Source organism: Pezoporus occidentalis, unplaced genomic scaffold (assembly GCF_034315485.1).
Source record: "Pezoporus occidentalis ecotype Australia unplaced genomic scaffold, CSIRO_AGI_Poc_V1 ctg48, whole genome shotgun sequence".
Lineage (NCBI taxonomy): Eukaryota > Metazoa > Chordata > Aves > Psittaciformes > Psittacidae > Pezoporus > Pezoporus occidentalis.
The window spans coordinates 6,926,899-7,044,306 of NW_026915813.1; the positions used below are offsets into that span (position 1 = coordinate 6,926,899).

Here is a 117,408-nt window from a genome sequence, read left to right on the forward strand (position 1 = left end):
TATCAAATTAAATACAAAAAGGGCAGGGGGAAGAGTGAGAGGGAGAAAGAAAAGAAAAATACATTTACACCTCCTTATAGGCACAAGGACTCAGTGGCCAAGTTATATTACATTTCTCCGAGGATGTGTTTGCACAGCAAATAACAACTGTGACTGTAGTCCGGGGAGCCATACCTTCACAAGCTTAAGCAATCTAACGTGTAAATGTAGCAATAACCATGTAGAACCAGCAGTTCAATTTAAGCTTAAGATACGATGGACCTCACTAAGCGAGAGCACCTTCACGACAATTAGCATATCATTAACTTCTGCATATTAACATGACCTCTTGTGTCAATTCATTTGAACACGCTGGACATACAATCCTTTTAAGAGCACCAAGATTTTGATTAAGCAATTTACAGAGAGGGCTCTGAAGGATATATGCCTCAGATCCCACCAAACAAAGTAACGTGAATACTTCCTGACATTTAGAACTCATTAACTGTGGTATCCCAAGTATCACTATATTACAGACAAAGGAAATGTCTTTGAACATGAGGCTCACTTTGAACAGAAAATGACAGAAATTATATACAATGTAGTAACTGCATTTAAGAATAACTAGTTTTACTAGTTTTGCAAGCTACAGCACTGTCACCCCAGGGATACGGAACCTTTGTTTCAGGAACAGACTCTGAATCTATTGTCTGCTTAATTAATTGAAATCAGCAACTGCACACAGACACAGGAGCAACAGTACCAAATGGCACGAGGCACTTCAGAACTGGAAGTCTATAAATTTTAACAATGATGGACTGAAAATGCCAAAATACCCTCAGATATCACTGGCTCTTGAAACACCTGTATTAATCCCACAAGGCATTCCTGCTTTTCAGTGAGTCTCTGACCTGATCACCCTACCAAAGAAAAGATGAAATAGGAAAAAATAAAAAGTTAAAAAAAAAAAACAGACTCCACAACACCTTGCTTTCATTATCAGAATTCCTGTGGGTTGCTGAACTATGCAAATACTTCCAAGAGCTGAGTGCTGACAGGATATGAGGTATTCTAGGTTTTTCTTTGCCACTGAGGGCTGCTTTGTTCTAGGTAGTTCATGAGCTGAGAACACCTGAAAAACACTACTATTCTAACTCCATCACTTCCTCAAGCAGTTTTAACACTGTATTCCTTAAGGACTATCCTAAAACTTAAGTAGGTCTGAAAAATGAAATTTAAAAAGTGTGCAGATGCAAAACAAAGTTATTTTGAGAGCAATGAAATGTTTCTTGCTGGATGGTCTACACCTAGGAAGGAATTCAACAACTGCTACAGAAAATCTTCCTAATCAAAAACATGTAAATAAGCATTCTAGAATTTGCTGAACACTGGGCCAGTCACTCACAGACTGAAGAGTCAGCTCAAGGTCTTTATGAATGTAAAGCTTTACTTCGGCAGATACTAAGCGCATTGATATGTTGCGAAAAAACTTGTGTCTGGCCCTCTGCCTTAGAGAATCACCTCATTTTTTTAAAGCTGAATTTCGCCCAACTTTTTGTTGTTGTTGTTTTCAGACCAGGAATAAATTTTCTGCACTGCAGATTCATAATGCTAACCCATTACAAACCTGACATACTTCAAACAAGGGCATATTTTCCTCCGTTACTAAATCAGTATCTTCTACTCTTCAAGTTGTTCTGTGCCTGTATCAGAATTACTTGTTTCATTTACAGTGTTTTCTTTCTTTCCTTCTTTTCTAGAAGTCTTCAAACACTTGTCGAGTCTTTTTAGGAATACATCTACATCTTGCTTTTTTATTCCAATTGCTGAGGCAGCATTGAGGTAAGCACAGGGATAGTCATTTGTATGTGACATAAAGCCTTTAAAAGTGTAGTTATTCACTGTTTGTACAGATCCACAGGGAACAACCCTGAAACAAACAAAAATGTGATTCAGTTAAAGATGCCTTGGATAGCATATGTGATATACTATGATGGACACATTTTAACAAGTTCCTATACAGTGTAGTATCTCTTAACTCTAAACATATCAATGTAAGCAGGCTTACATCAGGCATTGTCCAAATCAGTGCCCAAGCATCACTGTGAATTGACAGTAGTAGTAGATCCTGACTTAGCTCAAGTCTGTATGCATATGTGCATGCACCTTCCCCTCTTCAGTTAAATTAAGGTCTTTGGTATTGGTATTTATGAACTTCCCAGCGTAGAGGGGTAAGATACACCTGCAGCAAACCTTCTTAATCCATAACAAGCCCTAACTATCTGACCCGCTTTTGTCTCTGACCTGCATCAGTTCACTGCTCCTTAGGCAATGTGGTGACCCTGAGCTCCTTGGGATCACCATACTGACAGCAGCTTTAGTGCAGACGTCTGCTTGGCAGTCCAAAATGTCTTGAGTTCATGTGATTCAGAGTGCTCAGGATCCCAACTTCATCCCACTCCTTCCTCTCCATCAGATCTTTTTCCCCAGCCTATGATGTTAGCCTCATATTCATTCCTTCCCTTGTCGCAGATACTTTTTGTCACCGCTTTTACCTCTTCCTCATGCTAAGAGCCTCTACCTATTACACCCTATTTCTCCACACTTCCAGTACATATCCATTTCCTGATAAATCCACATCCTTACTTGTTAAAGGAACAACTTGCCTTGTGGCTATAGTTAAAGCCTACACAAGAAGTTAACAATCAATGGATAAGAATTTACTACCTCTACAGAGATACCTCTACAGAGACATTCCCTGCAGTTCATAAAAGAAATTGCATTCAAACAAATACCACTAGGATTAGCAGATCCTTCCTCTGTCCAAGTGCTCTGCCCACAGGTTATGCAAAAACCTGTATGCTGCCAAAGTAGGGAGTGGATATTCCTACCACTGACATTCAGCACAACATTTAAAATCTGTTGAAATGCCAGGTCAAACTGTATATACTACAAAAGAACTAGTTGGTTTAGATCAAAAAAGGAAAAAACTGAAACCCTTATTTATATCAGGCAAAGAACTGGAGCGTTTTAACTTCCAAAATTGAATTTCTTGAATCATTTTTGCCAAAGATGGCTGAAATTGCAGAACAAGGCACAGTTAGGACAGGCAAATTAAAAAGAGCATCTAACTACAGTACATATAGATTTACTGTCATTCATTTGTGCAGGAAGTGGAATAATCCAAGCTAATGAAGCATACCTTCTGATGTGGAAACACTCAGCTCTGCTACAAAAAAATGACATTAAGTCTATGGCAGAAGTTAGCATGGCAGCAATAATATTCAGATTAAGGAATCCTGCCAAAACAAATTTTAAATCATTCTCTTCTTCTAAAAGGTTTAAACCAAAACCATTAAAAATTATTTGGCTTGCATTTCCATGTACCAGTGCCTCTAAGAATAATTTCATCTCAGATTGGAGCAGGTTGTAGACTTTTTTATTTCTTTTTCTTTTTTAGCACAGTTAGTTACAGAAAGCAGGATTTTCTTCCTTATGACAAAAAGCTATGTAGGGTATTAAAAGCTTATTCCCCAGCATCCAGCACAACCGTATGTGTGCTGCAATAAACAAAACAAAGATCTTCCCTAAGTAGGTTACAACTTAACTGTAAGATCAGACAACAGCCGGAAACTAAATGAAACCAAGGGGTACTAGGGAATAATGACACTAAATTAAATGGGCATAGATTATCTATTTAGCCTACCAAAGCTAACAAAGGGGCCCTTGCTGCTAGCTCAGGCAGGTAGACATTACTAGTAGATAACAGTGATTAGAAGAGGGTATTACTCTGTGACTGGTTATTGTCAAACAGTAATCTGTAATCATGAGAGAATTGGTGCAAAACAAATATTATAGGATTTCAGGAAATATATGCTAATACAACCCCTCAATTCTTTCAAATTCATAGCATCCTCACCTTGCTCCAGAAACTTGTCTTGTGAAAAGCATAGATCCAAGCTGGGTAACAGCAGCATCATTATTTTCATCTAGATTCTTCAGTGACATGGCTAAAATAACAAAAGGTCAGGTCAAAACTACTACAAAGCTTATATTCTCCAAAGAACCACAGCGGACAAGCTGTTTTCCAACAATAAAAATCTAGCCAAATATCTGTGCTCAGATACAAAAAGAAATACAAATGCTATGTTTAATCATTTTTAATTTTCCCACAGGTTGTCATAGATTACTTCTTTGGTTAGACTGCCTGTATGTAAGGTAGATGCAGCACAGGTAGGCAATATTACTTTGGTGTTCAGCAGAATTTTTGATTAGAACAAATACCTTGAGTAGGAATTCCATAATCTCTTTTACAGCACTATAAGATGATTGGTAAAATAATTATACCATAATTTATTTTTAAATCTACTTTTCTATAAACTATTACTAATGCTAACATCTTCTGCCTGCCTTGATCATCAATAAATGAGTATGTTGGACAGGAGTAATTTTGTAAAATAATACAGGGCCCAAGTCACTCCTCTACTTTTGTAGTAGGTTCAATAGTTTCGTATCAGTCTAAGAACAATTCAATGGAGGGCAGTGAACTATGCTTAATATACAGGAACTGTATGTGAAAGTGCATTATGAATGCACATCATATTAAAATTTTTGTAAAAGATAAACCCCAGCAATTACCTAAGGAAATGGGATTATGTGGTGTGTCTAACAGTCTCTCATTGTGGTTATCTGCCAGCTTCTTCAGCTCGCTTGAAAGATAGGAAAACATCTCCTGAAAAAAAAAAAAATGCAGTATTTTCATTATTAGATATCAAACAGAGAATACAGCTCCTATTTCACAAAACTGTTAAGTCTCCATTATATCCTACAGGTGTACAGCTGATCCCCTTTTCATGTGTACCAAATAAGTGGGCCAGACAATTCTCTGAAATCACTCTATAAAGGAACAGCTCCATTTCCTGAACACTATTTTTCCCCCTCAAGCTGCTTACAAAGCTCTCTATCTGGTCTAATCTAAGTGCTTGGGATGTCAGTCATTCTCTCTGCAGCCCTGAAACCTATTCAGGTAAAATCTTCAGGAGACTGCCACTGCACAGCAGGTCCCAGCCCCCACACCCCTGCAAGAGCTTCCCCCACCCCAGCCACTTGAGCCAAAGAGCCTGAACAGATGACCACGTTATGGCAAATTGCTCCTTACTTTTTCCTCTATTAATACATTCCAGACTAAAAACAGTGCATGCTGTTATCACGTATCACACAATCACAATTGCCACTAGTGCATAGATTTCTTTTTCTGTATGAGAATGGCAATACAGCCTCTTAAGGGGAAGGCTATGAGAACACATTTGAAGGTATTTCGTTTCACACAATACGTACTCTCCTGAATACTCAGTTCTGTTGTCTAGCCAGCCCTCTTTCTGGAATCAGCCCTTCCTGTTCAGGCTTACTAAAAGAATGGAGTTACCTGGATTTCTGCTATCACTTGATTAGACTGCACCTTTGTTGTGAAAGTGCCATAAAGCTCAGATTCATGAATGTTTTGGCTCAGATACAAGTCATGCTGCACATAAAAGGCTGCTTCTCTTCATCTATATTTTATTTCCTCCCTGTTCCCCAGTGGTAATCTATGATAATTGCTGATGGTCTTTCTCAGTTTAATATCTTCCTTTTCACATATCAGCTCAAAACACTTATGGACAGAGTGAGAATAAACACTATTCTTCTTGCTGCATTCTTTGGCTTCTTTTCTATCCTTCTTAATACTTAGACTGTCATAAAAACTAGCAAAAAAGATACAGATACTGGGTAGTCTTTTTAAAAGATACTGAACACCAGATTTTTCCTCTTTCTGGCCATAAAGACTGTGCTGCTCATCTGCTTCAATATGACTGACTATTTAAGCATTCTCATCAACTTCTGGACAAGTGATTTGTCATTCTATAAATAGACTTGCCTATGCTGTTTGTAGACCATTATCCTGTTCGGACCTGTGGACTCTGACAGATACAAATTAGAGCTTGTGATCAAAAGTATGTTTCTGAGCAGAACCTGCCAAAGATCTTACGAAACCAAATAACCTTTGCGGTAGCTAAGTTTAAAAGAATGTTACAGCTGCTCTTTTTGAGCCACTGCAGTGAACCTAGTCTCACTTCATGTGTGACCAAATGAACACAGCTCCTCCTCTGTTCTTCCTAACACCATGGAATGAATTCAGCCAGAGAGGAAAAAGGACCATCTTACAGTCTAACTGAATTAGGCTGTTGATTCCACTATCAACATGAGCATAAAGCTTCTGTAATACTTGGAACAACAACAAAAATTTTGAGAGGCATCTATGGTTAATTCACAGAACTTGAAATTTATGAGGAACCATTTTTCAGAGGCATGTGTAAATGAAGTGATTTTGTGGCTTCAATTCATCAAAGTTTATTTACAGTTCACTAGCAGAAGTTGAAAAATATTTATGCTTCAAATGTTCATACTTTTGGCTCCTTTCTGGTCCCCCACTGATATAAACACATTACTCTCTTCTTACTCGCTTTCCACAATAAGCATCACCAATTTATTAACCATTTTATTAGTATTTTTTAAAAATCCAAATCATACATTAATTTGTGCTCCCTCTGCTGGCTATTCTACAACTGAAGCAAAGCCTTATGGAAATATACATAAACTGTGTCTACTATGGAGATATAATTTGTGAAATTAGTATTGAGAAAAATCTGTACTAGAAAAAAAAATCCCACGTAATTATTTTTTGTGTGTTGTACCTAGGGAATTCTCAGTTGCATTTCTTGCAGTATTTATTACCAAAAGAACTGCCAGTCTGTATAACCAGCTACCCACTGTATAAATGTATTAAGATTAAATATCTAAGTTAGTAGATGAGCCTTTGCATACATAGAAATGTGTTAAAACAAGGGAGAATGGATTGATGGCCAAAAAACCCTCCAAAAGATCCAAGTATGCATTCTAATTGGTTTGATTGAAACTACCTGAACACAAATTCAAAACTTCTTGCTTTTATGAAAGACATTATTTTGCACCTTTGGATTGGAAGCCCTCTAGATATTTCATAGTTTCAGAAGTTAAGCAGTTTGTTGCAAAATAGATTAATGGCCTTTAAATAAAAAAAGCAAAAAAGCAATATATTTTTGTGAGGTCAAATCTATAACCAACCTCTATTACAAAATATTTCTGTTACGTGGAAAATGCATAAGCACCCTCAGCAATTACATACAAATGAACTCCTACATAATCGATTTTCTGTGGTAGGCACTCAAGTTTTCTCCAATGAAGTTAACTATCCTGCTAAACTTGCATTGAACAGCCCAAGCACTAAATGTCAGTTAAGTTTCATGATTTAATTCACTCTTTCCCCTTAGAAACTTATCACAAAGCAACCTCACCAGGCTAGTGAAATGAATGCTAAACTATATGAAAAGGTCTTGCACTTTTTCTGGCCCTTCTAGCACTTAAACCAATAAATGACCTCAAAAAATACAAAGAACAAGTCAACAGTGGTGTGTGCATCAGACATGCCAAACAACTCAATTATTGAGAAAAAATGGCTTACTTCCATTATATATAAATGGTTTACTTATATGTATGTATTATATATACATAAATGGCTTCCATATAAAAATGGCTTACTTCCATATATAATATATAATAATACATAAAGTTATAAGAATCTACAAAAATATTTTCAAGGACTTTCATACCAGTTACTAAAAATATTTGCATCGTAATGTATTTACATTATAAATCTATTTTTTAATAGAATATACACTAACTATGGGTGAGTATTCATTATTCATTCATTTGTTCATGTGATAGGCATTGCTCTTCCAAATGAAAATAACTAGAGGGAAATCACTACAGGAAAAGCCAGTAACTCCAGAGAAAAAGTAGGACACAGGGATACTAAATATGCCATTAGTCCTATATCAGGTGACAGAGAACTGGTGAAGGCCAGAAAGCTTTCTGTGCATGGCTGAAACTATCCTACCTGGTTGTAAGCACCCCGCTTGCTTACACTCTGAGTCTGTAACATTCCGCCTTCCCCCCTGTTCACTCTCACCCGAAAAGAGTTGTCCTAGAACAGCCATACAGTTGCATATGGTGCTGAGGACAACACTGCAGAAGAGCAATTTAACTACCTCTGTGCACTAGATGCAGACTGTCAACTCACATATCCTGTACCTGAGACTGGTCTGGTCCCATCTTAAATTAGTTTACTGCAGCAGCTGTTTATAATGCAACCATCATAACCTCTCTTCTGCTTTGCATACCAGACTGACCAGCTGCATCTGATCTGTGAGCTGATCAGACCACACCACCTCATGCAAAGAGAGGCTGCAGTGCTGAGCATGGAGACGTGTTAGTACATGCCCCAGAAACCCCGGTAGCAGGCTTACCTTCTTGAAATGCAGCCAAACACATGATAGACACTGTACGTGTACATGTGTGATACCTACAAATACCACATACCCTCATACTGAGATTCTTTTGCATTGCAAGATCAAGAATTTTGTTCTGAATTTATAACATACTGGAAAGTTTTTAAAATACAAAGTTAATTATGGAACCTTTAAATCTTTGTATCTTATGTAAGTAATCTAACAAAAACCGCTCAGCAAGTCTTGGCAACCTGATAAGGTAACACTAATGTTGACAATCACCATGCTTTTTTTTCCCCTTCTAAAGGTCTTTAACAACACCGATCAACATATTTTCTCATCAGCACCTACAAGACCTTGAGATCAGGCTCTTTAGGGGCCATACCTCTCCAATGCACACCTTAGATACACAGGCCTCTTTGAAACTTCCATTCACACTTGGCACTTGCTTAACTACACGACACCATTTAAGATAATGGTTACATTCAGTCAAACTATCTTGCCTTCAGCCACTTTAAAATTTAAATATGGTTCCACATATTTCACACAAGGAAAATCCTGCAATATTCCCACATCTGATAAACTACAGCACAGCAAGCTGACTAGACAAAGAGTAGTAACAAATGTCTGGCTTGTAAAAATATTTAAAATCTTACATTTTTAATATCCAGCATTAAATAGCTTTTCTCTTCAATCATAAATAGAGCAGCAATATAAACTCACACTGAACTGTACAAACAATTTATTCCTATCAGAATCAAAACTGATACGTAAGGTCCTGAACATAAATCCTGAACGTAGCGTCCTTGTCCTTGCTCTCCAGCAATTCTGAGGTAGCAACTGAATTCTAGTGTTTATGCAATACAATGTAACCACTAAATCCGCTACGTGTGGCCTGGGTCCCTCACACACATACATGTTCAAAACCAGAGAGTTTGAAGACCCAGGTATGCAGAATATGGGACACAACAGAGCCTGTGCTGAGGAAATCAAAGTTGTTGCTACAAAACCATAACATTTACATAATATTATGAGTTCTTTAAAAGCAAAGATATTAACATATTTGACTATGAATCAGCTGTCATTATCTGCATTACCGAAGGACCTAGAATTTCCTACTGAGATCAGAAAACTATTGTTCTATAAAAAGGAATGCTGAAAATATAGAATAAGCAAGAAAATATTACTGTTGGTGGTTGCTTTCCATCCTTTCTCTGAAAACAGCGAGGCTAAATACAACTGTTGAAAATATTTCTTATTATGCTTTTATATATGGCCACCTTTATTCAGACACCTGGACAGCATGTGTGTTACTTCCCTGCTCTGGTTCCTCCGATCCATTGCACCATTTTACTCCTTCATATCACAACATACAACCTCATGCTCTTGGACAACTGCGCACCCCACAACTGTCAGCTTGTCAGAAAATCCTTTTCCATGTGCATGCTCCTCTCCCTTGTATGGTATCTTCCCTGCCTGTATTAAACCATTCATCTGTGTAAAAGAAAAACTGTGCAGGCTCTCTCTTCTCTTGGTTCTGCAAGATTAAACTCTTCTCAGCAATATTCTGCCCTCTCTGGCTTAAACTCAAATAACCTGAAGTAACACCCATGTCAGTAAGGATATGGTAAAAACGAAAAACATTGAAGTTTTTTTATAGCTGACTTTTTGTGCAAGTAGGTGCAGCTGCACCGATACAGAAAGGAGTACTCAATGTCAAGCTATAAATAGCTCCTGCTGGGAGCCTAATAGCTCTGCCGTTGCTTTCACACAGCACAGGCAATAAAATACCACTATTACATTTTTATAACTCAGGAACAAACAAATTTTAGCAAAAAAAAGAAAAAAGTTTCTATTTATAAGCAAATCAAATAAAAGAAACGTATTTATGTCACAAATAAGGCTGTGTTTATAGAGTATACTCACATTTGAAATAAAAAGACCTGAAGTTGTAAAAATATAATGCTTTATTCACTTTAGACTTCTACTTCCAAGAAAATCACGAGTCAATATATGCAGCTATTTATTAGGACATTTTATTTACAAAATAATTATGATTTATGACTTAGAGAATATGTATACTGCTCATTATATCTCTGCTACCAGTGTAGATCTAACAGCAAAATTAGCTTTGCAGAAAACATGATCAGTTCACTTGGGATTCTTTTGTAGATGAGAGTGAAGTGGGGGAAAAATAGAATTCTATTTTAATGAAGACACAAACCATACATGGCAATACATACAACAGTAGGGAATAAAATGTTAGAAACTCTATTGCAATAGTGGCAAAAGTGGCAATTGCTTTTAGTGTTTCGTAAGCCATTTAGTTGTATAGATCGCTTCTTAGTTGTTGTAAGGCCATTAAAGCAGGTTTGTTTTTTCTATAGTCTAGTTATTCCCATGGGATTTCAGTTCCAGCACAGAATTTCTGGATGCATCCACAAGTAGCTAGAAACAAGTCAGAGCATCCAGCACTATTGCCCCACCAGGTAATCAGACACATTAGCAAGCTGTCAGTAGGAAACAACTGAAACTTAGTTTCTAAATAAAATAATGGAACATGTAATGCATGATTTTACTATTAACAGTACTTAACTCTCAGCATTTCCCTCTACAGAATGTATTCTATTTATATAATATCACATATTCTGTGATATTACATAACAAAATCAGGTGTATATGTCCAGAATTAATGACAACTGAAGATGTAGTTTCCAAGCTTAGACCACTACCTGTTTGTGCAATGCAGTTATACCCAACATAAAACACAGTCTGTGACAGGCAGAGAAGAAACCTAACTATGTATCTAGATGAACACTCTTAAGTTACAGTATTTTTCCTCTTTTTGTGGCATGCACAGTGCTTATAACCTAGCCAGAAGCTGTGACTCTCCAGAGAATGTGGTATACAAGCATTTAATTAAGCACGATTGTAGCACAAAGGCACAATAGGGCCAAATTAAGAAGAGCAGAGACCCCTGGTTTGCCTCGGAGTGTCCAGTCTCATGCTTCAGACATGGAAGCAGTGTGACCATGATAACACAGCACAGTACTTCTCAGATACAGCTTTTGTGGGCAAAATTCTACTGTATTAATCACACTTTAAAACAAGTATGAATACTGTACAAGATAGTGCAGTACCTCAGTTTAGCTTTCTAGTCTGGAAAACAACATCAAAATCATACGTACTCATGAGCACTGTTTATACAAGAAGTCATTTTATCATACTGTCCAGATTCAGAGCTGTGGGCTCAGAAGTTCAGTATGTTTTGAGACAGAAACTGAATTTACTACACAAAGCAACTCTGCAACAAGACTTTGTTAACAGCTGACTTCAAGAACATGCTGCTTGCCAAAAACCTTACCTTTCTCTCTTTCAGTAACTGTTTGTAGCCACTGGCACCTAGAGACAGAAGTGTAATGAGGACATCTAAAGAAGGAGTCGCAGATGCTCTTCCTGGAGAAAAAAAAAAAAACAACAAAAAAACAACCACCAACAAAGCAAGCAAAATGAAAAAATAAACAGATTAAATTAGCAGAAATAAATTTTATGTGAAAGCAAGCAATCAAGTTTTCAACAGTTATTTTGTATGGATGAAATCAACCCATGACCTAATTACCTGGATACATTTTGCTGATCTCCTGAATGAAGGATTCATTGAAGCCAGCAATGATAGCACCACCTACTGGAACCATAAAATTTTTGTCCAAGCTCTGAACAAAAGCATCTAATCTGCCTACTCGAGCACCCTTCATCAAAAAGGAAAAAGAGAAAAATAAAATTCACAGCATACGTTAGGAAATAGGAAAAGTGACAGCATCATAACTATGCAGCAGCAATGTAACTAAACACAAGTCCCAAAACACTCTCACATACTGTATTTGTGATGAAAAATTAAAAATCTTAATATGACCTTTTCTTAGCATTGCTCACTATTATTACCATTGTCTTCTTACATAGTACCTTACAAATTCTTATTCTGCTGTGATTTAAAATATTGATTTTACTTCTTGCAAGTTTAAGTGTAGTTTATTTTCAGCAACCAAAAAGAAAACCCTTGGAATTTAATGGGACTTGCACAGTTAAAACTGCACAACTCAAAGTATTTCACAGATTCTCACAGTAAAGGGATACAGGTTAATGCTTCATTAGCAAAGAAGGAGATTTTTCTTGATATGTGTATAAATTTGCATTAAACCAAGTGGGCTGTGACAGCACTCCTAATAAGGCTGCTTTCAAAATCAAGATCCAGATAACGTCCTCCAAAGCAGGTTTCCTCACTTCCCAGAAAACAAAATGTCTGTATACCTAGCCCCTCACATATTCTTAAAGGAAAAAATATACAGTTCACAGTAGCGTATTACTCAAATTGAAGATGTACTGCAGAATCTACAATTAAAAAGTATGCAGCATAACAGAACCTGAAAAGCATATTAAAGAACATACATATTAAAGTATATTTAAATACATATATATTAAAGTACTACAAACTAAACCCAAGAAATAAAACAGAATTCATACCTATGGCAAAAAGAGTGATAAAAGCAAATTCATCTAAACCTCTTATTATTTCTCTGTTTCAATAGCTTAGTGCTTGGGAGATATGAAGAAGCATTCCGAGTTTGTCAGCTTTTTGATGGGAAGAAGAATGCCAGCAGCTATCATTTGATTTAATTGACAGGAGACCACCAGAGGAAAAGCATGACGGATGAAATGGTCTCAAAAGCTCTTTCCTGTGATATTCTTGCATGTTCTTTTGACACTGTGCTCAGCATGTACATTTCCTTCATTAATAACTACTTCCTCACAGACAGTACATTTTCCATGGCATACAATTTTGTAAATAAATGTAAACCAAATCAGAGCTCAAATGTATACATTTGCATAACCAAAGAACCAACAAAAAAACCCTAAATAACCGATCAAGAAGCCAAGAAAACAAACAAACCCCCAAAACCAGAAAACCACACAGTAATGGTTCCATTTGCAGCTTCATAGTCTGAAAAATTATCACTAGGTACATTTCATGCAGTAAACTTCAGCAATTCCACAGCCCCCTTTATGTTGAAACTTCACTAAACCTGTGCAAGTTAAATAGAGTCTTGTATCCTGTTAAAAAATTACCCCCTATTCTTTTGTTATGGGCACCAAGAGAAAAGAGAAATACTTTAGAAACACTGCATGTACATTGCAATGAAGAAAACCACAAAAATTCTGTTTCATGGTTGACGTCAGATATTAAGCAGCCTCATCTTCAAAATGAAGAGCAGCAGAAATTAAATGTTTTCAAGCGTAACACTGAGCTTAACCCGGTTTCCTCAGCTGTTTTCTGTGCCAACATTTGAAATGACATCATCTAGACAGTGTTGCTGTAGAATCTTGTATTTTCAGTTGAAACTATGTCTCACGTTCTGCTGAAGGCTTAATCCCTATTAAAGTATGATCCATTATTTTTTAATCAAGTTTAGGAACTATTTTAAGAAATTATGAAAGACAAACATAAACAAAACCTAAATAAATTTGCATTTATTACATAAAAGCACATAACAGAAATAACAAATGCTATTTTAAAGTTCCATTTCCCTCTGCTCTGCTCTCTTAGAAAGTTGTCCAAATACCACACACATGGGATTAGTCTCAAAGCTGTGAAACATCTGATAAAATCTGCTAGTGTTGTCTACAGTCAAATTTACTTATACTTGTCATTAAAAAAAAAAGCTATTGGAAATACACAGCTCCTACCTGCTGGATAAGATGCATACATTTTGAAGACTGAACTCCATATGCATTGTTGACAATATGAGGAATGTCATAATTAGCACAAATCACAGCCAGTTCCTCCAGTCTATGAGCATAAAATTGTACTTTAGAGAAGCATTGATAATTGTAACTCACGTTACAGATCAGACCATTAAAAACCAAAAGGTCTACAAAGAGGTCAGAATGAGAAAAGAAACTTTCTTGATTAGTACCTCAAGGCAGCACTTGTCACCTTAAGTTATAAACATTAGGAAGAAAACTCTGTTATAGCTTTGACATGTACTACAAATTGTTGACCACCCCTGAAATCTTTCATGCTTCACTGAAAGTTTTGTCTGGAAACCAGTAAACAGATCCCAAATCATTGTTTCAGATATAAGCATTATTTATACTACTTTAATGATAACTAATGATTAGCTATTCACACTTTTTTGTCTTAATTTTCTTCTAATACTCTACTTGAAAATGACCTAATGGAAATTTCAAGATCTTGGAATCAAAATCATCATACAACAGGAAGTTTTACTTGCTTCCGTTTATTTCAAAGAATTAATATTTGAAACTTCGCTTGCACATTTCAGATAAACTGATTAATAGATATTCTTCAAAGGAATGGAAAGCCCTAAAATGTCTGAATGTGGAGATCAACAGACTAAAACTTTGTTCCCTTTACTCTTCACTTGCCTTTAGAAATCCCTGAAATAACAGTAAACTCAGCCTGGATTGATTTTTCAGTCAAAATGGGATTTATATGGGTACATAGGTAATTTTGGGTAAGAGCCTGAATTCAGCATTTTAAACATACATGTACTTTGTACACTTTTGTGAAGCACTCCAGTCATGAGTTATTAGAAAAAAAGAACACCAAAAAAAAACCCCAAACAACCCCTCCTGATATTCCCCAAATTTGTGAATATGTTTTAGAAATTAAATCTATTTGAAAAAAAAATAAGGTAATATATAATAATTTCAAGTGATGATAAAGATAATATTAAAAAAAATAATCTGGAAACTCTGAACTTCCCATGCATTTTTACTCTATCTCCTTCTGTACAGCCTCTCACTATATTTTACCCACATTCATATAAAATGTGATAGAGTATGAAAACATTTTCCAGGAGGTGACATTCCTTTGCATTCTATTTCTATTACACTGCCTAGTGTCATCTTGTAATGCAAAATTCAGCTGCAAAATTCAGATTAAATTTTATGAACCTCAATCCTTAGGAGAGCATCACCACCACTGTATTATCCCTAAAGAAATCACAAGTATTTAATGATTAGGAAACACCAGTAGTATAATGTATGCCTTGATCTTCTACAGTAGAGATATTTGTCAACAGCTGCATGTCAAATCATTTTTCACATTTATCAACATCCTGAACGATGTAATGTTACCAGAATACTTCAGGAAACTCTAACACTACAGAGGGCAAAGTTTTTGTCTTCTCATCTGCTGATTTTAATCAGTCATTCCTCACCTTCCATAGAGACTCAAAGGAAAACAGTTCACCTCTTAGAGACTTCTTTTCAAGTGCAAGAGGAGAATTTCACCAAATTGGAAACATAGAGGGTGTCCTGCTACAGGTGTTTGTCTTTCTCACTTTCTGAGACTTACAGTAGCAATAAGCTAAGCTAGCTTCTTCAAGTACTGCTAGCAGAAAAGTTTCTTTCTTTTTCCTAAAGATATTATACTGAACAATTAGATCAACATTACAGCACAGGATGAGTGTGCTACAGTTTCAAACGAATATGGATTATGTAAGGGAACCAAACAAGCATGCATAGCACTTGTCCACTTCCAAGGCTTAAAATGAACCATTAAAAGAGCTGCTAGTCGTATCAGAAAAACAAAGCATTAATGTAAGTTTAGCTACTACTCAAGTTCTTAAAAGTCACCAGCAGGACTTACACAAATATTTTCCAATTTATTCTTTCTCTCTTGTTTATGAAAGCTTTGCATTTTCTTCTAATATTAATGAAAGTAACAAGATACAGAGTACTGCTAAGTACATTAACTGAAAAAGGCACTTAAATACAGTAGTTTTAGAAACAACTCTATAGCAGCAGCTGGTAAAAGGCTGTGAGAATTGATGCCTCTCAAATGGGGTTTATGCACTGGTGAATCATTACCATAAAGTTAAACAATACTTGGAAGGAAAGCTATAGGTATACAGGCATAAAACTCTTACCCCGACCTTTAAACAATCCTAAACCACTTAAAATTTTAAAACACCACCACAACTAAACAAAGCCTTACAAATGCAAGATATCTAAAAATAGACATTTAAAATGGTAGCCTCCAGAAGCGCTGTATGGGATTTTCCTTCCTGCAGGAAGATGAATGTTATGGCCTTCAACAGTTGACAGTATCCTTTAAATAGAAAGTGTATTCAAATCCTCCTACATCTGTGGTATATCATGACACAGGGCCACTACCTAATAATTCATCTCTTAGTTGCAGAGGACAAAACAACTGCATGTCAAAAAAGGGAAGCAGATAAGGAAAACATTCCTTTACCCAAGCTGTAAAATAGACCACTCAATTTTGATAGCTGTGATTTAAGTTAGCCAATAAATCGGCAAGTCAACCTCAAGCAATGTTCATAGTATTCTTACAGAATTGTATGTTTTTAACTTGCCCCCAGCAACTAGGTTAGCCTATAATACTGAGTTTTTTTAAAGGTAGGAGAACAGAGTGAAACATACCTTTACTTGCCATGTTTCAGAGTCAATGTTTCTTTCCTACACTTACAAACAGTCAACTAAATTTTCTAGATAACAAAACAATTAACAAAAAGCATGCACTGCAAAGGAACTCTGAGTGTTTTCAATTTTGTGATAAATTCAAACCAGCTGCACTACTGAGACATTGTATTTAAAATCATGTAAAAAGTAAGACTTTTTACTAATACCTCATATTTCAGTGTACTACATAGAGGCCCATAAAAATATGCCTACCAATTGTAAAACTTAAGGAATTTGCTTCTTTATACTTATTTTCATCATATGGAGAAAGCAGATTTTGCAAGCAACAGTGGTGCTCCTTTTTGGATAAATGACTCAATATACCACGTATTTCAGACATCCCTACTCCGACACGTCATTTTCAGATTGAGTTTTTCAAGTATTTCATAACCAAACTACAAGCTGAAATAACGTCTCAGATACTCTATTTCTCATTCATAACTGCGTGTTCATCTCAGCTTCAGCAAGCGCTTGAATGACATCTTCATAGCAACTATGGAAGTTGTGTAAATGGACACATCCGAGTTGCAGTCAATGGTTCAATGTCCCTCCAGACTTTGGAGACAAGTGGTGTCCCTCAGGGATCAGTATAGGGACTGGTGCTGTCCAGTGTTTTTGTCAGCAACATGGACAGTGCGATTGAGCACGCCCTCAGCAAGCTTGCCAAAGATGCCAAGCTGCGTGGTGCACAGGAGGGAAGAGATGCCATCCAGAGGGACCTTGACAGGCTGGAAAGGTGGGCCAATGCTAACCTCATGAAGTTCAACAAAGTGAAATGCAAGGCCCTGGATGGGGGTTGGGGAAATCTCAAGCACAAATGCAGCCTGGAAGGAGAAGAGATTGCAAGCAGCCCTGAGGAGAAGGACTTGTGCGTGTTAGTGGATGAGAAGCCCAATATGACTTAGCAATGTGAGCTTGCAGCTCAGAAAGCCAACCATATGCTGGGCTGCATCAAAAGGAGTGTGACCAGCAGGTTGAGGGAAGTGATTGTGGCCCTCTACTCTACTCTCAGAAAACCTGACCTGGAGCACTATTTTCAGCTCTGAGGCCCCCAACATAAGGATGCGGAGCTGCTGAAGCGATTCCAGAGGAGAGCTATGAAGATACTCAGAGGACTGGTGTACCTATCCTATGAATACAGGCTGAGAGAGTTGGGCTTATTCAGCCTGGAGAAGAGAAGCCTCTGGGGAGATCTGATAGCAGTCTGCCAGTACCTAATGGGGGCCTACAAGAACGCTGACAAGGGACTTTTTACAAGGGCACGTAGTGACAGGACAAGGAGGCATGGCGTTAAGCTTAAAGAGTGTAGATTTAGTTTAGATATAGAAGCTCTTTACTATGAGGGTGGTAAGACACTAGAACAGGTTGCTCACAGAAGCTGTGGCTGCCCCATCCCTGGCAGTGTTTAAGGCCAAGCTGGACAGGCCTTTGAGCAACCTGGTCTAGTGGAAAGTGGCCCCAGCCATGGTAGGAGGGTTGGAACTAATGATCTTGAAGGTCCTTTCCAACCCAAACCATTCTGTCTGTATGATAGTATTAGTAAAGAATGCAATGTATTTTAAGCTTCTTTTAATGGTGATTTAACAGCTGGAAATTGTAAGAAGTAGCATCATACAATCAGGCAGCAAATGTTCAAAACATGGCAAGTTACAGGAGGGCAAATCATACATTACACTCACCCAGCATATCTGCCCTAGATGCTTCCAAGTGTTTGCTTGTATCAGTTAATAAGCCCTATAAACATCAGTATAACAGAAGACAGAATAATGCAAGCAAAGATTTAAAATTTAGCTATAGCTTTTTTTCCAACTGGTTTAACAGCCTCTGAAAATTCACAGCTGGCTAAAGGAGATGAGCAGAAAAGGCAAGAGTAGTATTAAAACATGGCATTAGCTTTGGAACTACATTTCCCTGGGCTATGTTTCTATGAAAGTCTACTTTAGTACTTCCATGAAATGACAAGAAAACCACTGCCAAAATGACATTCATTTCACCACAGCAGATCACCATTAACCTCAGTTATATGACAGAAGGAAACCTTCTGCATTATTCTCACTCTCCTAATACAGTTTTCTCAAAGTGGAACATTGTTTCAACCTGCCACTTTCCTTAATCAAGGGGAGTAAAGTATCTTCACTAATTGCTGGTGGTAACTGACCAATTTTAGGAAAACTGACATTCAAAACATGGAGGGTTTTTGTTGTTTTTTTTTTGTAACTGGAAAAAGTTCAAAGCCTACTTACCTATCAGGTACCCTTGGAGCAAAGCAGGATGTCGTAGAATGCACACAAAGAATATTTTCAGCACCAAGAGCCTTGATTTTAGCCTCAACTGCTTCAATGTCTGTCCGTAGCTCATCGCCTTCTAATACATTTTCTATAACCACAGGCTCAAAACCTGAGCAAAAAAAAACAAGATCTAAATGTAGATCATGAAATCCGACTAATTGTGGGGTTTTAGTTCCAGTATAAATCTGATAAATCTTCTTGCTTCTGTTGTTTTAACAGATTCTTTCAGTCTTGGATTAAGAACATAGATACAGAACCTGTTGCACGCAACAGCAACAGGTTTGAAGATTGTTTTAAAAACATTAACGCCTTCCCTCCCAATTACAAAGAAAGTGGTTGAGTGGCATTCTTTTAAAATAACAGCACAACGAAATAGCCTCTCTAAAAAAGGATGCCATTAGATGTAGCATTGCAATAATCATCATTATGAATTGGCTTTCATCATACGCCTCTGCCTTATGCAACTGATAAACTCCCAAATTACTTCTTAAAAGATAAAAATTCCATGTGACCTCATTTCGAATGTGAACTCTGTCATTTCAAAATCCAAGCTATTTCCCAGGTCTTTTATATTTTTTAAATTTCCAGTCTAAGTTTGTATTTAAGATGTACAACAGCTGAACCTTGTAAGGTTGTTTCTCAAGGACACAAGGAGAAACGGTTGAAAAAAAGAAAGTTATCCCCTTCTTCTAAATACTGGAATGTTTACAGGTTTGGAACAGCTGCTCAGGAAGGATGTTTTAAAAACAGAGCTCATCAAAGGGCTACCAAGGTGCAGTATACTGCACACAACAAGCAAGGCAGACTTTTCAAGGCTGAAGAGGCTAAGGACAGTATCTCATAGCAGCCCCCAACAATCTAAAATGGAATTACTAAGACAAGACAGACAAACTCTCATTTGGTATGATATAGTAAGATGCAGTAGCAACAAACTTTGGCTTCAGATGTTCAGAATAAACAGCAAGAAAAACTAATTTGCATTCAGAGAATAGCACAGCACTGGAACTGCTATCCAGAGAAGTTAGGGAACCTCTATTCTCAAAGATTTTCAAGATCCAGCTAGACAAATGCATGGCTGACCTAACCTACCGCTTAAAGAGTTTTCTTTCTTATAGAGAGAAACCTGTCACGGTAGTTGCTCAAATTTCTTGCTTACAAATAAATAAATCACAAAGGTTTTGTTTACAGAATAAAACACTGGAACTGGGGACTATAGTCTCTTCCCCAAACAGGTGTGGCATGGGCATGGCATACCTGAACATGAAGCAACTATTACTTTCTTAAAAAGCAGACAGATATTCAGTTTACTGATGAAAGTCAAGGAGAAGGAGGTGGGGGTAAAGAGTGATTTTCAAAGTACTGTAACATGGCAGCAGCTCTGTCAATTTTTCCTTCATGGCTTGACACTATGCCTTAAAGCTGACATGTAAGGCCCAAACCCTGTAGAAGTACTTAGGCTAGAATGATTTACTGGCATTGTTAACCCTAGTCTGGTTTTCATTTAGTGATGTGGAAGGCAGAGATTCCATTTAATACTTAGTTGTGAGATTTCTGATACCTGCTTCTCTCTTATGTTTGGCTGACAATTCTTTTAAGTAATTCTGTGATAGCTGTCTTAATTCTTCAGAAAAATCACAGATTGGTCTTATTTCCTCAGAACCTTCTCCATTATAAATTTCCTTAGCTTGATGTTCTAAATTAAGCATAATATTCCAACAACACTCCCACTTTTCTTATAGACACGTTCTATTCGTTCTCATCCAATTCCTTTTACACACCTCTGCATCTTACCTGGACAGAATCCAGTCTCTGCTTCCAACTGTTTAGTCATTTTTATCTAATTATTCTTTCTTGCAAAGAATAAAAGTGTCCTAGGAAATAGGACCAGAATCTATGCCACCACCTGCAGGTATGTGCACTGAGATGGAAAATTATAGTCTCTCTTACTTGCCCTTTCCTTGATCCCAAGCATCTGTCTGCAAAAGAGGACTGCTTCAGTGGAAGAGCACACTTCAACCCTTAGTGTACTTACAGACTAGTAAATAAGGAACTCCATTTCAGAGAAATTAAAGTTTGAGCTAAGAAAGGCACCAAGCCCATGTCCTCAGTGAGCTGAATGATGCTGAAATATTAAACCCAAACAGGGCAGCTAATACTTCCCAGGTTCTGAAATAAAATAATGTGCATGTCAGACAGTTTGTCACCTTCTAATCAAAATTCCTAGGACACAAAACTATTTTGCATAAATTTAAGAGATTTGAACCATAAGCCTTTGTTTGATATAATTATCAGGACAGCAAATTAGACATCTAAGTCTGAGAGTGATTTGGAAATTCCTTAGTATTGTGTTCTCTATTGACTATGTCATACACCTCTGTATACCTACATTTTTCAAGGCATTAGGAAGACAGCCCATACATGTGATCACATGTTAGAAATCAGGACTGTGGAAATAAAGCACTTAGAACTACTATCCATTAACTATTTCCTGGATCTTAGTGCAAGCATATGAATTGATACCTCTGCCAGATGAAGCTCTGTACCTGTTAAAAGAATACGCTGCGTAATCAGTCAGCTCCTTCTTACCTGCAGTTATCATTGATTTAAAGCAAGATTTTTGGTCTATACGTGGCCAGATAATGTACTTTGCCTTTGGTCTCTTGTGCCGCAACGTTAAAAAACACAGAGTTAGACTCATGCCAGTTGCCATAGGAACCACAAAGCAACTGGTCACTGTCCGGACACCTGTATATAAAAAAGCAAGTTGGTAATTAATGTGAAGAACTCACAACATGCCTGACCAAATGAGAGATATTTTCAGATTTACACCTACCAGCCAGTTTTATAATATCCATAACTAATGAATTGGTAAGTTTGTTCAAAAGGCTGGACCCTGCAGCTTTAGGCTGCACTGCAGAAATATCACCTGACCTTCCAATTCCATGGATCAACCTACAAAAAAAAAAAAAAAAAAATTGAAAACATACATCATGGTTTTTTCACATCCCAAAGCAGTAATTCTGGCTGACTGAAAATAATTTAATTTGATAATCAATTGTGGAAAATGCTGTATCCAATGCAGCATCAGTATCTACCATAATGAGTTCCACTATAACGAACAATATATATTTGCATGAAATCTTTTTAGGTGTGTTTTGGGGGGGGTGTTTTTTTGGTTTTGGTTTTGTTAACAGTAGATTACACTGTTCCAATATGCAAGTAAAAACTACAAGAAGACCCATAGCAGCAACACCTTTAGCATCTGGCAGGCTTCCTTTTAAGTGCACCTCAGCACTTCTTCGATATCTGCTGAACAAGCATTATAAATGCTGACATGTTCAGACACACAACTCCAAAGAAAACAAAAATCAGTTGCCTCTAGTGTAGCATACCATAGGCATAGTGGTATTATACAGATACTCCCCTGACAAATGCTTCATCTCCATAGGGCAAAGAAATAACATATGCTGTGACAAAATGTCCTGAAAGACACTTAATGTATCACTTTGCCCATCTTCTTCTCCATCTTCAACTTCCTCTATTTCATTCTACTATTCAATATTATATACCATGCAATACCACCTCTCTCTCTGCAGTCTGTTTATAAATTATGTTTATAAACTCTGTTTAGAAATGCTGGATATTATTTAGCACCATCCAGAGTGGAGGATCCTGAAATTGCTTATAAAAATCTAAGCTTACAGAACTAACTTTACCTATGGCTAAAACAGAGCAGCTGCTCAAGAAAGCTAGTAACAATACACATCTATTTATTGCTTTAATTCTGTTTTTGTCTTGGGAATAGACTAAAATGCTGTATGATGAGTGTAAGGAACTTAGAACTTGGAGCACGGTTTTAAAAATTAGACTTTTTTTTTTTCCCCATTTCAAGCTATAGGTTGAACTCAATAGCTTGATAATTAATTGAAACTTGTTCATAATCCTCACTCCATCAAAAATATTTTCTTTTTTCATTCCTGCTGTTTTGTTCTTAAGAGCTTTCTCATACTACCACTTTTTCTTTCCTGCACATGCATAATCTCTCCTAAGAAGCAATCCTCCCTAAGACTAGCACTTAGAATTTATTAAGCTGAAAAGAAAGCCTGAGACCCATCTCCTCCTACCTCCATTACTTTCAAAATTACCTGTAAAACTTATTGCAGAAATAAGTGGAGGGGAGGATGGCTCTATGCCCTTCCTTGGGTAAAACCTTACTAAAATTTCTGGTCTCTAATATGCTTTTGTGTCAATCTTTCAAGAAGAAACATTGCAGGAAATTTCACTTTGTTTCATTCCTGTTAGATAAAACACCACAGCAAGGAACTCAGCACACACTACATACACACACAAAAGTATATTAATAAATAAAGGCAGAGCCTCTAGAATTCCAGCACCTTACCCATTAAGTGTCAGAAGGGCTACAAGCTATTAAAAGCATTTCTTGTCTTTATAGATCTCCTTACTTCATATAAAATCCATTATAGATTGGACTGGGTTTTCATGTGCATTATCAGCTAATCCTATTATAAAGACATTAATGAATAAACCAAATACAAATAGCTGTTCACTAAGAACGTCTGATACTTTACAGCTACAGTGGACAGTAGTTTTGGATAATATGCAGATGAAAAGCTTCACAGCATTAATAAACAGCAAGTAACACATAGATTGTTTTAAAACAGGAAGATCTCTGCTTTCCTATGCGCAGTCAACTCAATGTCTCAAACTTCCACCAGTGCAGCACACAGGACATAACCCTGACAAAACATTTTCATTTTATTCAAGACTTCCCAGTGAGTTATTAATGAAAATTTAATACAGAAAGTTGTACCAATTCAGTATTGCATTAAACTGTTTTTCTAAAATGCTACCAAGGTCTCAGATAACAAGACACAATAAAATATGCCATTTGAAAGCATCAATAATAAATCTGAATAATTCAAACTGACAATAACTTGTACCTGTAATGCCTTCGGGCAACGAGTCCTGACGCTACTCTTCCTTCCCTCTCACCCACACCACAGTTGCCCAGGAAGTTATTGCTGTCCATTATAGCAAGTTCATGAAGAAACAGTTCAATGGTGCTTTCATCCCATCCATCTTCAGGGCATTTTCCCTTAACAACCAATATACAGGTAACTTGCAAACACGGAAATTAAACATGAACAAAGCTTCATGCAACTTGTTTGATTAACACTACCCTTCTTTCCCACACTGAACAGCAGTTTCTATTTTTGTTACACTGTTTTATATTATCTAATGTTACAAACCTGTATTCAAAGAAAAGTTAGTAACAATTTTTCCACATATTATATGCAATTACACTACCATATCCTGATATTTAAAACAGGATATTTTTCACTTTCAAGTGTTCTTTAAGGTACACATAAAACCACTGCAGCACATACATGTTAATCACTCCCTAGAAGACTATACATTATTTGATGTATTCTAGAGACAAGAATCTACTACTACAGGAACTCAACAGAGAAAACAGGATGAAAAGGAGATAACTGGTTATTACAGAACCAAAACTATTACTTATGAGCAGACGGGAAATACAGTTTCACTTCCAACACATCTTCCTATCTGCATATTTTCCTTTCTAGTTACAGAATCATAGAACTGTTTGGGTTGGAAGGGACCTTGATGATCATCCAGTTCCAACTCCTCTGCCACAGGTATAGAAACCTTCCACTAGACCAGGCTGCTCAAAGTCCTGTCCAACTTGGTCTTGAACACTTCCAGGGCAGCCACAGCTTCTCTGGGCAATCTGTTCAGTGTCTCGCCACCCTCACAGTGAAGAGCTTCTTCCTAATGTCTAATCTAAATCTCTATTTCAATTTAACACCATTTCTCCTTGAATTGTCCCTACATGCCCTTGTAAAAAGTCCCTCTCCACATTTCTTGTAGGCCTCCTTTAGGCACTGGAAGCTGCTCTAAAGTCTTCCTGGCACCTTCTCTTCTTCAGGCTGAACAAACCCTTATCATCTAATAGGCAAGGAAAGCATTTAATATAACACATCAAAACCTGCAACCAGATACACGCTCTCTACTGTGTTAAGAACTGCACTCTCGTCTTTGCAAACTGCAGAAAAGACCCTCAGAAAAAAGTTACCCATATACCCATGACACATTACTATAGCAGTTTAATAGCTCACAGGCTCTTTTTACATGCTCTAATAACACTAATATGAATTCAGTAAAACTTCCTAGTTTCTAAAGTGTGTTTTAAAGTTAAGTGTGATGCAGTGGATGATGTGACTGATTGTTCAAGAACTTAAACGTTTGAGAATTCACTGATTATTTCTAAACATTGGAGACCAGAAATTAGACTGTTTTGGCACAAGTATCATTTTGCATCTCATGTACCAGTATGTTTGTATCTTACTGTTTTAAAAACAGTTTGTACCTCTTTGCCTTTCTCACACGCACACCCAGAGACAGCATTTTTTGTCCCAGTCGCGGACTTTCACCCCGGGGCTCCGCCAGATCTCTGCCACCAAATACAGGGCGCTCAGCTCTCCGCCGAGCCTCCGAGCCTGGGCCGTGTCCCTGCCCACCGGCACGGGGCTCAGAGGTTCGTAACACGGCGTGGGGCCGCAGAGACAGAACGGCCCAGCGTGTGCCCGAGGGGCCCGGCACACCTCCGAGCTCGCCGGGCCGTGCCGGACGCTCCGGCCATGCCCGAACTGGGCGGAGAAGAGGCGGGATCAGCTCCCCTGCGGAGCCCCGTGCCAGGCTGGTGCTGCTGTCCCTGACCCAGCGCCCTGCAGCCCCACGGTGGGGCGGCCCGACCCCGTTACCTGCTCCAGCAGGGCCCTCAGGCACAGCTCGCGCGCGCGGCGGCCCTGCGCCCCCTGGCGCACATAGGCCGCCGTCACCAGCCGCTCGCTGACGCTGAAGTTCTCCGCGTTCATGGCTGAGGGAGGGGCGGGCGGCCGGGCGGCAGCTCGGCTCCAGGCGGCAGCGGCCTCTGCGGCCTCTGCGGCCTCAGCCGCCTCTCCCGCTCAGCGCCGGCGCGACACGGCGGTGTCTGCAAAGCTGTCGGTAGCTCAGTTCCCGCCGGATGAGGGCCGTTGGGGTGTTGCGCATGCGCGGCCGAGAACGGCAAGTAGCGCCTTCCCTCACGAGGGCCGGACAGCGCCCGCCCAGCCACACTGGGAGCCCTTCCCTGCCGGGGCCGTCTCCGCCCAGCGCGGTCAACAGCAGCCTCGGCCGCCAGGTGGAGCGCCAGGCCGCCTCCTGCTGCAGGGCGCCAGCACCCGGTGGCCTTGCCAGGAGGCGCGGCTGGGTGCCTTCATTTCCAGCTTTCGGAGCTGGTCATCCACAGGCAGCACGGGCTCCTGTGTCCGTGAGGGGACAGGAGTGGGGACAGCCAGCAGAAACCGGAGTTCCTGGTTGTGAAGAGCCTGCTCGTGAGTTGGTTTTCTCTCCACTCCCCTGCAAAGTTAGGCTGTTGAGGACAGCCACATTTGTCCCCTGAAGGTTCCTGTCAGAGCCTTTTCTGCTCCTCACAGCGTTTCTGGCGGCAAAGGTGGTTTTGTGGGATTGTCCTCGTCAAACAATGGCAGTCTGCAGCCGAGCCTGACTGCCAGGACTGAAAACTGCATTACAGGGAGAAAAGCATGGTACTGTGGGAGAACTAATTTGCTTACTTTTTTTAGGCCCATCTACCCCCCCTTATCTTTTCTTGGGAAAAGACACGCCATCAGGACATCAGGGACAATCATTGCACCTTTATAAGGAATCCCCAGTGAAACCTCATCAGGTGGAGCCTTACCTGGGTCGCTGGAGTGGTTGCCTCTCGTGGGTTTTGCACTCCGGCAGCAGTGGGGGCTAGCAGGTTGCCGTTTGCCTTCCTAAAATAACCAGTAGCAAGCTGTCGTGGTTTAAACCCAGTCAGGCAACTTACTCACTCACTCCCAGTAATGTAAAAAGGTGCGTTAAGTACACAGTATGCTTGTTCCAATGATTGGTTTCAACCAGCCTGCACCTGGTCAACTGAATTTGTTTATGATGGCTTATCTGATTCTTCTGTTTTACAGTTTCAAGCTCAGGTGGCTAATTAGCATAAGAAAAGCACATAGTGATGGTCCTGTTTTTGTAAATGTAATTAGCCTGATTAGGATCTTTCAGGCTTTCTGACAGAGTAATTTTACACACCTGTTAGAACTGTTGGTTCAGATTATAATTAACACGGTTTCTTATTCTGAATGGGGAGGAGTTTTTCAAGTTCAGTTCTCCTCGTTCTTAGTCCCCGTAGTCACGCTGCATCTGGATTGTTAGGACGTGCTGTGTTGCTGTGCCTTTAGAAATAAAGAGCAGCTATTCAACTTGTTCTTTACTTTAACTATCACAAGAGGGCGCTCACCTAAAGCTGAAGGTGCGGGGTTGCGCATGGATGTGTTCTTTTTTTTTCTTTTTTTCGCGTTTCCCCACTCCAGTTTCGACATAGTTCTCAGATATACATTATAATCAGATGGCAAAGTATGCCGTGTGGATTAGCAAAATAGAGACAGACGTGTTACCATGAAGAAAACGATTTAACTTATTTGCATGATTTAATTGTAAGTAATTTTAATCCAGGTGGCTAATTGAGAGTATTAGCTACTCAGAATTATAGTTGATAGTTTGTTAATAACTGTGATGGTGATGTGTATTGTGTTTAATTATGAGTTGTCGTAGTGTTTGAACTCTACACTGCTGAAGACTGAGGCAGCATTAAGAATTTGTTAGATCAAGACCTGTGAGCCTGTTAACAGAATTCTCATTGCAGTGGAAGGTGAAAACTAAGTTGACTGTGTTTAGACATGCACTAGCATGTGTAGATGAATCCCTGAACCAGAAGAAATAACTAATGAGTTATCTCTTTCTTAGCTTTTTCAAAAGAAAGAGCTTTCAGACTTTTCAGAAACCCATGGGTGGTTTCTAAACCCATGGACAGAATGTTACTGAAACAGCCACGACTCACTGATAAGTAGCTAAAGGGAGATGCAGCCTTCCTTTATGCTCTGCTGGGAAGAACGTCAGGCTGCTCCTATCTTAGTCTGATCTTTTTGTTTGCTTCACGCAGGAATTAATATCAACATAATCTTCTGTACAGAAAAATTATATCCAGTTGCTATAAACTTCGTACACTTCACGCTAGGCATTAAATGACTATTCATCTGGAGTCACAGCTGACTGAATACGTTTGCTTTTAATAGAAACGAATGGAAACTGATTCAGAGAAATCTCCAGGAGCTCGCCAACAAAGTTTTAAGTTGACAAGCAGGTATTCTGTATTGCGGTGCCAGCAGACACGGGGGATAGCTCCTCCAAGCATGTCTCTCCCAAGCATCAACCAGGCTGTGATTATATTGCCCTTAAACATACATATTCATTAGGTTACATACATTACATCATACTTCTTAGAGAATGCCTCCTGTATGCATACAAAAATGTAGTAGTGGGCTTTTGGACCCCTGGTGGTTATTTCTTCATCACTTTGTTTTAGGATCATGGTCATATCAGTCATATCAGTAACCACCAGGTGGTTCTGGCAAAGCTTGTTTTAGTAATTTCCTTTTCTCTGTAGCTGCTAACAAAGCCTGACGTTCTTGAGGTTACTTATTTACAACCCTATTCTTCAATCAACCCCATCCTTCAATCCCCCCTTTTCTTGTCCTATTGCAAATTGTTTTGCAACTGAGTTATTTCATTTTTATTTAAGGTTTCCTAAAGTATTTTCCTGTTTCTGCTTTATGCTTAATTTTGTTTCTCTTCTGTTCGTCATAGTTCATCATGGTTTGTTTGCAACACCAAAAGGAGCATTGGACCGTTATACATGTAATCACAACCATTCCTACAATACAGTTGTCCTGGGTTCAGCAGTAGCAGTCATTTTTCTCCTTCTTGGTAGCTGGTGCAGTGCTGTGTTTTGACTTTCGGCCTGGGAACAGAGCTGATAGCGATGTTTTGGTTTGGCCAAGGACTTTGTGAGCCTCATGCTCTGCCAGGGAGGAGGGGAAGCCAGGAGGAAGCAGAGACAGGACACCTGACCCAAACTGACCAAAGAGGTATTCCATACCACAGCACGTCATGCCCAGGATGTAACTGGGAGTTAGCCGGAAGGACTGCGGGACTGCAGGGTTGGAGGAGGTATCGGTCGGAGCTTGGTCGGGCTTGGGGGGCGAGTTATCGGTCGGCTGATGCTGAGGTGTTGTATTCTCTTCCCTTGTTATTTCCTTTATCATTATTATCATTGATGGTAGCAGTAGTGATTTGTGTTATACCTTAGTTACTAAACTGTTCTTATCTCAACCCGTGGGAGTTGCATTCTTTTCAATTCTCCTCTCTGTCCCTCCGGGAGCAGGGGGAGGGCAAGAAAGGGGGGGAAGTGAGCGAACGAATTACCTGACTGGGTTTAAACCACGACAACAGTAAAAAACAACTGTCTCAACCAGGAGAGATTGGGTACCCATAATGTTAATTTTTCCCAAATTTCCTCAAATCCCCATGAGGTGTTGTCCTGCGCCACCTCATGAAATATTTTACCTTGTTTCCACATCTCCTTTAGATCAGTAGTAATTCTTCCACTTTGATCTATATAGGAACAACAGCTGGCATTGATTACAGAACAAACTCCTCCTTGGGATGCTAACAGTGTACCTAATGCCATTGAATTTTAGAGATGGAATAAGCCATCTAACAAAGCTATAGAAAGCAATGTTTCATTCTGCTATGAGATTATATCCTCTTTTGATTCTTTTAATAAAACTCCGAACCCAGGTTCCAGAGGGATGAATGTCAATTACTGTAAAGTTGGGAACCACTACTCCTAGTGTACATGTCCCTTTCCAGTTAGGAGGTAAAGCCTTACAGGCATTTTCTCCACATAACCAATACCACCCTTTCCCTTCAGGAACATTCCAGTAACCAGTTAAAGGTTTTCAGAGGTGAAGTTGCATTGCCCAGCTGCAATATGGGTAATTTCCTACTGACATGTTGCCTTGATTAAGAGTTTTGTTAGTGGTTACACATTTAACTTCTGACATATTTAAGGCTTGTATCCTTAAAACCTGTACATTTGTATGGCTCTTGTCGGTATAAACAGGAGCTCTCCATAATCTATTCCAATTTGTCGTAAAGGGGATAGGGGATGCCAATTAAAGGTCTCTCTCCTGATTTAGGTAGCTGAGTACAGATCCAACAATCACTCTTGTTTAAAACACTAGTAACATTTTGTATCAATCTCACATACAGATTTTGATTCCATGTTTCTACACCTATTATTATACAAGTCCAAATTATGATCGATGTAGTCTCGTATGTGTGGGTCCTGAAGACTCGATGCACCATACTTTTTCTCAGTTCTGATGTGTTTCTGGTTCTGGCTCCTTCTTGATTATTGAGTAATGTATCCAAGCAGGCTGTTCCTTTATCTGCACTGCTGTAAAGGCAGTCAGTAATACCTGGTATAGTCTGCTCCACTTCTCCTGTAGAGGATCTCCTGAAAAATTCCTAACATAAACCCAGTCTCTGGATCTAAAAGGGTGAATCGGATAATCCAAACCTCTCGCTTTTGTCCCTAATATTCTCTTATTTATTTCTTCTAATTGTTTTCCCAGATTGATCAGAAACTCTCAGAGATAGCCTTCTCCCACTTCCTGAAGACTTTCTCCTTTAAACTAGGACTGATATGGTCTTCCATATAAAATTTTGCATGGGCCAGCCTCTTCTTTCGACTGAGGTTTAGTTCGAATTCTTAATAGAGACAGTGGTAAGGCTTGGTACCAATATAACCTGACATATTTTATTAATCTGTTGTTTGATCAGATGGTTCATCTTTTCTACTTGCCCACTGGCCTGAGGCCTGTATGGAACATGTAGTTGCCAATCAATTTCTAATTTTTTTCTAATTTCTTGTAACAATTTTGCACTAAAGTGTGAGCCTTGGTCAGAAGAAATTGCTGCTAGTACTCCAAAACAAGGTATTATATAATTTAATAATGTTTTAATTACTTGTCTTGCATTATTTCTTGTACAAGGGAATGTTTCTGGCCACCCTGAAAAAGTATCCATTAACACCAACAAATATTGATATATTACCTTTTCTCGGTAATTTAGAGAAGTCTGTTTGCCACTGCTGTCCCAGATAATTTCCTCCCCCAGTTGTACAAATTTGATTACTATTTTCAATTTTAGGATTATTCTTGAGCCAGAGCTGACATTGTCACTAATTGAACTATGGTACATAGATTCCTTCCTACAATTTGTTTGTCTTAAGTATTTATACAAAGAGTTGCTACCCCAATGAGTTTTATTATGTTCTTCCTGAACTAGCTTCCAGAGTTGATTATAGGGAATTAGATTTGCCCATCAGGTATCTGAACCCAACCTTCCATGTTTTCCTGTCCTTTGAGATCTTCAATCAATTTTGTACCCTCCTTTTAATATCTAGGTTTAGATTTCTCATTTGTTAGTTTGCTGTCAGGGATTAAGGGAATGATTTTAGATTGTTCAGCTTCTTGTTTGGCTTCAAAATCAGCCAAATTATTTCCAGTTTCCTGATCAGAGTCACCTTGTTGATGCCCTCGACAATACATAATAGCTACTTCCTCAGGTAGCTGAACAGCTTCCAGTAGTCATAGAATTTCTGTAGCATGTTTAATCTGTTTCCCCTGTGTGTTCAAAAGTCCTCGTTCTTTCCAGATGGCACCATGTGCATGGACCATGCCAAATGCGTATTTAGAATCAGTTCAAATATTTAGCCTTTTGTCTTTAGCCGGTTCCAGGGCTCTCATTCAGCATGTTCCAGAGGTTTTTCTTTCAAGTCTGGTGGGCTCGAATACACAGTCTCAGAACACGATAATAATGCATCCAAAGTCTGCATCATCCAGTCATTCCCAGGAACGTCTGGAGCTCCTTGGTGGTCGACAGTCATGGAGTTTGACAAATAGCTTCTTTTCTAGCGGTTCCAAGTTCTCTCTGTCTTCCTGTTATTTCATATCCTAGGTAGGAAACTCAGGTTTGAATTAGTTGGGCCTTTTGTTTGGATACCTGATAACCATTCAGTCCCAGAAAATTCAATAATCCCACCATTCACTGGACACATTCTTCCTTTCTTTCTGTGGCAATTAATAGGTCATCCACATACTGTAACAGAGTCCCTGTGTGAGTGGGTGGTTCCCATGATTCTAGTTCCAGTGCTAACTGATTTCCAAAAATCGTTGGACTGTTTTTAAACCCTTGAGGTAATAGTGTCCAAGTTAATTGGGTTTTCTTTCCTGTGTCAGGATTTTCCCATTCAAAAGTAGATAAATTCTGGTTTTCACTGGCCAATGGTAAGCAAAAGAAAGAGTTCCTTTAAATCCAAGATGTCAAACCATTTCTGATTATTATTCAATTTAGTCAATAAGGTATATGGATTAGCTACTACTGGATGAATATCTTCTGCAAATTTGTTGATTGCTCTGAGATCTTGAACCAATCTGCAACTTTATTTCTTTACTGTCAAGATAGGAGTATTATATTCCAATTCACATTCAATTAATTATATTTTAAAATTTATCAGTGATTTATTTGATTCCCTTTGATCTTCTAATTTTAAGGGATATTTTTTATTCTAATTGGGCAGGGCCCCCCTTTTATTTCTACTTTAACAGACAAAGCATTTTTCACCTTACCTGGAACTTCAGATGCCCATACTCCCAGATATACCTGATTAAGGATTTCTTCTATTTCAGGGAGGTCCTCCTGTTTGCTTTTCTGTTGAATTAAAGATAAACTCAAAACTGCAATTAATTGATTTTTTTAACTCTTAATTCGAGTTTGCCTTCTTTAAATTTTGCTTCTCACCCTAATAAAGATTTTAGAGAATTTGGCATGCATAAAAATTTATGCATTCCTATTTGTTTTCCCAATATGTACTTTAAAAGTTTCAGAAAGAATACCTCTTCCCCCCCCCTTTTTTTTTTATTGGTGGCCAGTAGCTCCCACATCTGTAACAAATCCTTTTCCCTCTGATTTAACACCAAATAAGTTGCTCCTGTATCCACTAAAATTCCACTTTATTTCCTAGAGTTCCTAGCTTTAATTTAACCAGTGGATCTTCTGGGGTAGATTCCCCAGGTCTCTGTCAGTCTAGTTCCAATTCAGTCCCTGGAGCCACACCATGGCACTCCCTCGCCAGGGCAGTCTCACTTCCAATGTCCAAACTCCCCACAGCACACACACCAATCCGGTCCCACAGGAGAAGAACCCACTCCCCCACATCCGCCCGACATCCCTCCACCTCTGCTTCCCCAGCACTCATCCCACACTCAAACACAGGAGCTGCCCAAGCTCCCCTCCTTTCCCCCTTGGTTTTCCTTAACTTTAAGCGTCTTTCCCTAGTATCACAGTCTGAACAACATCTCTCCAGGTTAGCTTTCAGTTTTTCCCTGTCCTTTTCCAAAGCCAAAATTAAGGGATCTGGCGGAGCTATATCAATTTTGCAATCCGTGTGTCACTCTGAGTGGTTTCTTAAAGTGAAAAATATATCTGCATACATTATTTCATTCCATTTTCCTTGCCACCTCAAAACCAACATTAATTGTAACAATGTATCATAGTTCAAAGTTCCATTTTTAGGCCATTTTTCCTGATCTTCCAAAGTATACAAAGGCCACCATTGGTTACAATATTTTATCAATGTTTTCTCATTTACCAAGCCCCCAGGAAACCCTCCCAGTTCTTTCCAGTGTGTCAAAATGCACCCTAAAGGACTCTTTTTCAAGATCTCTCCGCTTTGCCGATTTCCCATTATCAATCTTGCATTCACACGCACACATGGGATCCCACAGACACACTCCACACAGTTACACTTGAGACAGAGACTGAAATTGTATCGAACGAACAACAATTAACAGTTATAACAGTCTGTCACCAATACCAAAATCACAAGACCAAATCATCACTATAACAAGCCACAAAACAGACATACACAGTTACAACACTTGAAACAGAGACAACAATTAATAATGCAGTTATAACAGTCTGTCACCAATACCAAAATCACAGGACCAAAATCGTAACTATAACAAGCCACAACATAAGTCAAATACCAGTAAAATCCAAAACCTTTTCTATAAGACGCCCCCTGTGTCTTGTAGGACCCAAACCACAAGATGCCCCCTGCTTCTTGTGGGTGTATACCAAAACCAGTAAAATCCAAACCCTTTTTTACAAGATGCCCACTGCATCTTTTAGGACCCAAACCACAAGATGCCCCCTGCTTCTTGTGGGTGTATACCAAATGAACGCTAGCAGCTGGGTATACGCCTTTACCCACGAGATTTCCTATCTCGATTTATGGAAGGCTTTCAAACCTTGCGTACACTTACCAAACCAATTTACCAAACCAGGATGCCCCATGCATCTTACAGACTATATAAAAGAAAAGAATACCTTTTATGAAGATGGTCCTTGTCTGCTCCCACAGTGATCCAAATGAGTTGAGGGGTCCCCCCGGAAAAAACTCCCAAGGGCCCTAGGGAGCCCTGTTCTCAGCAGGTCCTGCAGCCAAGCAGAGAGTGTCCCATTTGGGATGCCAGATTGATTTGGAGAAATCTCCAGGAGCTCACCAACAAAGTTTTAAGTTGACAAGCAGGTATTCTGTATTGCGGCGCCGGCAGACATGGGGGATAGCTCCTCCAAGCATGTCTCTCCCAAGCATCAACCAGGCTGTGATTATATTGTCCTTAAACATACATATTCATTAGGTTACATACATTACATCATACTCCTTAGAGAATGCTTCCTTTATGCATACAAAAATGTGGTAGTGGGCTTTTGGACCCCTCGTGGTTATTTCTTCATCACTTTGTTTTAGGATCATTGTCGTATCAGTAACCTTCTGGCAAAGCTTATTTTAGTAATTTCCTTTTCTCTATAGCTGCTAAAAAAGCCTGACGTTCTTGAGGTTACTTATTTACAACCCTATTCTTCAATCAACCCCATTCTTCAAAACAGAAATGGAAGTGTGAACGGATTTTATCAAATGCTACAGATATTCATAGTTACATAAATAAATGACACTCAACTTAGTTCCAAAGTCCACTGGCTGACAGGTAAACCAAGACAAAACAAGTTTTGTCGGTAACCAAGCAAAGCAATTTTCCTCCTGTGATCCAGGTTATGTACAGAATGAATCCTTATATTATGAATAATTATGAGAATAATGAATAATAAATATGTGCAATTACTATTTTAGCTGGGAACTGATTTGTTCCTAGTATAATCCATAATCACAATTCTACACAAGTGCTTCATGTGTGTCTCTCCCATATTTTACCAGAATCTCTGAGTACCACACTAAGGAAACACCCTCTCTTGTAGAGAGGGGTGGGAAGAAGGCATCCCTGCAGAAGTCTGATGCAGTGTGTTGGGGTTGTAGTTGTATTCTCTTTCTTCCCGTTAAAAACAAAAGGATGGTTATGGGAACATGGGACATAATGGAAGTATGTTTGTGTTGGTTTTACTTATGTTGGTTCATTGTGGGAATTGCCGTGATGGTGTAGAACAATGCCCTTTAAAGCACTGGAAGGGATTGCAGCTGGCTGGTGGAAGTGGTGGCCAGGGAGTAAGCATGTTTCGGCTGCAGAAGTAACCCAAGCTTCGCGGGGACAGGGGTGTGTGTGTGGGGGGAAGAGTTCTGTTAAATGACTAGCAGTGACAACAGTGCAAGCATGGAGGCCTGTAGGTGTGATTATTCCCGGATGACCACTGAGCAGATCTCTTAGGCTGCCTTCAGCTATCCGCGGACTGGTACAACTGGCGCAGCCGGCCGGTACCGGCAACGGGACCTCCACTGCACAAGCTCCCCGTTCCCCGAGAGGCGTGAATTCTTTGCAAGCTGACGTACCCCTCAGCTAGCCTGGAGGAGGCTCTCGAACCCTCTGGCCCCACCGCAGGACGCTGTAAAGCGCTACCCGCACTCCCGAGCTCGTGCGGACGGCCCCGGAGCGCTGTAACGCCCCGCAGGGGCGCTCGGGACCGCGGCCCCTTTAAGGCAGGTAGCGGCGCCAGGGGCGGGCAGTCGGTGTCCGCGCATGCGCAGGGCTCCGATGGGAGCGGTGGAGCCAGTTGTGTCGGCTGGGCGTACCATGGGCTGCGGCCGAGGGGCCTGAGCCCGCCCGGGGGCACCTCCCGTAGCGCTCAGCCCATGGCGGAGCTGGGTGCCGGAGAGCCTGATGAGCGGCTGTTGTTCCTCGCGGATCCGGCGCCTCAGGCAGGGCCACCCTGGCGGGGGCCGCAGGTGGTAAAAGCTGCCCCCGGCGCGGCTGTGAGGCTGTGTGGGGAGCTCGGGCTCGAGGAGGAGGGTGAGGAGGACTCGGGGCCCGAGGGCGATGGAGAGGACGAGCCTCTCCTGCGGGCGCCGGGCGCTGGTCGCGGCCGCCGAGCGGGTGCCGCGTGGGATAAGGAGTCCCGTATCGCCGCAGGTACGGCCCAGGGCCGCCGCCGCCCCGCCGGGCTGGGCTGAGCTGAACGCGGGGAGAGCTGCAGGGGTGCGCCAGTGGGAGAGAGCCTGCGCGCTCTCCTGCTGGCCAGGCTGGGAAACTACCTGTAGGACTGAAGTACGCCTAAAGTGCCGCGCCTGGTGTCTGCTTGAGGTGTCCCTGCCTCACAGGAAGCTTGATGGCAGCTTTTGGCTGCAGCCCAGAGGCTCAGCGAGGTGCGGGGTACCTTGCTCAGCTCACGGGCTCGCAGACTAACAGTCTTCGAAGGGAAAGAGTCCTGTGAATGGCTCGAAATTCTAATGGTTTATGCGCAGGGCTGCATGAAATCATTTGCATCTTCATGAGTGTCTCCACTGTTACTCTCCTTGTTCTCTGTCTTCTGTTTCGTTGGGTTTTGCTTTGTTTCTGTCACGGTTTTTTAATCTTAACGGCTTTGCGTGTTTTACAGCCTGTGTTCTGCGGTGGCTTCAGCTGTTGCTTTCTGAACGCTTGGCAAACTGCCAGGTTTTCTGTTTGTTTCAACTGGCCTACCAATTACTTGCTTGTGACCCGCATCTTCTTATTCTTTGAAAAAATTTTACTTTGCTTTAGTTCTTGCTCCAGCCATTTTTTTCACATGTATTAACAGTTTTACATGTGGACTGTTCTGTCATATTTTTGGTGTTCATAAACAAAGATCTGCTTTCTATGTTTTGAAATCCAGACTTAGAGAAAAATATGATTTGAAAAATTAGAAATGCAAAAATTCAATTATCAATTTGAAAAGAAGTGTAAGTGTGGCAACTGTCTGATTCTAAATATAAACTATATAGGATTCATTATAAGCTATTATATATATAACTGTATAGCTAGATACATATACGGTAAAATATGAAATATTTATTGCTTACTTTTTTTCTTTACACTTACAAGCTTTCTGATTCTGTGCAACTTTGTAAATAGATGTTCATCTGGGGAAGGTTCAGTAATGGAAATATATGGACTTCTATCACATAATAGTGTTTGCTGTTGCAATTATACCACAGGATTTCTTGTCAAAGACTGGTAAAAATCGTTCCTTTTGCAATAATAAGATACTAAAAAAAACCAAAAAATCTGAACAACACACTCATCAATTTGAGCAACAAAAGCTATGCTAGTAACTTTTATCTATAGCCACAGGAGGCTTTTCCTACTGTACTGTAATTACCCATAAGAAAAAACCCAGTGATTCCAAGTGTAGACCAGACTGGTAATGCAAACATTCCGTTATAATGTTGGAGTTTTCTTGTCTTGTTCCCACAAGATGCAAGATGTGTTAATGAGACAGTGCTTCTGGCAAAACAGTAGTTAATGCTTCAGAGTGGAGACTAAAGGCCTGGGTCTGCCACACTGGGGCAGTGAGAGTGGTGAACACAGAGTTAACACTTGGGATCTGCCCCAGGAGAGTGTAAGAAAATCTCAGAACTGTGATTGATTGCAGCATCTCATCTCGCTCTTGTTTCCTTGTCTGTACCCTTTTCTGTGTGTCTAGCACTTGAAGGATTGTTTCATGTGTCAGGTGGAACAAGCATGCAGCAGGCATTTTATTGCAACGCGGAGGTTTCCTAATGAAATTATGGTCGGAGTATGAGACTGTATAGAAAGAGATGGAACTGGTTAATCATGTTAATGTTAAATAGTATAAAGCTAGTTTAGTAGTGGAAGAGTTCATATGTGTTACTTTTGTAGAGTGTATTTGTTTAGCTTATGTCATGTTAACCTGACAGAAGAACAGGTTGAGGTATATACATGGATGGTAATATTCATATCTTCTTTGGCACAATCTCATTGTTCCTGTATACGTGTATACATTCCTATACATCCATATATAGCAGCTTCACAACCCTTAGGCCTTGTCCACATGATTTTGAAAAAGCTTACAGAGCTTGGTAGTTAGACTATGTGTGTGTGAGCTCTAGTTTCCTGGATGAGAGTTTAAGGAGAAAAGTAGCTTGCAAGAGTGGTTGCAAGAAAACGCTGGGTTAGTTCTAACTGTAAGTTTAGAGTCTCTATAGGGAGTGAGTTGTGACCATAACATGCTTTCATAGTGAAAAACTTGATTAAAGTAATTTTGAAGAAGAAACCAACCTAGGAAACCCTGCCACATTCAGCTAATACTAGCTTCAATGAAAATGGCTTATTTTCCTCTGGCTAGTGTTGATAAACTGAAAGAAAACTTTTTAAAACTGCGAGTTTCCTTGTTTTCAGCCTGTGTGTTTTCATACGGCTACGTCACTGTAGCAACAGAAGGCTTTCTAGCAGCACAGTAGCAATACTGAAATAAGTTTCCCAAATCATTTTTCTCTTCCTTGAGCATACAGCATAATGTGGTTTGTTTGATTTGAGTTTGATTTTTAGTGAAATATGTTTTTCTTGCAGTTATCTCTTACATTATAAAAGACACAGCTGAAGAATTTCCTCAAGGCAGTAAGGCTTCTTATGGGTTTAGGTTATGGAATGAATGCCTAGAAATTAAAACCTGACCTCTCAGTTGTCTTCTCTGCATGGACAGCTTCAGTGATAGGAAGTTCACTTGTAGATCCTCTTCATCTGGAAGATTAATGTGCAGAGCAACTTAATATGGGTGTTGCATTTTGTTTGGTAACAATATAATGCATAACTGATTTGGCTTTCACTGAAAAAAATATGTAATAGTTGCAGCTCAGCTGTGTGGTGTGTGGTGTGATGTTTCTTCTGTAGACGTAGTTGAGGTTTTGTTATGGAATAAGAACCACTGATTCGAGAGGTAAAAGTCCATAAAAATAAGGGTTATTGTGGGTTGGGTTTTGTTTGTTTGTTGTTTTGTTTCGGTTTTCTTTTTTGCTTTATTTCACTAACTCACTTAAGTACTGTCAGGGAAGTCTTAGAACCCTTTCCCTCTTACTCTATGAAATGCAATTTACTGATTCTCTCTGATAGTCTCAGTAAAAGTCTTAAAATTAAACTGTAGTTTATTGCAGAAGTATTGGCGAAGTAGTCTAACAGATTCTGATCCAGTGGGATGTGGTCTTTACAAATTACCAGTTTAGCAGGCAAAGCTGTGAGCTTTTCAGTGTGTGTACGTAGGCTGCTAATTAAGAGTACAAATTACATTTAAGATTGCTTGTTTTTTTATTTTTCAGGGCATACAGGACATACTGCTGATATGAATATATTTTTAGATGATCCAGAATTTGCAGAGATTATTCTGAGAGCAGAACAAGCTATAGAGTGTGGAGTTTTTCCAGAAAGAATCTCTCAAGGATCCAGTGGGAGTTACTTTGCCAAGGATCAAAAAGGGGTGAGCATATTATTGCAAAGTCAGAGACTCTATCAGCAGTGAGATTAAAATGGAAATTTTAAAGTTCTATTTAAATGGAAATTCATTTAAATGAGTTGTTTAATAATTTATGGTATGCCAAAATCTTTGTTGTGAAAAATCCATGCAGGTAATACTTAAATTTCTAATTATGTCTTGCAGCATAAGCTAAGCCAAAAATGCGAGAATTATTTCTCTGTTGCAGTTTACCATGTTTTGAATTATCTGCTCCAAAGGAATATGGAGAAAATAAAAGGGTCTCTTTAACATCTGAAAACAATTCAGGAATTCCCTTCTGCAGAATCTGACATTTTGTACCTTCTATGTTTAATTGATTTTTCACCCAACAGAGCTTCTGATCTGGGTACTGTTTAGCTTTCTTTAGCCAAGCCTCCTGTATTTTTATCTCTCATCTTGTTTTGATAGCCTTTTATTTAGGTCATGACTTCTTCCTCCGATATAAAAAAACCTCCGAAAAAAAACCTAGCTCCATCATCCTGACACTCACCCTTTACATATTTGTAAACATTGATGAGGTCACCCCTCAGTCTCCTCCAAGCTGAAGAGTCCCAGCTCCCTCAGCCTCCCCTCATAAGGGAGATGTTCCACTCCCTTAATCATCTTTGTGGCTCTGCGCTGGACTCTTTCAAGCAATTCCCTGTCCTTCTTGAACTGAGGGTCCCAGAACTGGACACAGTAATCCAGATGCGGCCTCACCAAGGCAGAGTAGAGGGGAAGGATAACCTCTCTTGACCTACTAACCACACCCTTTCTAATGCACCCTAGGATGCCATTGGCCTTCTTGGCCACCAGGGCACATTGCTGGCTCATGGTCATCCTCCTATCCACCAGGACCCCCAGGTCCCTTTCCCCTTCACTACTGTCCAGCAGGTCAGCCCCCAACCTGTACTGGTACATGGGGTTGTTCTTCCCCAGATGCAAGACTCTACACTTGCCCTTGTTGAATTTCATCAAGTTTCTCCCCGCCCAACTCTCCAGCCTGTCCAGGTCTCACTGAACGGCAACACAGCCCTCTGGTGTGTCAGCCACTCCTCCCAGTTTAGTATCATCAGTGAACTTGCTGAGGGTACACTCAGTTCCCTCATCCAGGTCGTTGATGAAAATATTAAACAGCACTGGTCCCAGCACCGACCCCTGAGGGACTCCACTAGTCACAGACCTCCAGCTAGATTCTGCCCCATTGACCACAACTCTCTGCCTTCTTCCTTCCAACCAGTTCTTGATCCACCTCACTACCTGATCATCAGGCCCACACTTCCTTAGCTTATCTGTGAGGATGCTGTGGGAGACAGTATCAAATGCCTTACTGAAGTCAAGAAAAAACACATCTACCGTTCTACCATCATCCAGCCACCTGAATATCTTGCTTGGAAAGTAACATTTGGTTAGCATTGTTTAGTTAAAGACATACTTGCACATTGTTTTCTTTAAATTAGAAGTACTTTGTCTGATTAGCAACCTATTCCAGAAGACTCCAAACCTCCACACCTTTGTTAACTTGTCATACCTGGTATTTAAGGTAAGTCAGCAGTCTTCTGGTTTTAGGTAGTTGTAGGTGTTTGTTAATCCTGAAGACCCCAGTTATATTTGATGTAGAAGTTGTAACACTTCAAGTGCCTATGTTTTTGGAACATATTCAAGACTGTTGTTCCTCCCAACATCCCCAAAATGGTAATTTTCCATTTGTTTAGCAAGTGTTACGGGTTTTGTTTAGCTTTTATTTGCGTTACCGATCGTTACAGCATGTATTACTGTTTTGTCAGTTAATTTTCACGGGTGTTTATTTTGTTTTAATGCTGCTTTTCTGTTGATAGTTTTTATACTTTATTGAACGAGTGATTTTTAGAATAGCTGCCTGACTCAATACAAATAAATAATTTATTAATTTATTTCTAAAATGGAAAGTGGCAGAACTATCCCTTCAGAATCTTCCAAGAGCTGCACATCACAGTTCATACTGTGGTGTTCCAGGAATAGTTGTTAGTAATGACCCACTTCATTCTAGTGGAGGAGAGCCAAAGTAGGTTGGGAAAGAAGGTGTATCTGTTTCAAACTGGTAGTAGAAAATCTTCTCTTACTGTTTTTTGAGATTCTTGCTGTCACATCTAATGCTGTTAATGTGAAAACCTATTCACAGTGTCTGCAGACTTTTTTAAACTTCAAGTCACTTCCCTACTCCCGTAGTTTAGTTCTCTGGGGGTTTTCAGGGCTTATGCTTATATATAGATACTCAAACTTTATAGTGTTTTTAAAGATGTACTTTAAATTAGGATGATATTTAATATGCAGTAGAAAAAAATCTGAGTAACAGAGTACTGGTTTAAATGAATACTTTCTCAAAAATCTAAGGCATGATATGTCTAAAGAGTACAATGTTACACCCAAATGCTTTAAAACTAGGTAAGTGGTTTTTTTTTTGCGGGGGGAGTTCTTAATGCTGTGCAATCGGGGTCTCTTATTTTTAGAAAGTTAGTTACTACAAAAAAAAATACTTGTTCTTGATTTCAATATGTGCAAATCTATTTTGTCTGAAGCCTTTCCAGACTGATTTTGCAGGTTTTTTTGGTGACTGGCAAATGCCTGAGAGACTCATTTTACCCTGGGACTAATGAGAAATTACTTACACACCATTTTTGCAACTACAGTATTTTGGATGGAGCACCTTATTTCCTTATTTCTTATGTGGTGATTTTTCTGTTGGTTTTACTTCTGTTTTGTGTGAGGTGGTGTTTTTGTTCCTAGTTAAGTTTGTGATAGTGACTTGCACTCCCCCTTTATGCAGATCATTGATTTGAATTTAAGTGTTTAGGAGAAAGGAAGATCTAAATTCCTTTTTTGTGGGTTCCAGAAAATATTAATTGCAAAATACACGAAGGTGTTTGCCAATATGGGACTAAGAATAATGATACTGAGTTCTTAGCTGACTCTGAATTTTGCTTTTGTTCTGTGCACTAAATTTAGAGCTTATCTAAACTTGGTTTCCACATTAAAGGTCTGATGAAACCTATTTTGTCAATAGTGCAGCTCCCATTTGTAGAATGGATTTCACATCCTGCTGGACAGAGTATTGCATCATTCTACTTCAGACCAGTTTTGTGACTTGCTGTCTCCTGCATTTCTTACGTAAGCTCTTTCCCGGCATAAGGAGGAGGAGATTATTAAAGACATGCTAAGCTGTCTTGCTGGTCAGCTTCTGAAGTGTTTACCCACACTAATGCCAAGTTATAGGTAAAACAGCCTGCTACTGCTAGGTCATCTTATTTGCTAATTTGGGTATATCAGAAAGATTAAAATTGCCTAATAAAAATTAACTTTTTTGTGCTTATTGCTGTAGTTGTATACTGATATAAAGCAGTTCAGTACTTAAGCAGTACTACTGCTGAAGTGTCGAATATTTCTGCATTTTCTCTTCATTGTGTAACCAGAAAAGCAAAAGACATTGTGTCTGTTACAAACTGTTCTGCAACGTGTTTTTGACAGTTTAGCTGTTGGCTGATTGGTAATGCTAGTGGAGTCCTGCAAAATTAAGACTGGCCTTGTCTACAAATTGAGCTTTCTAGTTCTACTCTGGTCCTCAACAGCAGTGGTGCTGCAAAATTTGGCAAGCTTCTAGCTTCAGTGAAAACTTAAAAACCATATCTAGATTTGATACTATAGTACAGTACAGCCTGGGCAAGCAGTGTAAGGAGCTAAGCTCTTTTTTAAAATGGGACAGTTTGTAGGAAGTATTATCCAAAGAAAAGAAACAGTTAATGGCTTGGCATTAATAATACAGTGATATTAAAATATAGTACTAATACACCATGACATTTCTGGGAAATGAAAAGCTGCTGGATTTGTTCCGAGCAGTCAGATACCTGTGATTCCAATAGGAAGAAAGTAAGTAACTTTTTAACAACTCTAAACCTAATGTGAGAATTGTGGTGCGCAAAGTGAATTCAGCTTTCAAAGCAGTGTGATGTAAAAAAGAAAAAAAGTAGGGCAAGAGAACATCCTGGCTTTCATGTTGCATAATATATCCATTGTACTTTTTGTGTAGGTCTGAATTGAATTGTGTATGTGCAGTTGCATAGAACTTGTTCATGATTTTGAATGTAACTTTAGAATCACAGCTAACAGCATACCGAAAACAAGAGAATTTTTGTCAATTTGGTTTTGTCCTGCTGATAGGAAATTTATTTTCTAGGATGAATGAAACAGTAATGGTTTGTAACTTATTTTTCCTGGTAGTTGATGGGACAAGACAGGTGATGCTACTAATGCCTGGTGTCTTGTGTAATCTCTTTACAAACTGCATGTTGGTTTCTCTTGAACAATCTTGGAGTAGTTGGGTTGTCTTGGACACAGTGGGTTAAAGTTCTCCAGAAGCTTGAAGGTCACCTACTTGTGTCCTCTCCCTAATCTGGCTGAATTGGCAGTTACTGACGCAGACTGTCAGCCGAATCGTTCATGACTTGAGTGTAAATTAGGTATGAGTGTGGTGAGCAGCAGGCAATTTTTACCTTATTGAGATATTCTCTTTTTTGATAAGGATTCAGGAAAGTACTGTGTGAAAGTGCTTCTTAAATAGTTGTTCTTAGATATTTATTAGAATTTTATTTACTTGCTATGATTCTGTGAGAAGGAATGAAAAATACAGCACTTCACTTGAGCTAGAGAAGAGTCATTACATGGACTTCATGCAGTAGGCTGAAGTTTATCAGTGGAAGGTTGTATATTTTATTGTGGTAACAATCTGTGTTTTGAGGTTAACAAATACGGAATCACATGTAAGAAAGGCACCTTGAGAAATCATCTATTTTAATGCCTGTGGTGAGGAGCAGGATTGTTTTAACATGATTCCTGATGAATGTCTGTCTAACTAGCTGTTAGTGGCATCCTGTTTTGGAGACTCTTGAACCTGGCAGTCTGTTCTGGTCTTGAGCTGCTCTTAAGATTCAAAAGGATTTTTTCTTTGTAATTCATCTGCTGTGATTGAAGCCTATAGTTTCTCGGCTCACTAACAGTAACTGCTGTTCCTTTTTTCTCTATAGCAACCAATTGCGTAGTTCCTTTTGCCTCATTTTCTCTTAGGCTAAACAATCCCTGTTCATACAGTCTTTCATTATCCACTTTTTCTTGTGTTTATTCTCATTGTTTTTTCATCTTTCTTCAGTTCATTAACAGATTTCTTGAAGCATAGCGCCCAAAGTTGGAACACAGTATTCTGAGTACTTTTAAGCTTTGCTACATGTCTCCAGTGTAAATGGTGGCTGACACTGTGAACCATTGTCAGCTCTCATTTGAGGATTCTACAGCAGTGGTAAATGACACCACTTCTTGGAACTGCAAAATGCAATTTTCATTTTGATGCATTTTGATCCATTTAAACTTAAAGCAGTAAATAAAGTAGATAGAAAAAGGCTAACGTTGGATTATTAGCGTTCTGTATGTTTATCACTTTTCTGGAACCATTATATCTCTTTGTCTGAAGTATAATGGTGGGCTGAAAATGATTTTTAAAGCTACTTTTAAAACCTCCTTATTAGAAAGAATAGAAACCAAATGATTCTAAAATGCAGTCCTCATTAATTTTGAAAAGGTAGTAAATGTTAGCTGGGTTTGATTTTTCTCTTATGAATAGTTTATTTTGTATTTCTTCTAGACATGCATTGTCCAGTAAATTTATTTGGAATATCAGTTTGTTAGTTTTAGTATTTCATCATCCAAAAAGATCAACTGTAAAGTGCAATGTATAGTATCTAACCAATACTTTCAAATAACTAATTTTCAAAATAAATTTAATCTTTTGCCACTCAAAGTATTCATGTTTTCATTTTATATTACTTATTGTAGAAAACTATTGGAGTGTTCAAACCAAAATCTGAAGAGCCTTATGGACATCTAAATCCAAAATGGACCAAATATTTTCACAAAGTTTGTTGTCCTTGCTGCTTTGGCAGAGGCTGCCTCGTTCCAAATCAGGGATACCTCTCTGAAGCTGGTGCCTATCTTGTGGATGACAAGCTGGGGCTAGGAGTTGTACCTAAAACCAAGGTAAAAGTTAAAATACATAAATTATTAAATGAAAAATAATAGTGGCAGATTTGTCAGTCTCTGGACTGTACTTGTGGTGACATGCTTGTATATCATTGTCCCCAATTCATGTATAAACTGTTACAAATCCGAAGGCACAGTTGTTTGTTATAGTGACTGTGATTTTTGGTTTAAAGGATAAGTTTCAGATCTGAATTGAATTTCTTCTTTGGAACCACTTCAGTTTCTATCATTTCCTGACACTTTCATTTCCTTGGCTTTTGGTGAGAAGCAAAATTGCAAAAATTGGCATATAAGGATTCCCATTTTTCTTTTGAGATACATGAAAAAGTGAATATTTGCTACTTTATGTAAACTTTCTGTTGGAAATGCCTCATGCTTCCTTTTTGCTTTTTTGACAGCCAAGCATAAATTTAATTGTAAATTTATAATTGAAATAATAAGGAATTCTGAGCTGTGTTTTTGATTTTCATATTTGAAGGTTGTCTGGCTTGTCAGCGAGACCTTTAATTACAGTGCAATAGATCGCGCAAAGTCCAGAGGAAAAAAATACGCTTTAGAGAAAGTGCCAAAAGTTGCTAAAAAATTTAATCGAATTGGACTACCTCCTAAGGTAAGATGGGAAAAAGTAACTTGTGCATTTGCTGATTCTTACACAAACCTCTCAATTAAAAAAAAAAAAATTTATAAGAAAAACCTTGTTGCTTGCTGAAAACTATCTCTGGATGACTGAAGTTTGATAAATATGACTGTTTATATGCAGAATCTGTCCACTCATTGTTTCTTCATTTGAACTGCTTTAATAATCTTGCCGCTTTTTGTTTCAGTTTGTAGTCTAGCTTTCTGCTGGAGGAGTAACATGTTAGTGTTGTGCATCTCTCACTATTTTGGCCTTTTCCTTTTTCTTAACTGTTTAGTTCATTTCGCTCACATTTTCTTTTGTCACATTTTCTCCCCTGTAATTTATCTAGTTACATAATTTTTCCTAAACACTTGTGGGTTTTTTTCCTTTCTATTTGTTTTATTATTTTAGGTATCTTACCTTGCTTTTATCTTGTGTGCAGTACTCCAGTGACGAAAACCCCACATCCTTCTTGGCTAGCAAGCTAAGAAAGCACCAAATACCACCACAGTGGTGTTCTCCTGAACTTAAAGTTATATACAGCTTGGGTAATTCACTGTGTCAGTTCTCAGCAGTTTTGATCTGTGTGACATATGTTATGCAAGCTTGTATCAGCATGGCTATTCCACATGCTCTGTGTTTATCCATGTCTCTGCACATGTGCATGTATTTGCATTTTACTTCTCAAATGTAAGTCTCCGTTTGGATTTTAATCTTGAGGATCTTCCCTGTTGTCCACACGTACAGAGCTGATGCCATCTGTAGTTTTCTTCCTTGGACTCTTTTGAGAAATGTATTTCAGCCATTTTAATGTGAAAAGCGTTTGTCTTGAAAAAATGGCTAATGCTGCTTTTCTCATCAAGGAAACAGGAACTTTTCATAGGATCATAGAATCGTAAAATCGTAGAATAGTTAGGGTTGGAAAGGACCTTAAGATCACCTAGTTCCAACCCCCCTGCCGTGGGCGGGGACACCTCACGCTAAACCATGTCACCCAAGGCTCTGTCCAACCTGGCCTTGAACACCGCTAGGGATGGAGCATTCACAACCTCCTTGGGCAACACATTCCAGTGCCTCACCACCCTTACGGTAAAGAACTTCTTCCTTATATCCTATCTAAACTTCCTCTATTTAAATTTTAACCCGTTACCCCTTGTTCTGTCACTACAGTCCCTAATGAAGAGTCCCTCCCCAGCATCCCTATAGGCCCCCTTCAGATACTGGAAAGCTGCTCTGCTATGAGGTCTCCATGCAGCCTTCTCTTCTCCAGGCTGAACAGCCCCAACTTTCTCAGCCTGTCTTCATACAGGAAGTGCTCCAGTATACTTTTTTTTTTTTTTTGGTGAGTTTCCTATGGGCTATTGAACCAATGGAAAAAAAAATAGATGAGAAGGCTGCATGGTGACCTCATAGCAGCCTTCCAATATTTGAAGGGTGCCTACAAGCATGCTGGAGAGGGGCTTTTCATCAGGCACTGTAGTGATAAGGTGGAATGGGTTTAAACTTCAACAGGGGAAGTTCAGGTTAGATACAAGGAAGAAGTTCTTTACTGTGAGAGTGGTGAGGCACTGGAATGGGCTGCCCAAAGTGGCAAATGTTCCATCCCTGGCAGTGTTCAAGGCCAGGTTGGACAGAAGAGCCTTGGACAACGTGGTCTGGTGTGGGGCATCCTTGTCCATGGCAGGGGGGATGAAACTACATGATCCTAAGGTCCTTTCCAACCCAAACCATTCTGTGATTCTATGTTACTTCTTTTTCTCTGTTTCAAGTATTACTCATAATATTGAGTGTTCACTTACGCTGAGCTGCCTGGCTATGTTTTGTTTCTGGTAAACTCAGTGAATGCTTAAACAAATACTAAAAAAACCAAAACAATCACAACCAAAGATTCCCTCTCCCCCAAAACTAAACAGAAAAAGCCCTCATGATTTGACCCTTCCTTTTTTTATAATTTGGGAATGTAAGAGAAACCACTTAGTAATCTTTTTTTATGTCATATTTCCTGTGTATTTTGAAAGTACATAATAAGTTTTTCTGTTAAGATTAGTTATGTGACCTAGCCAAGTGCATTTTCCAAATACTGTTACTTAATGTTTCAGGTTGGCTCCTTCCAGCTGTTTGTTGAAGGATATAAGGAAGCTGACTACTGGCTCAGGAAGTTTGAAACTGATCCTTTACCTGAGAATACAAGGAAAGAATTTCAGTCACAGTTTGAAAGATTGGTTATTTTGGATTATGTCATCAGAAATACAGGTATTTGTTAATGTCTTGATACTTACCTACTTTAATGAGGCAGAAATGGTAAGCAGTGCTTGCTGCAAGCTGCTGCTGCTGAATGCTTTTAATGTATTTCAGATGCTTTTCTCATGATTGAAGGCCAGAATGTTGCATTTAAAACTTAAATTACTTCAGATTCAAGTATTAAATATTGCAAAATCCAAACAACCCTTTTTGGCTGTTACTTGATATTTTTAAGCAATGGAAGAATTCAAGAACAAATACTTCCCTTAATGCTTTAATGCTGTAAGTAGGCTATTAACTAACTGTTTCCCCTGATTAGGGTAAGGGATGGTGAGGTTTCAGGAACCATAGGACAAGCCATGACTACCATTCCTTTTATGCTAAGCTGGAGTTGAGAACAGCACAGTTTTGCATCAGTACAAAATAGTTCATATTCATTCTGACTAGGCATTGAAGTACAACTGTGGTGTGTGAATCTTGGTTCTCCTGCATTCTTGTTTCTTCCACTCAGAAGCTAGGATTTGTCTGTTGCCTATGTAGGTGTTCCAAAGGCAGATTCATATTTGAAATACACTCCTTTGCTGCTTTGTCTGAGGTGGGCATCTTTACTCTTCTTCAGACATATATCGGCCCTAGTTAATTTTTCTTAAATTCACTTATCATAAAGGAATCCAGCTGAAAATAGGTCACTTAACCTGTGGCTTTTTAGAAACAAACTTAAGTTTCATAAGTACTTAATACTCTCTAGCCACAGCTGTGGTCTGTCAGCTTTATCAAATAGATACCAATGTTTCCAAACAATTAGTGTGTCCTGTGATGTTCTTAAAATTGTAAGGAAAATACTCAAAATGCAGAACATCACTATGTGAATGGTTTTACCTTCATCTACTATATTTAATGATGATGAAACATGAAAAACTTCTGATGGATGTTTAACTAAAGTTAGGGGAGCACCTCAAGATGACCTAGAAATCCATGCAGTCATTTTCTATCTGAAAGACCTTGTCAAAGCCTCCAGTGTCTCAATTTTGTGTAAATGGTGCAGACATTTTCAGCTTCTGAAAAGCTCTTCATTCCCCTCCTTCGCCTGCTCCCAATCTTTGAAGAGTCTGTTTTCTCCATGTAGTTGAACATCACACTGTATATAATTTTGCAGGGCCTCTCTTTTTCCCTGTCAGCAGTAAAATAAGCTTTAAAATTCAGTCATCGTGGTACTGCTGCTGATAGTTTTTCCCCAGGAGAAGTGCAAACTACAGCCAATCTTTTCTGCATAAAATGGATGAAAATAATTTCTCTTAGCTTACCTGGTATTTTGCTGTATATTCAGCCAGCTAGGGAGATTAAAGCAGTAATAAATACCTAAGAACACTTGGTAGATTTTTGGTCTTTCCAGTTGCCTCATACATTTCAGTAAAGCTAAAACATATTGTGATGGAGAAAACTCTTTGAACAGTTTTGCCTGACTCTTTTGGTAAATTCTCTGTAAATTTACAATATTAGTCATTGTCTATCACTTTAGATGATGATTTCTTTATAGATGACATGTTGTGACATGCATTTTCCTGTTTAAAGACAGAGGTAACGATAACTGGTTAGTCAGGTATGAAAAACAACATGATGGACTTGATCTGTCAGATAAGGTAAGAAAATTGTACTCTGAAAGTTATATTGCTTAAATTGTTCAGTTTTGTAGCTTGATCTTGCAGGGGGTTAAGTGCATGGCTTTAAGTCTGGTGTATGGTCTCAAGAAATATAATTTCAAATTATTCTAGGGGAAGTGAATGGAAAAGGTATTTGGATTAGGTTAGTCTGGATAAAAGAGTGCTAAAAGGTATTATTATTCTGTATTTTTTTCTTTACCAGCTTGAGCTATAGTAATAACGAAACTGCCCACTATTGCTCAAGCACATTTCTTCAGCTGTTTATATGCTCTTGTCTTGTATTTGGGGCAAGGGCTCCTCTTTAATGATGGTAGAGTAAGAATTACACATGCTGGAGTTGATTTGGGTACTCCTATATATTTTTTTAAGTTGACTTTAAGTGTGAAGATAGTATATTATTTAGTGTTTTTAATGTATTTCACTAGTTTCGTAAGCACATAGGTATCACTTGTTTTTGAAATATTCCTTCTATAGGGTAGCCAATGGACTGTAACTAAGGAATCTACTATTAAGATTGCTGCAATTGACAATGGTTTAGCATTTCCTTTTAAGCATCCTGATGAGTGGAGGGCATGTAAGTATTACATTCTTCAGTCATCTTCCTATTGGGAAAGTAACTTCCAAATTAAGTATTTCTTTTTTGCTTAGGTTGTTGTAGTGCAAGGATGGAGTCTGGAAAGTCAGAGCTCAGCTGTATAAAGCTAGCAGAGGACATAAAGGGCAGAAGGGTTAAGTAAGTTAGAAGTGAGAGTGGGACTGAAGAAAAGTGCACCAAAGACTTAAAGGCAAAAGGCATAAGAAAGAACAAGTTACTGCTTACTTTTTCTCAGTTCTCACCTGTAAGATTTGATCTTTTGGCTCTTGGGTCTCAGAGCTCATAAGCAGGGCCTCTGGGAAGGACAGTTACGCAAAGCAAAACAGAAGTTTATAGGAGTAGATAGGGTGCATTGAAAACACAATGGGAGCTGTCTGATGTGAACCTGTTCGCTCAGCACTCAGGAAAGACTTTAGTTAATGTGGGAGGTTGTTGATGAGTAGAAAAATGTATCACATGCATCTTCAAGAAGGGCAAGATGTAGAGTACAAGGAATCCTAGGGTAGCCAGCCTAACCACAGTCCCCATGAAGACTGTAGAATGAATCCTTCTGGAAGCCGTGTACAAGCACATGAAGGAGGTGATTGGGAAACCAGCAAGGACAAACTGCTTAACTGACTAGACAGCTTTTGATGCTGACTTGCTTAGTGGATGAGGCAGTGAATACTGATTTTTTTTCCTTGACTTCTGTGAGGCCACCTGTGTAGTCTCTCATAGTGTTGTAGAGAAATGTTGAGAGATGAACTAGACAGGCTGAGCTGAGTGGAAAACTACCTGGGCTGTCAGGTGAGAAGGGCTGTGAGCACTGTTAGGAAGTTTCAGTGGGCGGCCTGCTGCAGGTGTTGCTGAGTTCCTGCAACTGATACTGTTTGGTGTCTTTAGCATCTGGTAATAATCTTAACAATATCTCTTGAAAAAGCTGTTTAATAGCAGTTATGGGAGAAGTTGAGAGTGTTTTGTCTCAGCATGCTTAGAAGGCATTTTAATGAAAAATAATGTTAAAAAATAGTAGCTACTTTTTTGTTAATTCTTCAATAGGTGTCAAACATCTGAAAGATTTCTATTTGATTGCAGCCATTATTTTATTCCAAAGGAAACTGCATTACTAAACTAGGAGAAGGCCGCTACTGGTGCTTACAGTATTTATATACATAATTTACCTACTGCTTCAACTAAATATTTACTTAAAATGTTATTTTCACCTTTTAGATAAAAGGCTCAGTAGCTGTAAAGCTGCTTTTGTAACTGTAGCCCCAAGAAGTATATGGGGTAACAATGCTGAGAAAAATGGTGTGTTACTGAGAAATTAGTAGGCAGCAGAGTATTGTGTCAGTGATAAGCACTTGAGAATGTATTTTTGCCTGTTGTTAATCCTTGTGTACTGTTTTTCTGCATTAGATCCCTTTCACTGGGCTTGGCTTTCACAAGCAAAAGTTCCTTTCTCCCAGGAGACCAGAGACCTAGTTCTTCCTCGCATTTCTGATATGAACTTTGTACAGGATCTTTGTGAAGATCTTTATGAACTGTTTAAGGTGAATTGGATGCTTCTTTGAATTAATCATTACTGCAATAGCTAATACATTTAATGGAACAGTTAGATGAGTTTAACTTCTGTATGTCATGATACTGTTCTCTTTTAGCTTTAACATTTGCAGGGTAGAAAGGGAATACATGATAAAGAGGATGCTGTCACTAATGTGGCTAATTGATAGTAGCTTATTTGAAAACATAATTACCTTTTAAATTCCTGAGTTTCACATGATCAGTTAAAGCTAGTTAACTTTCATAGCGCAGGTCTGTGTAAAATCTCAAGTTAACATACCTGTGTGATATGTATAACTGAAGATAAACTGTAGCAACCTGAGGAAATCATGTATTTAACTTGAAGACCTGCATACCTTTCATAGACTTAATTTTAGATATATATATATATATATAGCATGTGAAATTGGTGCTGAAATCTTGACCCTGTTTAAGTCAAACTTACCTTAAAGATACTGAAACTGTGCTACAATATTGAGATGTAAAGAAGTGTCCTTCTCTGAAACATTCTGTAAACAATTCTATTGGATGTTCAAGTGAAATAATCCAAATGATCGGGATGGAAAGAAACGGAAATTTTAAACTTGTAATGAAAATGCAGCTGTAATATTAAAACTAGATCCTGAAACACACTTGCAGTGTTTGGTCTTTAACTCAGTTGTATTCAAAGTGACTTTGGGTTGTCTGTTAAACCCGGTGGAAGTTGATTATTTAATAAATCTGAAGGAGGAAGTATTCTTTTGTCAGTAAAGGTGAGAGACAGAGCAGTGTAACAGGATGTGACGGTATTAGGCATACCTATCAATGTTCTAAAGTAGCATCTACTGATAAAGTATATCTACTGATGTACTTTATGATGTGGAGCATCCTTCATTTCCACATATATAAATTTGCTGCAGTAAACAGACCTAGTGTGTCATACTATGACTATTTAAAGCATCCAAAATTTATATCGGTAAGCATGACTATGCATGCATTAAGTTGCTGAATTTGCATACTGACTATATAACTAGAAATTAATGGGTCATTTCTTATAATAACTATTTTCTTTATTAAAGACTGATAAAGGATTTGACAAGGCTACTTTTGAAAACCAAATGTCTGTTATGAGGGGGCAGGTAAGACTGCTTTTTTACATTTTCATTTATGTATTTAATTTGCCAGTGCTTGTCAGCTATTTTAGAGCTACAAAAACTGACTCCCATTGAACTGGAAGACACTTAAAGGTATTTTCATCTGAGAAGACTAAATTTCTTCTTAGAGTTTGTTCACATAATACTTGTATGTTCATAGAAGGTATTTAAAAAATGAAACACTGGAGAAGAGTCATAAACTCTAATAGAAGGTTTGGTGGGTAATTTCATTATGTTATTGACTTTATTTTGGAGAGTTAACTTGATTATTGAAATGCTTCTCACAAGAAAGCAATATTAGGTAATAAAATTTCTTCATCCTAGCAAGTATCAAAGCCATACTTGGAACTAATCCAGTCGTTTTCAGATTTGAAAGTTGAAGATGATTAAATGTTGGTTTGTTGGTTTAGGTTGGTTTCTTTGGGTTTTTGTTGTTTTTTTTTTCCCCACAGTGAAGCAAGGGAGGAGAAGGGTTTCATCATCTTCTTTGCTGTTTTAAAATTTAAGACTGGTGTGAGATAATGGAAAGCAAGCTTTAGCTAAGAACAAGTTATTTAGCTCATTATAGGCATAAAATAGTGATTTATGAACATGCAAGCGAATTGGGCTAGATAAATTAATAGTCCCATTTGCACTGATCTTATTGAAACTGATTTCTGTGTTCATAAATTCAAGATGGATAGTTTAAACCCCAGTATTCACACTTCTTAGAGCAGCTTAATCATACCTTTTGTCTGTAGAGTTTTCTGTGTCAGTAGTACCTTGCACAAGATTGCAGCTCTGCTTAGTCAAAGCATAATCCCAGTTAACACTAGGTGTGGTGGCTAAAAGCCAACAATCCTTACTTGAATTAAATTTTAGGAATTATTTCTGAAAACATTTCTGAGAAGTTTGTGCAGTCACTGGAAGATCAGTTCTTAAGGATTCATCCATCTTAATCTGTGTTAAATAGCTTTTCTGTGATGAGACAATTGGCTACAGGGAATCTGATAGTTAATGAGAAGTTTAAGGAAAAACTCATCTATGTAACTGAGAGAGATCTGGCTAAAGTAGTCTAAATAGATTTCCTGTTATAAAGGCTGCAACTGGATGCTTTCTTCACACCCTTTCCCTGAAGTAAATTTCAGCAGAAAATTTATTTTAAATGTTGAAGTGTGTCACCAGAACTAAATTCATAGAATGGTAGAATGATTTGGGTTGGAAGGCATTTCCAGTCTGCATCTGTATGGGCAGAGATTGCTCAAAGCCCCATCCAACCCTGGCTTGGACACTGCCAGGGATGGGGCATCCACAACTTCTCTGAGCAACCTGTTCCAGTGTCTTACCACCCTTGCAATATAGAATGTCTTTCTCATATCCAGTCTAAATCTTCCCTCTTTCGGCTTAATTCCTTTGCCCTCGTCCTGTTGCTACATGCCCTTGTCAAAAGTCCCTCTCCAGATTTCCTGTAGGCCCCCTTTAGGCACTGGAGGCTGCTCTAAGGTCTCCCCAGAGGTTTCTCTTCTCCAGGCTGAACAAGCCCAACACTCGGCTGGAGCACCAGTCATATGAAGACCAGCTCTCTTGAGCATCTTCATGGCCCTCCTTTGGACTCACTCCAACAGGGTCCACATCCCTCTTGTGTTGGGGGCTTCAGAGCTGGACACACTAGTTAAGGTGGGGGTCTCATGAGAGCAGAGCAGAGGGGGAGAATCACCTCCCCCTACCTGCTGGTCACACTTGTTTACATGCAGTCAGGTTTGAATTGTTGGAAATGTAATACTTTTGTGTAGGGAATTGCTGGAAACTGGATTGCTGCAAATTGAACACTTGCCTCAGTTTTCAGCAGGTTAACATTGAATGTGGAGTAAATGACTGGGGCAGTTCATGAGCGCTGAGGTTTTGGAAGGAGGTAACATGCTTCTGGGAGCTAAGGTCTTGGCACTGTATCTGGTGTGGGTTAATGATACTGCTTTGTATCTTCTGATATGAAAATAACTTGTAGCTACAACTCCTGGTAGATCCTATGTTAAATACATGTTGATTGCTTTCTTGTAGTTTGTTTTTTTTTTTTTAAATTAAGTATGCAGTGCTCTTAAGAGATGTGCTAAATTGAAAATGCTCTCAGATTTTTATCTCTTAACGTTTTCCAACATTTCAGAGAACATTGCATGAAATGGTCAAGAAAAGACCAGAAGGGTGGGCAGCGGTGGGATGTTATGTTACCAAATGAACAGAGTATTTCTACTTGCAATAGAGTATCCTTAAAAAATAATTTATTTGACATCACATCTGTAGGGACAGAATTTATTTCAGTGATATCTAAAATTTATAAACCCATTAACCACAGTTTTATTTGTATGCTTTTGCGCTTTTAGATATTAAATCTTACTCAGGCGTTAAAAGATGAAAAGAGTCCCATTCAGCTTGTTCAGATGCCACGTGTGATTGTGGAGCGAAGTAGCACTGGAGGTCAGGGCCGAATTGTTCAGCTGAGTAATGCATTCACGCAGACCTTTCATAGCAGGAAGCCTTTCTTTTCCTCCTGGTAGCAACAAAAGTACATGGGAAGAGTAAGTTTCTCGAGTTCAGAAAGCTACTTCTGTGTAAAAGCTCTGCAATAATATACTTCTGCTGTACAACAAGAGCTCTGACTGCCACCACCTCAAAACTTAAATTCTGAAGACTTAAGAAATGTATTTTGAATGTAATAAAAGTTTACAATTTTAGTGTCAAAATTTTGTGAATTCTTATGTCGGGGATGAGAAGAACTTGCCCATACTATATTTTTATAGGCTAAATTAATGTATTCTGAATAAGGGAAGATACACAGTTTGCGTATGCTGAGAAACTACTTTTGAATACAACAGGAATTCTTTTTGTTTCATATAAATGTGAGAACCTGTACACTATTGACTTCTTTTATATGGTCTTTAACAATTGCAGAATGTTATCTTTGATTGTGCAAATGCTTTTCCCTGGAATTTCTTGCTGATATTTTAAGCTGTTAGATTTTTGTAGGCTAGTTACTTGAGAAGTCATGCACTTTAAATAAAAAATGGGGAGAGGAGGGGGGGAAATGCTTCAAGTAGGTTTTTTGCACACTGGGACCAAAAATAGCTAAACAGTTGCATTACAGCGAGGTTCAACCTGAATGAAGTACTCACAGCTCCTAGTGACGGAATAAACTGAATGTACGTTTCAGAGGTTGAAATTTCACCTGTAGCTTTTAGAACTAGTGTATTTAAGCACGTTAGGGAAAACTGTGATATTTCTTTATAGATCTCTCGCAGCGAAGGAATTGCAGCATGTTGTTGCAGGTTTGCTTTGCCATACGCCTATTAACTGTGTTCATCAGTAGTCACCAAAGTGGTTCTGCACTATGAATGATGGGAGCACTGATGTGTTCAGCACGAAGCCAGTCTGCCTTCTAGATTTATATGTAAACACACAGTTGTTTTTGTTTTTTACTGGAAAAAAAAAAAAGGGACAAAAACTGTGATACTGAGAGCACAGAGACTTCTTACCGTGCCCTTAGCAGTGTCATGCGCTTTTGCCATTTGCTTTTATGCATAAGTTACATGATTTAGGACTTGATTGTCATGTTTCAAGATTTGTGGCTTATGTAACATGGAAAATATTTTTATTTTAGTAATTTTCTGGACAGTTAAGACCAGGAAAAGGAAAAAAAAATGCTTTTATGGAAGCTTCAGTATTTCAGTCATTGCTGTATTTTGTAATTCTAAGCAATACTGTGGACAAAAATAATAAAATGCTTGTATTTTATATAATTTTGAGTGGATTTAAATGTTAATGTAGCTTATCAGCACTTCACATGCCTAACTGAAATGTTTAAGTCTTTTAACTGTAAAGTTCACTGTATGGTGGAGTTAAAATTGAGCTGAAATGATCACCTTTATAAACATTCCATTAATGTTTTTATCCAAACAGTTTATTTAAAAAAATTAAGATGGTGTTTATGTACCAGACATACCCACTGAAGAAAATAAATGTCACGGTCTAAACCGCACAGGGTTCGGGCTCGGCTGTCGGTGGTGGTCTCTCGATAGACCCTGTTTCGGTGTTCCACGCGAAGGAGCGTGTTCTCCCTCGGCGCTGGGGCCGCCGCGCCGCTGGGGGGAGCCGCAGCTTTGGCTGCCCTGTCCTCCCTTAGCTTGTCGGGTGGCGGGGGCTGCCGGGAAGCAGGCGGTGCCATGGCGGCTGGCGGCGCGGGCGGGCGCGGGCTGGGTGCCTGCGGTTTGGCCCTACTCGGGCTGGTGCCCGGCGCGCCCCTCTGCCCGCACGGTGAGCGGCAGGGGGATCTCTGACAAGCCGGGCTTGGGGTGGCCGCGGTTTGCGGGGTGTGTGTGCGTGTGTGTGTGTGTGTGTGTGTGTGAGTGTGAGAGACACCTCCCACAGCGTCTCTGCTCATCCCCAGCCCCTTTCCTGGCCCCCGCCAGGAGTTGTGTTAACGTGTTCTGGAAGCTTGACACTTGCACGCGTCTCTTGGTGTCCCGTGTGTCATGTATGGTGATGTTTGTCCTTCAGGTCCTGCTCTTCTATTTGTAAAGACCAACCAAGGAGGAGAGGAAGGAAGAAGGTTTTATGCTTGTTCAGCCTGTAGGGATAGAAAAGATTGTAACTTTTTCCAGTGGGAGGATGAGAAGGTAAGAGGGCGCTGTTTAGGACTATGGTAAATATTGGGGATAATCTTTCTATTTAAAAGAAAGTTAAAATAATTTGTGAGTAAATCCGGCATTTGTTACTGTATTGCCAAAACACTTGTGTATTCAAGTTACGATGTTTGTAAATGCCATGCAATGTTGAACAAAACAGGATAGTTCTGATCTCAAGATGTCCTCATCTTCCACAATTAAGACAGGAAATCTGGTGGATACAGGCAAACAATGGGATATGTAAAACAGATGGTGGGGATTAGCATGATGCTCAGTAGAACATCTGCAGCAATTTTTCTGCAAAACTTTGGGCAGATAATTGTAGGGTGACAAAACAGGGATTGATATGTATTCACGGAGAGCTTGCTGTGGTTTTTGTCCGCTGCATTTTATGTTGCTTTTTCTGTTTCGTAAATGTTTCTTGTGTTGCTGTCATTGTCCTCAGCAGCTTGTCAGGCTGGAGTTTAATTGTGTTCATTAGCAGCTCATTGCTGTGCTGATTGCTACTGAAAAGTTATATAAAGAGAAAATAAGGTAGTTAATCACTTGCTTGTGTAGATTTAAATGGTATTTTGAATGTCACTGGTATAATGGTGTTTTTTTTCAATTGAATTTTCCTGTCCTCCCCCATTAAAGAAATCGGTTCCTTAAGTTTTGTGTAGATGTCTTGAAACACTGTGAAACTATATGTTTTGTGGGAACAAAGTAGAAGACTCAGAGAAGAGCTGTTATGCCTTTAAAATAATCACACATGAAAGACTTGGGCAACGTTTCTGCTGTCATCAGTTGTTCAGGATCAGATCATAGTTCTTCATAGAGAGTGCAACTGCTGTCATGCATTAATGAAGAGTATACCTCTTTCTGTCTTCATCATAACCAAGTTTTGAGTTTTCCCCCTCAGTATCACATGTGGTAGAAGAATGAAATGTTTCTATTTTTTTACGGTTTAAATTCACAAGGAGAGACTTGTAGTGTTTTGCAGCATTCCTCTGTTCTGCAGTCATGATTGTTCTTTTGCAACAACCCAAACAATGTGATAATTTGCTATGCAGAGTAACTAAAGCATGAGACCTTTGATGCACCCTTTTTAATAACTGAGATTTAATACAGAACAATATCTGTTGGTTTTGTAATGTTTTATAAATTTTACAGGTGTCAGAAACTAGGCTTGCAGCACGTGAAGAATACAATAGAAATCACCAGCCTTCTTTTACACACAGACAGAATGTGGAAAGGTATTGTTAATGGCTATTTTCTTCAGTAAAAATCAAGTAATACAGCTTTAAGTACTTCGAATGCAGAGATAGTATTTCAGGAATCTTTAAAATACGAAAACATGCCAGAGGGATTTTGAAAAATAAGAATTAGTTGACTTGCAAGAGGGAAATAGCATGAAATCTGTAATTACAGCATGGTATTTTCAACCCAGGAACTGTATCTATCTTTTTTTTTTTTTATATGTACTTCTTACATTAGTGCTCATAATGTGCTAACAACAGGTCAGTAGCAACTTCAGTTCAAAAAATTATTCTTGACTTTAGGGTGCAAAAGTAACAGGCTTAACATTGTGAAAAGAAGCAAAGGTGATAGTGTGATAAATGACATCCTAGTTCTGTGCATAAACATACAGGACTGCTTGCTGGTAGTTCATATGGAGTCTTCACTTTCTAATCCAGTTATTTTGTGGGCACTCTCAATATGTTTGGCTCATATATTATAAGCTTTTTAAAGTGTCCTTTGAATATCTTTTCATAAATACAACTTCATTCATATGTAGGTAGCGGAGTTTTTTGCAAGAGCGGCTTATGCTACATTGCCTCTTTAAATGTCTGAACTCAAAAAAAATGAACCCTCCTTCATAGCCCCGTTCATGTTTGTTGCCTGCCGTCTTAAAGGTACAAGGATTTTGTTCTGTTGCCGTTATCAAAGAGGAGGTTTTGCCAGGAATGCCAGCAATTGCTACTGCCAGCTGAATGGGAAAAACACTCGGCTCACCAGTTCCTGTGTGATATCTCCACTGCCCAGTTAAAAAGCCCCAGTCAACTTCTGTATCCTCTCGAGAATAAAAAAACAAATGCACAGTACTTATTTGCAGACAGAAGTTGTCAGTTCCTACTGGATCTTATTACTGATTTAGGATTCAGACGAGTGCTCTCTGTTGGAACACCCAGGTACGTCAGTGAGAATTGTTACACTTTCAAATAATATATTTCCCTGGAAGCCGTGCAGGTTATTAAGATTTAAATCATCAAGGATTGTGCCATCGTAAGAGGTTCTCTGTGGTTAAATTGGTTGGAATTATCTAAGCATCTAGTGGGATCTTACTTTGAGCTTATAAGATACAGAAGACTATAGCTGCTCTGCAAATAACACACACACTTTAAATGTTCTGTGTTGTTTCTTACAGAAGTGACAGTAAATTTGTTTGCTTATGTTTGGGGTTTTTGTTTGTTTGTTCATGGTGATCCTGTAGGCTTCACTGACTTTTCATCTTTTAAGACTAATTTTTCTAACTTTGAATATTAGCCACACAGAATCATCCAGATTCAGATTACTCCATTTTCTCTTATCTGTTTGGTTTTAGGTTTAGTAAAATACCAGGCATTCTTGTCTTGCAAAATAATTTTTGAAGCCACTGATTATGTGTTAAATTTCTTTGCTCCAATTGTACTTCAGGCTTCATGAAATGATCCAGTCAAAAGCATCACGAGAAGATTTCAGTGTTAGAAGCCTTCTGCTAGATATTGATTTCAGGTAGGTTTTGACAAATGTCTGTCTGTCTGAAGAGTATGTGCGAGGTTTGTGTTCCTACTGCTTTAAAGATAAATTGGTGCTTAGTTTCCCTTTCCTGTCTCTGCATGTCTGTTCTTACACACATACACAAATAACATCCAGTTTATGAGAAAAGTAATAATACATAATAATTCCTAGTATTGGTATGTGTTGTCAGTAATCATAGCCCAGTTGTTTTTCTTAAGGTCTTGTTTTCAATGTAAATGCCCGTAAGTGCAGACAAGAAGTTGGTTATATTTTCCTACTGCCCTTAAAACTTATTTTACAGGTATTCACAGTTTTACACAGAGGATGAATTCTGCCACTACAACATGTTTAATCATTATTTTTTTGGTGGAGAGGTAAGGCCAAGTATTTCTTGAGTGCTTTGTAAACAAGTACATGTTGTTGATACAGAATTTTGTAATCAGGTCATGGCTAGACTAAAGGAAGACATCTGTCGTGAGATAAAAATGGTCAACAGTACTGGAAATGAAAGAATAACAGTGCCTCTTCAGTAATTCTTTCTGACTTGATGCAAAGATAAAGTTGCCTGTTGAATTTATGCTAATGTTACTTACACATTATAACTGCTGCTTTTATTAAAATGACAGTTTGTTGTGAGTTGTTGTATTCATTAGCACTGTTCTTCTGTTGCTACAACAGCCCTTATAAGCCCAGTGGGTGCCATAAGTCTTGTTCACTGGTAATTGAGGTGGGAGGAAAAAGGAGGTTTTTCTGCTTTATTCAAGGCAAGCAATGTCAAAAGGTTAACCTTGTTGTCATAAAATGAAATTGGATTAGTATAATGGTTAAAGAAAATGTTGTGCTTCTTGATGCTTTTTGAATGTTACATTATGTGCTTAATTTTGACTTTATTAAAAAAACCTGCAGTTGTAGTAGGACATTTATTTTAGCTTTGTACAGTCACAGTGTAATTCAGTTCCAAACATTAGTTTCAAACATTTATCCCTATAGTATAGTCACTCACTCTTAGTTCTTCTTCTGCCATTATTAGTAAGCCACTACTGATTTGCATAAACTTATTTATTGCAATACTTTTCATACTACATAGATAATTTTAAGATCTTTTCCATTCCAGAAGCTAATTTTGAATGGGATCTTGAAAAATAATCACCTAGGTTTAAATGGGAATTTGGTCTAAAAGCCTTACTTTTGAGGTTTTTAATCTGTTACTGTACTGTTTTGTGCTTTTCTATTAAAGCAAAATATCTGTTCCTCTGCATTGTAAACACTGTGCTGTTCTTTTCAAGGTGTGAAAAAGTGACACCTGTAATGACACCTTATTGCCATGTATTCAGCGACTGAATGCAGCACTCTTGAATGCATATTGATGTTAGAAATCTGCGTTTGGAATGCAATAGAATCTAAGTAACAGATGAGAGAACATCTGTTTCACACTGTGAAATGGCAGGGAAGACATAGCTTTTTACATTTACTTTCATAATAGAGTCCAGGCTGGATTGCTAAACTTTGAACAGTTTTCATAAGCAGTATGGATTGAATTGGTTTTCAGTGGACTGAATTGTTCCCATTACTTTGAAAATGCTTTACCAAATAAAACAACTTAAAAGGTACAAATAAAATATATTTTAAGCCTGAAAGTTGCTTTTTTGCTATAACATCCTTTTTCCCAGTTAAATTTAATACCCTTAGGAGGAAGACTACCTTAAGAAGCTTGAATTGCATCTGCCCGTGGTACATTATCTCTAGCTGAACAGGGCACTTGTTTTCAGACTTCCAAGTGTAGTTTTTTGTTCGGGTTGGTTTTTTTTTTCATTACTACCCAAGAGGAAATAACTTTTGTCTTTAAAGTTGACCTTTCTAAAATAATCATTTTATTGCTAAAGACAGTACTGTTGCAGTTCTTGAATCTGTATTTCTGGAAATTAACCTCTGTTTCTTAACAGGCTGCATGTGAAACTTGTAGGAAATTCTTGTATCAAGACAATGGTGAAAGAGTCATTATGGTGACTGATCCCCCATTTGGAGGGTTAGTGGAAGCACTGGCTTCTAGTTTTAAAAAACTAATGGCAATGTGGAAGGAGACAGAAAAAGGAGGTAGGTATTGCAGCCAGATAGGTGGGTTGAGATGTGACATCACTGGAAGAAAAAGTACCTATTTAAAAGTCTCTGATTCTTGCTGCTCAGATGAATGTGAACACACTCATGTTATAGTTTCTAAAGATAAACTACTGTAGATCTAACTTACTCTCCTGATACTTACAGTTTAATAATACCTAATTCTTTTAAGTCTGTCTTAAAAACCAACAGGTTTTTTATAAATCTTCTTAGCAATTAAAATGGACTTTAAAGGTAGAGAAGAAGCTGCTGTCAAACCAATACTATTTCTTACCAACCCAGGGGGGTTGGAATTAGTGAAGTGGAGCTTACAGCTCCACATACGTAAGACATGCCAAAACTATCTGTGGCCTGAAGGAGCTAGTTCTTATGCCCAGCATGACATAGATGTATTCAGAATGCTTTTTTCATGTATATTCAGAATATACATGAAGCATTTTTCATGCTTCGTGTACCTCGTTTTTCTTTAATGTACATTTAAGTCTTTTCATTACTAGGTCATAACAACCAAGAGATGCCCATGTTCTGGATATTTCCATACTTCTTTGAGTCTCGTATTCTGGAGTTCTTCCCAAGCTTTAGTATGATGGATTACCAGGTACGACTGAACCCAGTGAATCTGCCAAATTTCAGACGTGTGCATTGTGAACAGGAGATGAAAGCAGATACAGTGGTAGCACTTGTCTGGAGATGGGCCACCTTCTTAGACTTTAGTTTTGACAGCGTTGGAGGCACTGCTGCAAACCCTGTGGTTCTCATCATGTGAAGTCCAGATTCTGTATTTCTATTAGTCATACTTTTGATAATTTTTGTTTCCCTCCTACAGTTTATTAGGTACCTTCAATTTACCTGTCATCTGTGGATTAACTCATTTCTTCTGCAGTGTTTTCAGTGTGACAGAATTTGCACTAATTTTGACAGGTGCATATTTCAGAAGTGAGTGGTAGCTTGGAGAAGAGTGTGTCATTTTTCCCAGCTGTTGAAATGTCAGTAGCTTAGTGGTTAATGCCCATCCCTGGTAAAAAAAAAGATTGAAAAGTAAATAAATAATAAATAAATAAGGTCTGTCATCTCCAAAACTGCCAGGACCAAAGTAGAATCACAACAATAGAGATTTTTGGAATTGCATAATAAATCAAGTTGTCGGTGATAAAGCAGTAATCTGGCATCAGCTTCTCCAGTACTGTATCCGTTAGTTATGTCAGTGTGCACATCGGTGACTTCTGAGAGCTCAGCCATGGGTATTCGTGACGTTAGAGTTTTGTTTTCTCATATAATAACTCTATGTAAAATCTGACATGGTGTTCTGAACAACATATTTGTATCATGTAGAATGGAAATTTGTGGAAAAAAAATGGCAACTCCTGCTAGGCTAGACTCCACATTCCTGCCTCATGTTAAGAGATGAGAATTTTTGTGCTGGAAAAAGCAGTGCTGATCGAATTTGCAACTTTGTTATTATTCTGAGATCCGGTAAAATGCAGGTCAGCTGGTATTGCCAGAGTGACCAAATTGCGTAATTCCATGTTCTTAAATGGGCTGCTCTTTTGTAGAACATCTGCAACGTTATCTTAGATACTCCATGCAAAAGAGCAAAAAGGTAGACTAGGATTATTGTAGTATTGGGAACTTAATTTCTTGAATCTAGCCTGATGCTGTGTTTGCACAAATTTAAAAGTAAATGAGACAAAATACTTGTAATCTAATTTGGGGTTAGAGTATTTTGTATAAAAATTAAAATTTCATAAGGCACATATAAAGATAATAAATATGTAAATAGTTCTGCCTGTGCTTAGTATTCACTTTAAGACTCTGTGGTTTTCTATTTCTAGGTAGACTATGATAATCATGCACTTTATAAACATGGCAAGACAGGTCGTAGACAGTCTCCTGTCCGTATCTTCACAAACCTCACCCCAAGTATGATTGTACTTCCTGTGGAAGAGGGTTATAGGTAAGATGTATTAACACTCAAGTGACATGGTACTGTTCAGTATTTTCTTGCCTGACTTTTGGATGTCAGGCTGAAGAGCACATTTCTGTTGCTCATTTTTAAGGTTCCGTGTTCTGTAAACAGCATGTAAGAGAGCTGGGAACCTAAAAGGAAGTTTATATTTTCAAGTGTGGAATGATGAGATTCCTCAGCTTGTCTGTAGGAAATTATGTGTACACCTACGAGAGGTATTAGAGCTGTGCCTGATTATCATCTTGGTTGAGACAGTAGTTAATAAAATGAGCATTTAGAGAAGCATCAAGGACAAAGGAATAGATTTGGTTTGATTTACTGCTAATAGTGTGGCTAATGTGGATTCAAACACCTGAATTTTATTATTTGGATGTACTGTGTTTAAATGGCCGAAGTGATGATTTTATGCATCAAAACCATCATCTTTAATTTAGCAGAATGATTATGCAGTCTTTATATTTATTGTTGAGCTTGTATAAAATTAATTTATATTGCTTTGTGAGCAAATAGTGGACTAGTACATTTAAATTTTGTTTTTTTTCAGGTTTTGCGCTGTATGTCAGCGCTATGTTAGTTCTGGTAACCAGCACTGTGAGATATGCAATTCATGTACATCAAAGGTAGGTATTTTGACTTCTTTCTGTGTAGCAGTTTTAGCAGTAGTCATATAGTAACTTCTGTTATATTTGCTCTGGTAAAAACTTATTCTGATTCTGACTTCCTTGGGAAACCCCAAACAGTTCAGTTTCCTAGGCTTTCTGACTTCGCAGGACATCATTCATAGTCCACTGGGAATTAATTTCTCTTTCCCCGGTTCCTTTGTGTTGGAAAGAGGACAGGAAAAGTTTGGGACTTACACCATACCTTATTCATCAGTGGTCTGTTGACACATATATTTCTTATGTTTCGGAAGTTGTAGAACATGTTAATTTCAAAATGCTGCAGTTGTCACAGATTCTCAGGACTGTTGTTTCCAAGTTACAGTCGTTCCTGCAGAGGACCTGTTTCTGTAAATAATGGGGATCACATGTCAGTAGTTCAGTTTTAAGCTACAGTCGGGGGGTGGGGGGTGTTAAACATCAAACAAAGAAATAAACACTGTATTCATCTTTTGTAGGATGGTAGACGATGGAAACATTGTGTTCTTTGCAAAAAATGTGTAAAACCCTGTAAGTATAGAAAAACACTTTTCTAAATAAAAGTACCCTTCTTGTTTAAGCTATAGACCAAAGAAACTGAGATTGCAAACCAGAAAATACTCTGTAAAAGAAATCAAATGTAATTTCTCAGAAGACACAGAGTAAAGGAAAAATCTCAATTTCACACGAGTTGCCACTCGGTAACTAAGGTACACTTGTACCACGTGGGAATGTGATAAATTTTTTGTCAAGCCTTACTAAATCCCATTCATACTTGTTAATAGGAAAACTTAAATATTTTGATTTTTTTTTTTGTTTCCTGATGTTGTTAACTTTTCGTTTAGAATTTCATAAACAAATAGGCAACTATTAAAAAGTTTGAGAGGGCATGATCAAATTACATACAGTTGTATTTATAGCTGTGTTTAAATAGCTGAAGCAATCATTTTTGTTACTGGTACAGAAATTGCAACATATAAGTCCATTTTAACATCTGGATTTTTTTTTTTTCATTTAAAATTGCATACAGGATAATAGTTCTAGTGGCAAAATAATTCAGTTATATTGGAATAGTCATACAGTGTATTTGTCTACCTGGCTGCCTTACAAAATGTAATAAGGGACCAGAAACTGACTGCATCCATCTCTGTAAAACTAAAACAGAATTAAAAACCTGGCAATATAGCCTATATCTAAAGCTTAGTTTCAGAATGATCATTCTAAAAATCATGTTACTTTACTTTGTAGCTTGGTTTCACTGCAACAGTTGCAACTGCTGTGCTCTTCAAAACCACACTTGTGAGAAGACTGATGCTGGTTGTTTTGTTTGTGGCAAGGCAGGTCACAAACGCAGTACCTGCCCTAGTCTTTTCCGCACCAGAAGAGCTTGCCAGTAAGTGTGGTACTGCATTAATATAATAAAAGATAGCATTCAAATGAGATTAGATCCTGTTTCATACAAATGATCTAGAAAGAGATGACTTTTGCCTTTGGGTGCTGGTGACAGCTTTCACCATTGCCCATTTGCTGTATCTCTGGGGTGTATATACTGAAAGGAGGATATGATAAAAGGCGAGTCACTTACTGTGTCTCCCAATTCCTTAACCGTGGCTTTTCTTCCAAAGCTGATGTATACAGATCCCAAATTTGGTGTATGGTGCATGGGATAGCTCTGTCAAGAAGATTCAAAATTAGTGAAACACTTTTATCCCCTTCATTAGATTCCTCATGAAAGGGCAGAGAAAAGAGTCACTACTATGCGCTTTTCATTGCTTCCTGTCTCTTTTGCTTTGTTATGGCATCTTTTGGGGGGTATTTTTTGCGATATTTCAGGTGCTCTCTGTTGTACAGTCTAAATCCCCACCATATAAAATCTGTATTAATGAGGGTCTCATTAAATGCTTTTATTCTGCCATGATTGTGCCTCTGTAACATACACAAGCACACAGTTGTATATATCAAAAGACCAAAAAAATAGTGTGTGATGGTCTTCAGATGGAACTAACTCAAAAGGGGAAAGGGAAACTCAGAAGCTGAAAACAATCCACTTGCTACTTAGATTTAGGTCCTGTATTTTTTGCAGGTGTCTTCATAAAGTTAAGCTGTCTGTACTTTTTTCTAAGCCTTTCTGTTATATATCTGTGCATTATATATTGAGTATGAAAGTCTGTATGTGTTTTTTTGCATTGGTGAGTGTCATTTCTTACTGTTTTCATATTGGCTTAAAGGTAAAATGCTGAATAAATATGTAAGTGAAAAATAATGAATGGGAGTAAAATGGACAGTTTTAGGAGGATTAGATGTCATAACATTGTAAGATGTAATGTTCCTTGTACTTTCTGTGAGTCTGTGAGCTTCTTGGGTCATACACGTCCATGGACAGATTGTTTAAAATGCTAGCAAATGTAGAGGTACGTTCTACATTTTATTCTATATGTTCCTTTTTTGCTTTACAGAGCTGACAAAAAAGCAAAGGCAGAGAACTCTAAAGAGGGTAAATACGCTGTGAAGCATGCCATATTCTCCAGGAAAAAAGTAAAAAAAAAACAAACCAAAAACCCCAAAAGCTGACTTTGCTTGCTGACACAGTTATTTTTTATTATGGCCAGCCTTTGATTCCTTTTTCTAATAATGTTAATATTAACATCCAAAATAAAATAAAACCAATTAAAAGTGACAGTTCTTTCATTGTACATCATTACTGGCATAAAAAAAAAAGGTGTTAAGTAACCTGTACACTTACCATGTGTTTGTGTAATAAATATGTATGTTCAGGGTTAGCTGCCTGATTTACTGGGAATCTGAAGTTAAGGGAGGAGTTCTGCTGAGTGGTGAGGTGTTGGGGGGTGTCACTGCTGGCAGAGGTAGGGTATGTTGTAAAAATGGACTGCGTGCCAGTGCAGGCTATTTTGGGTGTAAGCGTAAGAAAAACGAGGTTTTGTGTTGCAGTAGGAGGGGAGGAACCTCCTGTGCTGTTAGTTGAAGTAGGAGCAGCGTTGCTTTGCACTGCAGGGAGGACAGGCTGGGCTTCCCTCACACAGCCACACCTAGCTGGGCCCTGGCCCGCCTGGGACCGCACCGCCGCTCCGATGCGGGGAGCGAGGGGCCCACGGCAGGCGGGTGCCACGGCCGTGAGGGCGAGGCGGGAAGCACCGCAGTACGCTGCTGAGGGTAACCAGGCCCAATCCGCGCCGGGGCGGGAAGCACCGCCTCCGGAAGCCGGGAGCGGAGGGCGGGAGACCGGCGGGTTTGCGGGGGTCAGCGGCGCCCATTGGAGGGGAAGGGGCTCGGTAGCCGCTTGGAGCACGGCCGGAGCGCCCCGCCGCAATGCCCGCCTTCCGGCAGGTCGGGGAGAAACAGCTGCCGCAGGAGGTGGTCTTCATGGCCTGGTCCCCCAAAAGGGACCTCATCGCCCTGGCCAATAGGGCGGGCGAGGTGAGTGCATGGCGACCGAGCTGAGGGGAGGCTCTGAGGGGGATGAGGAGGAAAGAGCTGCTTCTGCTGTGGCATAGTGCTGGGAGATAAGCTAGGTGCTGGGAATAGTAGATTTTTTATCAAGCTTCTCGATACTTCACCTTCCGTTTTTACTTCCTTGTTTCCAAACAAATTCACTGATGCTTTCATTGTCTGCAGCACTGGGGTTTTAAAGCACACGAAATTTCCTTTTTAGATTAAATCTATTTTCAGTTATATTTCTTTTATTCCCCCTGGAACTGCTGTTCATGCATGAAGACAAGAGTGTGCTTTCAGTTGTCCTCGGCTAGGGAGGTGTGGATAAACCCCTGTTGGGTACAGGTACAGCTTGTTTCTCTCTGTTGCTGTAAACAGTATACTGCCCTCCAAAACCACATAGGAGTGAATCTCCTAGAGGAGCACACAATATTTAAGCCACAGGCGTAAGAAGTGGTAAAAGAAGTGCATCTTGAACTGATTTACAGGCTGGTATTAGTGGGAGAATGTGGACTAGTCTTGTCTTGAATGTGTTTGCTTTGTAGGTTTTACTCCATCGGCTTGCAAACTTTCAACGAGTGTGGAGTTTGCCTCCAAATGAAAATACTGGAAAAGAAGTGACTACTCTTGCTTGGAGACCAGATGGCAAAAGTAATGTCAAGTATATGAGGTGATATGAGGCAATAAAAATCCCGTTGGAAATCAGTGAAAGTTGTGGTGATGATGCCTCCTGTCTGTGAAGGAAATTTTTCAGTAAACTTGTGTTTGAAGAGAATGATGGCTTAATTTTATGTAGGTTTATTCAAAGTAACAGGTTTACACTGTTGAAATCAATTGCAAAACAGATTTGCAAGGTGGATTTATGTGGTTTCAAGGAGCAGGAAGACTTCGGGGTCCTAACTAAGCAGAATATTTTTGTATGTAGTACAAAATTCATTGTGAGAGCAAGAGGCTGGTCAGGATTGACTGGAGAGCTTAGCTTATTTAACATGGGCTGAACTGCAGAGGCTACAATTGCTCTAAAAATAAACCAGAAGAAGGAAAAAAATAAAAGCCCTTTTCCTTATCAACAGAAATAATGCTAAAATTATTAGGGGGAAATCTTGGTTTGTTTTTCTTTTTGACACATTATTGATGGGAGATTGGGAACAATCTTCTGTGATGCGGGTGAAAACTACTCATATTATTTTATGATGGAATATGTGGAGTTTAAGAAACTTGTTTTTAAGCTAGTTGTCTGTGATTACAAGGAAGCAAGCGCAGAAACCTATGCCTGCCATATGCTTTACAGATGAATAAAGTTAAGAAGAAGGTGATGCACAAGTTGCTTAGCAAGTCTTAAAATTTTATTCTGTTGTAATAAAACCCAAACCTTCTTGGTGGACAGTCTTTATATGTAATTATGCAAATCTGCAAAAACCTGAAGCTTCTGCTGTGTCAGAACAGCTGTTAGAAGTCTTAGAAGCAGGTTCATAGAGTCATAGAATAATTAGGGTTGGAAAGGACCTTAAGATCATCTAGTTCCAACCCCCCTGCCATGGGCAGGGACACCTTACGCTAAATCATATCGCCCAAGGCCTCGTCCAACCTGGCCTTGAACACTGCCAGGGATGGAGCATTCATTCACAGCCTCTCTGGGCAACCTATTCCAGTGCCTCACCACCCTAACAGGAAAGAATTTCCTCCTTATATCCAATCTAAACTTCCCCTGTTTAAGTTTTAACCCATTGCCCCTTGTCCTATCACTACAGTCTTTAATGAAGAGTCCCTAATGAGCATCCCTATATGCCCCCTTTCAGATACTGGAAGGCTGCTATGAGGTCTCCACGCAGCCTTCTCTTCTCCAGGCTGAACAGCCCCAACTTCCTCAGCCTGTTCAACGTGTAGATAGATAATTGTGAAATCAGGCCTTTGACTTAAATTTATCACCTAAAATATGATACGAGTTCAAACTTCCATTCTAGTAAGTAGGTTTCAAATGAGAATTTGGAAGGACTGTACATAGACAAAGAAAATTCTGCCCATAAATTGGCTTTGAAGACGCTTCATTTTCTAGCTCAGTATGAAGCACTAAATTTTGCACATTGGTTATTTATACATTTTACTTGTCTTTCTCTAGTTCTGGCTTTTGGCCTTACTGATACCAAGCGGATTATTCTGTGTGATGTAGAAAAACCTGAAAGCTTGCACTCTTTCTCTGTGGACTCATCTATTACATACATGCATTGGATGGAAGTAACTGAGGAAAGCAGGTGAGTCTGAAAAACCCTGGAAGTAGATTATGGGCTATGTAGTGCCACCTTGCTAATAGTTTGTGCTTGGAACGTTACAAACAGTCATATAAAATAATATTATGTTACATAGCTCTGGCTTTTTTTTACCATTTGGCTAAAAATTTTCCTTTTTGTTAGACTAGAAATTTTCATACACTTATTTTTAGTGTTGATGTCTTAGTCTTACGGTTCATTAAGTTATACACAAAAATTGCAGTATGATCATTCTAGTGTTAGCTTGTGCATCCATTTTGCTTCAGTACCAATTAATTTATTAAGATAATTAATAATAATAATGTTAATCTGTTTCGTTAGAATAAGTATTATACTGAAATCTTTCTTCACTTGTGTTTTCAAGATCTTTAGTTTGGTGCTGTATCTTTCACAGTGTGCCTTTGGTGTTGCATTCAACCCCACTGGCAATTCTGTTGTGGGTTTACTTGCTTCAGGAAGTCAGACTGCCATTAGTGACCATGAGCTCTGTGGCATTCATGGTCCCTGTTTCTGTGGGCTTACAAAAACCTCTGATAAGCACCTTGTTGCAGTACTAGACAATAATTAAGTAAAACATTGATTTTAAAAAGGGAGGTAATGTTAGATCCCACCATCTTCCAGAAAACACCAGTCTTAAAATGTCAGGGAAATAACTGCATCTTAAGTCATTCTGCTCCTGATGGGAATAGACTTACCTCCTTATGCAGAATCTCATCCTTCTGGCATGTCTGAGGTATGGTATTTAGTATTGCAGTGTAGTCTTCCTCTCACTGTAATATGCCTATAGCTTTTCTGAAGTATAGGTGGGTTATACTGCAGGGTTGTACAGGGTTTAAACAGAAAGCCTTGGTCAGTAACTGTATTACAGGAGAGAAGGATTTGATGGCAAGCTACTGAGTCAGCAGATACAAACTTTATATTCTTCTTTGGTGGAAATAAAAAGGAGATTTTCAGACTTCTTTTATTAGTTTGATCATTTGATAAATTACTAAAGGTTCCATAAGGAATCGTCCTCTGATATTTGTAACTAATATATACGACCTAATGACTATATACTGTAATGCTGAAGTTAGAAATTCTCTTTCCCCCCATTTTACAGCTTGGGTGATAAAGACAGTCTTACTTCTTTTTCAGTGTTCTCACTTCCTTTTACAATGCTGAGGATGAGTCAAATCTCCTTTTGCCTAAATTGCCAGCACTACCAAAAAAGTAAGCATTATACTAATAAGTCTGGGAAAATACAATTTGTTGTTCCTTGTCTTTGTTTTGGTTATTCGTCTCTAATGAGTATGAATGCTTTGGATTAGAGGTTTGCTCACTGTTACTGAAAATATTTATTTTATTTTCAGTTACAGTACTACTGCAAAAATTTTCAGGTAAGAAATTGGCATTTTATCTCCCTATTTTTTATTTTGTTTTCTGGTGTTGAGACAAGCTGCATAAACCCTAATCATACATTTTGTATTTTCAGTGAAGAAAAGTCAGATGAGATTATGAAGCTTCTGGGTGATGCAAGGTAAATTCTGTATGTGGGTTGTGGGGTTGTTTTGTTGTTGGGGTTTTTTATTTAAAGCTATAAAATAATGCATACTAGTGGGGTTACTTTTATGTTATTCATAATCTGTATTTAAGGGTCCTGGAGAAAGGTTATGTAATGTCTTCTTTTTTTCATGTACAAAGGTATAGTTCAAAAATATATTAAAGCCTCTATCAGTTTATACTTTCCCTCTTCAATTTAGAGGGATTATAAGGCACTTTATCAGCAGCTGCTGTTGGTGCCATATATTCTTTTCCTTCGGAGAAGTTTCTTGGGCTGCATTTGAAGGCTATGTTGTGTTACTTAAGCTGGTCTTGGAGACATTAGTAAAATCTTGTTACAGATGGCAAATTCCTGTGAGTTTGCACGAGTGTGACAAAGTTAAAATTAGCTCTGAAATCAGCTCTTTTAGGGTTACTTTAAGGTAAATGTCTCTTACTGGGAAACAGGAGAAGCTGGAGAAAGTGTAGCTTAGCAGGCTGAGACTGGTTTTGTGGCATGTTTGCGGTGCATTTTTGAGGAGTAACTTGTTTTTCCATTTGCTTTTTTCACTGTTCTTTACAGTCTCACCACTGAGAAGCATCCTCCTTATTAAAATAAAAATAAAAAAATAATGGCATCTGTCTATCGCCAGTTATTCCTTAAGACTGTATTGATAGGTGAGCTGCTGCTAGAAACTGCTACTTTTTTTCTTTTGGAAGATGTAACATTAGTGAAGAAGGACTTGTCTGCCTGTATGGTTTTTTTGTTTTTTTGTTTTTTTTTTCCTCCCTATTTTATCAGTTAATTTAGTAGTTACTCATTCTGTAAATGTTAGAGGAGGTCTTATCAATGGCACTGAAACTTGTTTTGTTTTTAAACTTCTTGACATTAGCACAGTGTTTCTTTCTGTTCAGAGATTCTTTAGAGGATCTTTAGTAAAGGGATGGAATTTAAGTGTAAAGAATTATGTTTGTATGCATTGTAATTTGTTTCACTGTGCTCATCAACACATTCTTCTATTTTTATAGGCTTAATGCTCTGGTCCTTGGTGGCAGCTGTGGATTTATTGAGATTTATGCTTATGGAATGTTCAAGATTGCTACAGTAACTGGGGTATATTACATTCCTTTCTGTATCTGTGTTTCATAATACACCAGACTATAGCTGAACTGAATGAAAAAAATTCATGTGTATGCTTACATATAAGTGAAAGCAGGTTGCTGAGTTTTAAAGGAAAGAATAGTTGTTTCTCTTGATTGGGTTGTGTGGCTATTGTTGGAAAGATCCCTGGTGGTTTTGACATCTTGTTTCAAATGAAACGAAGTTCAGCGTTAGGCCACAGTAATGAGTGTTTTTGCTCCTGAGCAGTAGCTGAAAATTCTGCTTTGTTTTTGCATGTTGTTGACCACAGTTGTCTTTGTATGTGTGAGAGCAGTACATACATCTTAGAGGAAATGCAATATTTCATTAACTTTTAAACTGGAATCCTTTAGGTGGCAGGTTCTTGTCGTGGACTATGTTTGTCTAGTGATTTGAAATCACTGTCAGTTATTACAGAGATACGAGACTCTTCAGACAGCGAAGCTGAGATAACATATTTTCAGGCAAGTAAAGTAACTTTAAAATGTTCTTTATAAGTGAAACTGCTTTTCTAATTACTTTCTGGTATCTTTATTGCTTTCTCATTATTTGTGGGGAAAAAAAAAAACCTAACTACTATTTCCAGCCTTTCTGAAATTCACAATTTAGCTTTTGGATTTATCATGTAAACCTGCAGCTTCACCAGTGAGCCTGATGCTGCTGATCTGAGGCATTCTTTTACAATATTAGTTTAAATTAGACATTCATTTTTTCAATTACAGTTACTCAGATTTTCTTCATTCTGCGTACAAAGGCATATCAGTAGTTCTGTTGATTATCTAGTCTACCCAGAACAGTCATCCTTGAAACTATAACTCTTACAACTCCAAAATGATGAACCTTATCAAGAGTTTTTTATAGATTGTCGCTTTGAATTAAATTTATTTCTCTCTTAAACTTTAGGAAATGAGAAATATCAGGTTTTCTGCTGCTTCTCCCTATCTGTCTTTTAATTTCTGTGATCTAAAATTTCTTGAAAGACAAATAATCATCTGTAAACTGTTGTTTATCTCATTTGTTATAGCTGGACACTAGTCTGTTATCAAGTTACTTACCTGAGGTAACTCGAATGGCCCGGAAATTTACTCATATTTCAACTCTATTACAGGTACAGTTGTGTTACAGTATCCTCTTAATATCACAGTTCCTACCAGCCTCAATATTCTTAATGCAAGTAAAATAGATGTTTTCTAGTAGGAAGCTTAAGTTGGTTTTAAGTAAATGTAGGCTTCTAACTTGGAATTTGGTAATAAATGTTATAGTGTAGCTTCACCTGGTATAATAACATCCAGTTCTTGCATGTGTATTAAGGGAGGAAAAAGGGAATAACACTGATGCCTGTATTACAGTATATAAAGTTGTCGTTGACATGCATGTGTGAAGCATGGGAAGAAATACTGATGCAGATGGACTCACGACTAACAAAGTTTGTCCAGGTACTGTGGCTATCAAATAATAGAATCAAATAATTTCTTTATTTTCTTAAGAGCAGATTATTGGTGGTGGCAAACCTCTTAGAATTTTTACTGGGTAATACAATTGAAAATAACTTAAAGTACTAGAAAATCTCCAGAGATCAGTAGTCTGATTTCGGCATTCAGGGATGTGGGCTGGGTATTCCAATATACTTTAATTCAAGTGTTTGTGAGATTATTTGGTAGCCTGGATTTAATCTCTTCACCAATCTATTTCAATCATTTTGACTGACAGGAAAAGAATACAACCACTTCTGTTCAGGATGAATTTATGCAGCTGTTGTTATGGGGCAAAGCAAGGTAGTTACTGTTGTTTTATCTGAGTATGCATTTGCATTTGATATTGAAATACAAAAGGAATGCATATTTGGTTCTGTCTCCCATCCCGTACAGTCTGGAGCTTCAGGCGTTACTAATGAACCAACTGACAGTAAAGGTATGTTAATATTTAACATATTCAGATAATTAGTTCAATATATTTTAATCACTATTCTGTTAAGTTAACATAACGTTACTATGTGTTTGTGTTTCTTTTTGTAACAGGGCTTAAAAAAACTTGGTCAGTCCATAGAGTCTTCCTATTCCAGTATACAAAAGCTGGTTATAAGTCATTTGCAGAGGTAAGTCACAGATTATCCAATGAATTATAGATAAAATGGCATATTATCTGCCTTGCTGAAAAACAGTATGCATATTGGTGGTTCTTTGTAAGTAGGTGTGCTGGTGCAGAGACCATGATTGTGACAAAATGTGCTGTTTTGGGTAATGGAGAACTATTGAAGTATTTTGAACAATCTTCATGCCATGTCTCCTGTATGTCACTGCCTGGTGTGCTTACAGGACATGTGCAAAATATTCACACCAACTTTGTGTGGTAGCTAAAATCATTAGGACAGTATTTGCTTTTCTGTGAAGTGGTAATTTTACGTGCCCAACCACCACTCTCTGCAAAGCTCTCCTCTTTGCACAATAAATGATGAAAACATAGCATGTAGTGAAGCAGTGAATTTCCAAAGGGTGCTAAAAGATGATTATTCTTTCTTCTGCATTCCTAGTGGCTCTGAGGCACTGTTATACCACTTGAGTGAATTGAAAGGAATGGCTTTATGGAAACAAAAATATGAGTCTCTGGGATTGGATGCATCTGGAATTGAAGGTACAGTAATGTGTGTGCTACTTAACCAACCCTGATTTCACTTTTGAAAGCTTAATAATAATGGTTAGCTCTTCTTGCAGAGGCTATCACTGCTGTTGGTTCTTTCATCCTGAAAGCAAATGAGCTGCTACAGTAAGTATAATGTCTGGAGAGTTTATAAAATATGCTTATTGAGTCTTGTATCTAAGGAAAAGCATGTGGCTGGGAATACAGGAGGTTGGGAGACCAAGGCTTCTCTGTTGGTGGTGAGCTTATATCTTGTCTCACTGCAACTCAATGATTCACACCCCAAGAGCAGTCTTAACTTGGAAGGTTGCACTGGGCACTTAAAAACCCTGCTAGTGCTTGCAGACTTTTCTGTAGTAAAGATGGGGCTTAAGCCTGGAGCAGCTTATGACATTTGGTAATTTCTTTTCTCGCTTCTTATTCAGGGTTATCGACAGTAGTATGAAAAACTTCAAAGCATTTTTTCGATGGCTGTATGTTGGTAAGCTTGATGACACAGTAAGCATCCAGTATCTGTTTTGTACTGTAAGCATTGCAATGTTGGCAAGTAATTAAACCAGCCTTAGATATGATCATCTGTTTATTTCTATCATACAAAATTTCTGAATGTCTAAAAGGTTACAGTCAAATAATTATAATATTGCATAATACGTATGTCATGGTTTAAACCCAGCCAGCCAGTTCATTCACTCACTCCCCCCTTCTTGCCCTCCCCCTACTCCTGAAGGGTCAGAGAGGAGAATCGAAAATGCAACTCCCACAGGTTGAGATAAGAACAGTTTAGTAACTAAGGTATAACACAAATCACTACTGCTGCCGCCAGTATTAATAATGATAAAGGAAATAAGGGCTTGAAGGGTTGAGCGGGGCTGGAGACTGCCTGGGAATCCCGGGTGGCCTGGCTAGCTCAGTTGGTAGACCATGGGCTGGGGGGGTGAGTTATCAGAAGGGCTAGGACTGGGCAGGGTGGGATGAGGTATCAGTTGGTGCTTGGTCGGGCTGGTGGGGCGAGTTATTGGTCAGCTGGTGCTAAGGTGTTGTATTCTCTTCCCTTGTTATTTCCTTTATCATTATTATTATTATTATTGGAATTTGATAATTCTCAATTAAACTTACTGTGTGAACAGTGGGTATTAAATATATACTTATGCTGTAATGATGCTCCAGACTGTTGTCTGCTTCGTGAGCAATTTGCTGGTCTTGACTTGGAGAAATTAAACTAATATATAGATTACACCATATTTGAAGTATAGTCTAACTCTCCTGACTCTGTCACTTGTGCTGTTTTCTCCTGGGGAGACCTAGTTAACCGTATGGTTATGCATACATGTAAACAGTCTCTGAATGTCGGGATACACTTAATAGTCACTTCCAGTTGTAGCTGAGTAGCTGTAGGTAAGATGTCAGCAGAAATTGCTATATATTAGCCAGCCTATTCTTGTTAAGTGGTTATGAATAGGTTTATAATGTTTAATTGATCTTTTTAGAGCTACTTTACAAAAAACTTAAGCAGTCTTAGCAGATACTGTAAAAGCACCAGGAATGCCATATTAGCACTTAATAGCAAGAATGAAATAATTAATTTTTAAAATTGCAGAAAGTAGAACTATCAGAGTTCTCTGTCATAATGTTAGAACTTTCATTATTTAAATGTTCACTGTGTTTGTTTGTGTTGAAACTAAACAGAGAACTGTTTATCTAAGCCTCACTTATTTAAAATTTTAAAGCACATTATTCTGGGTGTGACACTGTTCATGTGTTTTATGTCTGTTTTACTACTCTATGTACATGAATACATTCTTATGAACCCCTTTTCTAATATTTTCAGTCTTGTACAGGCTACAGTGCAGTTGGAAAACATTAAAGATAAATATTTGCCAAGACTTGTATTGTAAGCTAGTGGAGCAAGTGAGGCTTAATTTCAGTCTCAGTTTTACAAATTCTTCCTTCCAGACTTTTGCTTCTGACGTATTAATCTTTCCTGTTTTATTAACAGTGGTTTATTACATAGCCATGGAAAATTAAGAATATTAAGAAAACATATTAATATTAATGCAGTAAAAATATAATTTTTCCCTCAGCCATGTTGAGGATGTCAGAAGATCATGTGCTTCCAGAGCTGAACAAGGTAGTAGTAATTTTTTCTAATAAATGGTGGCATATTCTGTATTCTGCTTGCCTTGAGTGCAAGGCTGAAGGTTTATTTTTGTTCCTAAACTTAAAGGATAGTGTCTGTCATTTCTTTGAGAAAGTTGATGCCTGTAGATTCACACTAATATGCTGTCTCACATGAATTACTTTTTCTGTTTTCATTGCAAATACTACTCTTTTTTTTAGTACGCTGCATGAATTTGAGACCTCTGTACAGCAGCTCTTTATATGCTCTGAATGACTAACATAATCGGAATACAATTTTAACATCTTTACCAGTGCCCTTTTAGGGGAGGTGGAATACACGTGCATCAGGTTTGCAGACACCATCACAGTAGGTGAACTAGTTAATACACTCGAAGGCAGAGGTGCCTTCCAGAGGGAAAACAGATAAATAGGCTGGAGGAATGCACAGGTGGGGACAAGCAAGGACAAATGCAAGGTTTTGTCCTGGGTAAGAGTGACCACCTGCAATTGCACAGCAGAGCCCCAATTGGCTGAGGAGCAGCTCTGCTGGGATGGACCTAGGGCATGAGCCAGCAGTGTGCCCTGGCAGCAAAGGTGGCCAAGTAAACAGGGCTGTACTAACAGGAGCATGGACAGGACCCTCCTTACTTAGCACTCATCAGATTGCATCTGGAATACTTTCTCTGGCTTGAGGCCCTCCTATGTAAGACAGACATGAATAAACTAGAGTGAGTTCAGCAGAGGGCTCCCAAGCAGGTTGGAGCCTGAAGCATGTGTTCTTTGAGGACAGGCAGGGGAACCTTGTGTGTTCTTGTGTATTTCTTATCCTTTGCTTTTCTCACTGTTTGTTTTTTTTTTTTCCTTTTAGATGACTCAGAAAGATATCACGTTTGTTGCTGATTTTCTTACTGAACACTTTAATGAGGTAAGTTACTGGTTTGCCAGGTACAGCATCTGACTGTATTTTTTTTTCCAGCTGAAAAATCTTGTGATAAAATTACACAATCACCTTTTTGTACATTACTTCTCAGTAACTTTGAGTTTAAATAATGGGTTTGTTTGTATTATTTTTTCAGGCACCAGAACTTTACAATCGTAAGGGAAAATATTTCAATGTGGAGAGAGTTGGCCAGGTAAAGAACTAGGGAATAAATGGCAAAAGAATAAATGAGAAAATCCTTAGATTAAGAAGATTTAAAGCTGTGTCCACTTTTCATCTTTGTCCCTTTTGCTCTGTGTTGCATATTCCAGTAATGGTAATGGAGAATATTTTAATTGTTTTCACCTATTATTAGGAAAAGTAGTGTTTAAAACCATATCCTATATTTTTACCTTACACATGCTGTATTTTTAGGGAAAGTGAAGCTTCTTCACAGCCAGCAATAGTAACATAAAACTGAAATGTGTTTATTTGTCTTTATGCCATTAATCGCTGTATTTCAAAGCACTTGGTTAAAAAATCAGTTTCCTATGGAACTATCACTCTGTGATCTCAGACAATAGTTGATTTTTCTCACTGTTTCTAAAAGGGGTGGAGTTTAAGTAGTTTAAAGACTACACTTAAGACTAAGTAAAGACTTAATATTAAATTAAGATGAAATGTTTACCAGACTTGTGAGGGGTGATGTTAGAGTTGAATTCTAATGTCCCTTATTCTTAAAATGCAATCAAATAAATGTCTGCTTCTTTTCTAGTACTTGAAAGATGAAGATGATGACCTTGTATCACCACCTAATACAGAGGGAAACCAGTGGTTTAACTTTCTTAAAAACACTACTCATCTTAAAGGTAACCTGTGCTTTAGTGAAAAGTTTAACAAAGATACATGTAGAATGTTACCAATGTAGAAGAATAATCTGTTTTTCATGCTTATGAGTTATTTCTATTTCTATAGTGTTAGTCATCGGTCTTCATCTGAGCAGAATAAAATAAATGGTCCTTGTTATTTTACAGTTTTTATGTAGTGGCTTACCCAGTCAATTAGCCATTTTCTGGGTATGAGGAGTTTCCTACCTTCTTATGTACCAGTCTCAGAAATGTTGCTTGGAAGGTATCCCAGGAGAAACCTGGTTTAGGAGATCTTAATTCCAGTTCAAGGAAGTAATAATTATGCTTAGGTCATACCTGGGGGAATTGTCCTTATGTGTTCTCTCTCACTGGAGTCTGAGGCTATTTTGTTAATAGTTGTGAAAAAGAAGTAAGAGACTAACAAGCTGATGGCAAAATATTTCTTGTTTAACTTTAGAAACCATAGACTGTGAAACTTATACAGCATAAGTTGTCTTGTAATAAAATTTGCTAGAGCTGCCTTTTTCTGCCTATTTAATTCTAAGTGGTTTTCTTGGTATTAATTTGGTAAGTATTGAGATGATTATAGGACAAGTAATGCTTCTGTTGTTGACACCTTCTACCTTTCTTTGATGTAATTTATGTCATTTTTCCAGCTAAACACTGGAAAAAAACCAAGTTATGTACCTAAAATAGATTGTGAGATTATCTCCAAAGCTAAATGTCTTCTTACGAAATTATTCATTTTGTAAGAATGAATCAGTCCTATAAAAGCCAAATCAGGGCTACTGTGAAAAGTATGGAAATAATTTTGCTTAAACAAGATACTTTATGAAAACTCAGTTTCTAGATCTCAAGTAAATGCAGTTCCTTCTTTTTGCAAATTTGTTTTCTAATCCAGTTGGTTACTTGAGTTAGAATTTATAATCAGGGAATAATTTAGACAGTCACCTAATCCAACCAAAGAAGGGCTAATTTTGAAGCTAAAGTGGGTTGCTCAAGGCTTTATGCAGTCAGGTCCTTTGCATCTGCAGGGGTAGACTCTAACCTCTCTGGGCACGCTGCCCTTTCATGAGCACTTACCAGTCATTGTGAAAACTCTTCTCCTTATATCTGACCAGAATATCCTGTGCTGGAGCTTATGGCTGTTGTATGTTCTCCTCTCCCTAAGTTTGAAGATGATGTCTTTTGTAATGCCTCCTTTCGGCAGCTGAAGAGACCAGTGGGTTCCTCCTTGATAGCCCTTGCTTTTCTAGGCTGAATGAACCCAGCTCCCTCAACTTCTTATAAAGCATGTGCTCTAGCCCTGTGACCATCTTCTTTGACCCTCCACTGGGGTCATTCCAATTTGTCACTTTAATAATAGTATATTACAGTTTTTACAGAGATACAGGCATTTTTCACATGGGCTTTATCTGTTTACAGAAAGTCCACTTCTGTTTCCCCACTATCCTGAGAAATCACTGCATTTTGTCAAAAGGCAAATGGAAGGGATCATTGATCAGTGTTTACTAAAGCCAGCGGTAAGTTCAATTTATATGAATTAGAACTTTATTCTAGGGTTAGCAGTCAACTGAAGGTAGTAGTCGTGCTTAGTAAGGCCTAAAGTTTTAATCTTCGCCTTTGAGTGCCTGCGATTTAGGTGGTAGTATGCCGCTCAGCTTCATTGCTGCCAGGATGTCTCAAGCCTTTGGCCAGGGAGACCATAATAGGGGATTTTTTGTTTCATGTCTTACGTTCCCACATTGTTGGGGTCTATTTTGAATGTTAATCAACTTGGTGTATGTGCTGTGTACTAGATAAATGTATTAGTTGGCAATACATTAATCTGTACATTATGAAGAATCATAGGGTCATAGAATGTGTTGGGTTGGAAGGGACCTTAAAGATCTAGTTTCAATCCCCCTGTCATGGGTGGGGGCACTTTCCACTAGGTCAAGTTGCTCAGAGCCCCCTCCGACATGTCCACGTCCTTCTTATGTTGAGGACACCAGAACTGCATACAGTACTTCAAGTGAGGTCTCACAAGAGTAGAGTAGAGGGGCAGGATTGCCTCCTTTGACCTTCTGGTCACGCTTTTTTTGATGCAGGCCAGGATACAATTGGTTTTCTGGGCTGTGAGCGGGTGTTGGTGTTGTTGAGGTCAGTGTTGAGCTTGTCATCAACCAGCACCCCCAAGTCCTTCTCCTCAGGGCTGCTCTTAATCTGTTCTCTGCCCAGACTTGTGTTTGGGATTGCCCCAACCATTATGCAGAAACCTTGCACTTGGCCTTGTTGAACTTCATAAGGTTTGCATTGGCCCACCTCTCAAGTGTATCAAGGTCCCTCTGGATGGCATCCCTTCTGTCTAGCATATCAACTGAACCACACAGCTTAGTGTGGTTGGCAAACTTGCTGAGGGCACACTCAATCCTGCTGTTTGTGTCACCAGCAAAGATGTTAATCAATGCCTAGTGTATCAAGAGACAGTAGTGTTTACAATAGGGGTGTTTATTCCAGCATAAATATTGGTGGAGTTTTTCAGATGTACTCAGGTGGTTTTGGTTGGTTGGTTTTTGGTTGGTTGGGTTTGTTTTTTTTCCTTTTCTTTAAAATTGTGTACAATTATGAATAACTGGCTGCATTTTTTGGCCTATTTTCATTGGTTTTGTTAGGATGTAATTGGAAAGTCAGTGCATCAAGCATTCTGCATGTCTCTTTACAAAACTTCTCAAAGGTATTTATTTACATTATTTCTAATGCTCAATTGCACAAAATTACAGCAAGTTTTAATAAACTAGTTTGTTTTTTTCTTTTCAGTGAAGATTCCACACCTCAGTTATTTAAATTACCGTTTCTGTAAGTATGCTGCTATTCCTTGTCCTATATCATTTACCAGTTATTAAAACTTAATCTGCATTTTCATTCCCTTCCCTCACATTACAGGTGGAATGACAAAACATCCAATATACATTATGTTCTCTTCACCATGTTAGAAGATTCTATTTCTAAAATATACATTTTGAGAAGACATACTGATACTTCTAGGTAAGAGGGCAAAATTGGTTTGTGAGGTTTTGTACCTATGTACACAGGCAAAAAAAATTGGTTTGTGAGGTTTGGTACCTATGTACACAGGCAATCGCAACTCAAATTTATTTGTAAAAAGAAGGAATAAGCAGCATGAATACAATTTTTCGTGGTTACTAGAGAAAATGAGGAAGACATTAGGAAGTACAGTAGGAATCCGCAGCAGGAGTTTGTATTGTGTTAGACACAAAATCTAATCATAAGACCGAAGATGGTTTTAGGCTTAGGAAAAGAAATCAGGCTCCCTTAGTTTTGCTCCTCACAGAATTACTTACTTATGCAAACTTGTGGAAAATTACAGGGAATCGTGCTTTCAGGGTTGCTTTGTCTTACTGTCAATGTTGGGTTTTTTTTTATTAACCACTTGCAACCTTTGACTAACACCTTTCAGTACTCTAGGGAAAATGGGAGGTAGTGCAGCAAATAAAATACGTCTTTGGGGTGTAGTTCTGTGGACCTTCTAGAGCTTCCGTGTCCAAGATGCAGTTTGTCACTGCTTAGTTGTACTGATACACTTCTTTAAGATGCATTCTGCCAAGTGGGATCACTGAAATGATCTGGGTTTAGAAAACAGCAGAAATTCCTCCTCCATAAAATACTGATTATTATAATCCATGTCATTCAATTTGAGGAGATAATGAACTGTGGTAGGGGTGGGAATTTTAAAAGCAAATTTACTGCTGAAGAAAATGCATGGTGAAGTTATCTTCTGTGTTTTCAGTTGAGAGATAATGATGACAAAATTACAGCTTTGTAGTGTAGTTCCTATCCTGTTTCCTCCCTCATTGATACCTAAAACAGTCTAAACTCGTTTTCTGTAGATTTGAATATCAAGTAACTCAACAGACCTGAGACTAGGACAATTGAAACGAGTTCAGCAGAGAAGAACTGTATCCCACAAGCCAGACTCAAGTTTCCTGTTTGACTCCATTAATCGTATTTTGGTGAAGGCAGAGGAAATCGAAAGGTTCTTATCCACCAGTTGCATCATTTTGGGTTGTAGACTGGTATTGTGCTAACCTTAGCTAGGCTTACACCATCTCTTATGAGAGTTGCCTTTAGAGATTTTGGATTCTCTATGAATGGAAAAGAAATTATCAACTGAGATAATGAACACTATTATTTTAGGTCTGTCAGTAATGGAATTCTTGCAGTAGAGTTTGGAAACTTCTTGAGCAACAGTATACATGAGAGCTCAGACTCCAGGTCAGTATATTGATTTCTCTTGCAGAACCATGTTTTCTTATGTTCCTTCACATTAAGTTAAATTCTGAGACATTATAGTTTGGTTTTTATCCTGCAATTACTACTTCAGTTGCTGGACCACCTTGTAATCCTTGGGTGATTTGGGCTGTAGGAGATGGCACAGGTGCATGAAGGTGCAGGATTTTGAGAGTCATTTGTGAAATTGCATTTCATCACAAGATCAAGTATATTTTAGTTTTCTATCTGAAAACTAGAGTTTTTAGCACACATACAAGAAAGCGAGCTAGCTGGAAACATATTTTGCTTCTATCTGTGATATTCTTTAAGTAAGATGGAGAGACACTTGATATGCCCAAATGAAAGCATCCTAAAAGGTGTGGCAGACTAAGCTCATCCTTTTCATGTAGAAAGGTCAGATGTGATTGCCCTCAGTGTCTTCAGATGTGTTTCTAAATTTTCTTTGGTGTTTGTGTTTACTGTTCCTTACACTTCACCTGAACAGAGACAAAATAAGATTACTAGTAATTCTTCTGTTTTGGGGGGAGGGGGTTATGTGTTGGTTTGGTTTTTTTTTTTGTTCATTTGGGTTTTTTTTCCCTTCAGAATAATTTTTCCTGCATCACATAGGAGTCTGACATGTTTATAACTGACTTTCAGTGTCTTAGCTGCATGACTGACCTTTTTACCATTTACAGTAAAGCGCGCTGTTAGCTACTGAATAATTTTTAACATGAATGCTGTGTAACTTAAAATATTTTAGTTCTGACTTTATTCCTTTCTAAATTATTTTCCTATAGATGCTACAGTTGTTTAGATGCACACTTCTATGATGATGAAACTGTAACTGTAGTTCTGAAGGAGAGCATGGAACAAGAAGGAAAGGAGAGAGTGTTGGCTCAGTTGCCTTTATCTTCAGTATACACTGATGAGGACCAAGATAGGGAATTAATCTGGGATTCTGCTAGAAGGTACTGAAAAACTTTGAGCAAGTTTGAAAATGTAGAACTGAAAAGCAGATTAAACAACTATTCTAATCGTGTACAATTGCTCATGCCTTGTGTGTGTGTAAATGTTTTAAAGACAAAAGTTGTGTGCCAGGGGAGTGGGATGCAGAGATGGAAGCTTCCTAAAAATTTGATTTGTGGTTTTTGGGGGTTGGGATTGGTTTTGCTTTTTTGAGACTGAATACTACATGTGCATATGGCTTTTGTGAAATGGGAGAACCAAATGAAGACATCCTGTAGATTCAGAGGTAATCTTTTCTTTAGAGGATGCTAACTTTGCTAGTTAGAATACTTGAATTTAGGGTGTTTTCAGCCTATTTGCTCATATACTTCTGCCTTGTAATAAGGATATGCAAATATTTCTTCATCCTTTCCCTGGTAGTCACACATACAACTATTGTCGTCTTAGCCCTGAAAGATAAAAACTGATGCCTGTGTTGGCTTAGGGAGAGAAGAGCATCTGGGGGAAGTGAACTGGCACACACCTAAAAAAAGACCAGTGTTGTTCAAGTGGTGAATCTGATCTTTTAGTTGTTGAGCCTCACTTGCTTTTTCTTTTTTCTCGCTATGCATATCTGGTGGATTGCTTAAAAGACATTTTTACTTCAAAACAAAGAGACATACTGAACTGTAAATATTTCTTTTTATGCCACAAAGAAGTTGTGTATTGAAGAATTAACAGAAAATACTAAAAGTAAGTTCAGACTAATCCTGGCCACTGTAGTAGGCAGGAGGCCCTTCACACAGGCTCTGTGAATGGGAAGAAACTGGAGTAAAACATCTTTGAGAGGTCATGGAGGCTAAACTTTTATGTAAGTGAAGGCATTGCCTACAGGACTTTGTTCAGAAACCCCTTCTCTTGCAGAAGAAACGTTTGAAGGATGCCATCCTCATCCTCCTGCAGTAGCTGTTACTTGTGGGAAGATCAGGCTTTACAGCTCCCTTCTCACCTGCTGTAGTCTTTTACTTCAGATGAAATACATTGTGTCTTTGCAGTTGGATCCCCCTCTTTAGAATATCCATAGCAGCATTACAGTGGTTTCAAATGATAATCTGCTTGTTGCATATGATATAATAAAACTTAGACATAAAAAAAAACCCTGGACTGAGATTTGTCTTAGTACTGGAATGGTACTAACTTTGTGTTTCCTTCTTCCTGTGTGCAGGCTGGATGAGCAAAGTGGTGAGATACCCACATGTACTGTCATCTTGGAGAATCAGTGGAGAGTACTTGAGAATATGAAAGCTCAGTATGTTTCTGTAAATGGCATTAGGAAAGTTTCCTGTGTGGTAAGTACAGTATCTGAGAAACAGCTTGTAAACTGTTAAACAAAAGATGTTATGACTGGAGAGAGTGATAACCTGTGTCTGCTAATTTAGTAAGAATTAGCAAAGAAAAAGAAAACATTTCTTTATAATAAATAACCAATAATATTTTATAATTAATAAAATAGTAAATGAATACTAAAATATTTATAAATACGTTATTCTCTTATGATCTGTTATAAATGTATTGGGATACAGTCATACCTCTCTTGTAACACAGCATGGAAGACTAACAGAAGTTGATGTATCTGTTTGCTTTACTTTTCACCCTGCAGAGCAATTAAAAAGTTGCTAATTTCCTCAATACTTCCATTTCAAAGAAAGGACATTTTCATGGCTGACATTTAAGATGATATAGGTGCTTTTTTAAAAAAAAATTTATTAATGGAAACTTCTTAATGTCTCCATAGCTAAGTTCAAATCTCCGTCATGTGAGGGTGTTTGAGATGGATGTGGAAGATGATGGAGAAGCTGAGGAAGAAGAGGAAGAAGAAACAACTCAGACTGCAGCTGGGGAACCTGATGAGCTAAATCAGTCTGCAGATAACCAGGACAATGTGTGTGGTGCGTCTGCTGAAGAACTACCTGATGAAACTGAAGAACGTGAATCAAGTCTGGATCCTTGACATAGGCTTTTATTTTGGTAAAGGGACAAGACTGTAACCTAACTTCAAGCTGTTCAGATGATGTACCCTGTACCTACTCAAGCAGCTGTAGTAGGATGTTGTGCGTCAGAGTTCTGTGTTGATTCTCAGCTAAGACTGTGTTCTAGAGTGCACTTACCTGACCCTTTTTTTGTCTGGCACATGTTTGGTATGAACTGAATTTCCTTGAGAGGTTTTTCCATTTACAGTTTTTTATAGATGAGGAGAAAAAGAAATGCCAAATGATGTTTTTTGTAATTAACCTATTCAGTCCTGAATACTGTTAAGATAAAATGAACTTGTATGTTAAAAACAACAAAATTCAGAACTGAATTCTTTTCTTTCAGACTTCATGTTCTAGTAATGGGTACAGAAGCTTCCTGTAGAGCTGAAATTTAAGAGTATGACTAACAAGCTTTCAGATCAGCATAAGACTAGTTAGACAACAAAATTTAAAGTTACAACAGAGTATATTTTTTTTTATTCTGGTGTAGCTTGCTTTGTCATGCATAGACTTCAGCATGATCGTGTTGCTTGCTAATTTATGTATTTCTCTAGGAATGATGGAGTGTTAAGTAGTAGCAGCTAGAAACAGCATTTAGTAATCTAAAATGTTTTCTTCCCTACTAGCTGTCAGTCTTCGCTTACTCAAAACTCATCTTTTTAAATTAATAATTGCCGCTAAATGCGTGATCTTCCTTCAAAACAGTGAGTGTACTTTCTGTCTGTGAAGAGGACCAGGTCTTATGCATATGCTCCATTCTGTATTTCATGAATAAAGAAATCTGAAATTGCTGTTTGGCATTGCAGAGGTCATATACCAGGCTTGTCGTCTTTGTCCTGTTTTGAAATATGCCATTTTAAAGTTACTGGTTTTTAAAGTGGACTTGTGAAGGTTTTGGACTGTTTGAGGAAGATCCTTGTAAACAAAGCTGTTCAGTTCTGAGACTTCTTATTTTTTCATTTTTCAGCTGCTTGCTGTTCAGTGTTCTCATCTAACAGATGCTGAAGGTTGAAGGCACAATGAAAAGCTGTAGGACAGAAGGAGCAGAAATGCCCATTCGAAAGTGCTGTGGGCTTTCTGTGTAGAGCAGTTGCTCTTGATGAGAAATTGCAGCTAGAACAAAACCCACTCAGCTTAAGCCTGGCCTTGTGTCCTTCCAGGAAACTATTGCTTCTGACCTAACTTTAAAAATTGTCACACTACAGTGCTTGGAAACGATTGTTCTGGTGTGCTTTCTTCTGAGCAGTTTTAGCCCATGGGCATATAGAAATCAGATCTGTCCTGCCCACTATTGTTTCTGAATTTGTGTTGATAGCAGGTGTGTCCATGCCACAGGGGCATGCCCTTCAGAAATCTTGTTAAGGTGGTTATGCATCTTTCTAGTCCAGTCTTGGATATACTTGAATCAATGAAAGTTTTGTTTCTGACTGGGATAAGTGCATGTGCACTTTGTACATTTCACAGTGACATGATACGAATGCAGTAGTTTAGGTCAGTGCTTCTGATCGCATTGCTGATCCTTCTGTCAAAATTATTTTTATTTTCTTCCAGATTTCTGTAATAATAAATGTGTCTGTAGTGTGCTTACGGATCTGTTTTCAAAAGGGTGATGGGAAATACTTGATCTAGAAGTTTTTCAGGATTTTGGTGGTGTCTGGATGCAGTGATTTCACTTGCTGCTTTGATCTCTTCATCGTCTTTTTTTTAATGCTTGAGTAAGCCTTTTTCTGCTGGGAGTACTCATTCTTCCTTGGCAGTTTTGTAGGCAAAAGAACTTGTATGTTCTCATCAAGTATGTACACAATATAGTGTTTGTCATACTAATCTTTAGGTCTTCTAAGAGTCATTTACTGATGCCTCTTTTTTAATGTCTACCTGTTTTGTATGTGGCATTTCTAGTTTTTTAAAAGATCTTGGTCAGCTTTTGTTTTCTGCTGTTCACCTTGTGTAATCCCTTTTCCAGATCTATTGTCAATGCCTTTTCTGACTGATCTCTAGGATTTCAAAACTTGCCACATTGCCGAGTTTTTTTCTTTGGTCTTTCAACACCTGGTGCTGTTTAACTTCACAGCCTGGGCATGCCATGGTACTTTTGTCTCCTACTTACACAGATGTATTTCATTGCACGCACCTGCCTTCATAAATGACTTCAGCTGAGCAAAAAGATGGATGGAGAGAAATAGTGAACAAAAGCTTGTTTTAGTTAACTGTTTTGCTTTGCAGGAGGGAGAAGGGGTATATATTTTTGTAACAATACCTGCAGTTCGTCCTGATGCTGCTTGGCTTTGAAAAACCTGCTTGAAGCCCATATGTAAGCCTTGACATATGACAATATGTCATAATTGTTTAGTAAGTTTCTGTGGCCTGTATTTAATATCTGTAGAGTTGTCTTTGTATCTTGTTATATACTACAGTATTATCTAAGAAGATCTCTTGCTACACTAAGCTGGCTGTTGCTTTTGGAGTTGTGACTAATTTCTTGCTTCACTAACTGGTTTAGGGGGGAAGAGCTGGTTTAGCTTGTGCCATGCAGCAATGGTAGTAATAACAAGAACATCTGGGAGAGGGGAAGGCTTCACCAGAGATCACTTCATAACAACCAATAAGGAGAATGCATATGAATGAGGAGAGGGGGTGAAAGGAACTGTCAGAGAGGGTGAGTTTCAAGGAGGCAGATGCAAAATGACATAGGTATCTCTATGGAGATTCCACTGTGGAGGAATTCTAAGAAAAAAAAAAACACAGCACCATCTCTGGAAGTAGAAGAGAAGAAATCCCACTTGTAAGCAAACAAAATGCATTCAACTATACCTTTAGGGTAAGTAATAGAGCTGCTAACAAATCATTCTGGAGACCATTGGTTGCCAGCAAAGTTCAGGGCTGCAGTAAGTTGTAATGGGACATAAAGGTAGTGTGGGAGTTCTGACATTCTTCCCCCAGGGGGTATTATATGGCTACTGCTCCTAGCTGGCAGTTTACAGCTCTAATTGGACAATCACAGCCTGCTCCTGTGAATCAGAAGACTGGGTGTTTTTTTTGCAGTTCCTCTACTTGACCTAGAGGATAAAGTAAAGAATCTTGTCAGCTTTAGTTCTTACAGTTCTCACCAGGAGCCCTATCTCTTAGAGTGAGCCTATTCTTAATGAGAAAAAGAAAATAACAACTTAGGACCTAGTATAGGAAATAAGACCCTCTTTGCAAACCCATACCCATACTTTTACTGTCGTACAAAAGGAATTCAGTCTCATGGCAGCAGAGCTGTTGTATGGTGAAACTGATGTTCTCTAAGTATGTCATTGAACATGCTTTACTTTGAACAAACCAAATATTTGTTTGCTTAACTGAAAAATGTTTGATTCTAATCTGGAGATGAGGGTGCGTGCTAACCACCTGAGAAAGTGAGGCTCAAGGCCTTCTTCCAAAGTGGCCTAACTTTCAAAAGTGGTGTAAGTTTCAAAATAGAACTTGAAAAAAAAAACCCTCTTTTCTTACCATAGTGATTCTTTTACTGATTTAGAGGTGCAGTCATTTTTAGCAGTACTTTTTTTTTCCCTTAAATTATTATTAAACTGAAAATTTCAGATATTGATTTTGCATCTTGTAATTCTCAAGAGAATTCATACATAAATTCTGTTATGAAGATGAAGACTTGCCCTGAGGTGCCCAAAAATCATTCTCTTAAACAGCCACTACAATTAAGACCCACAAGGGCAAAGGTAAGGAATTTGTTCATCTGGTCATGTATTTATTTTAGACTGTTGAGGTAACCTGTGGTTTCCTGACGATAGCACAAAGACCAGAGCTTTCATATGTTGCAGTTATCTGCAGAACAAGAAACTTCATCTTTCCATATGTTGAATTAACTATATCCCCTTTGTGGTGGAATTCTACTAGACTAGAAGCAAATGGACAATGCCCTTTGTTTTCTCTTTCAGAAATGTGGTATTTGTGATGTCCCAGCTAATTTGTACTAGGCTCAATGCTTCAGGTACTTGGCTAATGTTCAGAATATTGAAATGGAGGAGGAGGATGAAAGGCATCAGTGGGCATTGTGGTTTCCAGATAGCGTATATTATTTTTTAATTGATCAGTTTTTGATCAGTTTTGGTCAGTTGCATGAAATACAACATACTGCTAGCCCAAATGTTTAGTTATTTTATTTTTCTAAAAAGCATTATTAAGGCAGGAAGATGAGCTATTGAGTAAAGCAGATGAGAATTATGGATTTTTATTTTTTTTTGTGATACCTAGAAATAAATCTCTTCTAAATTTATTTTCTATAACATTTTTCATTGTGTAGTAATCCCTTGAGAGAGAGAACGTTTGGACCTGATGATCTTAAAGATCTTTTCCAACCTAGTTGATTGTATGATTCTGTGGAAGACAGCCTGCCTATAACCTTGGCCAAATTTTGGTTAGTTCACTGCTTTCTTTAAAAAACTGTGCAGTTCTGCTGTGCACTGAAACTGTTTCTCTGCTTTTCTCTGTGGAGGGTTAGGATTTATATAGTTCTCTTCCATGGTTTGTGATGACTGAAATTTTGGGGATTTGTAGTAGATATGTTAAGGCCTGCATGAATGGGAATGTCTGGAGGTTGGACGTACCAGAAGGAACAAAAGCAGCAGTAGGGCGGGCTATAAGAATGGCATGCGTTTGAAGTCACTTAGATTAGCAGGTCATCAAAATCCTAATGTGTCTACGTGCAGGTGATCAGGAGGCAAAGGACCTGAGCAAATGGGCAAATCCTGATGACCCTTGGAGGCAGGACAAGATAGACAGACTGATTATTGACAGTTCCTAAAAGTTACAAAAAGGCCTGGCCAAAACCATCATGCAGTTGCCAACCTGAGAGGAGCCCAACATGGTAAGAACTCGAAGGCTGGTGTCCCTTTTTCTCCGTGTTGTCACAAGGAGTCTTATACAATCTCCTGGATTCAGGAATCTGGCACCGGAATTTTGCACATACTACTTGGACACGCATATCTAGGTGCCTGTGAGTATGTGGATATGAGGGTGTGAGTGAATGAAATTAGTTTTGTTTTAAAATGAAATCAGCTTCCCTTCTTACACAGCCTGGGTTTGTGGTTTCCTGTTTTGCTGCTGCTGTGCTGCTTACATAGGAAATACCAGCAAAGAGGATGGATGAGTGATGTAGCCGGGTGTCCTTTAACGAGTGAAAGAATAGAGCCAGTCTAAAGGGGGGAAAGTGGAGAGCAAGAACTGAATGCAAAGATTTTTAGCAATGTATCTGAGATAATTTTGGAAGACATAAAATACCAGTCCAGAGTTTAGGGTTATGATTATTTTTTTGTGGTACCTATTAATCTTGATGTTTGAATGCAACTTAAAAGCAAATTGCTGTAGGCCAAATTCCATGTTTGATTATCCCTGTAAAAGAACACTGGAGGCTGCTGGACACAATTAAAAGCAGAATTTTTTGTTACATTCCTGCTATGTTTGTGGGTACAGCTAGATCAGACCTACTTGTTGGTCTGGTTTCTCAGCAGAACTTATGATAGAGATTGGACATACTGTGCTCATGCATGTTCAGTGATATGATTTACAATTCATGGATAAAGAGTTCCTTGTACTTGGTATCAATGTCCAGACTACAGTAACAAAAAGATATGAAGCACTCAGCTCTGTTGGTTTATATAAAAAGACACTGATGTTACTAAAATGCTGCCTACAAGTAACATGTAAACCAGGCTTTCATTTTCCCGACTACGCATTTCACTTCTACCAGTGTTCTGAGTTTAAACTCTTTGCTTAGTAGGTGAGTCTCAGGGTTGATCTGTGTCTTCTAATAAAAACAGACACTGATCTAAGTCAGAAGTGACTCTATGACTGGGCTTTCACTTCTCAATTACTTCCCAGCTAGATGACATACACGTTTTGAGTATTATTTCAACTACAGGGATATCTACAATAATAGATATACTGTGCTCCTGATTAAGATAACATGGTTTGTACATGGGAGATTCACATTGGAGGACTTCTGGTGATCCATTAATATGTGGCTAATTACAATGTGTCTTATTTTTCTCTCTTCCTACTCATTAAACTTTAAAATACTTTCAAAAATAGAATGATTTTTTTTTTTTTATATGAAGAATTGCTGTAGTTGGCAGGAGTATTGAAATGATCACATGCCAAATAACAGATGTGATATCCTTTTATAAAGGATGCAGTCTGTATTTCAGAGAAGTTTTGAAGTTACTGAACGTTGAGAGAAAGTAGGAGCTGACTGGCTTGTTCAGGAAGGATGACACTGAGTTGGCTTCAGTTGGTTTTCAGGCAGGCCTGAAATAGAGATGACCAAAGGGTAAGGGATTTTAAGCAAATTGCAGTTGGAGGAGAGTGAAGAGATACTCTGTCCCTGCTTCCCTGTCTCCCTAGTATATTTTGTCTTTCTAGATTACTGGTACTTCCTTGACCTGAAGCTTGATGGCTCAGTACTGACTGAAGGCACAACCTGATCTGTCATGGTTCTGGTATATTGACATTTTACTGGCACAATCTCGGCTCTAGCCAAAGTCCTGTGCCACCCTGTCCTTACCCCAGCAAAACTGATCCATGGTCAGATTCTAAAGTCCTGGCTGAAGGATATCTCCCAGCAAGGGGAGAGTGCGCCCTCCTCTTTTTTCCTCCCTCCTAGCTTAATACTACAGCAACAAAAGTAAAGCTTAGAAGATGTCAGTAAATGTCCTCATCGGTTTCCCTTCATAACATTAGCATCAACAGAAATCTACAAGTCTTTACAGTCAGGAAAAGTCTAAGAGAAGCAGTAAATAAATGCAAGATAACTTGTTAAAGTGCATTAACAAAATCATCAATTATGTATTTTTCAAACAAAATCCACCAAGAACTCTGATTGCAAAAGTTATCTCTTACCCAAATGAAGGTGTGACAAAGTCCCTGTAGGCATGTTGGAACTGAGTTGTCTCAAGGCAGAACTTCAAAACAGGCGCATCCCTGCTGATTGTAATTTGGGGAGAGATGGGGGAGTGGTTCTGAACAACTGTAGGTGAAATTTATACTTTCCACTTTCCCACAATGTTTATGACTTTTTCTGTATTACAACTAGAGACTTTTAGATTTAAGATTCTGTAACAGACCCAAATTTCCCTTTTAGGTTTTCTGTTTGCATTAGAGATTGTATCTGACTTTTATTCCATAATACCCCTCAGACATGCTAACATGCATGTACTCATATGGCAACAGCATGTGGGCTCAGTTATTGGTGTGTTTGATTTGTAATCTGAATTGAACTTGACTTCCTAGAGTGGGATTGTCCAATCTGTAGTGAGGTGCTTCCTGTAAAGCACTAGCAAAATGAATAAACCTGCTGTGGTTGCATCCCTTTTATACTACACAAAGTATATGCAAGGAGTATTTTATGTAGGAAGAATAGTTCTCAGTGCGGTCATCTGTCTGGAAGTGGCACTGCTTGCTCGCTAGGTCATACTGTTCCAAGTTGTGCAAGGTGAAGTCTATTTTAAATGAACATCTTGTATCTTTCACTTAGCATTTCTCTTGTTTACCTGTTGTTCACCATACATGGTGTGATCTTAGACTCTGGTTCATGGGTGGAACTTTGCTGTAGCTGCTGTCCTCTGCCCTGCAGCTCCAAAGTTATGCTGGCAGCAGCCTGAACTCACAAGGGAGCTCTTGTATCCTCAAACTATTCCAGAGTGTAATATTTTGATCATATGAGAAGCTGCAGGGCACTGTTAGTGAATGAAGTAGCCCACTTGCAAGCATCTGTAAATGCTTCTAAAAGGAACCTGTTAGTTCTCTTTCAGGCTGCAATCCTTCCACAGTTTGGGGCTGGATGCTTACTTCTCTTTCTGTACTTTTTGTGCCTTGGGTAGATAGCCCAAGTTTGCATTCAGGTATTGATATTTTAAAACAAGCCGTTTAGCTGACATCAGAGAAAGGTTTAAATGTGGAAACTAAACTTGCCTCCCTTCCCAAAGGGTTTCAAGGAGAACATTCACATTCAGACTGAATCAGCTTGACTTTTGCACCATTAGCACTGCAAGGGTGCTCTGCAATGTCCAGACTCGTGCCCAGATTTGAGTATTATCAGTTACAACGTTTTTTTTCTTATTTTTGGATGTCATATGATTTTAGACATCTTAAGATGCTTGAAGTACAGTACAAGAGCAACTTCACTTTATGGAGCTGTTCTGTGAATGTTGTGGGTTTTTTTCATTTGTGATCTAGGTCTGGATCTACAAGCTTGTGTGTTTTGTCAGGTAATTTCGTGACTTCATTTTCAAACCTAATATAGAGTTTAAAGCTTTAAAAATCTTTAAAAGAGATTTTTTTTGGGGGGGGCAATTTATAGCAAAGCGCTGTGACAGAGAAATTAAATATGACTGGACTGAGGTGGGACTTGAACAAGACGCTTCGAAGTGTGACACAGAACACCACTTTCTCTCAAGCATAAGCTGATCCAGGTGTCTTTGCTCACAAGAACTTTGGTGCTGCCTGTGCTTGAAGAGCAATAGTAAACATGCAGGAAAGACGACCTCTTTGCTTGAATTAGATTTACAAGAGGATACCAGACTTGGCAGTAAAATAAAGCCTCATCATGGTATTATGTCACTAAGGTGTCAGCACTGGGAAGTGAGATTGTTTCCTGAAGTTCCCTCTCCCAAGAGAGACTTCTGTTTTAAATTCAGTCCCTTTGCCAAATTCAGTTTGAGTTACTAGCATTGTGTGTCAGCAATAGCTGAAAATACCATCACTCTGTGCCATGCTGAATTTGGGAAGTATTATTACCTGTTTTGCAAGGTGAGAAATAACTGAGGCAGGATATGCATCATGCCATACATTATCTGCCTTGTCTTTTATCCTTCAAAACGCTGCTCTAATATAACAGACTTATCCAGCGAAAGTCTGCTTCTCAAGACAGCTCTTAATAAAAGATGGTGATTTGCCTTCTCCAAGGGCCTGGGATTTGTCCACAGAGAACGAACAGCGATGGAAATCCTGTACTGGTTTCTGCAACAGGACACTGGGTTTCTGTTTTCTGGTCTAGTTTTTGTATGCTGCTTCCACTTTCTATCATCATATTATTTAATCCTAATGCAGACTTCATAGTTATTTACAGTAATATTCCTAAATACCACACGTAGTTACTGTTAACGCTTTAGTTCAAAGCCTATGATGTTTTTGTGATTCGATTTAGAGAAGGAAGAACTTTCATTCATTTAAAATCTCGGTGGTACTCCTACATATCTAGAAGCTCTCTGAAAACATGTGGCTGACACAAGGTGCTGTAGCTCCATGATAGTTGGAGGTCTGTTCTGAAATGTGAGGGAATGTGTTACAGGTATTTTCAGGTAGTCTAAAGAATTTCAGGCATTGGTTTTGGAAAAACATTCACAGTGTTGCAGACAGCTCTGTGAGCTGCACAGGTGACACTTTTTATACTAGTTCTGTAGAAAATGTCATATGGCAGAAACAACTAAACAGTAATATTGTAACCTAATAAGTTCTTCAGTTAAAGTTAACTTTTGATTACAGGTAAAACAGTTCTGATTTTTTTTCTGCATACTCCATACTCATGTTGTCCAATTTTAATCCATGGAATCATAAGGATGTGCTTATATAGCTGTATCCTTGATAAAACTCTTGATTCTTAATTTTAAACACTTGTCTCCCTACTTCATAATCATTATAGAGCTACTGCATTTGTGTTTTCACAAACTTCCTAAATGATCAGAATTGTACATTATTTTAAGTGTAATTATTTTCAGGATCTTGGTTTTTAAATTGAATGGGAAGTATTTCATGGTGCCAGTTGGGCTCAGTGGGGGTGGGGGCAGAAGTCTTTTTCATTCTAGTAGGCTTTCCTAGTGTTATTTTAAAGCATTTTTTCCAGAGTTGAGAAATTCTCTAAAAATAGTTTTGTTTTGTCAAAGCAGGAAATAATTTGGAAGCGTTGAGGAGAATAGATAAGTGAGAACATCCATGAGAAATGAAAGTGAGTGCAAAGTCTCTCTTCCTACGCAGATATTATCTACCAAATGGTGAAAGAGTTTTTGTTCCAAGAGTTGCGATCCTCCCAGTGTCTTTCTTTTCTCGTTGCAGTAACTGATTATAGGATAGCTTTTAGACATTTACTAAAGTAAATATGTAAGGGAGGTGCTATTTCTGTTACACATTGCTGGAAGTTGCTTCATTGTTTGGATGGAATTTACCTAACATTTGCTCAGTAATGTAAACATTTGGACAAATATTCATAGTTTCAAATAACTCAAAATAATTTAGCTAATAGAAGAAAAATGTCTTAGCAGAAGTTGATTCTTTCCCAAAGCTTGCAGCAAGGAATGTTACAGATCCCTGAAACGCAGTACTTGAGGTATATGATCTTCACTGCACTCTGCGTTACTTGTGCTGCAGAGGACTCTGGAGAATGAAATTACTAAATGAAGTCTGATTTCTTTGTGTTTGCACACTTTGTGTAGATAATAAGCTGTTTAGTTTTAGAAAGAGCAGTGAATGCATGGTTTTGCAGTTGTCATAATTTCATAATATGTAAAAGACAGGCCATCACAAAGTCAAGATAGATAAACTTTTTCTAATCAGGAAAATTCCATTTGACTTGATATTAAGATAGGGAAGAGAAAATAAAAAGCCCATATGTGTATATCAGATGTGTGCTACATGTTTCCACTTTTATTAAAAACCTAGACTCAGCTTTGTCACTTGGGAAAAAAAAGAAGAGCAAAACAAGAAAGAAAGCAATTTCAGTACGTTCCTCTAGCTAACAAAATATTTGTCTGTCTTGTCTATATGTTATTAAACATATGCCAGACAAAGCACTGGACACAAGGCACAGTACGTAACATTTCATATTTTCTACATATCCCCATAATCTTTAACAGTGGAGTGATTTGTTTTTTTTTGGAACAGGAGCTTCCTGGGCTCTCCTGATGGAGGGAAAATATTTGGTAGATACTGGCTGAGAGGTTGTTTCTACCAGCATGGGTGGACTATAAGAAGTTCCACAGTTGGGAGTGGATGAAGAATCCAAAATGGTCAGTCATCAGTAATTTGGGCAGAGCATGGAGAGTGGAAGGTGTGTGAGGAAATGGGAGAGACATAGGTGGAGACAACATTGGGCAAAGCTGGTGACATAAGACCTTGTGCCTTGAAAATGGGAGCCAGTGAAGACTAGAGCAGCCCCAGCTTGACAGAAGCAGGAGGCCATTTTGTATCAGAGCAATTTGATTCCAGTATGTCAGGTAATTTCCAGTATGGATTATACCTAGAGAGCTATTTCTTTTTCTGTTTTATTTCCACATATAAAAATGACAATTAAAAAGAAAAAGGAAAGGAAAGGAAAGAAAAGAAAAAGGAAAAGAAAGAAAACAGAGAAAATTTCTTTAGCAGACTTCCATCAAGCAGGAGGTCCAGACACATTGCTGTTCTTATCAACGTTGATACAATATTGTCAGCAATTCTGCAGAATTTATTTATCTAGTGGAATGTGTCAGCCCTTACTAAAGTACACCATAGGAGTGGTAGATGTATTAAAGGAGTATAAAGTTGCCCTGCATCTAAAAATAGAAGTTTCTGGCAGAAAGCAAATGGAAATGTGCGTCATACATTTTCATTTGAAGGAAATTAACTGTAAATCAGATCTGGACATAAGAAAGGATTTGTCTTAAAACTCACACAGTGTTTCTGTTTGAAGGAGTGTATCTGTAAATCATGTCTGGGCATAATGAAAGGTTTATTTTCAGAGTGTTGTAGGCAGATGCTGATAATAGTAATGCAATGCCAAATATGTAGCACCTCTTTTAAAAATCTAACTGAAGCGTCTTACCTATCTGGAAAAATGTGAATTAAAATAGAGCACATCTTTTTGGTGTCTCTCAGTACCTGCCCAGTACTGTTCCTGAATGCCCACAAGGGTATTTGTTGTTAGCTTAGTTCTGGGTAACTCAAAAAGGTTCACACAAGCAGGTGGGGCTGTGCTGCATCACTTGATTAAAAAAAGAAAATCTAGACAGTTGTCCTTGTTGTAGTACATACAGTGACTTAATGTAGTTTTGCTTTGTGCCAATCCATTAAGTGCCGAAAAGCATAGTGGTGGAAGTGTTTGCATTTATAAAAATAAGCCACTGGCTGGTGAAAGCCACACAGCTCCCCTTTGGTAGCGCATGTGAGGTTAGCTACTGTGCAGTGATAGTGGAGGCAGCCCACTGGCACCATGTAATAAGGGCATGCTCAAGGCCAGTCTTTGTGAAATGCCTAGTGTGCTGTAAATCCACACCCAACCATATCTTACAGCAACTCACTTGGGTAGTCATGTCTTCATATCTTTCTATGAAGTAGAATTATTTTTGGTAACAGAACAACCTGAACCTTCATTTTGATATCATTGTAATGAGCACACAGAGAGTATGTGCAGAAAAAATACTCAAGTTTTGTTAGATGATGTAAATCTACGTTGGTTCTAGTTATTACTGGGTTCACCAGGACTAGCTAGGTGTTTCATGAGTCTGTGAGAGGTTCTGCGTACCAGGCAGGTGCCTCTGAAAACCTGGGCTTTGATCGGGAAAGCTTTCCTGAGAATGCAACCTTTGTGTCATTTCTTTTCAGCTGAAGACCATACTTGTGACTTAAGATTTCTGATGACACCTGTACTTTCCTGTGTCTGACTATTTGTAATGTAATGCTGAAGGAATATCATCATGCCTTCTTGGCTGATCCTTCAGCTGTTAGACCCAGATGGGAATAGATTAATATGGTTTAGAGTGGGGGAGCCCAAGTGGAGAAAAAAAAGACAGAAGCATTACTCTCCTTGAGCAGACAAAGCTGTTCAAAAAGCAGCCATGAGATCTGTTATTTTATGTGAAGTGGGAAGGGCAAAAGAGGAATTGTATCTTGAAGTTTAATTTCAGAAACCCTCTGTAGATTTACTGGGGAGACTAGGATCTGGGGGAGCATGTGGCTGGAGTGAATATAAGCCATAAGAATCCAGCTCTGTCCATTACTTATCTTATACATGTACTTTGGCTACGCAGAGTTGCTTTTTTTTTTTCCCCCTGTGCTTGTTTAGGCTACACTGGTTCACTCTGCCTTCAGTGTGTATATTTACTATGCTAAGTTCAAAGTGATCTCTTTGTAGTAATTGCTTAACAGTCAGTTTCTAAGAATATTCCACCTATTCAAATTGTTTGCAATAATAAGAACAGAGAGCAAATGCAGAAAGCAAGAATACAGATTAGGTGGATTTGATTTTAAATGAATGGAAAATATGTGCAGGATTCATTGTTCTCTAAAAGCTGCTATTGAATACCTGTTTGCCTTCATCTTAAGCGTTTATTTCTGGGAGCCTTCAAGCAATGTTTTTCTTTATATTATATGCATGCTTCAAATGCCAGTGCCTTCTGCTTAATGACATGCCGGAGGCCTCCTTATGCTTTCTCTGTTGCCCTAATCCTGATGTTTGGGAATCTTCTGGTACAAAGGTGTGTAGGTCAGCCGGTGTCAGTAATCTTGTCCTATGCTTCGTCCATTTGGAGTTTATCCTAGAAGTGCTTTGGGGAAGTGTACTTTACTTACTGCTAACTTCATTTGGCCTGTTTAAATCTGTACTGTCTTCATTTGTGCAGTGTGAAATGTGGCTGTGTTATTGGCACTTCAGAAGTACAGGCTTAATCTTCCTTCAGAGTTTGTCCTAAAATGACTTTTTAATGCAGAAGAAACATATCTTGGTCAGTTGTAGTTTTGATACATCTGTAATGTTCTGAAAAACAATATTTATAGGCAGTAATTTATATATTTTATCAGACCAAAAGATATAGCTGGAAAAAAAGCAGAGTTGCTTTAAGGGAGAAAAGTGCTTCTTCAGTCTCTGAAAGTTTGTTACACCAACTGGTTGGCTGAAAAAAAAACCAAAAATATGACTCCTCTCTAAAAACCTGTTTGGCTTGCTTTTGAAAAACTTTAATGACCTTCCTCCAAGGTCATTATAACCTTCTATTCTGATCAGATAATTGCTCAACTGAAAGTGGGGTTTGTCTGCATTAACCAGGTCAAGGGGGGGGGGGGGGGGGGGAATAATTTTACCTGTGTATGCATTCAGATGAAATGGTAGCATTGTTGTGCACGTTTCTTAGCATCATGTTCCCTAAATTTTTGTCTGATTCAGTTGTTTGGCCATTGTCTCAAGATGCTTTTCAGGAGATGCATGAAAGAACTTGAAAAAAAAAGCAGTGTACTATGAGCTACCACAGATAAACTAGAGTTGGTGGGCTGTGAGAGTCCAGAGATGAGAATAGAGACTCCTCCTTTCTTTTGTCAGTTCCGGAGGGCTTTGCATTCTGAGCCATGGCACAAGGTCTGCTCTTTTTTTTCCAGAGCAATTTCTATGTTTCGATAGTCTCTGAGCAGTGCTACCTTGGAGATAAGCACTAGTCAGGTGCAAAGAAAGAGAGACAAGCCAGTTTTCCTGTTGCAGAAATCCAGCTATGCTGCAGCTTGCTTTCTTTTCGTGTAATTCATCTTATGTTGCCACGGTAGCTGGAAGAATAAAAGAAGAAAGATTGGAAAAATAATGCAGGGCTCATTCTGCCATCTCTTCCTGCCAGGATTAATGGATAGCACGTACTGAAAGATAGTTTGGACCAAAGCGAATGGGAGTTGGTTAGACAGCTGACCCATCACTCAGTACCAGAATATGACTAAATTTTGGATTTAATATGTAAACTCATCCAGTATAGATTTCTGGCTGTGGTGAAATGTGGGGTCGATTAATGATTCCCCCTGTTAGAAATTTCTAAATTAAAAACATGAGCAGCCTTTCCATAACCAGGAAATGAAGGCTAATAGCCAGAAGTGTTTCAAAGGGAAGGATATGATTGCCCATCATTCTAATAGCTTTAACTCTTTAATTTTTAAATCTCTCTTAATTGCTTTTTAAACTTTTTAGATTACTGTATTTATTCATTTAGTCATCTTCTATATAAACATATTTCAAACTAAGGTGATTAAAAAAGCTTTTTCTTCCTTCCCTGATAGAAACAATAGGGGACCTCAGCCTCCTTGTAAGGCTTGTTTTGAAAACCTCTAGTCATTACAGGATGAATGGGGGATTTGTATTGCTTATTTATGATGCCTCATCTGGATTTGCCTTTACCTGTGAAGCTTCATTTGGACCTAAATTAATTAGATTACTCTAACGAAAGGAAAGCCTTTGATTTGAGAGCAGAAAAGCATGTTTGCTTGGAGACTACACCCTCTTCTTTATCTGACAGAACCTTGAATGCTAGCAGCATGTAATAATTAGGTGTGTCAAGTTGTAAGTTGGTTCATCTTTAAGTGGTTTCAGAGGAAGAGGTGGAGGACAACTGTTCTCCAGAGGAGGCTGCAGACAGTAAGATGCATAATCGTTCTTGAGTGAGTATCCTCAGTTCCTGAGACTTCCTTAGGATATGTAACTGCAGATGCTTCAGTTCTTGAGCTCTGTAACATTCTTGAAGCACAAGACATGAATGAGGCAAACACTGCTAAAGTAAAAGGCAGGAGAGTGTGCAGAAACACGGTTTTTGCATGAAGGTCATGTAGCTGTGTTGGGAAGGTAGACCAAAATTAGTTCATTTTATAGAAGTCAAAACTAAAATCCTTAGTATGCCAGTCAGCACAAGACTTGACTCCCTTTGCCTGTTTTGTATAGTTTACTCTGTGTGTTTCAGCAATCTCATGCACTTAGTCCCTCCTGTAACCAACAAAAATAATCAGTGCCCTTTTGAATATGGAGCCCAAAACACCACAGTCTTTATGAATCACCCTATAGGGATGATTTTCCAGAGTCACTAAGCACTGTTGACCTAGTGTCGAATTCACAATTGATGCTAACAATGTTCTTTAGCACTGATTTTTGTAATCCATCCACATGTAGGTGCAAGTGCATCCTGAAGAGAAATTGCTATTAGTTATAAATCAGTCACAAAATACAAAGTCATGTCCTTGGTTCTCTAGATTCTGTAATAGCTTCTAGAAGTGGCTAACCTTTCTTAGGATGTTTTAACAACTTTCTGGTTGATGTCAGACAGCCCAAGCACAAAACTTTGTTCAGATTCCTGTGTCTGGGCTAATGCTCCGTGATCATCTTCTTACACCTGATTTGGTTTCAGCAGTTCTGGTACCAGAGTATGAGTAAGGGCTTCAAGCATGGAGGAGGGATGGTAGCAAAGTCCTGCTTACAAAATAGAAGATCTTTGTTTCCAAAGAAGAGGGTACTGCAAAATAGAAGGAGAATGAGAGTTTTGGGTCACATTTTGAAGGAACTTAACGGGAGTGAGGGATGTCACAGGAAGAAAACTGAATTAGAATTAGGAATTTTCTATTACTGACTTCTATTTATTTTATTTGATGTTACAAACATCTGTTGCTGGAAATACACATTCTAACTCAGCAGTTTCCCTTGAAGGAAAATAATTTTTTAATTGTTTCTTACGACAACTTTCACAATATTGCTGTAATTTAATAAATAAATAGTTTGAAAACTTAACCACTGGAAGAACATGGAAACATAGAAAAAATCACAGATAATTTTACTGATGTTTTGAATCTGTAACTGCTGTGAGATGAACAAATGGTGTAGGATGAAGCCATGTATCTAAGATATCAGGGGTTTTGCCATTAAATGAGACAATAAGACCCCAGAACAGAGGCTAAGTAAGTCCAGTGATATCTTCTAGATGAGGTCAGGGTTCAGTCTTCAGATAATTCAGTGTGATGATAAGGTGTAGGCATTACTTAACAGTCATAAAGTAGAGATAGGGTGTCACCTAGGGAGTTTCTTCCTGCTCACAAAGCAAAACTAGCAACGTGTTTATCATATTTTTAAGATGTTAACCCCAAACACAGTAAAGGAACACTGAAAACTAACATAGAATTGATTGTCAAGAAGTGTTATCAATATTAAGGGCACTGAAGGTGCTAAATGAAAATCACGATTGTAATGGTAATTGTTGAAGTGATGGAGGGAGTGGAAGCTGGGAACCAATCTTCCTCCTCTAACTTACCTTCAGAAAATTTCAGAACTTGGCCCACACCTGGCTGATACGTGGGTGCTGTAAAACTTGTGGGTGCTGTAAAACTTGTGTTCCCTGCTCCAGCTAGTGGGATGTGTTTGGGCACTCTCGGGCAAGGGAGGCAAAACCATCTCAGAAGGTATCTGGCTAAATATCAGCTGGGTTGCGTTCTACAATTGTGGTACTTCTGTTTTCAGTCACCTGAAATCTTCCTAAATAAGGCTTTGTTTGTTTTCTCTTTAAGATCACTTGGCACTGTAGGGGACAAGGACTCTCAGGGTGATACTTGCAGGGTGCAGATCCTGGAGAGAAAAGGAAAACAAAAAAAAAAGGATGCATCCATACCCCGCTGTGAGAAGGCCATGGTCAGTGAGTGTGGGGAACGCAAGACCTGAGGTGGTTTTAGATCATAGCACAAAGGACAACACTGAGGTAGACCAAAACCGAATGTCTCTCCTGCAGGGAACAGATTAGAGAATGATTCCCCATTGCTGTGGGGGAAACATTGAATCACCACCTGAGGGGCTTTGCACAAGGAAAGGCATTCTAAATATTGGAGTAGGTAGGGGAGGTACAGGAAAGTCCATGAGGATAAGTTAGGAAATGCAGCTTGCGATTTTAAAGGGCATGCTGAAATAATAAATGCCTTCTTTGAGGGGAATTCGTGATCCTCATCTGATTTTGGCATAAACCTATCAGTTCAGGTTAGTGAGTTAACACCTTTTTCATAGTTGCTGTAAGTTCAGTTTGGTTTTGTCCTTCCTGAAACATAATAAGCTGGATGTGCAGCTATCAATTTGTCTTTTGCAAAGGAAACTTGCACATGTGTGTGTAAGCATATGCATAACAAAAAGAACTTGATTCACATCCAAAAAAAAGTAAATCACTTTGTCAACACAGTTCCTATTTACCTGCCAGATGTCAGTCATATATCCCAAGGATATCAAGACAATAGGGTCCTCAAAATGTGTGATCTTAAAAAAGGCTTGCCTTTCCATCCCCCCACCCCCCAAATGCAAGTGAAATGGTTTTTTCTCCAAGTGAAAGAGTTTCCTGCAATGCATGCTTTCTGAAGCACAAATAAGAGTTACTGAAATATAGGTCTACACTCGGTCGATGCATTCAGAGGGGTCAGTCTTCAGTGCTGGCGTAAACTGATCTGAGAATGGGTTGTTACCAAGGTGTAGCCCCATCCTCCTCCCCCTGCATTGCTGCATGTTATTATCCTGTAGCTAGGTATTGATCACTGCTAGTGGCCAGACCAGAAAGACAGTCAGCAAATCCATTGACCTAATCTCTCATTGTCCAGTTTTGGATGATCTCTTCTGAGCCCAACTTCATCTTTGTTGATAAACAGTGATTCAGAGGTGCTTTCCTACTCTGATAGCAGTATTCACTAATGAAATTAATAAACAGATTTGATTAATGATACTTTTTTGTAATTCTAATATTTTTCTAAGATTAAAATAATGAGAAAAATGTTCGTTGCAGAAGTCAACTCTGGCATTATCACTCATGGCAAACCAACTCCCAAAATACACTTAATGAATTATACAGCTTCTTTAACAAGGCTAGATGAATCATTAGATAATGTTGATGGTTCCTGTTTACAACTTTTCAAGTTCTTGCTTGTTATAAGAAGTGTTAGTATAATAAGTAGCATTATGCTTAGGTTAGCAACCACTACTTGAACTCAAAGATCAGAAAGGGTTGTACAAAAAAACCCTTAAGTTTCTTGTAACAGATCAGTAGCTGCTTCTGGGCTAGGTGGTGGTTAATAACATGATATGAACTCCTCATTCCTGCAGGTACTCCCATCCACAGCAAATGTGCTGCTCTTTAAAATAGAAAGTAGCTCTGTAGCTTGGACACAGGAGAGGGCTGGAAAGGCTCTGAAGTGCTGGATTGCATCCGAGGGCTGGGACGAAAGTGTGTACTTGGTGGCACAAACTTAATTGCTCCTTCTCATCTCTCTCCCCAGGCTAGTGATGTCTTCCCCTTGTGCTCTGTCCCTTGTGTGCCCTCATTGCTTTTTCATCTCATCTTCTCTCTTTGGGTATCTTCTAGAGTCTCCTTTCCAGCCGGTCCCAGATGTCCCTCTGAGCTCACTATGGTAATGGTTAACCAAGTTCTTTGAGCTTCCTACCTGCAAACTTCTCCCCCCTCCCCAAACACCACTGCCTTTTAGGGGTGTCCTTGGCCCGTCCCCCATCAGTGCTTCAATATCTCTTTCCCATTTTACTTGTTTAGGTGATTCTTTATTACACTCTAACTGCCCTTTTCCCCAATATTTCCCACCCTCTCAAACATAATTTCTTTCTCCTGTGTCCCCCTCCATTCAAAGCTGCCCTGTTTCCTGCCTCTGCCTCACACTCTTTGCCAGCTTTACCAGTACCCCTCAGATCTGTCTCCCTTCTTGTTCATCCTAGACAATTCATCAGTTTCTAAACCCTAATCTCCTTATCTAGCCAACGCTGATGACCAGCTCTGACTGCATTTCCTCACTATTAGATAATCTATTCTTGTCAGACTCTAATCTGTTTCCTCTCCCAGTCTGTTGTTTGTACACACCTTTGTTCGGGTGAAATGGCACTCCTTGCCTGGTGGTGGTGGTGGGCAGTGTCACAGAGGCCACCCAAGGCATTGGTTTTAAACATGACAATGGAAGGGTAAGTGGAGTTGTCAATAGAGATTTTGACGCCCGTTTGAGAAGGGCCAAGTTTTGTCTTGGAACAGTCATAGGCTTTTATTCGCATGCTCATAACTCTCAAAGCACGGTGCGCTGCAGTTGTCTCTGTAGCACCCTTCTCCATGAATTAACTGGAGACATAGAAAGCCTGCAGCAAGTACTGAGGAGTAAAAATACAGCCACGTAAGCCTGCACATATAAAATTTGTGCTGCTTCTTGTTTACTTGTCTTTGCTATATAGCATTTCTCAAATCATATACAATCAGGTCGTGTTTTTCCCCCCATTTTGGGGGAGTAATTGGACTTGATCCTTAGGGCTTCCTTCCAACTTGAGATATTCTATGATTCTGTGAAATTAAAGTGTATCTTGTAAGACTGAACATGAATGAATTCAGCTCTCTGGTAGCTCTGATGTATATAAAGTTTTAGAGAAATCACATACAAAGTCAGTCATCTAAAACATTGGAGAAGCTCTCTAATATGAGACACTATTTTTATTTGTGAATAAGTCTATCTTAAAAAATATATAATCTTAAGACCTTCTCTACCCTTAGCACTTCAGAGGCATGGAAACTGTAGCTATGATTTGCACTTGAGATTCTAGGAGGAATTTTGAAGGTGAAGAGAAAGAAACCAGGGTCAAAAACCTGTAGGATGCTAATAGAAAGTGGTGCAGAGTGGCAGAGGACTCAGAAAGGCAAACACCTTTTATCAGAGCTTTAAAAGAGTTAAAAGAAGAAGCAGAAGGCTGGCAGTGAAGCAAAAGGCAGGCAATGCCAAAGGAAGGTGGGGAAGCAGCACCTAGGCTGAGGTCATTGCAAACTTTGGCTAGACAGGTTTCACAAAATTAAGTATTGCATTATATTCGAATGTCACCTCGCATGAGGTAGGTGTGGCCCAGAACCTTTTGTTTGGTGAGTGTAGACATAACAAGTTTGAGAAATCGTGCTTCTGGAACAGCCAGCCTTTCACAAGCCTGGGGCTGCAGCACCGGCAGCGTGGGATCCTCTTTACAAACCCTTTTCCTGCTCACCCATCACAGGGGTTAAAGGGCATGGCCTCTCTGCTGTGTGTGCTGAGGATTTGTTGGTCTCTCCCACTGCAGCATCTGGAGGTGCATGGTCCTTGGCTCGTGCTGTGCAGAGCAGCCAGGGTACCTGCCTAAGGCTGTGCTGGTAGGTGCAGCACCCCTGAGTCTGCAGCCACACCACCCTCCTGCACAGGGGCAGGAGAGGGACCTTCTGCACCATTTGTCTCTTCTGTGCATAACCTGCTGCTTGTTATTGCTAAACTCCTTTTCGTAAATACTTTCTGAAAAGAACAAGGAATAAAAAAGCAAATATAGTAACAAATCCAGATGCTTGGTTGTCATCTGTGGATTTACACAACTGTCAGGTAGAGGGACTGCACTCTCTCTGGTAGGAATGATGTAGTCTTTTGGTGCATCTCTGGTGGTATTATAACTGAGGGATGGTAAACAGAGCTGAGTATGAGCAAGATTTGTGTGAGTTGGCCGTTTCCTTGATGGGAAAGCAATGGGCAGCATAGCTGGTGTCAGTTGTCACAGGTGATGCAGTTTCAAATGTGAATACATGGTGGAATGAATTCAAATTCTATCAGCTGTAGAAATGGTGTGTTACTACAGGTACTGATTTTCAGCCTGTTGCAGTAATCTTCAGTGTAAATACATGACAGGATTAATCAACTTGACCTGGGAAAGGTCTGGTAGTAGGAGTGTGCAAGGTAAATAAAGGAGGAGAAACCATAGATCAAAACAAATAGACATATAAATTGTTCTTTAATTTTGGCCATGGTTTTTCTTCCACATGATAACGTAATTTGTATTTCTTATCCGTGAATGTCTGTTTGCAAATTTAAACCCTTTTATATTTGTCTTCTAATTATAAACATGCTGGGATGAATACAGGAAGTGAAAAATGGATTTGTGATGGATTTGACCATAGCATTTGAATCTGAAGTAACAAATGATCTTGGAAAAATCACTTGCTCTGCTCGGAAAATTCTTTATTTAAAGTCCTTTGTGAAGTTTTCAGGCTGGCAGATGCAATTTTAAGTATGCTGAAGCTAGAGCTTGAATAGTACCAGACATTTAATTCCATTGTATCAAGAAAAATATTCAAGATCCAAAGGATGGACAGATAATGGCTTGGGATACAGTTCACATTTTTAATTGTGACAATCATTTACCCTGGAAACAGTTAATTCAGGCACGTATTGGCTTTCTCATCATCTGGTATCTTTAAACCAAGAGTAAGTATTTTCTGTAAGCTTGATTCTTCAATCTAAAATTGCGGGTTTGGTGCAAAGTCATTTTGACAAATTCAGAAGCTGCAGTTGTGCAAACCAGAGGGGTTAATAAATAATTGTTCCCTCTTACATCTATACAATTTTTTTTCTCAGTTGTTGCTTCTATAGAACTCTACACTTTCTTGAAAGCATTTCAAGGATATAGCGCATGTTCTCAGGTATTGACACAAAATATCATCACAATTAAACAACAAGGTATGGCAGCTGCACTCGCTGGTGTGGAGGAGAAAGCGAAGCAGATAGCGGTATCCAATCTATTAATAAACCAATACCAATTGTTTCTTTCTCTGCCAGGGACAAATCACCTAAATATGCTTTACTTGTTCTCCCTCCCTGAGTTTTTAGGGTATTCCTTTCTCTTGTTTTTCTGGAGCAGGTCCAGGTCTGTAAATGGAAAATACATCCATTAGATTCTGATATTTGTATTGAGAAAGCTTTTCTATAGACCCCATAATTTAAATAGGCCTATTGTATTGAGAAAGGTGCTGTTACTGCAAGGACACAAAAATGCAGCCCTTTCCTTGCTCCTTTTCCCTGCAATGCATGTTATGCAAACCACTGCTCACTGGTTTGTACTCTCTCAACTTACTCAGTTTGAAAATAAGACCTATTCTTTAGACATCCCAAGCATGCAGTGCTACATTGGCCAGCGTTGCGGATATCTGCAGTTCTGGGTGTTATGCAGCTTTAAAATTTGGTGTTCATTTTGGTATTGTTCCCTAAGTAGTTTCTTGCAAGGGCTGTCTTATCCAGAGCCATCTCTCTGGATATTGTTTCCTTTTTGGTTGCAAAGGAGAAAGCTTCAGCACTTTCCTGAGAAGTTGGGTGGGTGGTAAGCCTGCTCTGCTGACGGAAAACACGCCTCTTAGTCACTGGCACAGGAATCAAGATAGTTGGGTCCTGTTATGTGCCAGCTTGCGCCTGCACATGCCTGGTCAAGGCATAATAGTTGCAAACTTCACAGGGGGTGTTATTCATGTACTCGGACTTACTCTTTCCATAGTCTTCCCAGACCTAGGCTGGGGTGCTGTATTGTCTGTTTGACTTTCATTGTAGGAATGTGACTCTGCTTATTTTGTTAATGTTCAGAGAAGTATGTTGTTGGTGCTAAAAATGGTAACAAATACTCATGAGTACAAAGCCAAAGGAAACAGAGAATCTGGGAACCCTGAAGTGAAGTCTTCAGGTTTGGCTGTTGTTTGCTTGGCCTTTTTGTTTGGATTTTTTAATTTATAATCAAATGAAACTTTGATGGGTTTGCAGCTATGCTGGCTTTATCTGAAAGGCTAACAAGCTTTTCAAACAGAACACTATTTTTTTATTGGATCAAAAAGCTGTCTTCTGTGATACTTCACAGGAATGAAGCAATGTTAAATGTTCAAGAGAGGCTTAGTGGGCAGAATGCAACATTTCCAGAGGCTGGGAAAAAATCTAGGCTTCTCAGATTCTTTCTGTCTTTATCTGTGGTTCGCTGCCACCCCAGCTGGAGGCATTTGGTCATTCACATAATGCAAAACAGAAGTAGAACTGATGTAAAAATTGTATTCTGGCAGACCTTTTTCATGTTCTTCTCCTGTTTGTGAAATGGGGAATCCTTTAACATCACTCTTATTTTCACCTGTAGTTCAGCTCCATATGCTTTGTTGGCTACAAGGCTATTAGCACAGAAGATAACATACAAAACCAAAACAGGTAGGTCTTACCAAAACCATCCAAACCTGACTATTGTAAATTATGGAGAAAATTATTATCCAAGTTTGGTGAAAAGCTTAACAAGTGAATAGGAGGGCTGTAGGCCCATGAAAAAGGAGAGGGAGATTCTGAAGGGCTTTTGTGCTAAAGGGCAAGCAGATATGTAGAACTTAGATGTTAGTATTTAAGACCGCCAGTACCTCAAAGTTTAAGCCTTTTGTCAGCTAATTATGAGCATCCTCTCTTTTGTTCTGGGAACTGCACAGCTACAAAGTGTGACTCTGGAATCCTGTTGCCCATGTAGTAGAGGTGTAGAGAGCTGTACCCCACAGCCTGCAGTCCCATCCATGCCTTTCCTCCTATAAGGCTAGCTGCTATTTTTATTCTTTTTTGAAAATTGAACTTTTTTATTATGCTATATGTATGTTATTGTTATTATACTGTTTTATTATATATTTTTAATTATACTCAGAGACATGAAGACTGTTGGTGATCAACCACATGACTACCTATGAGAATTAAGTGACACTGAAGAAGTACTCTGAAACGTGGGATGTTGGGCTCCTCATCTGTGCCTGTAACTTGGCTGTTTTGGCAAGAAGAGGAGTGTTTGTCACAGTAAAATGAAGACCTTGGTAATGTCAAAACCAGTCTCATTAGATATCTGTGGAATTTGGGCTTCTAATTTACAGAGGATAGGTCTGCACCAGCCATTGGAACATGGCTCAAGAAAGACTTGAAGTAATGTCAACCCCAGCTCATCCATTCTTAAACAGTGCCTTTGTACAGAACTGTGTTCTTGGATCCAAAATCAAGGTAGTTGCATTAGAGAAAAGCTGCTCCTGATCACATACGACCTGGTAGTTCAGCCACTGCTTAGTACTGATGTGGCAGCACCACTTAATCTCTCTGAATTCTGCTTCCTCAGAGGTGTCTGTGCTTTGTTTCAGCAGATCATGGACACCAAGGTCAGCAAACAAGAAGACATGCATACTGATGTTTGAAAAGATGTGCTCCTCTGCACTTTCACTGTAATCTCATGAAGCAATTTTTCTTACAGTCTCGCTTGCTTTAGATATAAGACTAGTTCTGTGGAAGTCCAGGAGTCCATTTTTCTGATAATGGAAACATCTAATTTATCACTTGGGTTTTTGTTTTTAATTTTTTGGCTTGTAATCAGAGTGTTGGGTTGTAATCTCCTCATACCTTGCATGCTGTTTGTCACCAGAGGCAAGGCTGAGGTTTCTGTAGCATGTACAATCATGTTGAGCAACAGGGTATCTTTCCTTTGTCATGCTTTGCATGCCATTAGGTTTGGGGCACTGTTACTTGCTTCCTTCTTGTGAGTTGGACATAAATTAGAATTCCTGAGTATTTAGTATGTTTAAATATCCCATGACATTTCTTTCCTGAACTGTGTAACTCAGAAGTAAACACCCAATCTTTCTTCACTGGGTGGTAACTGCTGATGTTTATAAAGCTGTGCATCATTCTAGCTGAACTCTCTAAGATGTGTCAGTGTGGTGAAATGCACTAATGTGGCCACAGTGCAAGGGCACCTGAAGAGTATTGCTGCTGTAGGATGGCACTATCTCCAGTCTAATTACGATATCCTACCTACAACACTGCTTAGGTGTTGCTGTTACACTCTTTCAGTTCTGGAGCTGGTATGGCAGTAGGTCAACAAACCTAAATGCTGACTTCACTGGGCACATGAATATACCTCAGACCTCTGTAAATGTCATTTGTAGACAACAAGTTCACACTGCAGTCCAGTCTACATCATGACTGGAAACACGGTGGGTTTTTTTCCTCCCCATTTTCTTCTTCTTGAAGGTTCATCCCTTTGTATTCATAACGGCTTGTTTCTCCTGTGTTCTGGCCTTATCCTGCTGCCTTTGCTTAGGAAGCCCCATCTTCCCAAGGAGAAGACTCACCACTGCTATTCCTGAAGTCATCAAGTCCTTCAGCCTAGTCCAGTGGACAAAAAAGATGCTTATTAGTACCTCACAAGACACAAAGGTTATTCCCCTGCCGTAACCTGTCAGTAAGCAGGGATCACAGCGTGCTGATGTAGCTCAGAAAATCATTTAAGGGAAAGAATTCAAATGCACAAACATTTGTAGGCCGCCTCTTCAGTTAAGAGAGAAAAAAGCTGGTTTTGCAGGAGTGCTGTGATTTTTAAAACACAATGCAGCCGTGTGCTCTTCTGCAGCTCCCAATTGTTTCTCTCTTCTTTCTGGATGACAAATATTCTTGCTGTGCCTTTCTATCTGCTGCATCTCCAAGACTTTCTGCAGTGAAGGTATATGCTGTCAGAATAAACCCTACTTGACAAGAAACCCAGAATTCTTTTGGTCTGAGCACATTCAATGTGAATTTTTGTGAAGAACTGGCCAAATACCAAAACCTGACAGTAGACTGACCCAGGCTGATGCCAGGCTGATGCAGATGGACTGCTCCCAGCACCTTCATGCAGTGCTTAGTGCTTTTATAACATTCTTATCCATAGGTTGAGAAGAGTCCTCATGTGGAGGTAACTGAAATACAGATGTCAGGAATTTGTAAGGATTTATTTTTGCTTTCTTTCTAGACTAGTACAAGACAGTGACTATTATGCTAGCATTCATTTCACTGAGCTTAGCCTCTGAAGACACCAGTGGTAGTCCAGGCTGTCTACTGTTAACAGAAAGCAGATAAATCTATTTTGGATAAGCATTTTGCAAAGGGGAATGAAACAGCTTGTTTTTCCAGTGACTAGAAAGGAAGCTCATTGTTTCTGTTGCTCCAGTGGCCACAGGGTCTTTACATCTGGGATGAGAGAAAGGATAACAAGGAGCTAGCTCAAGAAAACTATGATAACGTAGCTAAGCACCTCTGTAGTTAGGTCCTCTCCAAATAAGAACTGCAAGCTCATATTATGGAAAGTAGCTACAGATCAGTAGCTGTATCTTACAATTAAAACCCTGCTTTTAAACTGGATATTCATTATGTGTGTCTATGTAACAATAGTGTCTTTTATTTCTGTTCTGTGGAGTGGAATTTTCTAGGCAGCAATTTCTAGTACTGAAATGATGGCTCTAAACTCAAAGAGGGTTGATTTGGATTAGGTATTAGGAAGAAGTTCTTTACTTTGTGGGTGGTGAAACACTGGGACAGATTCCCCAGAGAAATTGTAGCTGCCCCATCCCTGGCAGTGTTCAAGGCCAGGCTGGATGGGTCTTGAAGCAACCTGGTCTAGTGGAAGTGTCCCTGCCCATTGCAGAGGGTTGGAACCAGATGAGCTTTAAGGTACTTTCCAGTCCAAACCATTCTGTAATTCTATGATGAGCTGTAAGCTTGCCCTCTTCTAAACAGAGGAAGTTAAGCACTAGTAAGGTCATGTACTTTCTTTTGGTCTGTATCACTAGAAATGCAGCTTTTAAAAATGCTGTGAAACTTTACAGATCTCTGAGTTCTTTGATGATATTCATCACATCCATAAGTACTTTTTACCTTTTCTTGGCACTTGCTTGTTATTCTTACAGTCACTGTTAGATCTAATCAGTTTTAAACATCTGAATCCCATGAATGTAAAAGCAGTAATGTAGGTAAAAGGGAATTTTAATGTAAATTAATCCTCAAAGAAAGGTGGAATTATTTTATAGATTGCTTATATATCTGGAATATATGGCAAGCAACAGCACGAGAGAGGTGTTTCTATGGGATCATCTCCTAAAAGTGTTGTCCTTAAATTAGTCAGTAGAAGGGACGGTAGGAGAGACAAATTTAAGAAAATGATTTGTACACCTGTTTTGGTTTTTTTTTTTGTGAGAATTGCCTGGGATTTTGTGTGTGTGTTTATGCTGCTGTTGGGTTTTCATTTGTTTTGTTTTAAAGCATGTTAAGCTTTGTATTTAACTACATTCTTCATGTGGCACTGTAATTATTGTCTACACCCATCATCTTTTTTATCTACTCCTTCTTTTCTTTGAACTTCTAACTTTTAAACTTCCATTTATTATGACCTTTATGTTTTGTTTGCCTATAAATGATTTTCATTTATTTGTTTATTTCCTGAGCTTTGCTCTGACTTGCTGTTATTATGATGCAAAATTTCGTTCACACACAGGCCCTCAATTCTTTTTGCATCCAGGAGTGATTTACATCCAATATGGGCAACAGTAAAAAGGCTATTGCTTTCTCCATTTTCTGACCATTAGGTGAATGAAGTCATTTCTACATTTCTAACCTTAGAAATGTAGTAATTTCTAAACATTTCTAACCTTATCATGTTTGATTCGTATTCTTACTTATCAGACAATCGGTACTTGGTGTTAAGCATACAAAATTTGATATGCTGATTGCTACTGGAAATTTTGGTCGCTTCTCATTGTGTGCAGGGCAATGGCGTTAGGTAAATGAGGTGTGTCTTCAGGCCGCTGCCAGATGGCTGTCCCTGCTCCAGAGCCAGCTCCGCTGCTGAGTTGCTCATGTTATCAAGTTCTAATATTTTTTGAGTGAAAATGAGCCCAAGTAGCTCCTGACCCAAGCAACTGCTGTTCAGATGACCTTGTCCACAGGTGTTTGCATGGAATAGCTGTGGTTAGAAAAGGATGTACAGTCAGGCCTTATTGGAAGTTACTCACAAACTAAAATTCCTGGGCTCACATCCCACAAACCTTTCCTCTTTTTGAACAAAAGTCCAACTCCAGTCCAAGAAACATTTCCTTCAGAAGTTTTATCGATATAAAACATGTGAATCACAAAGAGTTTTGACAAATTAGCATTCCCTAAGAAGCAGAAGGTCCGAAGAGCTGCCTCCAGCTCTAACCTCTTTTCCTGATTCCTTGGGGTTTTAGGCAATGCTTCAGAAAGGCAGCTTGAGTGATCTGCTCCCATTTCTCTTTAAGGGCTCAAATGACAAGACCCTGGATATACGGCCAGTGAGGCACTGGGATATTATGTTGTTCTATCAAGCTGCAATGAGTGGCTTACATATTGAATTTCTGTTCCAAGTTCCTGGTTACCTTTGTGTACAACAGTGTCGAATACAAGCCTGTGTTTACTGTGCTGACCTTCGACAAAATAGAAGTAATAAATTATACAAGCCATTTTGAATCAAATGTAAGAATATCAAATTTAATTGGAAAGGCTTAGGGGTGGAGGGTGTTGGTGTATCTTCCTTCTTCTCCAGGGTCCCTGAGATCTGCCATGCTGGTACTCCTACCCAGTGTTTCTGTACTGGGCAATGCTTAAGTTGTGTAGCAAACCTGACCAAGTTCCCAGGAAAGGTGGAGGGAATTTCCTGTGAGCTGTTTCAGCTTTTTGGTTTGTGTTCAAGGGCATGGAGTGGGCTTCCTCCTTCTCCTCAGAGGCTTCCACTGGTGAGCATAGGAGATGTGCCACTGCACATCTCACAGCCACCCTAAGCTGGCTCTGTGCTTGTGTCTTTGGCTGTGAGTAGTAGTCCTGAACTGAGGTGGACGCCCTTCCAAGGTGCAAGCTGTGTGACTTGGCACCAGATGAAGGCTGTGCCAGCTCCTGTGCATGACAC

At 38.8% G+C, this 117,408-nt stretch overlaps 4 protein-coding genes and 1 long non-coding RNA gene across 13 annotated transcripts; 3 read left to right on the forward strand and 2 right to left on the reverse strand.

The window, feature by feature from the left end:
• Positions 1 to 1,406: 1,406 nt before the first annotated feature.
• SEPSECS (Sep (O-phosphoserine) tRNA:Sec (selenocysteine) tRNA synthase) lies at positions 1,407 to 26,102 on the reverse strand. Of its 3 annotated transcripts, none has more exons than XM_062636510.1 (11): positions 25,945 to 26,102; positions 24,100 to 24,254; positions 21,972 to 22,090; positions 21,725 to 21,883; positions 19,094 to 19,247; positions 14,085 to 14,187; positions 11,962 to 12,091; positions 11,707 to 11,798; positions 4,618 to 4,711; positions 3,899 to 3,989; positions 1,407 to 1,909 (listed from the first exon to the last, which is right to left on the reverse strand). In XM_062636510.1, the coding sequence occupies exons 1-11, from the start codon at positions 26,056 to 26,058 to the stop codon at positions 1,660 to 1,662; spliced, it is 1,461 nt and encodes a 486-aa protein (XP_062492494.1). In that variant the 5' UTR covers positions 26,059 to 26,102; the 3' UTR covers positions 1,407 to 1,659. The 3 variants fall into 3 exon arrangements, with proteins under 3 accessions (XP_062492494.1, XP_062492496.1, XP_062492495.1); XM_062636512.1 differs by lacking the exon at positions 25,945 to 26,102 and adding an exon at positions 25,576 to 25,653; XM_062636511.1 differs by lacking the exon at positions 25,945 to 26,102 and adding an exon at positions 25,530 to 25,551.
• Positions 26,103 to 30,483: 4,381 nt separating this feature from the next.
• On the reverse strand, positions 30,484 to 32,927 carry LOC134172917 (uncharacterized). Its single transcript, XR_009968060.1, has 2 exons — positions 32,809 to 32,927; positions 30,484 to 30,572 (listed from the first exon to the last, which is right to left on the reverse strand). It is a non-coding gene; the product is annotated as an uncharacterized LOC134172917 (long non-coding RNA).
• A 3,191-nt stretch (positions 32,928 to 36,118) lies between these two features.
• PI4K2B (phosphatidylinositol 4-kinase type 2 beta) lies at positions 36,119 to 58,436 on the forward strand. Of its 3 annotated transcripts, XM_062636518.1 has the most exons (11): positions 36,212 to 36,603; positions 39,765 to 39,922; positions 45,797 to 45,997; positions 46,479 to 46,610; positions 48,719 to 48,872; positions 50,433 to 50,500; positions 50,996 to 51,095; positions 52,515 to 52,648; positions 53,717 to 53,776; positions 56,149 to 56,343; positions 58,319 to 58,436. In XM_062636518.1, exons 1-10 carry the CDS (start codon positions 36,327 to 36,329, stop codon positions 56,320 to 56,322), a joined length of 1,458 nt encoding a protein of 485 aa, XP_062492502.1. In that variant the 5' UTR covers positions 36,212 to 36,326; the 3' UTR covers positions 56,323 to 56,343; positions 58,319 to 58,436. The 3 variants fall into 3 exon arrangements, with proteins under 3 accessions (XP_062492503.1, XP_062492502.1, XP_062492501.1); XM_062636519.1 differs by lacking the exon at positions 58,319 to 58,436 and having other exon boundaries at positions 36,119 to 36,603; positions 39,774 to 39,922; positions 56,149 to 57,561; XM_062636517.1 differs by lacking the exon at positions 58,319 to 58,436 and having other exon boundaries at positions 56,149 to 57,561.
• Positions 57,879 to 68,596, forward strand: ZCCHC4 (zinc finger CCHC-type containing 4). 4 transcript variants are annotated; one of them, XM_062636513.1, is made up of 13 exons: positions 57,879 to 58,075; positions 58,319 to 58,437; positions 59,599 to 59,681; positions 60,342 to 60,617; positions 61,123 to 61,200; positions 61,508 to 61,580; positions 63,150 to 63,300; positions 63,819 to 63,919; positions 65,154 to 65,275; positions 65,832 to 65,907; positions 66,405 to 66,456; positions 67,174 to 67,318; positions 68,382 to 68,596. In XM_062636513.1, exons 1-13 carry the CDS (start codon positions 57,985 to 57,987, stop codon positions 68,494 to 68,496), a joined length of 1,482 nt encoding a protein of 493 aa, XP_062492497.1. In that variant the 5' UTR covers positions 57,879 to 57,984; the 3' UTR covers positions 68,497 to 68,596. The 4 variants fall into 4 exon arrangements, 3 of the variants coding, with proteins under 3 accessions (XP_062492497.1, XP_062492498.1, XP_062492500.1); XM_062636514.1 differs by lacking the exon at positions 66,405 to 66,456 and having other exon boundaries at positions 68,382 to 68,483; XR_009968059.1 differs by lacking the exons at positions 65,154 to 65,275; positions 68,382 to 68,596 and having other exon boundaries at positions 67,174 to 67,260.
• Positions 68,597 to 69,209: 613 nt separating this feature from the next.
• On the forward strand, positions 69,210 to 89,680 carry ANAPC4 (anaphase promoting complex subunit 4). Of its 2 annotated transcripts, none has more exons than XM_062636520.1 (28): positions 69,210 to 69,360; positions 69,921 to 70,026; positions 71,495 to 71,627; positions 72,777 to 72,851; positions 72,992 to 73,018; positions 73,114 to 73,158; positions 74,190 to 74,274; positions 74,655 to 74,765; positions 75,326 to 75,409; positions 75,651 to 75,737; positions 76,012 to 76,076; positions 76,170 to 76,212; positions 76,320 to 76,396; positions 76,832 to 76,932; positions 77,013 to 77,064; positions 77,364 to 77,419; positions 79,020 to 79,069; positions 79,925 to 79,981; positions 80,133 to 80,189; positions 80,751 to 80,844; positions 82,270 to 82,367; positions 83,499 to 83,560; positions 83,644 to 83,682; positions 83,770 to 83,871; positions 85,042 to 85,119; positions 85,917 to 86,087; positions 87,290 to 87,413; positions 87,860 to 89,680. In XM_062636520.1, exons 1-28 carry the CDS (start codon positions 69,253 to 69,255, stop codon positions 88,073 to 88,075), a joined length of 2,403 nt encoding a protein of 800 aa, XP_062492504.1. In that variant the 5' UTR covers positions 69,210 to 69,252; the 3' UTR covers positions 88,076 to 89,680. The 2 variants fall into 2 exon arrangements, with proteins under 2 accessions (XP_062492504.1, XP_062492505.1); XM_062636521.1 differs by having other exon boundaries at positions 79,020 to 79,066.
• The last annotated feature ends 27,728 nt before the right edge of the window (positions 89,681 to 117,408 follow it).

What these genes read in the sequence shown, in the direction of transcription:
- SEPSECS (XM_062636510.1), bottom strand. Translation starts at nt 26,058, where the DNA reads ATGAACGCGGAGAACTTCAGCGTCAGCGAGCGGCTGGTGACGGCGGCC. An exon ending in GGATATTATAAAACTGGCTG is followed by an intron (nt 21,884 to 21,971) that starts GTAGGTGTAAAT and finishes TTTTATATACAG; the next exon opens with GTGTCCGGACAGTGACCAGT. An exon ending in GCTCCAAGGGTACCTGATAG is followed by an intron (nt 14,188 to 19,093) that starts GTAAGTAGGCTT and finishes TTATGCTCATAG; the next exon opens with ACTGGAGGAACTGGCTGTGA.
- ZCCHC4 (XM_062636513.1), top strand. Translation starts at nt 57,985, where the DNA reads ATGGCGGCTGGCGGCGCGGGCGGGCGCGGGCTGGGTGCCTGCGGTTTG. An exon ending in GCAATTCATGTACATCAAAG is followed by an intron (nt 65,908 to 66,404) that starts GTAGGTATTTTG and finishes CATCTTTTGTAG; the next exon opens with GATGGTAGACGATGGAAACA. An exon ending in CGCACCAGAAGAGCTTGCCA is followed by an intron (nt 67,319 to 68,381) that starts GTAAGTGTGGTA and finishes TTTGCTTTACAG; the next exon opens with AGCTGACAAAAAAGCAAAGG.
- PI4K2B (XM_062636518.1), top strand. Translation starts at nt 36,327, where the DNA reads ATGGCGGAGCTGGGTGCCGGAGAGCCTGATGAGCGGCTGTTGTTCCTC. An exon ending in TTATGTCATCAGAAATACAG is followed by an intron (nt 48,873 to 50,432) that starts GTATTTGTTAAT and finishes TCCTGTTTAAAG; the next exon opens with ACAGAGGTAACGATAACTGG. An exon ending in ATCTTTATGAACTGTTTAAG is followed by an intron (nt 52,649 to 53,716) that starts GTGAATTGGATG and finishes TCTTTATTAAAG; the next exon opens with ACTGATAAAGGATTTGACAA.
- ANAPC4 (XM_062636520.1), top strand. Translation starts at nt 69,253, where the DNA reads ATGCCCGCCTTCCGGCAGGTCGGGGAGAAACAGCTGCCGCAGGAGGTG. An exon ending in GAAGTAACTGAGGAAAGCAG is followed by an intron (nt 71,628 to 72,776) that starts GTGAGTCTGAAA and finishes CTTCTTTTTCAG; the next exon opens with TGTTCTCACTTCCTTTTACA. An exon ending in ATATTTCAACTCTATTACAG is followed by an intron (nt 75,410 to 75,650) that starts GTACAGTTGTGT and finishes CCTGTATTACAG; the next exon opens with TATATAAAGTTGTCGTTGAC.